Source organism: Nuphar pumila, chromosome 5, assembly GCF_984573655.1.
Source record: "Nuphar pumila chromosome 5, dmNupPumi1.hap1.1, whole genome shotgun sequence".
NCBI classification, from domain to species: Eukaryota; Viridiplantae; Streptophyta; class Magnoliopsida; order Nymphaeales; family Nymphaeaceae; genus Nuphar; species Nuphar pumila.
This window is the reverse complement of record NC_143253.1, coordinates 67,627,999-67,772,177: the sequence shown is the minus strand read 5'-3', so window position 1 is coordinate 67,772,177 and position 144,179 is coordinate 67,627,999. Positions and strand designations below refer to the sequence as shown.

At 37.2% G+C, this 144,179-nt stretch overlaps 1 protein-coding gene, 1 non-coding gene and 2 pseudogenes across 2 annotated transcripts; 3 read left to right on the top strand and 1 right to left on the bottom strand.

Annotated features, from left to right (window-relative positions):
- The first annotated feature begins 59,793 nt into the window (after positions 1-59,793).
- On the top strand, positions 59,794-61,563 carry LOC149837742 (putative pentatricopeptide repeat-containing protein At1g26500 pseudogene; annotated as a pseudogene).
- Positions 61,564-65,368: 3,805 nt separating this feature from the next.
- LOC149837741 (triose phosphate/phosphate translocator, chloroplastic-like) lies at positions 65,369-85,191 on the top strand (annotated as a pseudogene).
- A 3,408-nt stretch (positions 85,192-88,599) lies between these two features.
- LOC149837740 (pentatricopeptide repeat-containing protein At1g26460, mitochondrial-like) lies at positions 88,600-129,261 on the bottom strand. Its single transcript, XM_090007482.1, has 7 exons — positions 128,581-129,261; positions 119,063-119,285; positions 118,184-118,663; positions 90,662-90,868; positions 90,416-90,553; positions 89,231-89,419; positions 88,600-88,912 (listed from the first exon to the last, which is right to left on the bottom strand). Exons 1-6 carry the CDS (start codon positions 129,180-129,182, stop codon positions 89,234-89,236), a joined length of 1,836 nt encoding a protein of 611 aa, XP_089863608.1. The 5' UTR covers positions 129,183-129,261; the 3' UTR covers positions 88,600-88,912; positions 89,231-89,233.
- Positions 129,262-140,990: 11,729 nt separating this feature from the next.
- LOC149837739 (U6 spliceosomal RNA) lies at positions 140,991-141,091 on the top strand. Its single transcript, XR_016432305.1, has one exon. It is a non-coding gene; the product is annotated as a U6 spliceosomal RNA (small nuclear RNA).
- Positions 141,092-144,179: the final 3,088 nt, after the last annotated feature.

Below are 144,179 nucleotides of genomic sequence, written 5' to 3'. Positions count from 1 at the left end.
TAACTTAGTGTAATTCATATTTGTAGGTTAGTTTAACTTAGCTTAACCTAGCATTCTACTCTAGTATTAATGTATATTTCTCACAGGTAATGTAGGTAGTTAATTTAGACTTTATTTTCTTAAGTGTAATTAGTTGTATTTTCTGTTAGTTAGTTAGTAGTAGGCTGTGAATGACTATAATTGTGTATGTTTTGAGCAATAGTGCTTTCTTGAGATTAGCACAAATGAATAGTGGATTGAATTCAAATCCAGAATATTACATGGACTTACACTCATTGTTTTAAATGCTAATTTTTTGAGCTTTTCTAATATTATTGTTCTAGTTTATTCATTAGAGTGTTTACTATTTGCAAACCAAAATTCAGCTCGTTTCGAGTTGATTTGGTTTGCCTTTTAAGCGTTTTGCAAAATTAGGTTTTTTGCGCTTTTAGATTTCGGGTCAAACGATTCTAGAACTTTTCTACGAACTTGAAACACTTGCATCTAGAGTATCCAGATGAGTTTTTCAATTTCGTAAAGTCTGACAGACTCCTAAATCTGTCAGAAAGAGAATAAAAGACAAATCTTTTAAATCGAATTTTGTTTGCCCCTTCAAACTCCCTGTTTGCGAAAACCTATTAGAATCTATTTTGCACTACAACAAGGGTAAAACAGTCATTTACTTACTTAGTTGATTTTTGATAGTTTTTCATGTTTTCTAGCATGTAGTTAATGTACTAACAGTAGTTAGTCTAGTTGATTTTTCATTTTTTTATTTCTAGTTAATTATAATTTAGTTTAGTAATTAGTTCAGAATTAGGGTTAGTCTAATTTTTCGAATTACTTCTGGAAGTGTTACTAACTTTTGATTTTCTTTTGTTTAGATTGATAAGTTAGAAACATATCAACAGGTGTATTTGGAATGCGAGTGCAGATGCACTTGTGGCAAAATAACAAAATTACCCCTGGCGATCTGGAGAAGACTTAGCAATCTATTTTCGTTCATTTTCATTTTTAGTTTGTAAATTAATTAGGCTTGCATTGTTAACTTAGTTGTAAACATTTGTGATATTAATAAATTAAAGTTTTAGATTTAATTGTGAATGTATCCTGTTTCTTGTGGATTTGACTCGTACTCGCCACATCCGTGGAAAGTCGATTTTTATTATTACTTGATTGGTGATTTTCCAAAACGCTTTCAACGATAAAATAATGTTTTAAAAATAACGATTACAAAAATAACCATCAACAAGAAAACCCTTGTGCTGCATCGCCGGACAGATGCCGGCCATTAAGTCTGAGTCATTCTGCGGCTGCCACCGGCAACGGCAGATGCTCCTGCAGCCCAACGACCATAGGTAAAAACCCGAAACCTTTTTTTTTCTGTTGCCCTACGACGACAGTCTCCGGTGCCGACGACCAGCTGCAACGTCGCCCCACGATGACTTGCACATCCAGACGACCAGGACACACCCCGCACAATAGATGCGGGGTATGGGCCAATAACCCATTGTTGGGGTCATCCGGGATCGCCTCCCTTATGACAGGGCAAATCCAGAGAAACTGTTATGTAAAACAGTAAAACACAGGGGGAGCACTGCGTACATGAGGCAGCCATGGGTACTGTGCTTGCCGAAAATCGGTGGTTGCTGGAGCAGAGGAAAAACGCTGAGCAGAGGGTGGTGATCGATTAGGCAAAAGGAGGATTTTCTGTTCAGCCGGGCTGTAGCCACCACGAGCGCAGACTCCCTTAGGCAGTCAGTGAGTAGACCTCTTCCCTCTTTTAAGTTGCACACACACACTTTTTCTTGATTGAGGGTAGCTCATGATACCCTCTGATTTATAGGGCACAAGGTGGGAACTGTTTGCGTAACCGTTCTTCCTGATCCTGTGCTGATTTATCAGAAGGATCACCTCATATGTGGGGATATATCCACATTGTGGATAACCACCACATGAATCGTGGTGGTTAATCCAACATATAGAACCTACAAATTGTCAATAAGAAACACTAAGAGAGGCTCCCTACCTTTATTTGAAAAGAACGAGAGCAAAAGTATACAACAAAAATGCCTACTTACACGATTGAGATGGTATCCCATGTGGTAAGCTGGGTCCTATGCCAATCTGAAGGCTCAGGTTCGAATCCCTCTGCCACACTCGTCCTCGATGTCCCACTTGGACCACAAATCCTAATTTCCCCTCAGTCAATCTGCTCAATAAAATCAGCCTTGAGACAGAGCCAATGGAGGGGTCCAAATCCCTAATGATAGTCTTGTCCAAAAATTGTTTAAGGATAATGTATAATACTAAGATTTAACGAATTATCAATAGCAAATAATAGATAATAAATAACAAATGCCTAAGTATAATATATATATATATATATATATATATATATATATATATATATAGAGAGAGAGAGAGAGAGAGAGAGAGAGAGAGAGAGAGACTTCAGTTTTAGAAGGGCTCTTCTTTTTGCCTTCCTCTACGAGGAAATGAGAAAAGAAAAATGAAAGCTAAAAGAGGTTTATTTCGTATGAGTATGAGTTTGTGAAATGAGAATAATCCCATGTCGATCAATATGGAGAATGGCCAGATCTCTATCCCTATAAAAAAAAACCATTGCCCTTAATACCATTACACTAAAATGCCCTTGGCTGATAAAGGCCCGGAAGATACTTCAGGTTTTTAAAAGCTTTAGATTAGATTTCTTAAGGAATTTTGAAAGCATTCTAATGAAAGAATTCTCTAAAAAATTGCAAGAATTTAAGTTTGGCATTTTTTTAATATCATATTTTAAATGTAAAAATTACAGGAAATATATATTGCATGTTTTTTTTGCAAAAAATTGAAAATCATGTTGAGATTTGTAACTATGTATGCAACCAATTAATCCCTACAATTGAAATTATATACTCTATAATATGGGCCTCATGCGAACACAACAGAAAACATATGAAGGCTTTGGAATAGTATTTCAGAGCACTATAAGGAATCAATATATATACAAGGGCGGATCCAGGGGGTGAGGTGGGGCCCAAGCCCATGCTAAAATTTTGAACGAGTATAGAAAATTTTTGAAAATTTTCAACCGAGTAAGTGATGCCCCCTTTGAAAAGTTTTGAAAATTTTAAATATTAGAAACCAAAAATTGTTTGCCCCCCAAAGGCAACAATTTTAGAAAATTTATGAAAATTTTCAACCGAGTAAGTGATGCTCTTTTTGAAAATTTTAAATATTAGAAACCAATAATTTTTTGCCCCACCTTTAAGCAAAAATTTTAGAAAATTTTCAACCTAGTAAGTGATGCCCCCTTTGAAAAGTTTTGACAATTTTAAATATTAGAAACCAAGTTTTTTTTGCCCCTGTTTAAGCAAAAAAATTTGAAAATTTTAAATATTAAAAACCCAATTTTTTTTTGCCCCACTTTAAGCAAAATCCTGAATCTGCCACTATATATATATGAGAACTGAACATTATATATAGTTTGAATATGACAAGTAGAAATGTGTGAATTGGGTATTTTCAACACATTTTTTGTAAATCGAACATTTTAGATGTATTAGGCATGGTGAATTTTCTGGGAAACAACAATCAGATCATGTATTTTTATGGAAAATACAACTTTTGGATGCTTGAATAATTATGAAGATTGTGAGCGATTGATATAAAGCCTTAAAAAATCTTATGTATGCTTCATAATCGGATTATTCAAGAGCTGGACATTATAAAACTGAGAATGTACATCACATCCGTATGATTATAGTTAAGAAAAAATCTTTGGGTGCGTTTGGATATGTCCTGATGGGTTAGATACCCAACCATTTCCCCTCGCTTGTCATGTCTTAGAGTGCAGGAATGGGTAGGGAATCAATCTGTATTCGATCCCTCATAAATGACTAAACAGATCAGATACTGAAGGATGCTGGCGGATCCTAAATAAGACAAAACACATTAAATAATATGAGACCTACTTAGATTCAAATGATGTTGAAAATGTAAGGTTTATCTGGATGTCCAATGTCTATGGTATTATTGGATCTGTATCCCGAAATTCACATCTTATTGTCCAAACCAAACCTGTTGTATTTGCACCCTAACCTAGCGTCTCAGGATTTAAGCGGATCAGGTTAGATTTTGATTGTTCTGGTTACATTATTCCCAAATTTGAGAAGAGGCTAATTTGAATCCATGCCCAACGCAATGTAATTCAGGTCTAGATGCAGGTCCAGTCATAATTCATACCAATGTTTAGCAACGACCTAAATTCGACGCTAATCCGTCGCTAATCCGTCGCTAAACAGTTTAACATCAGATTAGAGACGGATAACTTCCATTGCGGTTTTTTTGACGCTAATTAGCGACGGAATATATCTGTCGCCCATTCCATCGGTAAGTAAAGACAGAATGTATATGTCGCCAGTTTCGTCGCTAAGTTGAGACGAAATAACGAATGCCAACATCCGTCGCAAGGCCATCGTTACTATATATGGCGATTTTGGTGTTGTGACGGATTTATAGTCGTCGCTACATTCAATGCTAATAGTAATTAGCGACAGATATATCCGTCACTAATCTGTCGCAAACAAGAAAAAAAAATTAAAAAATATTTGAAAATTAAATATCGAAAAAAATTTTCTCGTGATACAATTTATATTTCCTGTGAATAAAAAACAAAGTACACATCAAAATACATATAAAAGGAAACTAAAATAATTAATCGATCCACTGTAAAATTCGCAAGTTCTAATTATTTATAATTCAACATTTACATTTTTGAAACAAAAAAAAGGTAGAACAAATTAACACATGAATCTAATCATCGCCAAGATTTTGTGCGTCCTCTTGTTCATTGTCTTGATCTGTCCCTTCAGCTCCACTACACTGATTATCGCCAACAACCTACACGAGAAAAGAAAGGTCAGTATTGATAAACAAAATATACTGAAATAAATTATACTCTATATGTGATTCTATCATGCTCATATGTGTTCTAAGGCAGTAAAAAAACTGTATATGTGATTCTATCATGCTCATATGTGTTCTAAGGCAGTAAAAAAATGGTATATGTGATTCTATCATGCTCATATGTGTTCTAAGGCAGTAAAAAAAACTGTATATGTGATTCTATCATGCTCATATGTGTTCTTAAGGCAATAAAAAAAACTTATATGTGATTCAATCATGCTCATATGTGCTCTAAGGCAGTCAAAAAAATGTATATGTAATTCTACCATGCTCATATGTGTTCTAAGGTAGTAAAAAAACTTTATATGTGATTCAATCATGCTCATATGTGTTCTAAAGATAGTAAAAAAATTGTTTTTGTGATTCTATCATGCGCATATATATGTGCTCTAAGGCAATAAAAAAACTGTATATGTGATTCTATCATGCTCATATGTGTTCTAAGGCAGGAAAAAAACTGTATATGTGATTATACCATGCTCATATGTGTTCTAAGGCAGTTAAAAAACTTTATATGTGATTCAATCATGCTCATATGTGTGCTAAACGTAGTAAAAAAACTTTATATGTGATTCTACCATGCTCATATGTGCTCTAAGGCAGTAAAAAAATTATATATGTGATTCTACCATGCTCATATATGTTCTAAGGCAGTAAAAAAACTTCATATGTGATTCTATCATGCTCATATGTGTTCTAAGGCAAGCAAAAAACCGTATATGTGATTATATCATGCTCATATATGTTCTAAGACAGTAAAAAAAATTGTATATGTGATTCTATCATGCTCATATGTGCTCTAAGGCAGTCAAAAAACTTTAGATGTGATTCTATCATGCTCATATGTGTTCTAAGGCAGGAAAAAAACAGTATATGTGATTATATCATGCTCATATATGTTCTAAGGCAGTCAAAAAAACTTTATATGTGATTCTATCATGCTTATATGTGCTCTAAGGCAGTCAAAAAACTGTATATGTGATTCTATCATGCTCATATGTGTTCTAAGGCAGGCAAAAAATTGTATATGTGATTATATCATGCTCATATATGTTCTAAGGCAGTAAAAAAAACTTTATATGTGATTCTATCATGCTCATATGTGCTCTAAGGCAATCAAAAAACTTTATATGTGAATTCTATCATGCTTATATATGTTCTAAGGCAGGCCAAAAACTGTATATGTGATTATATATGCTCATATGTGTTTTAAGGCAGTCAAAAAAACTGTATATGTGATTCTATCATGCCCATATGTGTTATGAGGCAGTCAAAAAACTGTATATGTGATTCTATTGCTCATATGTGTTCTAAGGCAGACAAAAAACAATATATGTGATTATATCATGCTCATATGTGCTCTAAGGCAGTCAAAAAACTGTATATGTGATTCTACCATGCTCATATGTGTCTAAGGCAGTAAAAAAATTATATATGTGATTTTATCGTGCTCATATGTGTTCAAAGGCAGTAAAAAAATTGTATATGTGATTCTATCATGCTCATATGTGTTCTAAGGCAGTAAAAATATTATACTGAAATATTATATAAAAGGTCAGTATTGATAAACAAAATATACTGAAATAAATTATATGCAATGTACCTAAGTTAAGTCAATCAAAGTTATATGAAATCCAACAACATGCAATACATCACATGAAACTTTCATACCTGAGAGGCACCTGCAAACGAAGGTCCCCTATTATGCAAAAAACTGTTAAACTTATCCCGGAGAACGTTGACAATTGTTTCAAGGAAGTAGTCACACATTGTGTCCTTAACGATCTGGCGTACATCATCCCAAGAATCAGTCGAATGCTTGGAACTGATGTTGACGGGCGAAGTCTCTGAGCCGTGACTGGAGGAAGCAACGACTGGTGAGGTGTTCATATTACTCCCACACCCAAACACACGGCCTTTTTTGGGTCCACCTGCTGCAGTCAGCCATGCCGCATGATCAAATGATGGATGCTGAGTAGAGTCATCGCCATATCGCTCTACCATCTGTTGTTCATATGACTCATACAAAATAATGTTTACAGTATGAACTAATAATTAAGAATTACAATGTTTATGATAACTTGTATATTACAATGATTAAATACATACGGTTGTCATTCTCGCCTTCTCCGATACAAACTTTCTCGTGGTCTTACATTTATGTGTTTGAACAAACACATCCTTATATGGCACAATGTCTCATTTTTCTGCTTCCTGCGAAGTGAAATGATAAAAGATTTAATTAACATATTTACAACAATACTTCTAAAATTGATTTGTTTATATATTGATGAGTTACCATTTTCTTCAAGTGGCTCCCAAAAGTCCTAGATCCACCTGTGTGTAGATGGGCTTCGGGCATTTTCGCTCGATTTTATGCAACCTTGCTGAGAGGTTTCGAAATGCATCCCCAACCCACTTGTCACACATTGCATCCCCAACCCACTTGTCACACATTGCATCCCAAACATCTGACCTAATAGTAGGAGGTCCATGGCCCTTCCACTGTAGTGGATCATCTATCACGCGAGATGCTTTTCTTGTTGCATTCTTCATATTGTGCAGCATGTCTGCAAATCGATTGGCAGCCACCTTCTGCCACACCTTCCTTGCATCATGTTCTTCCATCGTAGTCGCGAAGCGATTCGAAGCCTACAAATATTTTCAAAAAGTTAGTAGATATGACTATAACAAATAATTAAATATGAAATACATTAACTATGACAAACAATTATATACCGTGAATGAGGACTACAATCTGTCTATCACCTCTTTTGGATACTCTTTCCATTGAGCGATTGATCCTGGTAGATATTGAAGTAGTGAATTCTTAATATCGCGTACTACGTATTGTGTCTTGAACCTTGTGCTGCACATGAATTGGTACACAGTAAATATCAATATACAATATTTATAAGATATGCAATAAGTGAAAATGAAATACGTACAGTCGATTATCGATATACACTATTCGAATGGGTCTTCTTGTGCCAGACTGAGAAGTCCATGCATCCTGTGTTGGCTCCTGACTTGTATGATCAACTGGTATAGGTGGGTCATGTACAGGCGAAGCATCATCTGTAAAAAAATATGTTAGAAATTCTCAGAATGCACATTTTAACTAATCAAGCATCCAATTAGTTAAATGATATACCTATCAAAGGAGCCCGTGAAGATGAAGGCTGAGACTGGCTACTACTGGATGAACGACCACTATAAGCTCCATGAACCATATTCTAACAAATAAAAAATGTCATGCAATACATTTAAATTGTTTTAAATCATTCGCATCAAGTATTTCAATACATTCAAATAATTCAAATCAAGTATTGCAATACATTAAAATCATTCAAATCATTGGAATACCTGCAAATCATTCAAATCATTGCAATACATTTCAATATATTTAAATAATTCAAATCAAGTATTACAATACATTCAATTCATTGGAATATCTGTAAATCATTCAAATCATTGCAATACATTTCATAATTCAAATCAAGTATTGCAATACATTCAAATCATTCAAATCATTGGAATACCTGCAAATCATTCAAATCATTGCAATACATTCAAATCATCCACATCAAGTATTGCAATAAATTCAAATCAAGTATTGCAATATATTCAAATAATTCAAATCATTCACATCAAGTATTGCAATACATTCAAAACATTGGAATACATTCAAATAGAGGTTTGTATTACAAGATTTTGCTCACTAGCTTGAGACTTCTTCCTCATCACTTGTTTGACTTTTATATTCTTCTTCTTCTTCTTCTTCATTGTTTGCCCATCCACTTGGTATATCATTTGGATCACATTCTTCTATGAATGTTTCATCGACCAATGGAGATATGACATGCATATCATGCGCAATATCGTGACCATAAAAGAAGTTATAGATATCATCTGATTGATAGTAATCACTATCTTAAGTTAACTTGTCTTTCTATAACTGATCATACTCAGGGTATAGTTTAGACTTTACCTTGCAAACTGCCCACCATTCATTTCTCTCTGACTTTTTTGTACTCAGATATGAAGTATAATAAACTTGTTGAGCTTGCAAGGCTAATATGAATGATTCATATGTTCCAAACCTTGATTTATGATTCACCTTCACAATGCCTGAGGCTTTGTCGACTCTTGTTGCAGTTGGAGCAAACTATTCATAACACGATACATTCATTTGAAGTATGCTTTCATTATACAATTTCACATGTAAGTCATAATCAAATTGAAAGTAATTACATGCAAGCATGAATACAATCACATCAAACATTGCAATACATCAAAAACATTCATATCAAAAAAATGTCAAACATGTACCTGCAATAAACACACTCCAATATCCCGCTAACTACTACCATGCCTAGCATGAAATCCGTACTCCAAAAATAAGAATACTTCTATTCTCATACATTAAAATCATGCTCAGCATGATCTCCAAACTCCAACAAAGCAGTTCTAGATATTAACTAAGTGAGTGTGTGAACAGTAAAGTGTTGCATCCAATAAATTAAATAACATGTGATGCACTTGCATCACTTACTCACCACTGGTATTTACCCGATTTGCATTGTTTTTGTCACTTACTTACCATGGGTGGTGGGGCACAAGCGGGATCCGTTGAGAAATCTGCAAGAGACACTGTGTTAAAATGACGTCTCTCTGTCGAAAGAAAAAAATTTAGAATAAATATCGAAGTCGGACAGGATTTCGGCGAGGCAGAACGCCTCCTAGGCGTCGACCACCTCTCAGTTCAGCCCAACAGATTTTTGAGTTCAGTCGGTCAATCAGTAGGCCAACGATGTACGACAACGACACAAGGTCTTCGGAGGCAGTGATTGTCCCCCGGAGCGGCAGGCATGGGGTGATGCCATGGTTCGGAAACCCGGCGATCGTCGGGCGCCCCCCGCCCCCTCGCCCCTCGCCCCTCGCCCCCCCCTGCCGAAAAAAAATGAGGCAGGAGGGGCGACCCCTTGCCAAAAAAAAAATGAGACAAGGGGTCGCCCCCCTGTCCGAAAAAAAGGGGCAGGGGGGCGACCCCCTGCCAAAAAAGCAGGGGGGCGACCCCCTACCCGAATAAAAAAATGAGGCAAGGGAGGCGACACCCTGCTGAAAAAAAAAGAGGCAGGGGGGCGACCCCCTGCCCGAAAAAAAAAAATGAGGCAGGGGGGGCGACCCCCTACCAAAAAAAAATGAGGCAGAGGGTCGCTCCCCCCCCTGCCGAAAAAGAAAACGAGGCAGGGCGGCGACCCCCTGCCCGAATAAAAAAATGAGGCAGAGGGGGCGACCCCCTGCCAAAAAAAAAAAGAGGCAGGGGGTCGCCCCCCCTGCCGAAAAAAAAAGAGATAGGGGGGCAACCACTTGCCAGAAAAGCAGGGGGCGACCCCCCTGCCAGAAATAAAAAATGAGGCAGAGGCAGGGGACGACCCCCTGCCGAAAAAAAATGAGACAGGTGCCCCCCCCTGCCAGAAAAAAAGAACGAGGCAAGGGGGGCGACCCCCTGCCGAAAAAAAAAATGACCCACTTACCTGGGAGACGTCGAGCGGTGGAACAGGGGGCTATGGGTCGGGGGAGGGACAGGCAGTAGACCGGGGAGCGACGGTTGGCGGGCCGGGGAGTGCATCGGGCGGGAGAGACAAAACAAGAAAGAGAAAAAGGGGTTTTGATTAGGGATTTACGGGAAACATAGCGACGGATTTGGCGATGACCTACTTCCGTCGCAAATTTAGATGACTTGTTAGCGACAAAATATTTATGTCGCTAATGTCGTCGCTACGTAGCGACAAAAAAAACCTTCGTCGCCAAATCTATCGCTAAATGTCACGAGTAATGTGACAAAAACTTGCCATCGTTAAGTCATTGCTAATTAGCGATGGATTTGGCGATGGAAGTTTTTTCGTCGCTATTTTCGTAAATATTACAGATTTTAGTGACAGATTTGTTTCTTTCGTTAATCCGCCGAAAAGTTGCGACGAAAAAAATCTGTCGCAAACTTCTGTCGCTAATGGCCATTTTTCTTGTAGTGGTTGGGCTACGAGTTTAGTTAGTTTAGGGTCAAATATGAAGTTAGGTCCTAAGTGTGGGACAACTTGTGGGTTTGGAGGCGTAAAGTCGGTTTGTGTGAGAAATATGGGTGTGGCCCGATGGGCCAAGCCGACCCGGCCCGCTATGGGACGGGTTTGGGCCAAGGTTTTAGGCTTGGGCCCGTTACGTACTGGGCTGAAACCCGACCTGTTATATACGTGGGTCTGACTTGAGCCGACCCATGGGTTATCAGAACTTCTGGATGGGCCTGAGTTATTTATTAACTTTTTAATAATATAAATTATTTTAAATTTAACTATTGCATAGTTACTTAGTAATTATTACTATTTACATAATTAATTATATTAAATTTATAAAAACTAAAAAGATAATTAATTGGGTACATATAAAGTTAAAAGCTTGTTAATTATTATAATTTACAAATATAATTGTGCCGAGTCAGGTCAGACTTGGCCCACTTCACATTGGCTTGTTGGGTCGGACCATGGACTGCTCTTCTAACCCGAGCCTGTTTAAAACCGGTTCAAAACCCAACCCATTAGTAAATGGGTCGGGCCATCTCGGAGTCGGACCACACTTAAAGGCCGACGGGCAGAACTCTAAACGAGCCCCAGCCAAGCCGGGTTGGCCCGATGCCCACCCCTAGTGATAAAAGTGGTTTTTTAGTGCTTGACAGAAAGATGCTAGATTCATTTATCAGTATGGATCGTGAAAATCGCGATAAAATAAAGGAATAATCGCGACTACAATATTGATGAGAGAGAGACTAAAGATGGCAGGTTTTAGCCGTAATAATGAATATTAAAAAAAGGCATTAAATGCAGTGAAGAGAGAGAAAAAGAGAGAGATAAATAAAGAAAAATATTATTATGGTAACGAATTTACACATTTCATCAAGAAAAATCAACAAATATAGAGTTTTTAAAATTCATATATATAATGAGATTTGGTAACATATTAAAAATAAATTTAAATAAATGTTCTTAAAATAATCAAAATATATCAAGATTATTTTTTAATCAATTTTGTCTTTTTGTTCATAGGAAATTTGCATAATGGGTTTATTAAAGATAGATATTAATTTTGTTCCCAATAAAAAATCTAATTACAAAATTTTGATATAAAATATAATTATTTGACTAAACACAATTTATTATATAGTTTTTTAATCATAATTAGTCTAAAAAATTGATCCATTAAGGATTGACCGATTAATCATGATTTTTTATCTTGTCGATTAATTGCTATTTGTCGAAGAATTCAAACGACAAGGTTGATGGGTTCTTTTCTTTGTTGACGAGAGCACTTCTGCAGAGGACAAGTTCGGCTACTATGTTTGTTTATCAGTCCTAATTTAAGAGGCAACTATAATAAGATTTAGAGTAGGACATGAAGTCTTTGTTTGAGGGGAAGGTATAAAAGAAGTCCTTGTGCTCTCTCCCTTGGCCATTAGTTTGCCAAAAGAAAAGCAAGGAGAAACAAAAGCTGGGTGCAGCGAGCCATCGTCGTCGTCACCATCGCCATCATGCTACTGCTGCTTCCCTGCGTTATTGTCGCCTTCAACATAGGGGAGGAGAAGTTCAGCACTATACGACTACCTATTGACTGATATCGCTTGCTATTAGAGATGCAAGATGTCATGCCTAGCAGAGCATGCAGGAGGCTTGTGTATGCTTTGCTTGTTAGAAAATCATGTGGGCCTACATACGTTGAACCTACATATCATAAAATTATCTTAGGTACAAGCTCAATTTATGTGATCTAATTGAGTTGGGCCCTATGATGTCTCATATGGTATGATACACTATGTGGAGAGACATGTCTTGTCTACAATTCTGTAATGGGCTAAATTGAAGACAGACTCCTAAGCACATTAGGTTATAGTCCCCAAACCTTATATAATGGTGCTCTCTTTATACCCCCATAAGTCAGAAAGAGAATTCAGTCTCTCTCTCATTAGGTTTAGAGAAAGAAAAATGGTCACATATACAGGTTCTAGAAGATCATACTGTTAACGATCTACCGGAGCACCAATGGATTCAGGTACGCTTTCACATCAAGTTTTGTTTTTATTTTTGTTTCAATGATTTAGCGAGAACATGTAAAACAATCATCATTATTTTTCGATGAATTTCTAAATCCAACAATTAGTATCAAAGCACATGTTTTTGTTAAATCATTGAAAAATATGCATTTATTAAATATACTTTGCATTATTTTGTTTACCGCAGCGATCCAACTTTATCGGTGTTAGGGCACGGCGAAGGAGGGCAGATCGATCCTTATAGCATTATTTGGTTTTGCCCAGATGCAAGGAGGGCTGATCGACCCTCCATCTTATGGATACCGAATCACCGCCGTGTGGCAAAGGTTTACCCATTCAGTTTGTCGGACCGAAAAATCGTTGGGCTTACTCCTTTTTTTCTGTCAATCAAACGACAAAGGGCCGATGCCCATTCAGACATGCCAAACAGGCGTCTACCTGCTTCGATCACAGAACCAGTGTTGTTTTTCTGGCCAGTGCCAATGAGTTTCTCAGGCGGCGTCTTTACTGTCTGGATCGATCATCCACCCACCGGACAACAGGACCCAGATTGATCGCTAGTTGAGACAGGTTCATCATCGGGATCGACCTTCTGGCTTCGATCGAGTCTGCGATTTTCAACGGCATTGTCTGGCTTCATCGACGGGTTCATCTGGGACGATGCCCATTCAGACATGCCAAACAGGCGTCTACCTGCTTCGATCACAGAACCAGTGTTGTTTTTTGGCCAGTGCCAATGAGATTCTCAGGCGGCGTCTTTACTGTCTGGATCGATCATCCACCCACCGGACAACAGGACCCAGATTGATCGCTAGTCGAGACAGGTTCATCATCGGGATCGACCTTCTGGCTTCGATCGAGTCTGCGATTTTCAACGGCATTGTCTGGCTTCATCGACGGGTTCATCTGGGCCGATGATAGCCGACCTTTATTTCGACTGTTACTCTTACCCACTTTCGATCTTCATCGGCATAAGGGGTCAACCTTGACCATCAACGGTAAGATTTGGATCGCTGGGGACTGAAGCCGTTTCTGGGACATCATCGTCCTCCTTGTGGGATCAGCAGTGACAACCTTTTGGTCTGGGCCTCCGTCGGTGGCTGACGACGTCCAGTTTGGCCATCGATAGGCGAGAATTGACCAGATTTTTTTATAGCCTCTACAGTGTTTTATAGGGTCAATATTTGTTTCTTTCAACCTGTAAACCTGGATCGTCTCCTCGAAAACCTTTTTCACTGTTTCACTGGGCCGATTCAGTCTTCATTTGACCCAGCGACACAGGTGATTCATGTTTTCTACCGACTTGGTTTTTGGGGTTTGACATTAGGTAGGCTCGATAGGGGACCAAATCAGCAATTGGGTTTTGCTTTCGGTTCAACCCTTATTGACCGAATTGGAGGCTGATTCGGCTGCCATGCAATCAGGCTAGAGACCGGTTCAGGGTCTATTACCTTTTGTGCAGAGCCAGTTCAGTCATGTGTTTGCTATTTTTTTTGTCTCTAGTGACCCAATTCGGTTCGGTGCCAGTCATGGACCAGACTGGTTGAGGTCACATTAGGGGGGTGATAGATAGGCTTTTTGACCTAGTTCAGCCCCATTCGGTTGAGGGGCTGACTGAGTCAAATGGGTTTCCTTTAAAAGGGCCAGACATGGTAAGGCCCAATCCGCTGCATGGATCCACGCCCGGATGTTATGGGCTGGGACTGACCCGATTCGGGTCAAACCTATTCTAGGACCCACAGGTAGGTTCGGCCAGGCCCGATTGGCTGGATCCAGCACCTTATAAAAAAAGTAATAATAATTATGCATTATAAGGCTATTTGGCATGCACTATGGGTCATTTTAGCGAGCTTATTTTTTGTTACTTTTTGGTCCACACACTTTATTATGCTTAATTATATTCATATGCATGTGTTGACATATTTGAATGTTGGTATTATTTTTTATTCTAGGTCAAATACTTTAAATTGAATTAATTGAATCAATATATTGCCAAAGTAACCTCTGTTGTGTAGGTTAGTTCATTTTGAAATATTGTGATAATGTTTATATGTTTGCGGTTCATGCTAATAGTGATCGACCCAAAGAAAGATTAATATTTGGCTGAACTCAAATGTATGCCTTCAGTAATAAATATGGGATAATTATTTGGTTTTCCATGTAAATAACGAGTCGGTCCAAAGAAAGACTCGTTGTTTGATATGACTGGTTGTCCATGTTTTTATTAGTGTATTGAGAGTACCATTTACAAGTTGACACTTTTGTCCAAAGACTAAGTGTCAATGTTGTGTTGGGTATCTTATGATGGGTTCACCATTGTTTAAATATGTTATTTTATGTTATTGCATGTGAAAATGAATGATAATCATGAGTTTGTTTGTTCTTTATTCAGTTAATACCTCTGCTTCTACGATATTTGCAAACATTAATTTCATCCCTATTTTAAGCGGTTCCAATTTTAAGAACTGAAAAGAGAACGTTATGATTGTTTTTGGATGCATGGATTTGGATCTTGCACTACGAGAAGATCAACCTCCTGCTCTTACGGATAGGAGTTCTACTGAGAATTAAAAAAACTTTGAGCAATGGGATCAATTTAATCGCACAAGTCTCATGATAATGAAATGTGCAATTTCTGAATCCTTCAGAGGTACCATGTTCGAGGTGGTAAATGCCAAACGTTTCCTCAAAGAAATTGAAAGATATTTTACGAAAAATAAAAAAGCTGGGACAAATACTCTTCTTTCAAGTCTTGTCTCAATAAGGTATAAGGGAAAATAAAACATTCGGGAGTACATCATGGAGATGTCCCATCTTGCTTCAAAACTCAAGACACTAAAGTTAGAGTTGTCGGATGACTTACTCATGCACTTGGTTTTGATATCCCTTCCTGCATAATACAATCAGTTTAAGGTCAGTTACAACTGCCAGAAGAAAAAATGAACTCTTAATGAGCTCATTTCACACTGTATGCAAGAAGAGGATATGATAAAGCAAGAGAAGACCGAGAGTGCTCATTTGACAGTAACCTCTAAGAACAGGTTTAAGAAAAAAAAAGACTAAGAAAGCTGCAGTTGACTCTCAATCGTAGAAAAAAATTTAAAGACATTAGGATCCAAAGTCTAGTTGTTTCTTTTGCAAAGGGGAGGGTCACATGAAGAATGATTGTACCAAGTATTATGTCTGGCGTGAGAAGAAATGTACACTCCTTACTTTGGTTTGTTCTGAAGTTAATTTGACTTCTATACCCTAACATACTTGGTGGATGAATTCTGGTGCTACCACTCACATAAGTATGTTTATGCAGGATTGCCTAAGTTGTCGACCGCCAATTGATACTGAAAGATTTATCTATGTGGGTAATAGCAAAATAATTAAAGTTGAGGCAATATGGACATTTATGTTGCTATTAAAGACTGAAAATTATTTCGATTTTAAAGAAACATTTATTGTGTTGTCTTTTAGGTGAAATTTAGTTTTTATTTTTATTTTGGACAAATACGGTTATTCTTGTTTATTTGAAAATAATGAATTTAAATTGTTTCTTGATTCAAATCTTATTGTGACCAGTTCTTTATCTACGATTGATAACCTTTATTTGCTTGATATTATTGCCTCATTTAATGAAACCTTGCAATTAAGTTCTTGTGGTATAAAACAAAAATTAACAAATGAGAATTTTGCTTTATTATGATATAAGCGCTTATGTCATATTTCTAAACCAAGAATTGAAAGGCTTGTGTCGAGTGAGATTCTTGATTCCTTTGATTTCACTGGCTTTCAGGTTTGTATCGAGTGTATAAAAGGAAAACTAACAAACATAAGGAAATTAGGTGCCGAAAGAAAAACAGACGTCTTAAAACTAATCTATACAGATATTTGTGGACCCATCCCTATGACTTCTTAGAATGGTAAAAAATATTTTATTACATTCATAGACAACTATTTTCATTGGGTACCTATATTTAATTCATAAAAAGTCTCAGTCCATGGATGTATTCAAATCATTTAAGGTCAAAGTTGAAAACCAACTTGGCAAAAGAATTAAGGCTGTCTGATCTGACCATGGTGGTGAGTACTATGGTAGATATGATGGATCAGGTGAATAACGTTCAAGGCCTTTTGCTAAATTCCCAATGGAATGTGGGATCATTTCTTAGTATACCATGTCAAACACTCTTAGCATGAATGATGTTGCTAAAAGATGAAACAAGACTCTTAAGGATATGGTAAGGAATATGATTTCTCATTCTACCGTACTAGAGTCTCTCTAAGGAGAAGCATTAAAGACTACAACTTTTGTTTTAAACAGGGTACCCTCTAAAGCAGTAACCAAGACCACATATGAACTGTGAACGGACCAAAAGCCTAGTATGAAACATTTTCATATTTGGGGATATCCAACTGAGGCTAGGCCCTACAAGCCATATGAAAAGAAACTGGATTCCAGAATGGTTAGCTGCTATTTTGTTGGGTATTCTGAAAGATCAATGGGCTATAAGTTTTATGACCCTGTGAATATATCCTTTTTTGAAACGGGAAACACTTGTTTCGTTGAGGGTGCTGAGTTTGGGAGGAGTGATAAAGTAAAAGACATTGCTTTTGAAGAAGAGACTCTTTCTCTTCCTACAGTTGTGGATCACAATGATCAGATTTTCATTCTTGACATTGTTCCCACAAATTCGGATCAAGATAATGCTTCAGATCTCCCTATCCAAAATCAAGTTTTTACTCCTAGAGTTCAAACTCAACAACCTAAATAAACACCTCAAGAACCAGTGCCACTAAGAAAATCTACTAGAGAGAAAGGAAATGCAATTTCAGATGATTATATTATCTTTCTACAAGAACATGAGGGTGATATTAGGCTAATGGAAGATGATCCAATCAACTTCCATCAAGCCACATAAAGTTCTAACTCTCAAAAGTGGATTGAAGCAATGCATGAGGAGATTAAATTCTTGCGGGACAATAACGTGTGAGATCTTGTCATATTACCTGAAGGTGTGAAACCCATTGGTTGCAAATGGATATTTAAAACCAAAAGTGCTTCAAAGGGTAATATGGAAAGATATAATGCCCGTCTTGTTGCAAAAGGGGTTACTCAAAGAGAAGACATTGACTACACAAAGACTTTCTCTTTGGTTTCTACAAAAGACTCTTTTAGAATTATGATAGCACTTGTGGCTCATTATGACTTAGAGCTATATTAGATGGATGTTAAGATTGCATTCCTTAATGGGGACATCAATGAGACAATATACACGGCCCAACTAGAATATTTTGCCGCAGGCGCTGCCAAGAAAATGGTTTGCAAACTAAAGAAATTCATATATGGACTTAAGCAAGCTTACCGTAAGTGGTATCATAAATTTCATCAAGTTGTTCTTTTGTTTGGTTTTAAGATGAATGTGGTTGATGAATGAATATACCATAAGTTCAGTGAGAGCAAATATATTTTCTTAGTTTTGTACGTGGATAACATATTGCTGGCCAGTAATGATATAGGCATACTGCACGAAACCAAGAGATTTCTGACAAAGAAATTTGAAATGAAAGATCTTGGGGATGCCTCTTTTGTATTAGAGATCTAAATACATCGAGACGATTCTTGGAGTATTCTTAGATTATCACAAAAGAGCTATATCGAAAGGATTCTAGAAAGGTATGGCATGAAGGATTGCAAACCAGGAGATACTCTTGTTGCTAAAGGAGACAAGTTTAGTCTCGCTCAGTTTCCCAAACACTGGCCTGAAATTAATGCTATGAAACATATTTCCTATACATCTACTGTGGGGAGTCTTATGTATGCTCAAGTATGTACGCGTCCAGATTTAACATACATTATTGAGATGTTAGGCATATATCTTAGTAACCCAGGTATGGATCATTGGAAAGCAGCCAAACGGGTTATGCGGTATTTGTAGAGAACAAAAGGTTGCATGCTCGCATATAGGAAGTCAAATCAGTTGGAGATCATTGGGTATTCTGATTCTGACTTTGCGGGATGCCAAGACAGTCGCAGATCCACGTCAGGCTATGATTTTCTGTTGGCTGGGGGATCTATTTTCTAGAGGAGTGCCAAGCAGACACTCATTGCTTCTTTCACCATGGCAGCAGAATTTATAGCTGTTATGAGGCATTCAACCATGGGATATGACTACATAATTTTGTCATAAGATTGCGGATTTTGGATAATGTTGAGAGACAGCTAAAGTTATTTTGTGACAATAATTCAGTAGTGCTATATTTCAATAACAACAAGAGCTCATCAAAGTCAAAGCATGTTGACATTAAGTTCCTTGTCGTTAAAGAAAGAGTGTAGAATGATCAAATATCGATAGAACATATTAGCACAAACTCCATCATTGCGGATCCGCTTACTAAAGGTTTGCCTCCCTAGGTCTTTCATGAGAATACTGCTTGCATGGGTGTTTTATCATTTTATGATATGCTGGTTTAGTGAGAGTTTGTATTTGGACATTATATGATATAATAAAGTTTATTTTGTCACTTTGGTATAAGGTTAAAGTTTTTGTTTCATTTTGTACTTATTATGTTATGATCTCACTAAAGTTTTCAGGAATGACCAGTTGGAAATAGGCATGTTTGATGTCATTGCATGTAATTTTCATGCTTCACATCCATACTTGATTCATGTTTTTTTGGTTATGTCGATATACGTGATCATTGATGGGTCCAATTATGTTATTTGTAATGAAGAGCACTTTGATTCTATGTTGACATAATCAATGGACTAGATTGGTAGATATATCAATTGATAAGACATTATTTTTGAGCTCATAAGGTTACAATGTATGATTATAAGGCTACATATGTGTCCCAAGTGAGAGATTATTAAAAATCGTGTGAGCCTACATACGTTGAACCACACATCGTAAAACTGTCTTAGGTACAAGCCCGACTTATATGATCTAATTCAATTGGGCCCTGTGATGTCTCATATGGTATGGTATACTATGTGGAGAGACCTGCCCTGTCTACAATTCTATAATGGGTTGAATTGAAGACAGACTCCTAAACACATTAGATTATGGTCCCAAAACCTTATATAATGACCCTCTCTTCAAACACCCCATAAGTTAAAAAGAGAATTCAGTCCCTCACCCATTAGGTTCAGAGAAAGGAAAAGGGCGACGTATACATATTCTGAAAATTATACCGTTAACAATCTACCAGAGCACCAATGGATTTATGTACGCTTCCGCATCAAGTTTGGTTTCTGTTTTTGTTTGGTTTCTATTTTTGTTTCAATGATTTAGCGAGAACATGTAAAACAATTCTCTTCGGTTTTTGAAAGATTTCTAAATCCAATATTGCTTCCATTACTTTTTTCAATATATGAACTTCTTCATGTTGGGGAATTATACACAACAGGTGTGGGAGCATCATCATAGAGTCTGTTGCGAACTCTTTTATTGGAGAGCAATCAAGTGTTTCTTGAGGAACAAATATTTGGGCAGCATTGATGATGGAGAGATTCTGATGATGCTAGTTTTTCTTTCGAGAGCACGCCGTGGGCTAAAGGCGAGGAAGAGCGAGATAGTCATAGTGTCTTATCATCCACGACTCAAAGAATGTAAGATGTTGAAAACAATGGTTGTGGAAGATGAGTGCTTGTATGACTTTAGAGTTGTTGAGTATGTTGAGAGTCTCGTATGCTGCAAGAAGGTAGAAGGTAAGATCGATATACTAAAATTCTTATCTTCCACTTTTGTTTCATATTTATACTTTAATACCTTCCCATGGAAGGGGAAGGGAAGGGCCTTTCCTGTGAAAGGGCACAAGATTTGTAAAAACTCATGTTGTCTCAGCCTTTCCATTGAAAGTTCCTTTCATACAGATGGAGGTATGAAGGAATTAACACATAAAAAGAAAGGTAAAGGGATACCGGTTGGGCAGTTTCCTATGAAAACTTCATGAAACAAACAACCCTAGCTATTTCTATATTGTTTTTTTTTTTTGGATAGGCAAGCTAGGGTTAGGCAGACCCCTACCAGTTATATAATTGTACGATTGAGTTTTGAACCTGCAACATCCCAACACAAGGTGACTTGCACTAGTTGCTCCTACCAGACAAGTGGAGCCCAGTTGGTGTTGTTTCTATACTTTTACTACTAGACAATGACCTGTAGAAAAAAGAAAAGAAGCATTTGTACCTCAAGTTGTCGTTCCTAAATATTATTTTTTTCTTAATCTCTCTGTCAAAGGGGGGGACAGATCCCAAAATGGAGGGTGATCTGGTGCTTAATGGAGAAATATTTGTGAAATCATATTGTACCTGATCTTTCTTGGGACTCACACTATAACGCCCCAATTTTTTATAGTAAAAATTTTGGAGTAAAATTTTTTTTGAAATAGCAAAAAGTGTGAAAACAAGAGTTTGATGCATTACAGAGTAAAACAGAGAAGTACTAAAAACATACCATTCATTAAATAAAGCATTAATGTCATTAATTATATCTCATAACAGAAATGTAAATCTACTTATCAGAGTTTAAACATGAAACACTGAAAAACTAAGATCTCTTGACTACTTCCAAATACGACGCCACGATGCTCCAATTATGCATTACCTGAAAAATTTTAATGCAGAAGGGTCAGACTCCCCTGTCTGCGTAAGAAGTATTATATTTATGTGTTGTGCTCAGTGTCTTGTGTACAAATATGTGCAACATTTGCAGATATCATAATTGTAAAGTTCCAGGCAATATAACTCGCTAAGAAGGAAAATTTTACTGAAATAGGCATGCTTTCTACTTTGCTATGAAACAAGAAAATGCCAGGTGTGTGTTCATTCTTACACGCACTATGTGTTTTTATCATTTACAAGAGCCACTACAAGGATTAAAACATTTACTCACAAACATTTATGAGAAAAATATAAACTTTTTATGTTTATCTTTCCATTACCCTATGGGTATGCACAAGCATTAGACATCGTATCCGACCCTCTCTAAGGTAGACCCTGGGTCCGATAACATACATCATTCTCTCAGGTGTACCCAGAGTCTGAAGAATCCAGTAACATACACCTTCTTCCAGGTGTACCCAGAATCTTGAAGGTTTTTTTATTTATGCATACATTTAACATTTCTTTAAAACCAGGTGCGAGTCATCACACAATGAGGGGTCCGGTAACATACACCGTCTTTCAGGTGTACCCAAAGCCTCAAAACTTTATGATGTTGCATACATTTTCATTTTTGTTTATTTTCCCGTGTGAGCCATCACACCACAAGGATTTCCCAAAATCCTGAACTTGTGTCTGGTTCAAGCACATAGTATGCATCTTACCATTTGGGTTGTCTCAAAAGCACTGCTCAGTTATGTATATTTCTTGAAACTCGGCTCGACTCGAAGCCCACATTGGAAACATTTATTTTCTGAGCTATGGTGGATGCGTTCGTACCCACGAACTAAGCCATCCACGTGGCTTGTCTAGGAATACTACAAAAAAAAATTTGTTTGAACAGGCTGCATGTAGACCTATCACAACACTGACAGAAAGGCTGACATGGTGCAAATAGAAAGAATTAAGAAGAAGATGGATGAAGACAAGTTGTAGCTTTTGATAAGAAGAATAGAAAAGCACTCATAAAGTTGACCTTACAAGGCTTTATGATAATGATAATGTTGTAAACTAGTTTTCAATTATGATCAGCAAATCCACCACCATTGGATTGTTTTGATGTCTTAAAAGGCAAACAGAAATTTTGAAATTAATAGAATTATACAAGAATGAGAAAAATATTGGCTCACATGGAAACAGGGTATTCAACATGGACTGCATGATTTCCTCTTGTATAAATAAATCATGGTTAAATTTCTAAGTAATTTGTGATGAAAAGGCAATTTCTAAAAGGAAGAAGGCACCATCACAAAAGAATCAAATTATTTCCCCAAGAAACATGTATCTAGTCAATATATACTAACCAATGTCCCAATTGAACACCACCCAAAAGTTAATCATCTTATTGGCTACTTCTTTTTTTTTTTGCATAGCCTACAAGCATGTCAAATGAGACGTGTCACTTCAACCTCGACATTGAATTTATGTTGCATTCCACCTAAAGAAATATTCATGTTTTTCATGGATCACCAGAAGCCTTGTCACCTTCTTAAGTTGAAATTGGCAGCAGGGTTTTATTAGAAGGGGCTGATCAATGCCAAAGTCATCCAATAATTCTGCCCTTGATTTGAATAAATTGAACAGACAAGCAAAATTATTCCCACAGTGGACGCTCAACCTGAAACGACTAGATTCTTATAGCAATATGATGCTGACTTTTGATTAGAAAAGGTATGGTCACTCTTCAGCTGTGTCCTCTAACAATATGACCTCCAAAAGGTGTATGTAGACATTGTAATCTCCATAGCAGCCAGAGGCTTCTTAACAGAAAGGGCTCCCAAAATCTCACATCTTGGGTGTCTTCTCTATGTTTCCTCTAGCACATTTTTTTTTCCAGATGGTTCCCTTTTGGTAAAGATAAATATTTCCACCAAATTTATGATTTGTGATATTTCAAGAGACGTTCTTTTACTTTTTCTGTCTACATTGCTCCACAAGATTTTGCAAGCACAACAACTATGACAGACTAAGAATAACGACAACCTGCTAATGTTGCTAGGTTCAAAGAAAAAAAACACAAAGTTGATTCATTCTCGGAATACCGTGTAGGGTATTTGATTACACAACCATAATGCCACCAGGTCGTGTAGTCTGTAACACTGTATACTGTTTAGTTTGCTAAGGATATGTTTTTCAATCTTAACAAGAATGTCAATCTAGCCTCAACGACATATTGTGTAGTTTATATGGCAGGGACTATAACACAAGGACAACAACTAAATATTTCTTTTTTCTAATACAAGGAAATAAATAAAAACATGCATTATGCACACTTAACAAAAGGCCCATGTTGCCTGGGAAACTCTGAGTTATTTTGAAGTTAGAATATCAACATTAGACAGGCAAACAAGAAATTGGACGGTGAAATTTTTTTTTGCCATAATCTAGTGTTAATAGGCAAGCATAGACAAGTGAATACATCTGACTTATTTTGAAGCAAAATACCCCTCTTAGCTCCACCAAGAACATTGTAGTGGTGGTTCCTTGCTGAGCACTGGACTGCATGCTTGTTTGTAAAAAAACAAAACCACCACAGTGCCCTAGCATCGACTATGGTTGAGAGCCAATGGTTGAACCACTACATATTGCCCTAATGGCGATTGGGTGTTCCAGCCCATGCAACCACGACCTCTAGGTCCTAAACGCGCGCACTTATAGATGGTGCATAAACTCTCTAATGTTGCAGCATAGGTGTGCAATGAGACGTCAAACACTTACATACAAATAGCAATGCTCCTTACCTCTTCAGGCTTGTTGTCGGCGATGATGATGGTCCCTTTTCTCCGTGTTAGAGCTCGTTTCGTCACAGGGGAGAAGCCTTCCCATTCAACAATGGAGGTCGAGAGAGAGAGAGAGAGAGAGAGAGAGAGAGAGAGAGAGAGAGAGAGAGAGAGAGAGAGAGAGAGAGAGAACGTTGAGATGCTCTCCACATTTTTCTCAGAACTCCTCTTTTAACACCACCCACTTAGGTGGGTTTAAAAAATTGAAAATATGGGACGTCTCCCCCTAACCCCCATGATTTTTGGTGGGCTGGGGTTATTTCCCGTTATGCCACCCACCTTTTTTGAATGGAAATCTCTCTAACTATTTTTTTTGTTGCTTTATGGGTACCCCTCTTCCATGTTACATGGGATTCTCCTCTTTTTTTGGTAAAGTGAGAGGAGTTGCTCATGTTTTTGGTGGAGAGAGGCCAAAACAGTAGGGTTTAATTTGAGCCCACGTTTTTACCTTTTCCAATAAGGTAAAAACCATGGTGTTTTATGCAAAAAGAACTTCGCGCACAAGGGGTTTTGAACTGTGGTCTTCCACCAAAGGGGTAACGAGCCCCACCAGTTGTGCTACATTGCTTTTCGTTGCAAAGTGTGTGGATTTTATTGTATTTACCCATTTTTGTTCAATTCCGGATTTCATGAAAAAAAGCAACATTTTTTCTTCCTACGTAGGCGCACCGTGAGTTTTGAACTTGGGTTGTGGCTCCAAACAACCGTGTGTCATACCACTACACCACACCACTGCTTGTTGTTTACTTTTGCAAAGAAATTTCTTTTATGTCTTATTGAGACGTTTACCACCGTTGGTGGATCTCTCCCGTTACTATGTGGTTTTTTCTCCCGTTTGTTTCAACCTTGCACCCTCTCACCTTAAATGTGCTTCGGATCTCATGATATTATCCCGAAACTATCGGATTTCCCCACTTGGCCTCATGAACCAGGTCAGATCATCAGATCTCGCTAAAGTCCGGATCCAAGTACCCTTTCTAGTATTCATTACCGAGTTCGCTCCACTGGCCTGCAAGCCTCAAAATCGCATTTAATATTTCATAAACCATATTATTTCACATAAATACACACTTTTATTTCATTGAAAATTCCTTAAAATTCACGGGTTTTACACACACAAAACTACTTTTTGTCTAAACCCACATAAAGGACCTGACTTCATATCTGACCCTAATCCCTAAATTAACCAAAATTGTTTTCCCACATTGATATGGAATTAAAAGCATGACTAGAACTAAATCAGGACCTGATCTACATCGCTTTGGGCATTGATTCAAATTAGCCCTGCTCAAATACCATAGACATTTCATTTCCAGATAAACCTTAATTCTTCCAATATCATCTTAATCTAGAGTATGATTCAAATTATTTTCATGTATTTTGGCTTTTATTTATGATCTGCCATCATCTTCTTGTATTTGTATCTGATCTGATTGCACTGAGACTCGTAGTCACCAGAGCGGTGAACGGGTTGGGTCCCCAACCCATCAAGGCATATTCAAATGCACCTAGATGACAAATTTAGATTCTTATTTGGGTTTTCATCAGGTCAAGAAAATGAAATTATAAACCAAAAATTGCTATAATTTAAAGAACTCTTTTTTTTTATATATATTTACATGGAGAAACTACCAACATGATCATAAACCTAAATGCGCTGGCAGCATAAAACTCATGGTTTCAAAGATCCCTAAACTATGTGAATCTCCTTTAACTAAATACTCACATTTACAAAAAAGTGATAGCTGATTAATTCATAACTACCTAAATGGAATGCATGCAAAAGCGCATTAAAACACAAAAAAACACACTTTAGTGTGCTTTTTAAACATCACTAAAGGTCCCAGTTCCGTTGGAACTTTTAGTGGCGGTTTAAAACACTGCTAAAATCCCTTGCGAGGATTCATTTATAATTTTTTCAATTGGTTTTAGCAGCATTTTGAAGCACCATTAAAGGTCCCAACAGAATTGTGACCTTTAGCTGTGTTTTAAAAGCATCGCTAAAGGATGAATGCCTTGACATTCGCATGTGAATAAACTCACACATTTATGAATGTCCTCTCTTAAAAAAAAGCACAGGTAGAAAGACATTCACAAATAAAGTACGACATTCACATGGTTGTGAATGTCCTCCTGCCCTTTTTTAAACATAGGTTCACACATTTTGGGAACATTTGCAGGTAAAAATTGTGAAGGTCATGCTGTATTTGTAGAGGGGTAAAAATATCCTAAAAAAACCGAGAATCAAAATTTGGGATATGTGAGAGATTTTGTCAAATTGCTAGGTATTTCGAAAAACATGCCATTTGCTAAGACAATACAATTATTTTTCATAATGTAACAATAACCTAAACCATTGATAGCACAACCAACTTCGTGTTCAAAAACTTGAAATTTCATGCATAGCAAAACATAAACCCGGTTGTGTTGTCATTGGGCTAGGACATTATTGGATTGATTGGCTTGCGAGAATTTAAACATGGTTATATAAAGTTTTTTTAAAAAAATTTCTAATAACTAACCGTTTGGTGCAGTGGTTAGTGTCTCCTTTCATGTTAAGGAGGTCAAGAGGTCAAGCATCATGGTAAATAAGGTCAAACTTTGTTCAAACATCTAGAATAGAGGTAAAGTAATAAATTCTAGCTCATAAGTTGTAGGGGGTAAAATGATAACTTTGAAACATGAGTTAGTGTTAACCAAAGTACAAGACAACATTGCCTGATGATTAAGGGCAATTTGATTAAACCAAGTATAAACTTTGGTGTGAATTTGCAAACTCTGTACACATGAATTAAACCAAAAAGTTTGGTGGGTATTTAAAAATTTTTCTTTTCCTTTTTAGGTAAATACCCTAGATAAAAAATTGATTTGTTATGTGATAAAACTTTCTTAGGAAAATTACTTGAGAATTTAGAAACCCATGTTGAAAACTTGCATGTCACGTAGTATTTAGAAAAATTTCAACTTTCAATAAGTTAGGTTTACATTTTGTTTGAGATCTTGTTTGCTTTAATGTTATCAATATCAGTGTGTATCGGCTTGTATCGACTGATACACATCGTATTGACAAAAAAATGATACACTTCACCCTGAATAAACTATTTTTTAAATAAATACAAAATTATTAAAATTTATTTTTTTATTATTTTAATGGTTTTAACTTATCACATTAGATTTACACATAATACTTTTTTTATTATTTTATGGCTAATACAGAACGATTCATTTGAGTATTGGTATCAACCGATACAATTGAATCAGTGGTCCAACGATTCAGGGTTGATATTGATACTAACAACATTTTGCTTCATCTGTGTTCCTTAGGATTTTGATTATAGAGTCTCTTATTTTTTGTTTATAACTTTTCATTCCGATGTTGAAAAGCTTGAAATCTCTAGTTTTGAATGAAAATATTTGAAAGATATAATTTTGATAATCAAATATGATGAAATTGAGTTTTGAACAAAAACATTTGAAATAACCCTGAATTATTTATGGTTTTTTATAAAAAAGGTCTCTCTCTTGATTATAAATAAATTTTGGTAGAATGTGCCCAAAATGATCTTTGTCATCCTTACGCAAGAAGGTCATTTATGAAGTATCTCACTCCTTGCAGGCGAGAACACTTCAAGTTCACATCCAAGGTCTTTGGCTTGTGAACAAATCATCCCTTTTTTCAATGAGTCATCGTGGTGACTCTAATGCATGGGGTCAACATGCATGTTGGTTGGGAACCCAAAAAATTTGGGTGTCAACTTGGTGTCCTGTCTTCGATCATATTGACTTGAAGCTCTCTACATTTAAGCCTTGCTCAAATACCTTCTTTTTGCATGTCAATCTTTTTATTGCCAAGAAAAATTGAAATAATATTGTCAAAATGCTAAGTAACTTCTTTTGTAAAGCTAATGATGAAAAAAACAAGCCAACACATTGTGGGAAGTGGTAACTCTATCTTGTGATCGTGGTGGGCTTGAAATTCATTCACTTCATGAGCAAAAAATTGCCCTCCTTGGGAAATGGTGGCCCTCCATTGTTTTGGGGGCTGATCATGTTCATTCTTTCCTCAAGCAAAAATGTGGTTTGTTGGAAGACATTGCTCCTATCAATCATGATCAACAAAGTGGAAGCAATGGCTTAACATATGGCTTGACTTTTTCATCAGACTAGACTTTATTAGCGATAATGAAATGCAATGGAGGTGTGCTGATGGAAAAATCTCTATTTCCACTTTCTACTTGTCCTTGAAACAACTTTGAATGGTCATTCTACCTTGGAAAATATTTTGGGCAATAGGCCTATTAAAGATGATAGTATGATAAAAGTGAAGAGATGATTATGAGAGGAAAAATCTCGTTTTGTATTTTCTTTATTACTTTCCACTAAGGCAGGGTACATGTATATATACATCTGCTTGATTTGAATTTTATTAAATCAAGCAGATTTGTTACAAATAGAAAGTCTATATTTCTAATTGAGAGGATCAACTTTCTTGATATACATGAAAAACATCTTGATATACATGTAAACTTACATGATGTTACAAAAGGTAAAACACTAAAAATAAGAACGCTAATACGCCCCCTCAAGTTGGAGCGTGCCCAACTTGGATTTTAAGATGAAAAGTTGATCACTACTAAGTGCCTTGGTAAATATATTTGCAACTTGAGAACCAGTGGGAATAAAGTGGGTCTGGATTAGGCCACTTTGGATCGTTTATTGGATAAGATGGCAATCTAACTCGATGTGTTTCATACGTTCATGATAGACTGGGTTGGCAGCGATGTGAAGAGTTGCTTTATTATTACAATATGGATCATATGTTAAGGATGGTGGATTGTGAGATCTGTCAGTAATTTCACCCAAGTAAGTTCGTAGCTTGCCAGAGCCATGGATCGATACTCGGCCTCTGTGAAAGAATGAGAGATCATAGATTGTTTCTTTGATTTTCAAGAAACTGGATTAGACCCAATCATAATACAATAGCCGAATGTGGATCTACAAGTCATTGGACACGAGGCTCAATCCGAATCATAGTACCCAATAATGTCTAAGGAGTTGGTTGTATTCATGAGTAGACCATGTCCAGGAGTAGCTTTAACATATCGTAAGATCTGATAAGCTATGTCCAAGTGGAGAGTGCACGACTGGCTAAGTAATTGACTCAAAATATGAATTGCAAATAAGATATCCGGCCACGTGATGGTAAGATAAACAAGATGTTCGATTAGGCGGCAATATATGCTTGAATCATCGAGGGAATCACCACCCTAATTATCAAGTTTGAGGTGTTGCTCAATGGGAGAATTGCATGGTCTAGCTCCCAAATATCCTGTATCCTTTAATATGTCTAAAGTATATTTTTGTTGAGATAAAAATATGCCTTTCTTGGATCGGGCCACTTCAATGCCAAGGAAGTACTTAAGGAGACCAAGATTTTTTAGACAAAATCGATTGTTGAAGTCTCATTTGAGTTCTTCAAATTTAGTGAGATCATTGCCGGCTATGATGATATCAATGTATACTAACAAGAATAACTAGTTTTGCTTTTTGGTTTGAGAAAACAATGAGTAGTCCACTTTGGATTGGATAAACCTGATTTGTTTCAAGTATAACGATAGTTTGGCAAACCAATTTCTCGAATACTGTTTAAGACCATAAATGGATTTCTTAAGGCTACAAACACGATGTGCCCCCTTACTGAAAAACTCAGGTGGCATTTTCATGTATACCTCTTCATTCAAATTACCGTGGAGAAACACATTGTTGACATCAACTTGATATAAATGCCAATTGTGAATGACAACAATAGAGAGGAGGCATCTGACTGTAACAAGTTTAGGTACTGAGGCATATGTCTCATTGTAATCTAGTCCCTTGATCTGTGTGTATTATTTTGCGACCAACCATGCCTTATACCGTTCGACATAGCCATGAGATTTATATTTGATTTTATAGATCCATTTGCATTCCACTTGTTGTTTCTCTTTAGGTAAATCAGTCATCGCCCAAGTATTATTCTCTTCAACTACTTTGATTTCGGTGGCCATAGCATCGTGCCAATGTTTGTGTTGAGGTTTTAGGTTCTAAACTTTGAGTGCTGGCTCCTAAGAAAACTCGATGACTGTGAGAAAATATATTTTAAGAAAGAAAATGGTTGAGTGGATAACTAGTGCTTGGAGCCGCATTGCTCAAATCGTCTGATTGAAGCGGGAGTTGCTGAGTAACGTCTAAAATCTTTGAGATATGATGGTGGGTGATAAAATTTGTCAAATTTTCAGATAGGAGTGTAAGACCCAGAAAATTTCAAGAATTTTAATGAGAATTTTTTTGTTTCCCTATTTAATTGACCTGTGTGAATGATTGGTGTTAAATTTATAAGTTTTGGGTTTAACTTAGGTACTGTTGACAATTAATAACTAATTGATAATTAAATTAAGAAATTTAATTAATTAATAATTTAATATAGTTATTAATTTATTATAAATAAATTAAGTTGGTGGCTAATTATCCTATTAAATTATAATTAACTATGCAAGTTAATTAAGCCATGCTTTGTAGAAAATTAATGCCAAGTAATGAATAAATAAAATTAATTAAACTTGGATCAGACACAATTAGACTTGGATCAGATCCAATTAGATTTGGATATGATCTAATTAGACTTGGATCATATCCAATTGGATGTGGATTAGACCCAAGTGGATTGGATCCAATTGGGGTTCCAAGGTGTAGTTGACTTTGTATGAGAGTTTAAAAAAAATATTAAAAATTCTACTTAAGGTTTTGTTGGATTTGAACCAACTAGCTCATAAAGGGGTTGGGGTGATTTTCTATGAGAATGCCCCTTGGAAAATGTATGAGAGGGATGGAACCCAAGGGTCCTTCTCTTATTAAGATCCTAAGGTAGTTCTAGAAGGATCTCTCTCTTTCTTCGAGGATAAACACAAAACAAAAATAATTTCTAAGACTGTTTGTAATGTTTCTATTTTGGTGAAATTTGAAAAAGGTGATTTTTTATTTTGGAGAAAGGAAGGCATCTTTGAAAAAAACAAATTTTGAGAGGAGAGTTTGACCTCATCTCAACCTTCCATCTCTCTCAATCACTCTCAATCACTCATCTCACTCTAACCTTAATTTGCTCTATAAATAGTCCCCAAAAAAGTGAAAAGAGGTCATAATCTCTCTCATTTTCAAAATCCAATCTCTCTCCCCTCTAATTATTTTCACTTTGGAGATTTGTTGAAGCTTGATTTAGTTCTCCACCTCTTACTTCTAGTGTGTAGTGTGAGGTACCTATAAGGACTTCACTCTACATGATTTTGAGGAAGAGGTTTCTCATTTGTTCTTGTGTTTTTGTGGTATTAAATCTCCAAAAATGTAAGTAAATTCATAAACATTCTTTTGTAGAGGCTATTGCTTTCATCTACCATACATGTATTTATTTGGTAATACATGTCGGTATGACTATGAATATGCAAAAAAATTCATGTACTCATTTCTAAAAGCTTTCATTAACTAGATACATTTTTAATAGTTGATCTTTGTTTTTAATAGAAGTCTCACGGTTAGTTTACATGTAGGTGCATTTTTAATAGACGATCTTCATTTTTAATTCTAGTCTTATGGTTAGTTTACTATATTGATTCTATTTTATTAAACTATTAATGATTATGGAACTATAATCATTCTGTTTTATTAAGATGTAAATGCATGCAATAATTAATGATGTAAATGCATGCAATAAAATGATGTATAATGTGACTGTATAATGCAATTATGTATGAGGTAAATGCATAAGTATGCAATGAAATGATGAATGATGTAAATTCATGACTATATGCAATGAAATAATGTATGATGTAAATGTAAAACTAAGTATGCAATGCAATGATGTATAAGGTAAATGCATAACTAATTATATAATGAAATGATGAATGATGTAAATGCATGACTGAGTATGCAATGAAATATTGTATGACCTAAATGCATAAATTAATTAGGTAATGAAATGATACACATGAAGCATGATATGCATGATGTTCTATGTATGTTTAATCTATGCTTGCATTGTTATTGCCTATATTGAGCATATGGTTTAAGGAACCTTCATAGTGTCAATGGATACACTTGTGTGGATTTTTATATTATTGCATTGAACATTGTTATGCATGTAAGCCATGTCATTTATTTAAGAACCCATGAGGTGCGCAAGGGCATACCATATTACATGCATATATCCTCACTTTGACTTGTTGCATTCGCCTTTATCGGTGAATTGCTTATAAGGGCTAAAAACATCAGAGCAACGTGAATGAGTTGAGTACGAAACAATATCTTGTTTTAGCTATTACCCTAAGAGGGTACCTGAGCTATTGAGATTTGTTTACCTCATGGATCGAGGTATATGGAATTGTTAAAACACATTAATTAAGAAAAACCTAATAACCCATTCACACTGACGGTCTACCTTGGAGAAGGTAGATGATATATCATCAAGTGACATTAGTATATGTAGATTCACCTACATGTTTTACTGAATGTTTATGGAAGCAATGGTGTCCCTTTGGTCTCCAGTCACTCAAAGTTAGGGAGACTGGGGTTGTCTATGTGTCATAGGTGACATACCCCTATTATGGTAGATAGTCTTGGATTTCAATCCTTGCTAAATGTCTAGCCTTTGCAGGAGGTCTCTCGACCATGAATCGCCCGCTTTGGATATCCGGTCCATTAGGCACTTTGAAAAAAAAATCATATAGCATAATAAATACCCATTGTGACCTTATTAGATGCGATGATTATACGTGAGTACCCGGGGATGTTAATTAAGAGAATCATGAAATGCATTACTCAAGAATTGTTATTGATGCTTTAGTGTTGAGATATATATTTGTTATATGAATTGATGTTATGATACATATTGCTATTTACATTAATTCTGAGATACATGTTTACTCCTTATTTCAGATATAACATGATATGTTGAATTGCTGAATTGTGATATCATAACTATGATGAATGTTCTACCATGTGCAACATTCTTGTTATTGGTATAAACTTACTAGCTTGAAAGAGTCTGACCCTATTTCATGGAAATACAAGTGATGAATGAATGGTGGTGGCGAGTCCAGGGACCATATTTTTATCTTTTTTTGGATCCTAGGTTTTTTGGATCTCAATTAGATTGAGATATTTTTGTGACTCATATGTATGGACATGGTCCAATGATTTTTAATACATTTTAATCTATGTTGGTATGTTATTGCATTTTATTTTCGTTCTTATGGTATCAGATTCTTAATGAATCTTTTAGTGTGCAGACCTAAATCCAAGTAAAAATTGGGGTTGAATCCAGTCCAGTTAGAGTTATTAATTTATGTAAACCGCCCAGAGTTGTCCAATTCAAAAACCAAAAACTATTTCCATTGTATACCGATCATCTCATTCGAGTTGGATTGTATTTCAAAAAAAAATAGTTACTAATTTTCACTTATTTCAAATTGAAAATTCAGAGGTATTACAAGGAGTCAATTCATGTGCATGACATGAGAAAATGGGTAATCAGTGGTGTCTTGTGTATGGAAACTCATGGAGGGTGAAGATGTTGGGATGTGTGAACAATTAGATATGGTTATAATTGACTCATGCCTTTGGGTTTGGAGAGGAAGCTCTTATGACTCAAAAATGGGAATGGGAAATTCACTAATGTCATCATTGTGAGGAATTCTATGATCTTAGAATGAGAAAACATTTTCATAAAATTAACATCCCTACTAAAAAAAATTATGCAACTCAAGAACATACACTTTATACACAACTTGATTGTACGGATTTCCCACAAACACACACTCTCTAGCACGATTATCAAACTTGTGGGTATGATGGATGCTATAGGCATACTAGAGGCATCCAAAAATCTTTAAATGATCATAAGGAGGTGTTTTATTGTGCAATACCTCCTATGGAATTTTACTCATCAATGGTTTTGATGAGAGATGATTTATGAGGTATGTTGCAGGGAGAATGCATTCACCCCAAAAAATTGATTGGTAAATCAACTTAGAAATAAAGGGCACAAGCCATATTTAACAAAACTCTATTTTTGTTCAATGACCCTATTTTGTGGCGGAGTCGCTATACAACTATGTTGATAGCTGATGCTCTTTCCTCTAAGATATGTAATCATATCGTTAGAGAAAAATTGAGTACCATTATGAGAATAGATACTTAAAATATTAATACAAAATTGAGTTTCAACCATCTAAATAAAATTTTTAATGACATCAAAAGTTTCTGATTCATGCCTCATGAGGTATACCCATGTGCAGCGACTATAATCATCCACTATAGTCAAGAAATATCGGGCACCTGACATGAATAAAGTTGGGTATGCCCCCATATGTCATAATGAATTAATTCCAATGATTTAGATGTAGAGATAAAACTATGTGAAAAAGATAATTTAGCTTGTTTAGCTTTATGACAAATAGCATAAGGATCATTTGATATATGCTCATGCACTTTATTAGAATTAATAAGAACTTGTAATCGAGAGTTTGAAAAATGTCCAAGTCTATGATGCCAAAGAGAAGAAGAAGTTGATGAAACATTTAAAACATGAGTACCATCGATTTCAAGAATGTAGAGGGGCTCTCTGAAGAGCCTGAAGGGCCTTTTAAGAGGACCTTTTTGGTACCTCAGAGGGCTCTTCAGGGGTACTTTTGAGGTCTCACCGCACGTCTGAACGCTCTCCTGTAAAAATAAAAACATGAAACACAAAAACAAGAGAGAAAACTACATAAAAATTGAATGTTAGTATGAACATAAATCACAAAAACATGAAATAAACAAACTTGAAATGACAAACTTCACTCAAAGACAAAATAGTAAAACTAACTCTTTAACTAACAAGAACTAAGTTATGAAACTACTAAAAGACAAATTAACAAAACTAACTAACTAATAAACAAGAAACAATTGATGAAACAAACTATGACAAAATAAAAGGAAACAACTAACCAATTAACCACCAAGAAGAAAACATGAATAGTGTTTAGAACTAACTAAACTAATGTATTATGCTAATCAACTAATTAACAATTAGTAAATCTAATGCTAACCGAATTATAAAACTAAAACAACACTAACGATTACTAACATGCTATGTTAAACTAATAAACAAAACTGCACTTCACAAGATGATGCAACACACAATGACGTGATGGGCATTGATCATGCATAATTTTATGCATGGTTGTTATATGTTTACATGCATGATTACGTGTGATAAATGTTCAAAAATGCTTGTTTGCTAAGGGTTTTATTGAGTTTTATCAAATAGTAATTTGAGTAAATTTGTGTTCTCTTTTAGCCTTTTTGTAGAATTGAATAGGTTTTCAGAAAATATTTTTTTTTAGAAAATGAAGTCCTTTGAAATATTTGCAAAATCTTTGGACTTTTTCTGAAAATTTTCTAACAAAACCTAATTAACCCTAACTTCTAATTATAAATATGATTCTTTAGAAGAGAGGGGCATTTTTCCCTCTCGAGTTCATGCACCCCTTCCTCTGTCTCTCTCTTTTCTCTCTTTCCTCTCTTCCTATCGCTTCCTTCCATGTTCTTCCTTTCTTCTTCTTTCTCTTTTCTTCTTCTAAACCCTTTCATCACCGATATTTTTGTTCTTTATTCGTCGGGGAGGTGTCTACAACATGTGAAACAACCGCTTCTTCTTCTCAACCCCTCCATCAGAAGCGGATCCTGCAGTTTGCTTCTTCTCCCTCATCTCCATAGTTTTTAGGATCATTGCATACATTATAGTTAATTTTTTGTATTTTCATGGCATATTGCATCATCTGATTTTCATTCAAGTGGTTTTTGCATATTAGAATAATATACATGCATCATATAAGCTAGATTTAATTTGTTTATTGATATTCAATATTTTTACTTGCTTGTTTATATAACCTAGAGTATTATTTTTGTCAGCATCATAAATGAAAAACATAAAATATAGTGATAGTTGTTCTCTGTCTTCTGTATAGAATAGGGTGCGTGTAGTTTTCTTTTCTTCAATATAGGTTGTTGCAACCCCTCGAACGTAGGAATAGAAAAGACACTCGATCAGATTGATCGACGTGCAGGTTGGACAATTTCGGTCCAACGTGTGCTTGGGATCAAAGTACGTGCGCTCTGCTGAATGTCATCTTCTTGACCAGCTAATTGCAGATCACGTATTTTTGACGTGATCCGTAATATCAATTTGAAAATGAGGAACATTTAGATATCGATTTTTGTTTATTTTTTTAGTATTGACACCACAACATAAGCCTGTTGATTCAGCCAGTTTCTCTTTAGACTTTGGCTGAATCAGGCCTGCAGACAATCTTAGCTCTGGACCCAAGTGTATTGAATCACAGGATCAACACTGCAATTCTTTGTGAGTTGCAGATCTGGGATTGTGAACTATTAAAATCGTCAATCACACATTGCGCGTGATTGACGGTGTGTGAGATTAAGCTTGCAAAACCATTGTGTGTGTTTGACACTAGTTCACTTTCTTTAATCATGCTTCTTGATATTATTTTTAGGAGTGATTGCAATAACATAGGTTATAGTTTTAGTGTAGTTTTTGTTTTTGTTCTTGTTCTTGATTAATTTATCCTTTAGCTAGGTATAATAATTCTTGCAATCAGATTTTTTTTTTGATGTTTAGTGTTAGTTAGATAATTTGATTCTAGTTCGGTAGCTAATTCAAGTGTTCTGAATAGGTTAGTTGGTAGTACCGATTAATTCCTTTAATTTACATAGTTAATAATAAGATTAACTAGTAGAGCTATATAGAGTTTTGGTTTTTATTCATTAACTGATTAGTTAACTTAGACCAACATTAGTTTATTGCTTCAAGTTGTCTTCTTGAGTTTCAATTAGATTAGATTAGAATTTCATTTCATGCAATGTTTGGCTAATTCTGATTCACATGTTTAGTACGATGCATGCTTTACATTTGATTATTATAAGTTCACATCGTTAATGATCAATTAGTTTCCTTCTAGTTATAATTTAGCCAACATAGTTCACATTTTTCTTGTTGGAACCAACTTGATTTATTACACAATTTGTTAGTTAGTTTCACTATTTTGTCTTGTAGTTAGTTTGTTTTTAGTTAGATTTTCTTTGTTGAATTTTTAGTTAACTAACTCTCAATCTTCGTCTAGTTTGTTTTGTTTCATTTTGTGTTTTTGTTTTGTAGGGAAGTGGTTGATTGTGCGGTGAGCCCTCAACCTCGAAGATCTCTCTGAGGTCCCCAAAAAATCTCCTCAAAAGGCCCTTCAAGCTCCTCAGAGAGCCCCTCAAAAGGCCCTTCAAGCCCTTCAAAGAAACCAAGCAAGTCTCCAAAGAAAGAAAATGGCACAACCAAATGCAAGGAAGGGACTAAAAGCTCGAGCACTGAAGACCTTTTCTTTTATTTTTGGATTATGATTTATTTTATTTTATTTGATTCAATTCATTGGGTTTGTAATAAGGCCACTTTATTTTTATTTGTTTAAGCCCTCCACAGAGGGCCACACTCTAATTTATTTAATTAATTAATTTTTTATTTTCAAGGCAATAAAGAGTAGTTTAGCTTTTGTGAAATACAAAGTGTTTCTCTCATTCCCTGAGTTCGACCCAAACTTCACCACTAGTGTAAACCAGTTTTTATGATTTGATGCATGGTTCACACAAACATTTTTACTGAAAATATATCTCAAAAATGCTCTATTAAAAAAGATGCATCAGGCATGCAAAGCATGAATCAAACTCGGCTCAAAAGATCACACTGGCTACTGCTGGGGAATCATCCAATTGTTGGCAGTAACAGATCAGGTACACGATCGGTGTTGACCTGCTGCAAACCCAATAGACATTTCACGCATTTAGGGTGCTAATTGGGTCTGCATCTTTGGGCTCTAAAAAAAAATAGCAGCCAGTTTTGGTTGGACTGTATGCAGATCATGTCTGATCTGCATGATCAAAAGATCATGCAGGTCAGATCAGAGGTGTTAGATCTGACCCAGCCGATCGGATCTAACGTGATCTCCTTGATCGCGTGCTACTCTAAATCGATGAAAAACAATTTATATATATATATATATATATATATATATACGTGAACTGATCCCCACTTAGTTTGTTTGATCAATATATGTTGACAATCTCTGAGTGAGACAAGTAAAAAGAAATATGTGAAAAGAAAGTGAATGCTAAGCAACTACACTACGGTATGATTACTATTTTCTTTTCTTTTTTTTAGAAAATGGTAAGCAATAAACTATATAAGATGCAATATGCTAAAACTAAGACAAGATCAAATCATGGAATATGCAATGAAGATGATAAAACTAACTATAATGCATGCCATGATCCTAAATACTACGAAGAAGGGGGATAAGAAGTTTACCTCTGATGGAAGGGTTGAGAAAAAGAATATGGCTTTTCCTTGAGCTGCATGTGCCTCCGTCGACCAAGGCAAGAAGAACCGGCGATAGAAGAACGTTAGAAGAAAGATGAATCAAAGGGAGAAAGGAAGAGATCGAGGGAGAACTGGTTGGGAATGAAGAAGATGAGGATGATAAGAGAAGAGAAGAGAAGAGAAGAGGGAGAAGAGGCCTACATTTTCTCAAAAGGGAAAAATGTGGGTTGCAGCTCTAAAAATATTATTTATACTAATTCCTAGGTCAAAATACTTTTTTTATAGAAGTCCAAATAAAATTCAAAAATTCTAAAAGAGGTCTCCTCTAAAAAATGTATTTTTCTAAAAAGAATACTTTTAACTAATTAAAATTAATTCACTAACTCCTAATCTAATTAAACTACAAATTAGAAAATTCTAAATGAAGTAAAACACTGAAAAATGCAAGGCAAGCTCTGAAATGTGCGATTCTCTGATATTCTCAATTTCAATGTGGTTTCTCAAAAACAAAGATATGCTTGAGTTTTTAATGTGATTTTTTTGACGGATCATGTATAAAAATGTATGAATAAAATACAAAATATATGCATTATCAGTCATTTCTGGAGATAACATAACACTCATTATATGCGTTACAGGGATGAAAGAACCACTTGGGAGGCAACTACGGGAGACATAATGTTAGACAACAAATTGGTAATGTGGTTAGTTGCACCCAAATCGATAATCCAATATTGAGATATAGATAAACAAACTAAAAAATTAGGAATGGTACCTGCGAGGTTGGCTATGGGTGATGGAGTTTGGTTACCAAAATTGATAATAGCCATGATTTTGTCATATTGCTCCTCAGTGAATTGAGAAACATTAAAACTTGGGTTCAGTTTTTTGGGTTCAGGCATTGCAACACATGCATTCTTACTAGCTTGGCCGCTAGAACAAGCATTGGGAGGGTGCCTTGGCCGATTAGGAAAACCATGAAGGTGATAGCAATGAGCTTTGAGATGACCCAATCTCCCATAATGATAGTACTTGGGTCAATTTCCCTACGGCGCCTTTGAGAAGTCAGTTTTTACAAATTGTCCACCTCTATCAATGACAACAACAACGAGTTGTGGGTGAATATAACTTGAAGATATTATTGTCTCTCTTCTTGTACTATCAAAGCGTACGCCTTAGAAATATTTGGCAGTGGGCTCATGATGAGTAACTGGCTTAAGATGACATTATGACTATCATTGAGTCCCGTCAATAATTGCATGAGCCTCTCTCATTGTTGAAGCTCCTGAATGATCTTGATGGCTCTACACATGCATAGTGGGATGGTAACGTATGTAGACATCTCATATCACATGCCTTTCATCTTAGTGAAATATGTTGCCACTTAGGATTGAACTTGTCTTAAGTGGATAATATCTTGTTGGATCTGGGTAGATCGTAGGAGCATTTGTTTGAGAAAAGCATTCTCAAAGTTCTGCCCAAACTTCAGTAGTAGACGACACTCGATGCAAGATCTTTGTGCATCGAGTTAAGTATCCATGACAGCACCATGTTGTTGCAACGTTCCCATGTAACAACATTGTTTGAAGATAAATTGGGCTTAGTGACGGTCCCATTGACGAAGCCCAACTTGTTCTTGTCCCTCAATGCCATAACCATTGCCCTATTCCACATGGAGTAGTTATCACCGGTAAGTTATTGAGAGTAACAAATTTTTTGGGTTGTCGGAGTGGTGAATAAAGAATGGGTTTGACGTTGACTCAGCATTGAATGTTGACCCATTCTCGAAGTGACGAGGAGGCACACAACCACGTAGGTTCGATGAGAAGCAGCTGATCAAAAAACAAGAACTAGCAGGCTCTGCGATAACTTAGGGACAAAGGTTGGGCTACGGGTTGCAGATTAGAAAACCTGGTTCTGCAGAAACGCAATGATCTGAAAAAGATCTTGCTACAATGCCAAGGTTTTTGCTCTGAACTCTGACCAGAGAACTCATCATTTTGCACAAGTCTGATGACAACAGCGAGACCGAGGAGGTTCTGCAGAAACCAGAAAATGATGGATGCAGATGGTAGCTAGCAGGACGAGGCTGATTTAAAAAAGGATCTTGCTGCAACCCACGATTTAGGAAATAGATCAATCTGAATGGAAGGGCAGATCAGAGTAGAGGCTTTGATACCATGTTAAAGATGATAGCCAGATAGAAATGCAGAGATGATGATGAGATGAAAAATCTCTCTTTGTATTTTTGGTATTACTTTTAGCTAAGGCAGGGTACAAGTATATATAAATCTGCTTGATTTGAATATCCTTAAATCAAGCAGATTGGTTACAAATGAAAAGTCCAGTTGAGAGGATGACTTTCCTGATATACATGGAAAACATCCTGATATGCATGTAAACTTACATGACGTTACAAAAGGTAAAACAGTAAAAATTATAACGTTAATAAGGCCCTTCTCTACTCTCTAAGGTTTTTGCATGGCTGGTGTTATTGAACAAACCCCTTACGTAAAATAATTTTGAAAAAAGGAGTTTCTCCTTGGCTAGCCATTGTTCGCTGTGTGAATCAGAGGAGGAGTCCTCATTCCATTTATTTTGGGAATGCTCATATGTACAAAGCATCTTCTGTTCTTGCTGGAATGATCTTTATTTTATGGTTCAAGAGGCTTCGTTTATAGGGATCTTATCATGGGACATTCTAAAATTCGAACATGCAAAAGATGGAGATTTGTATGGCGTTGCTGGTTGTTCACAACATGGTGGTTTATTCGAAAGGAAAAAAAATATTGAATATTTTGTGGCAAAGCGTCTTCTTCTGATTTGAGAAGAATGGTGCTCCTTGAATTGGCTTTTATTGCGACCGCTAAATGGCCCAGGCCTGGCTTCGTCCTCTCTTTGCTCCTGATGTAACATTATGCGAGCTATTGAGGGTTGAACCCTCTTTAACCTAACAATTGCCCATTACTGGTTGAAATCATTAATAAATTTTTTCTTACCTCTCAAAAAAACAGTATAACATGTGCCTTATATGCCCATGTCTACCAAACCGATATGAACAAACTTGTTTATATTTATATGTATGTCTAGAATATGAAAACTACCGTGTGAATTGGGCATTTCTAACACTTTTGTGCAAATCCGACCATGTAGATGTGTTCAACATGGTGAATTTGCTAGGAATCAAGTGTTGGATCATGTATTTTCGATAAAAAAAATTTAATTTTTAGATGCTTTAAGATTTATCAAGATCGTGAGGTGTTGATTTTAAAGACTTAAAAGATCTTGCTTATGCATCATAATTAGATGATTTAAGAGCTGGTCCTTATAAGACTCGAGGGGGTAGCATAGTTGGAGTGGGTCTCAGCTGTTAGACAGGCAGTCGGGGTTTGATTCTCGTGGGTGTTATTCCCCTTGCATAAGCCAAAGCCGATGGCTCCCTGGGGTCAAGGGGTGTGCCCGTGGTTACACCCCTCTAAGGTGGTTTTCTCGTTCCTATATGGAAAAAAAAAGAAGTGGTCCTTATAAAATCAAACTGGTAGATCACATTTGTACAATCAGATTTAAGAAAAAAGAACAAAAATATCCAAGAAAATCATGTTTCACACAGTAGTTCGCATATTCTGGTGACTATATATATATATATATATAACTGTAAAAATCTTTGAAGTGACTATTTCCTGCAAATATGGGGCATTGAGGACAACCAAATTGTTGGAGTCATCATTTATATCTAAAAAATACCAACATGTTTGGGATAAACTAAGAAAGGACTTCTTGCATAAAGTTCGCTAGAGATTTCTTGTAAAAGAATTAGTCCATTCCAGTACATAAAGAGATTTTTTTTCAAAATTTTTATTTGGTTCTTTCCGTTATTACTACGCATAGAAAGGAAGAGCTGGGACCATACAAGATGGAAATCTCATGCATGGAATGAATGACCGTAAAGAATGCCTTTGCAGTTCGAAGAAAATTATGTGAAAGCTTTACTGACGGTCACATATATCATTCTCAGGAATTCCCCGAGCAGAGTGTAATGAAAACAAGAAATCTTGGGATGATTTAAAATTTATAAAAATTATGAAAAATATATTATTTTACATTTCTAAAGTCAAAACACTAAAAATTGTTTAAAAACAATATATAGGACTAAGATTTAACAAATTATCAATAGCAATTAATAGATAATAAATAACAAATAGCTTAGTATAATATATATATATATATATATATATATATAGAGAGAGAGAGAGAGGGACTTTCAGTTCTCCAACGGCACTTATTTTTCCCTTGCTCTTTGAGAAACTAAGAAAAGAAAAATCCCATTGCAAATTATCATGTCATTTCTTATGTGTTTCCATATGTGCATCATATTGCTTTCTATGTGTTTCCTTTTTATTTTTCATGTGTTTGCATAATAGCATTGCCGCCACTTCTCACCTTCCACTTCATATTACTTTTGACACTCGCTTCCCTGCTTCCACTTCACGCATTGCTTCTTGTATCCATCTTGTTTCCTAGTAACTATGGTTTAAACATATAAGTCCAAATCTGACCCATAAATACATTTGGGTTTCATATTAATATACAAAAATAATGTGTATAATTCTGATAAAAGGTATGACCGAATCAGGTCACCAATATTTGCAAGTAGCATTGTTGTGCTGGGAAGATTGACAATCCCACATAGTTAACCGGTCATGTTCAGTTCGGGTAAGATCCAAATCCAACTTAGACTAAAGAATTGGGTAGCTCTTACATGGATTGAGAAAAATATATATTCAAATGTTAGAGACTGAAATTGAGCCTAGTTAAGCTCAGATAGCAGGATAGTGTTAGGTACAATTGGAAATGTCGTGACTTTTATCACAACACTACAAGAAAAAATGTGGATTAGCGATGGACATTTGCGACGGATTTTTTCCGTCGCAAATGTGCAACGGATTAGTGAGAGAAAACTATCCATCACTAACATTCAAAATATTTACAAAATTAGCGACGGAAATATCTTCCTCGTAATTCCGTCAATAATCTTAGGCATATATATAATCTTGAAAATATAGCACAATATTAGTAGAATAACTATGTTGAAAATATCACAATATTAACTAAATATTTGGTTTATACAAACAAAATTTTAATATTTTGTATATTTTAGATATTTTCCATCACATTATTTGTACAGTTTTTATATTTTTATTATTTTACTATAAAACAGTCTGTCAGACGCGCGCGAGAGAGAGAGAGGGTCTATATTTCAATAAGAAAATATTGAAGTTACACAAAATATGAAGTTGTCTTGTAAAATTTGCTGAACATAGAAGACATTAAAACATTAGATTAAGAACAGCTGAGGGCTTCTTTTGGTGTAAACTCTTCACTATGGCTGCACTTTATAGAGTTTGATCCTCGCAAGCATTGACATAAGCATAGCAGGTCTGAAAATCAAGTGAGCAAAACACAGATAAGTAAATAGTGAAGCCGAGAAACAATTGAGCTTTTATACCCTGTCAGCATATAGAAAATCCAGTACCTTGCACAAAGATCTAGAAACAACGAGCTATGGCAGGAATAGCACAAAGCAATCTACCAGATGCTGGATATAGAGAAAAAATAATGAATAAGCACTCGAGAACATATAATGATTTGTAACAAGATATATATAGACCAATGCTTTAGTCTATCAAAAACAATGGTTATTGTAGGACGGAAATCCTATTTTGAAAACAAAGGTTTTATTTTAAAAGATTTTAGAAAAAATACTCTTTAAAAGATTGACATCTTTTCAAAGAGATGTAGGGTAGCCATTGGCACGAAGTCAGGCCATTCATCCCCAAGTAGCAAGGGATAACCCAACCAAGGTTGAAATTTTCCGAAGTGATCTTTTGAAGCTTCTTCGAGCACATGTGAAGTAAGCTTACAGTGGTGGACCCGCCCAAGGCTAAAACAGAAGAAAAATGTGCAAGTCAGTGAAAGTGATTTGGGAAAAGAAATTCACTGAAAAATGAATAATTATATGACTTCAAATCACATTTGATTCCAAATCACATGAGATGCAACCAAACATACCCTAAATGTGATTTTCGTTTCTCATTTTCATTGTATGTTGTTTGGTTAATTATGAAAAGTGAGACTCATATCCTCTCATTTGCATGAGATTCTGAATCTCATAAAGATACATTGCCTACAACATGCGTGGATCTTGATATGGTTAAGGCTCGGATAGATCGACCCATTCATGTGATTTGCTACATCACCATGCAGAAATGCTCTAAACGTCTTCACCGTTCAGCAGCAATATGTGCATCTTTTTGGTGGACTATTTGTGTTCTGGCACTTACTTTTTTTTTTAGAAGAATGAAAAAGATTTTATTAGAATTCAAACAACATAGACTAAGAGGTCTCGTTATACAGATACAGATACAGATACATATAAATTTTGCAGATGTTATAATTACAGCTGAGAAAAAATTAGAGAAACATCATGAATAAAAGATCCCAAAAGACGACCCCCAATCCACGCAAGGTCGTGGTTCGGCCATGTTGCGCAGACCAAGTGAAACATATCCGATTGAATGGCAAGGATTACACAGCCGACATCGTGATTCTTTCCTTTGAACAACCTGCCATTTCTTTCCTTCCAAGTCTGACACCATGCCGATAGAAGCCAGCATTTCTGAACCCATGGTCATTTCTCAGAATACTTAAACAAAGTGAGGGCCCGAAGTCAGATCTCTGAGGCTTGAATGAGGATTTACAGGCATGTTTAAATTCTTCCATGCGGACTTAAATATCGATTGAAAGAAGGGACATGACCAAAACAAGTGTTTCTGCAGTCTCCAAATCTTGCTCACACATACAACATCAATTTTGAAACTGCACCCCCCATTTCTGGATAGGGTCTAGTGCATTAACATGACCAGCTAACAAAGTTCAAGCCAAAAATTGTGTTCGAAGTGAGGGATCTATTGGACATTTTGGATTGGGTTCAACTGTAAGTGTGTCTTGATTTGACACTAATGAAGGCTTTAGTGGGCATTAGTGGGAAATTAGTAGGAAAGGGGTTACATGAATGTGAAAGGTTCACATTCAATATGCCATGTGAAGGGTTCACGAACATGGTTGCTTGATGAGTGCAACCAAGGTGTCCTCTTTTTTCATTGGGTTCAGGTCCTGTCACCATGAACTTGATGGCCTGGGCTCATCGTGGGCATCGATACGCTGAGGAGAATGTTGTGCACCTGTGTCAACACTCGTCTCATCCATGGCATCTACCGGTATGTATGTTTTCTTTTTACATTCTGGTTATGGCTTTACGTGAACGACAACATTAGGTTATGGGCATACATTGTGCATCCATTGCGCATGTAAGTGCGCCAGCCTTCATGCGATGCTCGCTGAATCTCTTGTCAGCATTGTTCGCCCTTGCCGAATTCTCCACGGCCTCCACCCACCCGCTGCCCAACTGGGCAGCCACATGCAAGACTATGTCTGCACCGTCATGGCCAACCACTCGACGTGCATTCAACAGCTCCTTTGGAAGCTAGCTGCCTGCTTCCTAGAGGCACTGCTCGCGTGGATGATGGGGTCGGGCCAGCGGACGCACCGTGCCCTATGCTCGGCCATAGATGAGATTGTCGGCCAGGGTGGGGGTCACCTTCACAGGCAGCATTTCGGTCAGCCACTAGTGTCGATGATCGCAGATTGACGATATTGCGACAGAGAATGGCGAGATGTGGGTGTGCTCGATCAGATCGAGATCGGCCTCAACGAGACCATCGCTGTGAACTATATCGGGAACCTCCGCAGAATCGAGCTAGGACCACCGGAGACCCGGTCATACATGGGTGTAGATCCAGACTGGAGGGATCTGATCCAAGATCCATTAGAACTGAATCTAGATTGAATTGAATCAGGTCTGAAATAAGGTCAATGTACTATTTAAACCTATTTAAAACTAAACCGGTTCTGTGACCGATATGGGGCATTTCGGGGACGGTTCAGAGCCATTTTTTTACCGGTTCCTGAATGTAAAAACCTTGTTTTCTTGAATCTATAAAAGAACATGAATTTTTTCATTCGATTTTAGGGGTTTATGAGCTTTTGCACATGTTTCAGACCGGTTTGACTGCTCGAAAATTGGTTCAGAGCCGTTTTAAACTGGTTTAAAGCATTTTTAGTCTTGTTCCAGCTTGAGGACTCTGGGTTTTACCCATAAGAGCATATTTTTATCATTTTTCATACTTTATACATGTTTGATGTTAAGAAAGCATGACATAAGGGTCTCATTTTTTACCTTTTCAACATGAATCTCATTTGAGTAATTATAAGGTCTTTTCTTTTTGTTCCTTATGGCATCAAGTTTTTTCATCATTGACGATTCTAATAACATCTCCATGTTAGACGGATTCAATTTCTCATATTGAAAAAAAATAATATTATTCACTCTTGGTTACATAGACCTAGATTTGGCCTTTAAGATTGACGAACCTCTCATTCTTAAAGAGCATAGTACAACTGAATAAAAGGCTACCTTAGAGAAGTTAGAAAGTGATCATGCATATATTTAGGGTTTATTTCATATTAAAATATACATGATTTCATGAAAAAATGTATTAAAAACCCAATTTATGCTAGTTTTGAGTAAATGTGCTAAAATGATTAAAATATATAAAATACTTGAAAATTAGTTTTGTTTTGCAATTTAGTGTATATTTTAGTGATTGTCATTAATATAGTAGTTTTAGTTTTTGAAATAATAAAAAAATTAGAGTTAAAATAGAGTTAGTTTAGATTTTTGAAAAACATAGTCAAAATGAGGTGTTTTGTAAATAACTTTTTGTAGGAAAGGTTTCAAAATGGAATTTTTAAAAAAAGAGGACTTATGGAAAATGTTCAAAATTTATAAATATGCTACGTAAGGTTTGAGTTGAGGGTCTTCTCTCTTGCAAAGCCCCTCTCTTCTTCTCCTTCCTCTCCACCTCTTCCTCCTCTTCTTCTCCTTCTCCCTCTTTTTCTCCTCTTTCCTCTTCCCTCTTTCCGGTGGAGTGTAACCCGGCGGCGGCATAAACGGTGGAGGCCAAACCTCTTTTCTCAACCAAATCAAGGGTAAGAAATCCTTTTCTTTCCCTTTTTCTTCTTCTCCTTCTTTTTCTTCTTCTTCTTCTCTATTTCTATCTTTTCTTCCTTTCTCAATTCTTGCGTGTGTTTTTTGTGTTGTTTTCATGTAGCTTACATTACAGAGCATTCATAGTGTTATTTTCATTTTTCAATTCCTTTAGCTTAATCAATTTTCATTACAGTAGATTATATTAGCTTAGGATCCATCATCGTCAATAGTTTACAGCAGCTTCAAATTGATCACTACAAAGTAAAAGCATCAGCATTAGCAGAGGATAATATTTTGAAATCTGATCGTTTGTGTGTTTTCCATCGAGTGAAACTCAGTTTGCATCTAAGTGTTTATCATTGTAGCAGATCAATTATAATCTGGAACATCTGATTGAAAGCCGGTTTGGGAAAAGGATAATTGATCATTTGATCGATTATTAATTGATTTTTGGTGATTGAATATCCAAATCTGATCGATCGACTATCTGAGTTTGATCGATAAGATGTCTGGATCAATTCTAGCCGATCACAAATAGAGGGGGAAATGTTTCACGAGACTTGAGAGAGGATGAAGAATCTTCTCTGCAAGTGTCCCCACCACCAGGTGCCTCGCTTGCAACTGATGTAATATTTTTATGATGGTCTTACTAAGAAGAACCGTCAAATGGTTGATTTGTCGTGTGGGGGCACTATCATGCTCAAGAGTGAGGACGAGGCTTGGTCTTTATTTGAGACCTTGAGTGAGAACGAGATGCATCATACCTTGTCTTCGCGTCTCGATAGGACCACGTCTGTCTAGTGGTCCTAGGAAAGTTGGGATTTCCGGAGTAGGGTTTGAGCGAGATTTGTATACCAAAGTTGACCAGTTGACTAGGAAATTAGATCAATTTTTAGCCAATTATTTGCAAAGTTCAGTAGGAAGAGTGTGTGAGCTATGCACTAGCCCTGCACATTGTGTTTCTGAGTGTCCGACAACACCGCTATATCCTGAATTCGTTTAGGAGTAGGTGAATGTTGCCCAAGGTTTCGCTTGGCCTGTGCATGATTCATTTGCACCCACTTATAACCCGGGATGGCAAAACCACCCCATCAATTCACCCCATCAGCCCTCCTAAACACAGCATAGACAAAGTAACTTTTCACAAAGTTACTCGCATCCCATCGTTTTACAGGTCCACCCCCAGTATAGTCTGCCTTCTCCTCAGGAACCCACACCGCGCATATCATTTCAGAAGAAGATGTTAGAAGCCTTTTCTGACATCAAGGGCACTCTTTGTTTCCACATGCAGTCAATAACCAAGCTACAGACTCAAATGTGACAGTTGGTTGAGACCTTCAATAGGCAAAGTGAGGGAAGCCTATCTAGTCATTCTGTTGTCATCCCGAAGGGAGCGAATTCTTTGACATTTGACCTGCACCCCACGGATTCACACCCTGTGCATGTCAAATCTGTTACATCCTTTCAGAATGGGAAGGCGTGTCACCCCATTCAGGAATCGACTCAAGAGCTCAATGTCATAACCATTAAAGAGTTGATATCCTCCATTAGGCCTTAAGAGAAGGGGCAAGGTCTGCATCATGCATTATCAACATATATCCCCCGAGCCCATGTTTTCCAAGCCTTACGACAACTGATTGCTTTTAGCAAGCAAGAGGTGCAGATGCAAAAGATGCTTGACCTAGTCAAGCAGGATCATAGTCACCCCTTGTTTGATGTTTCATATATCGATAGTCAATCGGTCTTAGACTCTCCTTTTGAGAGGAGACTAACATTCGTTCTTCTTGTAGCGAGAGTCATGATACTACTTTTAGGGGTCGAGTGGGCGGGAACACAGTACGCAGTGTCACAAATGATACTCTTTTTCATAGAGGGACCAATTGAGCCTGACTTCATATCCATTGATCTCATGGACGATGAAGGTTTTTTCAAGGATTCATCTGGCTGGGTACGTGAAACTTAGCTAGCGCTTTATGAGAGGCAACCCATATCTTGTATATTATTAGATTTTTTTTCTTTCGCATTTGTAGATTTTATTTTATTTTTTATTTTCATTCATGGTTTTCATGTCATGTCATGTATACATTGCATTCATTATATTCATAGAATGTGCATTTATATTTCATGTTAGGTCATTCTATTCTTTTCCCTCATTTATTTCATCTCATGTGCATTCACTTAGTTTCATATAAGCATGGGGAAGTGTCACTGGGACAGTGTCATTCAAGCAGAGGGGAGGGTGTAGTTTGCACACCCTAATATTTTTGTCTACGTTCTTGCACATGTTTACATATCTTTCATGAAAAGTAGGTTTTTAAAAGAACGAGTTTGAACTTATATGAATGCAATTTCAAATCTAATGTTTCTTGAGGATTTTTAAGCCCCACAAAAATTTTTCTGACATGAATCTAGAAATTATGGTTATTTATGTGGATTTCAAAGAAATGATGATAGATACATGTTAGAGTTTATTTTGAATCACAAATATGAATATGCACAGTTTTATTTTTTAAAAAACTAAGCAAATGAACAAAAACACAAAAATGAGCTTAAAATAAAAAAAAAGCATGCGTTAGGTTGTTTGGATAATTTCACAATCCTTAGTAGATGGGACTTAGATGTAAGTTGAAGTGTTTAGATTCTATTTTGAAAAGGAGAGTAAAAAACTTCGTGATCCCTAGTAGCTGGGAACATACACAAGCTGAAGTGTTTGAATCTCATGTTGAAAAGGTAAATGGAGGAAGTCACTTTTATATCTTAGTCGATATCTTTTGGTATACATTGAAAAAGTATAAAAGATATTGACATTGCACAGAGCATAAAAGCAGACCATACGCAACCCATAAAATAAAAATAAGTGCGCAAAAAGAAAAAGTGTGAAAAATTGAAAATCAAGAAAAGAAAAGAGCTTAAAAAAAGAAAAAAAATATTCAGTGCTTAGAAGTGTGATTGAGAAAACTTGTGCAGAAAACATATGAGTGAGGATAAATAAATAATAACGTGTTTTTATTGATTTTTCTAAGAATAAAACATAAATAATTGTGATATTTAGAAAAGTGAAAGAAATTCTTTTTCTGTGGTGGTATATAAAAGACTCTAATTATGTTTTGATTTTTTTTAACAAATATTTGTGAAAATAAATTCTTTAATTACCCACTACTTGTGAAGATATGTGATATTATGCATACATGATAGACATGTTTGTGGATAGCATCACTGCAAACCCTCACGAGACTGTACTCGTCCACTGGGGTAACCCAGGGGTTGAAAGAGCTTGTTGCATGTGCTAAATGCAACCGTGATTCCTACGAAAGTGCGTTAGTGATAGTTTGATTTCTTGCAATTTTCTAGTTTGCTCGAGGACTAACAAAACATAAGCATGGAGGTATTTGATCATGCATATATTTAGGGCTTATTTCATATTAAAATATGCATGATTTCATGAGAAAACATATTAAAAATCCAATTTTATGCTAGTTTCGAGTAAATATGTTAAAATGATTAAAAAATAGAAAATGCTTGAAAAATAGTTTTATTTTGCAATTTAGTGTATATTTTAGTGATTGTCATTAATATAGTAGTTTTAGTTTTTGAAATAATAAAAAAATTAGAGTTAAAATAGAGTTAGTTTAGATTTTTGAAAAATATAGTCAAAATGAGGTGTTTTGTAAATAACTTTTTGTAGGAGAGGTTTCAAAATGGATTTTTTAAAAAAAGAGGACTTATGGAAAATGTTCAAAATTTATAAATATGTTACTTAGGGTTTGAGTTGAGGGTCTTCTCCCTTGCAAAGCCCCTCTCTTCTTCTCCTTTCTCTCCACCTCTTCCTCCTCCTCTTCTTCTTCTTCTCCTTCTCCCTCTTTTTCTCTTCTTTCCTCTTTCCTCTTTTCGGTGGAGTGTAATCCGGTGGCAGCACAAACGGTGGAGGCCAAACCTCTTTTCTCAACCAAATCAAGGGTAAGAAATCATTTTCTTTCCCTTTTTCTTCTTCTCCTTCTTCTTTTTCTTCTCCTTCTTCTCTATTTCTATCTTTTCTTCCTTTCTCAATTCCTGCATGTGTTTTTTGTGTTGTTTTCCTCTAGCTTACATTACAGAGCATTCATAGTTTTGTTTTCATTTCTCAATTCCTGTAGCTTAATCAATTTTCATTACAGTAGCTTATATTAGTTTAGGATCCATCATTGTCAATAGTTTATAGTAGCTTCAAATTGATCACTGCAAAGTAAAAGCATCAGCATTACCAGAGGATAATATTTTGAAATCTGATTCTTTGTGTTTTTTCCATCGAGTGAAACTCGGTTTGCATCTGAGTGTTTATCATTGTAGCAGATCAATTATAATATGGATCATCTGATTGAAAACTGATTTGGGAAAAGGATAATTGATCATCTGATCGATTATTAATTGATTTCTGGCGATTGAATATCTAAATCTGATCGATCGACTATCTGAGTTTGATCGATCAGATGTCTGGATCAATTCTAAATGATCGAAATCTCGTTGATCTTTGTCGCTGGCTAGAATCCCCTGTTGTAGCCGGATTCACTTCACATTTATCGTGAAGATGTGAAATAGGCATTTTCATTCTTGAGCCACTGTGAATTTCACTTCACGACCGTTTTTTTTTTTTAATCGATACTGTTGCTATTTCCGGTGAATGTTATTGTTGTTTGGAATTTCGGTGAGTATTTTTGAAAGGTTTGATCAGATGTCTGGATCTGAGAGTTACTAATTTCTGAGTCAATCTGATCAATGATTTACTAGTTTCTAATAAAGTGTTGCATATAGAATTCAAAGTATTACTGAGTTTTCGGCTTAATAAAAGTATTGTCCACTGAACTATGGATCAATCATCGGTTTGATTTTTGAATCAATGAATGTTTGATGCATGATTATTACTTATTTACTACCGATCAAATGTTGTTTAATTACATAATTTGATTAGTTGTTAGTAAAATGATGTGTAATTGTTAGTAGATTTGTGATTTCATTTACTTAGTTAAGTAAATACATTTACTTAATGCTTTATCATTAGAGTTACTTAGTTGCAAATTGTTGTTAGTTGTTTTGATATTACATTTAGTGCTTAAGTACTTAGTGATTTGTCATTAGGTAAAATAGTTAAGAGTGTCTTAGGTGTTTAATATCATTATATTGTGATCATACACGTTAGTAGTTAGTTTGCATACATTAGCATTATAGGTTTAGTATAGTTTTATTTGTCATTTCATTTCTTTTACATTATCTCTCATTTGTTTTAGCATTTAATTAATATATTTTGCATAGTGTAGTTTCTATTATTCTCTTGTGTTGCTCGTGTTCTTTTGAATTATACAAGATAGCAAGAAGTGGAGCAGAAGCGAGTAAGTGACAATGAGGCACAAGCTTAGAAGACTTTTGCTTTTCTTTTGGAATTTAATTCAATTTTTGGGTTTGTAATAAAACCATTTTAAGCTCTCTGCGTAGGGTATTCATTTGATGTAATAGTAATTAGCTTTACTTTTCTTGTACTTTTCCATTTTTGCAATAAAGAGTAGTTTAGTTGCTTGTTTGAATACAAAGTATTCTCGTTTCCTGAGTTCGACCCAGTCTCTACCACTAGTAAGAACTGTTTTTTATTATTTGATGTCTGGTTTTCACATTACTTTCACTTAAAAATCTTTTTAAAAATATTTCATAAACAAGAAAGACATCAAAGCGCTCAAATAGACTTAGCATGTTGCTTTTGCAATCTCGAGTGGTTAAGAACATTAATGTGTCATCTCTCACTGCAGGATAGTGAAGAAATTTCTTGGAGCCATTAAGGCTCTATTCGTCAATTCTAATAAGGCTAGGGCAAGTACACTGATGTCTAAACTGGTGTCTATAAAATATTTTAGTGAGAGTTACATCTGACAACATATCTCAAAGATGAGAAATATTACAGCTTAGTTGAATGATATGAGGTTCGCCATTTCAAACTCCTTCTTGGTCCATTTGATTTTGACCTCATTGCCTAGTAAATATGAACCCTTCAAGATCTCCTACAACACACATAACAATGAATGGTCTTGTAATGACCTCTTGACCAAGTGTGTTGAAGATGAAGAGAGATTGAAGGGTGAGATATTGTCGAGTACACATATGGCCTTTCATCAAGAAAAACATAAGTCGGGGGTAAAGAAAAGTTCATTTAAGAGAAGAACAAGAAGAAAACCTCTGGAGAGAGATCAAACTCTCAGGCAAAAGCCAAATCCCAAGCAGAAGGTTTTTCTATAAAGTGATTCTTCTACAAGAAGAAAAGACATAAGAAAGTGGATTGTCTGAAGCATAAAAAATGACTCAAGAATAAAGGTAATAAGTCATTCATTTCTCATGAGTGCAATTTGATTCATATTCCATTACATAGTTGGTGGATTGATTTTGTTGCCACGATGCACATTGCCAACTCTTTGTAATCAAATCTGAATAAAAGATAACCAACAGAGTATGAAAGAAGCATCTTCTCAAGAAATGATATGTGTTTGCATGTCAAGAACGTTGGGACCTACAAAGTTGTGTTGGAGTCAGGATTTATTTTGGATTTAGTCGATACATTTTATGTTTCATCATATAGTCGAAACCTTATTTTGATTTCAAAACCTGATAAGTTTGGTTTTGTTTTTAAATTTGAAAACTCCAAGCTTATTATTATTAAAAATTATATTCTTATAGGTTTTGCATAAGTATGTGATGGTTTGTATAATTTGAAAACCAAATTTCAAATTCGAGAAGTTCACTCTGTCGAGAATACAATGATTGGCAATAAATGTGGCCTAAAAGAGGATCAATCATATTTGCTTTGGCATTGAAGGTTAGGACACATCTCGAAAGAGAGAGTCCAAAGACTTGTGAAAGAAGAAATTGTAGAATCCCTTGATTTTACAAATACAGAACCATATGTTGACTGCATAAAGGCTAAGTTGTCCAACATATATAAAAAAGATGTCAAACGCAATAATAAAAAATTAGAAATCATGTATACAAATGTTTGTGGGCCTTTTTTCTCGTGTTATACGGGTAAAAAATATTTGTCACATTTATAGATGGGTAAAAAATCATGTATCTCTACTTATTATTTAAAAAAATAGAAGTCTTTTAGGTTTTTAAGCACTTCAAGAAAGAAGTAGAGAAACAAACTGATGAAGTTATTAAAGTGGTTAGGTCTAATAGAGGTGGTGAATATTATGATCGATTCACTGAGATTGAACAAAAGAAGTGGTCATTAGTGTAGTTTCTAAAAGATGAAGGTATTGTACATCAATATATCATGTTTGGTAGTGCTTGCCAGAATGGTGCAACTGAAAGAAGAAACCGTATGCTTAAAGAATTGGTTTGAGTGATGTTGAATCACTCAAACCTTCCCTTGACCTTATGGGGAGAAGCTCTTAGGACAATAATGCATACTTTAATAAGGTTTCTACGATGGTTGTCCAAAAGACTCCTTACGAGTTATGGACTAGTAGGAAACCTTCATTATCATATATGTGCATATGGGGATGTTCAGCTGAAGCTAAATTGTACAACTCACATATAAAAGCCTTTGATCCTAGAATGAGTAATGGATTTTTCATTGGTTATCTAGAAAAATTAAAGAGCTTTAGGTTTTATTGTCCATCTCATACATCATAAATAGTCAAAACAGATAAAGTAAGATTTATTAAAAATAGTTCTATTGGGATAGATACATCTCAAAGTATTGAATTTGAGAAAATGCAGGATTCAGTTTCTATACCTGCGAAGGATAAAGACCTAGTTTTTTCTATCATTGTCTATTTGGATAATGTCAGGGAAAATTCAGTCATTGAACATCAATCCCAAATAGAATAAGTTGTTGATGAGGATATACAACAACAACAGGATGCAGAGGTTCATGTTGAACCACCTGTAGCACATGTATGGAGGTCTATGAGGACCAGAAAATCTGCTATCTATCCAGATTATGTGATATATTTGCAAGAGACCAATGATTTTATAAACATTGATGATGATATCCCTTCACCTTTGTAGAAGTCACTGAAAGTGAAAGATCAACACATTGGACATGCTATGAAAGAAGGGCTTGACTCTATGGGAAAGAACTAAGTGTGGGATATTGTACCTCGACTTGATGAAGTAAGATTTATTGGTTGTAAGTGAGTCTTTAAGACCAAGACAGACTTCAAAGGTCAAGTGGAGAGGTACAAGGCTAGGCTTGTTGCAAAGGGTTTCACACAGATGGAGGACATTGATTATAATGAGACTTTTTCTTCTGTCTCAACTAAGGAATCATTGAGAATAATCATGACCCTCGTAGATCATTTTAATTTAGAGTTAGATCCTGCTTTCTTAAATGAGGATCTGAAAGAGGAGGTATATATGCAATAACCTTCGTGTTTCAATGTAGATGACTCTAACCATTTAGTTTGCAAATTGAAGAAGTCAATTTATAGACTTAAACAAGCCTCCCGGCAGTAGTATAAAAAGCTCAATCAGGTGATTATGAACTTTGGATTTACTAAAAACATTATTAATCAATGCATATACTTTAAGACTAGTGGGAGTACATTCATAATTTTGGTTTTGTATATTGATAATATTCTTTTTGCAACTAATGATTTGAGTATACCACATGAGACAAAAGATTTTTTTTCTCTCATTTTGACATGAAGGACATGAGTGAAGCTGGATATATCGTTGGAATTGAGATTCAACATGATAGAACTAAGGGTGCCCATGACCTCTCTCAGAAATCATATATCCTTAAAGTTCTTAAAAGATATGAGATGAATAATTGTTCTTCTTGATCGACACCCATAATGAAAGGGGATAAATTGAGCCTAAAGTACTGCCCTTATGATAAGAATGAAAATGATCAAATGGTAACTGTCTCATATGCTTCGACGGTTGGTAGTTTGCAGTATGCGCACACCTGCATACGACTAGATATCATATTTGTTGTGGGAATGCTTGGTAGATATCAATCAAATCCAGGCATTGCGCACTGGAAGACAGTGAAGAAGGTTATGCGTTATTTGCAAGAAACAAAAGACTATATGTTGACCTACAGAAAGGTTGACCACCTATAGGTTATTTGGATACTCTGATGCAGACTTGAGAGGATGTCTCGACAGTAAAAAGTCTACTACTTGATATATCTTCGTACTAGCCAGTGGTATCGTATCATGGAGAAGTGAAAAGTAGTCTACAATTACAGCTTATACCATGGAGACTGAATTCATTATTCTATACAAAACTTCATTTCAAGCCATTTGAATAAGAAACTTCATTATGAGTTTTGAAATTGTAGATTCTATTGAGAGACCACTAAAGATCTTTTGTGATAATGAAGCTATTATGTCCTTCTCGAATAACAACAAAAGCTCAACTTCGTGTTGACACATGAAGTTAAAGTACTTTGTTGTTAAAGAAATGACTGAGAATCATCTAGTGTATATTGATACAATCAGTATGAAGAAAATGACTGTAGATCTTCTTACTAAAGGGCTAGCACTGGGGTTATATTCCCAGCATGTAAAGGAGATGAGTTTGTTTGATTCTTTCTAATGTATGACAATACATTATGGTTATATGTGATCACATTTGTGAAACTAAATTGATTCTCTATGACTTTGTATATTATTGATTCTGCATAAAGAATCTCTCATTTGGTTAGAGAGAATAGCAGAATAACAATATTAATGGACTAATAGAATGAGTTAGAGACCAACATATTCATAAAGGTAATCTTAACATGCTAAAGCACTAAAAATGAATTATATTACAGTGCATGAAAATATGACATTTCATAAAGAGGTGTTCATCTCCATGATTCATATGGTTCATTCTTGTGATATCGAATAACTTGTAAACCCACATGAAAATTAAGTCAAGATAATAGTATGAACCTTGATTTTGTGCCTTTTCATGTCAATGGGTCAAGTGAAAAAATATTGAACATTTCAGATCAGGTCCAACCCTAAATGTGACTCGGTTTAACACTAATGAAGGCTTTACTGGGGAAGAGGTTACGTGAATGTGAAAGGTTCACATTCAATATAGCATGTGAAGAGTTCACATACATGAATGCCATGTATGTAACCCTCCACTTTTCTCCCACTATAAATTGATGCATGGTTGCTTGATGAGTGCAACCAAGGTATCATCTTTTTTCATTGGGTTCAGAGTCTTGCTCACAATTGACTTGACGACTTGTGCTCATCGTAGGCATCGATTGGCTAAGAAGAATGTCGTGCACCTGCGACAACGCTCGTCTCATCCATGACGTCTACCGGTATGTATGTTTTGCTTTTACATTCCGGTTATGGTTTTACATGAACACCATCCAGATCAACCCCCAATATCGTTCCTTTTGTCAACCAATTCACGTCTATTTCTAAACCTGTTGCATAACAAGAAGTGATCAAGAACTCACCATTTTGAGTGAGGGACCATTTGAGGCCAGAACCGTCGTCAGATCATGAGATCAAGAAAGAGGAGAATATCTGAAATTATTTGGTTATCGCCTTCCAAGCTGGGGAGCTCATCTTTCAAGAATAGTGTGTGTGCCAATTTAGGGATAATCACCCAATTTATATTTATGCTTCAAGAAATTTGTTAATGACGTTTTTCCATTATCTAAACGCCACCATTGCTGACATAAAAGAGCTATGTTGAAGTTTGATAGCCTCTTAATGCCTAATCCACCTCGTTGTATTGAGGAAGTGACTCTTTTCCAATTAACGAAACTTTAGAAGGACCTGATCCACCCCAAAAGAAGTTTGAGAAAATCTTATTCAGCCTTTATTCATATTTTTTAGGCAGGTGAAAAATAGCAATGTGGTGAAGCGTTGGACCATTTAGAACATGACAAATAAGGTTGGTAAAAAAGTCAAGGCCTTATTGAAATTGACATTTAAAGCCTCCCCACAACATTAAAAAAGAGAGGTGATAGAGGGCAGCCTTGGCCAAAAGGCCACATTTCATGTCAAAATAGGAACCCTATTCACTATTAACGGAGACTAGGGGTGGGCATAGTGGTTGGTCCGGCCTGGCCCGTTTAGAGCTCAGCTCAACGAACTTTAAGTGTGGCCCATCCTGGAGATGGCCCAACCCATTTACTAACGGGTCAAGCTTTGGCCTGGTTCTTAACGGGCCGGTTTGAAGAGCAGCCCATAACCCGGCTCTTTGGGCCAATGTGAAACAAGCCGGAACCAATCCCAACTAACTAGTGTAACTAATTAAGTAAATAATAAACAATTAACAAAGTTCCCATGTAACCAACTAATTATCTTTCTAGTTTTCATAAAATTAATTATCAAGTTACTATGCAATTAATTATTTTTTAAAATTTTATATTATTAAAAATTAATAAATAACTCAGGTCCATCAAACTGGCTCAATAGCTCGTGGACCAACCCAAACCCGACCCACATATATAACAGACCGGGTTTTGACCTCGTAGCTAACGGGCTTGAGGCTAAAACCTTGACTCAAACCCTGCCCACGACGGGCCGAGCCCATAGAGTCGCCCGGCCCGTTGCCCACCCCTGAGACCGCAATTTTCGACTTTCAACAAAATCACGTACGCGTGTTTTGGTCCTATATCATATAATTGTCCATATCATATCTTTTGCGATATATGTTGGCCAGAGGCAGTTCCTTCATTTGAAAACAAAGTTCGTTGCGGCATTTCGTCAAACACTTTGATCTGCACGTGAGTAACCACCGCTTCGGAGAACTGTAACCATAGAAATGCTGCACAGCCTCGTAAAGGTAGCTCGTCATCATAGTCTTCATCACCGACACCATCGATACCAATTTCACATACCAGGAGGGAGCCTCTGCGACCAAGCGGAGGTCGTTCATGGAGTCAACCTCACGCAACTCCTACGAGTCTGCACGGTGCTGTACCAGCAGCGGGACGCCCCGGACTCCAAGCTCCAATCCCACCTCCAAAAGTGCACCTTCGACCTCACCCACGAGTTCTTCCTCCAGGTCTGCAACAAGTTCCTCTACTCATGGAAGCCCCCCTTCAGCTTCTTCAGATACACCCAATCCCACCACCCATCCTTCACCCACACCACCACCACCTACAACAAGATCATAGACATCTTGGGCAAGTCTAAAAACCTGCACCTCCTCTGGGAAACCGTTGCAGAAATGGCGCAGAAGGGTCTGGTTACCGATAGAACCTTTCAGATCGCGGTGCAATCTCTAGCTTCATCAAGGGAGATGAAGAAATCAGTGGAGATGTTCCATTTGATGGTCACCCACAATTTCCCTTACAGTCTGAAAACATTAAACAGGGTTGTAGAGTCACTCTGTGGAGCTAGACTTGTAGAGGAGGCACTCACCATAGTTAAGAAGCTTAGGCCTTGCATTAGGCCTTCTGAGGTCACCTACAAGTTTTTGATTGTTGGGTTCTGCAGAATTGGAGATTTGGTTCAGGCTTCTAAGATTTGGAATCTGATGGTGGATGAGGAGTTTGTTCCAGAGATAGAGGCTTGTGATGAAATGATAGAGACCCTCTTCAAGAACAACAAAGGTGTTGAGGCATTGAAACTGTTTATGTCAGTTAGGGACAAGAATCCTGATTTGGGTCTCTCAACTTATAGAATATTGATTAGTTGGTTCTGTAAGCAGGACAAGATTGAACAAGCGTTCCATTTGTTTGATGAAATGACCAAGAGAGGAATTCATGCTGACAATTCTGTTTATGCTGCTTTGATTTTTGGGCTTGGGAACAAGGGGAGGGTCAGTGAGGCCTACAAGATGTTGGAGGGGATTGAGAACCCTGATGTGGGTGCTTATCATGGGCTGATCAAGGCTTTAGTGAATCTGAAAAGACCTGGAGAGGCAACTGAGGTTTTTAGGAGGATGATATTGAGGGGCTGTGAGCCCACAATGCACACATACATCATGCTTCTGCAAGGGCATCTGGGGAAGAAGGGGAGGAAAGGGCCCCATCCTTCTGTGAATTTTGATACAATTTTTGTTGGAGGGCTAGTGAAGAAGGGCAAGTCTTTAGAGGCCTGCAAGTATCTTGAGAGAATGATAAACAGAGGAGCGGAAGTCCCCAGGTTTGACTTCAACAAGTTTTTGTATTTGTTTTCTAATGAAGAAGGGATTGAAATGTTTGAAGAGATTGGAAAGAGATTAAGGGAGGTTGGTTTGAATGATCTTGCTGATATATTCGTGAGGTATGGGGAGAAAATGACAACTAGGGATAGGAGGAGGATCAGAGAAGTTGGTGATTGAGTTCTTTTGGTATCTCCTAATACTTGTTTTATTGATTGGGGGAATATACAATTTGAAGTCTGCATGACACATATTTGCTATCAGGTTGTGAAAGCAGCATATCAAGTTTGCTAGTGAGTCAACTGCAACCTGCTTTGTGAACATTTTTTGTAAAATGTACATATTTATTGACCTGATATTAAATTAATTTTCCCCTATGGACTTTATATTATACAACATTTAGTTCCATAGATAACAGATTAGAATGGCATGGTGCCCTGAGATTGACAAATACTGTATATGTTGTAATTTTGGATGTAAGATGAAGTCATCAAATACACGAATAAAGTTCTAAATGGCCGTCTTTTAAGCATAAACCTGCGATATACTTTGTATTTTCTAGTGAAAAACAAATTCCAGGAAGTATGGACAACTAGGAGTCCACTGGTACTCTTCTCTGCGTACCTAGATTTGTTCATAAGACCTTGGATCACCGTTCATTTGTTTAGCTGAATGAGAAACCAGAGCCCCGGAGTAAGAGACCTCGTTGCACTGGTCAGTGCTTGCCTACACACTCCTCGTCCCTAGGGAGTCGCCTTGCTTAGGGTATAATGCAAAGGGTTTACGCCTGTGGTTGGAACCTTGACCACCAGTTTAGCAGCCTAAGTCCCATCCCACTGCACCAAACCCCTTAGGGCGTTTAACTGATAGCTTCAGCACAAGGAAACTGTCTCAAAGAAGGGCGGATCAGGTACATGGAACCTTGGTCATAAAACTGTCCAAGGCAGTTTGAATGCCATCCATCAGCCAAAACCGTGTCCACCCAGATGGGCCGTACAATAATTTTTTATGCCGTCTATTTTCTAGTTCAACATCAATTGCAGAAAAATGGGCGGCTGACATTCTTCTAAAACTTGAAGCTTTTAATACATTTTTTGGGTATACAAGAGGGCTTGGACAGTTTTAACCAAATGAACGACCGTGGCGGTGCTCCGCTTGTCTGGCAGGAGCAGTTAGTGCATGCCATGTTGGGACGTTGCAAGTTCGAATCCCAATGGTATGGTTGTATAACTGGTAGGGGTCCGCCCAACCCCAGCTTTCTCTGTCCGAAAAAAAAAAAGAACGACCACCAACATGAAACCTTATTCATAGACTTTCGAGTGTAGCGGGATAAGTCCATAAAAATGGTCTAGACCAACTAGTGAGTCTGAGTGCCAGTTTGGAACCAGAGCCCTATCAGATTAGGATCCTCCTCTAATGGGTTTAGGGTATATGCGATTTGGAGCATATGAAGCTGAGTATGGTTTATGAAAAATTTATACCAGACCTGGGCCTGATCTGAGTTCTAATTAAGATCCAGAAATTTTTAATGTAGAAACTCTAACGATTATTATTTTATTGAATTTGGTCCTTGTTATTCTTATAAGACCAGGACATGGTTTTGCATATGGTAGGTCCAGGCTGACTTGAACTTAGGCCAGGAACCGGCACCTTAAAGTCAGATCCAAGTCCAGACCCACCCACCTAGAACCGGTGAAGGTCTGACCTGTTGACACCCCTAAAAATATGGCAGTGATTTATCTATAACTTACGAAACAAGGAAAGTAAGGAAAAAAAAAAAAAGAGGTATCGGGAACCAAACTAATTCAACATTGTCTCTTATTAGCATTATAATTTATGTTAAATTAGCGAGTTGTTTATGTTACCTGGCTCTAAATCAGGTTTCAAGAGCCTATGCCAAATCCATCTAATTCGATGTACTTGGATCTATTTTCAAGTTTATCAAACTTGAATAAATGGACACATATCAAGCAGATATCCAGCCCAACCAATGACATTTGCATACCTAGTTTAGCTTTATGTCATCTAATCTAACTTTAAAGTCTTCATATTAACTTTTTTTTTTAACGAGGCCAAAGTAAAACCCCAGTCAATCACCAACCATACAGGAAGGCCTTAATGCCAGTTGGTAAAACCCTTGGGATCTACCCTACCCACTAAAATGTACACCCAGCTTCAACCTTATGGCATGGGATGCCTTTTGTGGGTTTTGAACTGTGGATGTCCCTTGTCCCTAACTAGGAAGGCATAACCCTTATAGGCAATTTTATATTAGCATTTGTAGCATTCAACAATGTATGTTTTTTTATAAACAAGCCAGTTCTGAAAATTGCCGCGTACCAACATCTTAACTTTGTTCAGTTACAGTTCTGAAAATTGGATCTATGAATAATACTCTCTTTGTCACGTGCTTACTTTTTTCAATAAGTCATTGCAGTGCGACAGTTCTTCCTTAACGTTGCAAGCCTTTTTATCGCTTTGTCACATGCATAGAATGCTTCGCAAACCCACGACGCGCCAAGTTGGTCAGCCTAACGGCCAAAGGCCGCGTACCAACATCTTTTCATGTGTTGAATCATTTTCATTGGCCATGCGCATCACCCTGTGCGTTGCTGCCTAACGGAAGCTGATTAAGCACATTTCCAAATGCGCATTCTATGTAGTCCATGCCGCTTAGTGCATAGTCGTCTCATACCAGCTATCACTTCCGAAAGAAGCACAAACTTTGCCTTAGCCTTGCGTGTCATAAAGCGTATTGCAGCTCCATGTGCACAACATAGTAAAACCCCATCACTTAATGAACAAGACCTTGTGGCTCCCAGTCCGAAGACCAGTTGATGATTGAACATCATAATGAAGAGCACTACTCAGACTCATTTATTGGTGCCCAGGCATTCAATCGCCTAGCCTCGAATCACCATACTCGGTTGGAATCACCTAATGTGATCCCTGAGAGAATTATCCCTAACCCACATGCACCCTAGTGCGTCCAACCGCTATGCGTGGGACTATCTTGTAAGCCGAGAGGTCCTTAACCAAATCTCCAAAAGTAACATCATTTGATCCGCTGACACTGCTTAATTGAACAACGCTTCACGTCTATGCCACCACACAACGATGTACTAACGACAATATTGATGCTTATCGCATGTCGTGCTGCCACCGCACGTTACCGATTAAGCGAACACATACTGTATGTTCCTACGCTCGATGTATTTTCTACTCAGTAGAGCTTCGCACTGCACATGCTCCATTCCGAAAGATCGACCCTTGACATCCCCCCCCCCCCCCCTCCCAAAAAAAAATTTATCGTCCTTGATAATGCTGGTGCAGGTAAGAACACAGTCTTCACTAATATGTCAGTTTTCCTTTGTACTTATCTTTGGTTTACTCTTTTTCTTCAGCCTACTCAACTTGTTCTAGTTTACATCCACCATCGTCGCAACCTTTAACATGTCAAGTCTCATTCCTTAACACCTCTTTGATCACTTAGATAACGATCCTCTACTTTATCAATATCGAGCATTATCTGCTCGCGAGACCCCAGTGTAGTCTCAACCACAAACGGGCCATCCTCGCTTGCATGACAAACTTGTCGTCTTCATGCTCATGGCCGGTGTGCCTTCCAACCCTAGCAAAGGCAAGTCCAAGCTCTTCGTAGTCCTTACAGAGAAAGACGACTACCAATGTGTGCCGCAGGGATATCAACTTCCTTAAGCACCAACTTACAGTTTTTTAATGGTCCAAACTAGTCCTCAAATGGGGGACGTCTTCTTGCGTATCACCCCAAAGTGGTCATTCAAAACGTCTTTCTGGGTACTCGTCCTCACATGAGAACCTTTGACCCAACGCAGAAACTCCCCTTCCAAAGCCAGCATGTTGTAACTCTCTCTTAGAGTCAACAAAACATTCTCGCAGAAACCAACGAGCCACGAACAATAACTTTTTCTCCACACACAATCCATTGAGGATCTGTCAACTCAAGGGACCAAAACAATGAGCCTTCTGCTCAACGTGGGCACTTCGCTAACCCACAATCTTGGGAAAGAATTTAAAAGTTTAATTGAGTCTCCTATACCCAAATGTGCAAATCCATCCAGTCGAATCCAACGTGCATTCTCTGCATGCACAAGGCAAACATCACACTCTACCTATGAGCCTAACACACAACTAGTAAAAAACTTTGGCTTATCTATGTTCTCTTAGCCAACTGAACAACAACCTTACATTTTTACTTGTCATCAACAAGATGTCTCATACCATCCTGCCAACATCTGTACTAGGTCAACCACACTTCATCGAAGGGTCGGTGTCTTTCTCTCCTCTGCTTTTGATTCTTTTGGTTTGATTGTCGAGGATTTTTCTTGGTTGGTTTTTTTCGTTTTGTTGATTTCTTTTAAGGATTTTGGAACGTTCAGAAGGGTTTCTCGATCAGCTGGCGTTGGTCACCGGCAGATTTTTCTTCATGGGGTGAGTTTGGTGGTGTTGGAGAATTGTTCATTGAATCTTTGAGTTCTTTCATGAAAATTTTCTCAAGATTGCTTTAGGTACTGATTGGTGAGATTATTATGTTGTATATATTCTCTAATGGTTCCGTTCTGCTTAGCAAATATTTCGCCTACTTTGAAGATATCATGATATAACATGAGACATGCAATAAAGTTCAATTTTTTAAAATTTTAATCTTTTTTGTATATTTCTTTTATATGTTTTCTATAATTTTAATATTCTATATTGGTTTCTATAATTTTGAAAGCAGATTTTTTTAATTTTTCATGAGTTTTTCGCTAGCTGAGAAAATCCTGATAAGGTGATTTGCGAAATTGGTTTGTTAGTCTCTTTCGATTGTCAATTGTATTGTATAAGTTTCTTTGTTTACAGTGATCATATAGTTGAATCAGAATGGCTAGTACGGGAAAGAATTCTTGAATGATTTGCTAGACTTTAACTTTAATAAAGATGAATTATGATTGAAAAAAATAATTTTATGCTTATAAGTTGATGGATAGTTATTTATGTTTACTCCACATCTCAATTATACAGTGGCTGTGTGAGGACAGTGTAAAATCCAATTTATGATAGAATACAAAAGAACCTAAATAAATAAATATGTAGGTATGTATGTATGTATGATTGGCAATGTGTAGGTGCAGACATTCGTGCGGTGCGAATGATTCTAGTTTTCAATGTTACGGATGGTTTCAACTTAATCTCAATCCACAGATGTGTTTATCATTGTTTATTTACTATAAAACATGCTTTGGATTGAAACCATTTCATTGAGAAAGCCTCAAAATTTTTATTACAAAATTAGGTGCAATATGAACCGTTGATTTTTAAATTATTTTATAAATGTGTTCAAATATAAAATTCTCTAATCTAGCATATGATTTCCACTAAATGAACTATAGAGATTGCATCTATGGGATCTGATTTGTAAAACATGTGTCGGGATATATATATATATATATATATATATATATATATATATATATATATGAGTAGCATATAGGTTCTAAACATAGTGACAAATACCACAGATCTATTGAAATATCTGCTATATATAGCATTTTTTTGGTAAAATTATTTAAAAGGAAAAATATGACAATATTTTCAAAGATAATTTTATAACGATATTATTGCAATCATATCATGAAAATCAGTTACTTTTTCTTTTTTATTTCCTTTCTATATCTTAAATATGTTTTTTCTTCTTTCTTTTATATTTTTTACTTGTTTTTTTGTTATATGTATATTTTACTATTTAAACATGTTATTTTCTTACTTATTTCTGCTATTTTATATATATATTTTTATAAATTAAGTGCTAAGATGTTCCTGAGATTTTTTCAAGATTTATCAACTAAACCTATATTATCGTAAGAATCTACCATGCCAGAATATAGTTAAGACCGATATTTGTGTCTATGATTTTAAACAGTTTTATCTCCTAAACCGTCCTAAACAACTTAGAATGACATGCATAGATACCTGCTTAATTTGAATTTACAAATGTATTCTATATAATTTACTTAGTAGAAAACATGCTTTAGATGATGTAATTCTCATGTTTAAAAGTGTTTTTAGAGAGATCAAAATTTGATTTATGAAAACTTTAAGGCCTTGTAAATTCACTTCTATAGTCTCTTTGCATGTTTGTCCAATGGCTCGGCCAAATTTATGATTATGAGTTGCATGACACTTTGTGCTAAGTAAACCAGGTAGCTGGCTACTAGATACTGGTCTTTGGGATCCTTAGTGTGCCATGGGGAGTCATCTCAGCTGCAAAGAGATTTCACAAATTTGTATTGATTGTCTATTGTTGTGAGTTTGTTTTTCATAACATCACTTAACATGTGCTCTATTTCATGGAACACAATCATTGATATGCTTACATATGTGTGCGTGTGTCCTGTGCATGTGCATGACTGTATATGTTCTTCTTCCGGGGGAGGGGTGGGTGTCTTAGTTTTGATATTTCAGCATTTTGTGTGAATTATCTTCTGAAGTTGGATAGATCTAGTTGAGCTTTTTGATACATTTCAATTATTGATCGCCCGACAAGTTTTTTATCTTTCTTGCAGGTACCTTTTGAATGTCATTTTCAATATACTGAACAAGAAGGTTTGTAATTATTTCTCATGTCCATAGTGAGTTTTTCATGATCTGTTATGTTTGTGAACTTTTTAGGGCATTACACTCCTATTTTGGAAGTTATTGGATTGCCATAGTCATCAATTTGTTTTTTATGCCTGTGCATCAATTCAGATAAGGCATCCCATATGTTGTTCATATGTTTTCTTTAGCATTGAAATGGGAAACCATGTTTGGCCAAGTTTTTGAACTTGATATTTCTTTTGCAGCTTTGTCTCTGTTATACATCTTCTGGATGGAGTGGCTTACTGCTTTGTGTGTGAGTGTTGGACTGCAAAAACGTGTTGTGAGTTTCTTCTATTGTTCGCTTTCCATCTCTTCACTGAGTTGCAGTTTGGCTGAGCTGATTCTGATTTAGTTGTTATTATGTGTTCCAATCTTTTAATTCTAAGTGATTTTTGCACATGCTCATGCATTCAGCCAATTGATAAGGAACTATGGATGCTTCTCACTCCAGTTGCTTTCTGTCACGCACTTGGACATGTGATGACCAATGTCTCTTTTGTTGCAGTTGTTGTTTCTTTCACACATACTATCAAAGGTATGGCCTCTGAAGTAGTTTGTTGCAAATTGTTCTAGACTTCTTCTTCCTCATGAAATTGTTTTCATTCTTAATTTGTGTATTCGCAAAGAAACCTGCTTTAATGAAACTTTTTTTCAAGGTGACTTAAGGTGATTGCACTTGAAACTAATCAATTGCCTATTCAATCTATAGAAGAATATTAGCAAGTCTTCCAAATTTCTTGCTGTAAAAAACATTATTTTGCATTTCCACTGCCTTATAGGTTCCTAAAAATTCAATGGAGCTTCATACTATAATATATTGTTGAATGAAGTTCCATGATGGTGTGCATCTGCAGCTCTGGAACCTTTCTTTAACGTTGTCGCTTCTCAGTTTGTTTTGGGTCAGCTGATCCCATTTGCTCTTTGGTTATCCTTAGTCCCTGCGGTAAGTCTTGATCTTTAACCTTTAATTTCATATTATGTTGACTAACTAATTATTTGAATAATTGAGTCTTGAGTAATGATTCAAGTTTCTTATTTTTAGGTTTTGCAACCATGCCATCCAGGTGTATCAATGGCCTCACTGACAGAACTTTCTTTTAATTGGACTGGTTTCATCAGTGCAATGGTCTCAAATATTGTCTTTACATACAGAAGTATCTACTCAAAGAAAGCTATGGTATCATTCTCTCAATGTCATAGTCTTTGGATAGGGTTTGCTTGGAACTTGGATAAGGCTGGTTGGTCCAGTAGGGTCTCCCTTTAGTGCACCTTGGCACCATTTCTCTTCACTTGTGCCCAAGTAACTTTAGTCCATGGGAGACTAGCCCCAAGTTTTCCTACTCTATTGCTCTAGTTGAGCCCTTGCAACTCATGAATTGACATAAGCTGCACAGATTGTGTGAAATTGAAAATGAGGATCGTTGTCTTCATATGTTGGCTAGAACTCCCAGTGCATGAAAGTCGGCAGTTCTCCATTGGCACGCTGCAGCTTGGGTTCTAGTGAGCTTTTAAATAACTATTGGAGATATTTAAATATCAAATTGCCTTTAACCTTGCATGTTGTAGTGTATACTTGCAATACATAATTTTCTTTCATTGTTGGATTAATCACCATGATTTACGTGGTGGTTATCCACAATGTGGATTCATCCCCACATTTGGATTGATCGCTTCCATTAAACCCGCACAGAATCAAGGGGGGACGGTTGCACAAACTGTTTCCACTCTATGCCTATAAAAGGGTATCATGAGCGACCCCCTTATCACGGCAGATACAAAGTTAAAAATAGTTTTCACATACAGGGAAATACGAGAGAGGGTTTAGAGTCTTATCTCTCCATTCAAAGTATTTCCATTCGGTCGTGGGAATCGGTCGTGGGAATCGGTCCTGCTCACTGACTGCATCCGACAGCATGCGCTTGTGGAGGGCCGAAATCCGGCTGAGGAGAAACCGCATCCTCTGCTCCAGCCACCACCAGTCTAATTTTCCCCTGCTCCAGTCGACCTCCACCTACAATAGTTATACAATGGCGGCATCAGGTACTCCAGCCCCCTTGTTTTTCTGTTTTTACACAGATACAATTTCTATTGTGTATTTTTTTTTGTTTGTGCGCAGGCTGCCCATAAGGAACTCCCAACAATGGGTTATGGGCCCACACCCTGCATCTGTTGCACGGAGTGTGTTCTGGTTGTCCATCAATATAGGTCGCCGTGGGGCGATGCTGCAGCTGGTCGTCGGCACCGGCGACTGTCACCGTAGGAAGACAACAAAAAAAAGGGTTTTGGGTTTTTACCTGTGGTCATTGAGCTGCAGGAGCATCAGCCATCGCAGGTGGAAGCCGCGGACTGTCGACGATCCAATGGTCGGCATCTGTTCGGCAACGTACAAGGGTTTAAAAAAAAACTTTTTTCCCTGTTTCCTCTACCATCGGGCGAGGAGAGGTGCAGCGCCGGTTTGGGCTCCGTGAAGGTCGCCAGCAGGTGTGGTGACATTGGTCTCTGGCAAGCGACATGGGTCGTCGGCGGCGATTTGGGTTAACCCTAACCCCCTTTTGCAGAAAACAGAAAACCCTCAGGTTTTCTGTTTTACAGTTTCATTTTTAATCGGATGGACCCGGATTCCACCTGGATCAAGTTAAAACCGGGTCAGACCCAGATCCGGTTATATACCAGGTCTGACCCAGATCAAGCTAAAACTCGGTCAGACTCGGATCTGATTATATACCAGGTCTGACCCAGATCAAGTTAAAACTGGGTCAGGTCCGAATCTGATTATATACCGGGTCTGACCCGGATCAAGTTAAAATCGGGTCAGACCCAGATCTGATTATATACCGGGTCCAACCCAGATCAAGTTAAAACTGGGTTGAACCCAAATCTGATTATTTGTCGAGTCAGACCCGAATCTTGTTCAAGTCGGGTCTGACCCGGATCCAGTTAAAGTTGGGTCTGACCCAGATCCAGTTTGAACTGATTCTGACCTGGATCCAGTAGGGTCCATGCACTATTTGGCCTAAACTGGATCAGGGACTGATTCGGCCCCTCCCAGGACTGGTTCGGAGCCATTTTTTGACCGGTTCCAGTTTCTCACCAGTTCTGAGATGCTAAACCCCTATTTTCATAAATATAAGAAAATACAAGGATTTTGGCATACAGTTATAGGGTTTTTATGAACCTTTGTTCATACTTGACATTGGTTCATAAGGTTCAGAACCGGTTTGGACTCTTGGATAACTGGTTCGGGGTTGTTTCAGACCGATACAAAGTACTTTCAGACTAGTTCCTGCTTGAGGACCTAGAGTTTTACCCATTTAAGCCTATTTTTGTTAGTGTTCATGCATTTATTTGAAATTATGCATGCGTAAATGATTGTTTAATATTGGCATTAAGGATAGTTAGATGACTTAGTGTATTCATGTCACCAAAGTGACTGAATACACGTATGTCATCAAAGAATTTCAACAATATCATACAATTTAAGCTGATATTAACTAAAACTTTAATGAAAAAATCAAAAGAATAAATGCCCTTAATATTGACATTTAAGCCTATTTTTGTTATTGTTCATACATTTATTTGAAATTATGCATGCGTAAATGATTGTTTAATATTGGCATTAAGGATAGTTAGATGACTTAGTGTATTCATGTCACCAAAGTGACTAAATACACGTATGTCATCAAAGAATTTCAATACTATCATACAATTTAAGTTGATATTAACATTGTACTTAGATTCATGAAACGATAAACGACCCAAAAGTAGTTTTATCGTGTTTGGACTTTAAGTAGGGTAAAATAAGATAATTACATCACACATGTTTATCCAAAGGTACCATGTATCGATGGTCTAACTTTACAAGAACCTTAGTTTTACCGAATATGGTCGGTAGGCGAAGTGGTTTCGTGTGTCAGAGCTCTTACCAAAGTAGGACTCTGATGACCCACTTCACTCCCCTGGAAATAAGCATATTAAGGGCATTTATTCTTTTGATTTTTTCATTAAAGTTTTAGTCTCGTACGAATGCTTATTGATACATGTCTTTTATCGTGCAATTTCTAATCATGTGATTTTAGATGGCTCTAGTTGTATACATTTTCTAGATGGATCAAATTTTAGTGATTGGAAAAAGACTGTACTTTTTATATTAGGGTATATAGATCTGAATCTGGCCCTAAGGATAGAAGAACCTGCTGCTCTAACTAATCAAAGTACTATTGATCAAAAGACTACCTTTGAGAAGTGGGAGCGCTCAAATAGACTTAGCTTGTTGCTTTTGCAATCTAAGGTGGTTAAGAATATAAGTAGTGCCATACCACAATGCAGAACAGTTAGAGAGTTTTTAAATGTTATTGAAGCACAATTTGTGAGTTCAAACAAGGCCAAAGCCAGTACCCTGATGTCTAAACTCATATCTATGAAATATACTATAGAAGAAGACATTCGTCAGCACATTTTGAAAATGAGGAACATAGCATCTCAGCTAAATGACATGAAGGTCACCATCTCTGATTCTTTCCTAGTGTATTTAATTCTAGCGTCCTTACCCTTGGAGTATGATCCTTTCAAAATCTCTTACAACACACATAATGATGAATGGACATTTAATGAACTTATGTTCAAGTGTGTTGAAGAAGAAGAGAGGTTGAAAGGTGAGAAGGTGCAGAGTGCACATATGGCTTCTCATGTATCCAAAGTAGGACCAAGGAATAATGCATTTAAGAGAAATGCTAGGAAGAAGCCAACAGGGGATAAGACATTCCAAGGCAAACAATCTGACTCTGATCCCATAAAGTGCTTCTTTTGCAAAAAGAAGGGACATGAAAAGATAGATTGCATAAAGTACAAAAAGTGGTTGGAAAAGACAGGTAATTTGTCAATTATTTCTCATGAATGTAATTTATTATAAATTCCTGAAAATAGCTGGTGGATTGATTCTGGTGCTACTGTTTATATTTCTAACTGTCTACAGTTGTTCCTAAGTAGAAGGGAACCAACAATGCATGAGAAGATCATCTATTCGAGAAACAAGATGTGTTCACATGTGAAAGATGTTGGAACCTGCAGAATTACTCTAGATACAGGCGTAGTTTTCGATCTTCGTGATGTCTTTTATATTTCATCATATAGTAGAAACTTAATTTCAATTTCAAGATTGGATAAATTTGGATATTGTTTGTAGTTTGAAAAATCTAAATTATTCATTTATAGAAATTCAATTGAAATTGGTTTTGCATTAGTTTATGATGGTTTGTATAGATTGAACGTGAAGATCCAAACTCAGAAGTTCTTGACTTCTGAATACGCATTGGTTGGAAATAAACGTAGCTTGATAAATGATATATCTTACATGCTTTGGCATCGAAGGTTTGGTCATATCTCTGAAAAGAGAATAAAGATACTCATAAATGAAGGGATCTTGAAATCTCTAGATTTTACCGACAATGACCCATGTGTTGATTGCATAAAGGCTAAGCATACAAACATATATAAAGAGGGTGTCAAACGCAGTAGTGAGATATTATTGATAGTTCACACAGATGTATGTGGACATTTTTCTCCCTGTTACACAGGCAAAAAATATTTTTTCACCTTTATTGATGATTATTCTCGGTATATGTATATCTACTTGATCTTTGAAAAATCTGATATTTTTCAGATATTTAAGTAATTTAAGAAAGAAATAGATAAACAAACTGATAAAGTTATTAAAATAGTCAGGTCTGACAGAGGTGGTGAATAGTATGGTAGGTTTACTGAGATAGGGCAAAGGAAAGGTCCATTAGTGTGATTTCTCAAAGAGGAAGGCATTGTGCCTCAATATATCATGTCTGGTAGTGCCTATCAGAATGGTGTAGCTGAAAGGAGAAATCAAACGCTTAAAAAAATGGTCAGAGCTATGTTAAATTATTCAACACTTTCTATTAAGTTGTGGGGTGAAAACTTAAGGACAGCTGTGCATATTTTAATTAAGATACCTACAAAATTTGTGCCTAAAACTCCTTATGAGTTGTGGACAGGTAGGAAACCATCTTTATCTTATATGCACATATGGGGATGTCCTGCAGAGGCTAAGTTGTATAACCCTCACATTAAAGCCTTTGATCAAAAAACAACCAGTAGATATTTCATTGGTTATCCAGAAAGATCAAAATGGTACATGTTTTATTGCTCATCTCATTCACCACAGATTGTTGAAACAGATAAGACAAAATTCCTTGAAGATGGTTCAGTAGCATTAAGTGCACTTCAAAACCTTGGTTTTGAGGAAGTACAGGATCTAGTTTTGTAACCTGTTAGGAAAAATACTAAAAGATACCACATTATTATTCATAATGATAATGTGGTTGACCATTCGGTTGTTGATGCACAAATCCAAAGTGAACCTATTGTGGACAATGCGAAACAGCACAAACAGGATGATCAGATTCAATCTGAGCCTGAAGAATGACCTATTTGGAGATCCACAAGAATTATGAGATCTGTCATACACTACAAAAAAATAGTTGATTAGCGACGGAATTTAGCGACGGTGTTATATCGTCGCTACTTAGCGACGGATTAACGAGAGAAATGAATTCGTCACTATAATTGGAGAATTTTACGAAACTAGCGACAGATTATATTCCCTCACAAAATCCGTCGCTACTTAGCGACAGATTGTGTGAGTGAATATTTTGTCGCAATAAATACGGCAGTTCGCGACGAAATTGCGATGGCTAAAATTCTGTCGCAAAATAGCGACGACCTAGGCAACGAAATATTTTCTGTCCCCTTTTTCGTTTTTTGAATTACGATGGCTTAGCGACGGAATTAATCTGTCGCTAAGCCGTCGTGAAATGTCGCATTACCCCTAATCCCAGCCTTCTTCTTCCTTTCTTCTTTCGCTGCTCCCGCCCGCCGCCCTCTCCCTCCTGTCGCCCTCTTCCTTCGGCCACCCTATCCATCCTGTCAACCTCTCTGCCGGCCACCACCGTTCGTCGGAAGTCGATCTCTGTCAACCTTCCGCCGCCGCCGCCCGGAGCAATTGCAGGTATTTCTGGGCCCCACCGTTAAATGGATTGGGGGTCGACCCCTGCGTTTTTCGGCAGGGGGTCGACTCCGCCAGGCGGTCGACCCCGGTAGGGGGTCGACCCTTTGCCATGTCCGGACGGGGGTCAACCCCGGCAGGGGATCAACCCCTTGTCATGTCCGGCAGGGGGTCGACCCCGGGGGTCAACCCCTTGTCATGTCCGGCAGGGGGTCGACCCCTTGTCATGTCCGGCAGGGGGTCGACCCCTTGTCATGTCCGGCAGGGGGTCGACCCTAGTAGGGGGTCGACCCCCTACCGTGTCCGGCAGGGGGTCAACCCCTTGTCGTGTCCGGCCGGGGATCGACCCCCTGCCATGTCTGGTCGGGGGTCAACCCCGACAGGGGGTCAACCCCTTGTCATGTCCGGCAGGGGGTCGACCCCGGTAGAGGGTCGACCCCGGCAGGCGCTCGACCCTGTCAGGGGGTCGACCCCGGCAGGCGCTCGACCCCGTCAGGGGGTCGACCCCGGCAAGGAAAAACCCTTTCCCATTACACCCTCTCCTTCGTCGCGCTCGAGTTCAACCCTCACACCTCTCCATCCGCAGCCTCCTGAGCCTACAAATATGATATTCGTGGATCCATATTCGCCCAAAGATGAGTTGGCAGGATCCTATTGTCCTAAGTTTGAAAGGGTTTTTTTTCATGGTGACTTCATTTTAAAACATCATTTTTTTTGTGCATATTTCTCAACGGAATTCGCTTGTGCCCCACCACCCGTGATAAGTAAGTGACAAAAACAATGCAAATCGGGTAAATACCCGTGGTGAGTAAGTGATGCAAGCGCATCACATGTTATTTAATTTATTGAATGTAACACTTTATTGTTCACACACTCACTTAGTTGTTGATATCTAGGACTGCTTTGTTGGAGTTCGGAGATCATGCTGAGCATGATTTTAATGTATGAATATGGAAGTGTTCTTATTTTTGGAGTACGGAGTCCATGCTAGGCATGGTAGTAGTTAGTGGGATATTAAAGTGTGTTTGCTGCAGGTACATGTTTGACATTTGTTTGATATGAATTATTTCGATGTATTGCAATGTTTGATGTGATTGTATCCATGCTTACATGTAGTTACTTTCAATTTGATTATGTCTTCCATGTGAAATTGTATACTGAAAGCATGCTTCAAATGAATGTATCGTGTCATGAATAGTTTGCACATGAAAATATTAAGTTATCAATGCATGCATCATAATTCTTGTGATTGTATGACATCATATATTGCATGATAAATTTGATATTTTCTTCATCATAGCATTCTGATGGTTCTTTTTTAACTGGTTAGGATACTATTCGTAACATCATACGACAAAATGACTGCAAACCGTGAATGGATGTACCGTAGGATAGTGGACAATGAGTTATCGCATGAATATATGGATGGTGTTGACAGTTTTATTGAATTTGCAACGGCAAGTGTCAGTACAGTAGATCCCACAGGTCGGATTAGGTGTCCCTGCAAGATTTGTAAGAATAATCGATTTGTAGAACCTCATGGCGTTAGACATCACCTATACAGGAAGGGTTTTGTAAGTGATTATCAGAACTGGACGTTTCATGGAGAAGAATTTAGAAACGATTTTGATACACGTGTGAATGTGGTGCACGATAATCCATATACGAATTTGATATTTGATGCCGCAGGAATAGAACTGGGTTCTGCTATGAGTTCTAGTGATGTAAGAACTGTCATAGATGAAGAATCACCAAACGATGCAGCTAGTAGATTTTATGATTTACTTAGAGATGCCGATGAGCCACTTTGGAATGGTTGTGAGAGTCACACTATCTTGTCTGCAGTTCTTCAAAGTTGTGCAATGCTACAACGGGTATATCGTAAATGGTTATCGATTCCATACAAAAGACTATGGTATAAACAAATCAATGATAAATAGTGGCGTGTGTGTCAAGGGTAGCAGCTACGGTGAAAATGAACATGATTACTACGGTGTTATAGAGGAAATAATGGAGTTGACTTACTTAGGCATGAATAACAGGGTTACGATATTCAAGTGTCATTTGGTTTGATCCAACTGCAACAAGACTCGACAAAGCTTCAAGCATTGTGGAGGTGAATCATAAATCCAGGTTTGGAACATATGAACCATTCATATTAGCCTCGCAAGCTCAACAAGTTTATTATACTTCATATCCGAGTATAAAAAAGTCAGATAGAAATGAATGGTGGGCAGTTTGCAAGGTGAAATCCAAACTATACCCCGAGTATGATCAGTTACAGGAAGATGAGTTAGCTGAAGACAGCGATTACTATCAATCAGATGATGTCTATGACTTCGCTTATGGTCACGATGTTGTGCATGATATGCATGTCATATCTCCATTGGTCGATGAAACATTCATAAAGGAATGTGATCCAAGTGATGTACCAAGTGGATGGACAAACAATGAAGAAGAAGAAGAAGAAAGTCAAACTAGTGACGATGAAGAATTCTCAAGCTAGTGAGCAAAATCTTATACTACAAACCTCTATTTAAATGCATTGCAATACTTGATGTGAGTTGTATTGCAATACTTGGTGTGAATGATTAAAAATTTTATTTGAATGTATTGTAATACTTGATACGAATGATTCGAATGCATTGTAATACTTGATGTGAATGATTTCAATTATTTGAATGTATTATAATTTATGCAACGAATGATTTGAATTATTGCAATACTTGATGTGAATGATTTGAATTATTTGAATGCATTGTAATACTTGATGCAAATGATTTGAATGCATTGCAATGCTTGATGTGAATGACGTGAATGCATTGTAATACTTGATGTGAATTATTTGAATGTATTGTATGACATATGTTATTTGTTAGAATATGGTTCGTGGAGGTTATAGTGGTCGCTCATCCAGTAGTAGTCAGGCTCAGCCTTCATCTTCACGGGCTCCTGTGATAGGTATATCATATAACTAATTGGATGCTTGATTAGTTCAAATGCGCATTCTGAGAATTTCTAATGTATTTTTTTACAGATGATGTTGCGCCTGTACACGACCCACCTACATCAGTTGATCACACAAGTCAACAGCCAACACAGAAAACAGGGTCTTCTCAGGCTGGCACAAGAAGACTCATTCGAATAGTGTATATCGATAATCGACCGTAAGTATTTTGTTTTCAATTATTGCATATCTTTTAAATATTTTATATTGATATTTACTGTGTAACAATTCATGAGCAGCACGAGGTTTGAGCCACAAGAAGTATTACGGGAGATTAGGAATTCACTTCTTTAACATCTACCAGGACCAGTTGCTCAATGGAAAGAGTACCCAAAGGAGGTGTTAGACAGATTGCGGTCCTCATTCATGGTATACAGTTGTTCCTCATAGTTAATGTGTTTCATATTTAATTTATTTAAGCAATGTCTACTAACTTTCTGAAAATATTTGTAGGTTTCGAATCGCTTCGCAACTACGGTGAAAGAAAATGATGCAAGGAAAGTGTGGCAGAAGGTGGCTGCCAATCGATTTGCAGACATGCTGCACACTATGAAGACTGCAGCAAAAAAAGCATCTGGCGTAGTAGATGATCTATTACTGTGGAAGAGCCATAGTCCTATTACTATCAGGAGAGATTACTGGGATGAAATGTGCGATAAGTGGGTGGGAGATGCATTTAGAAATCGCTCTGCGAAGGCTGCACAAAATCGATCGAAGATGCCCGCAGCCCATCTACACAGAGGTGAATCTAGGACATTTGGGAGCCACCTGAAGAAAATGGTAACTCATTAATATATAATATTAATTTTATAAGTATTGTTGCAAACTTGTGTACTAAATCTTTTGTTATTTAACTTCGCAGGAAGCAGAAAAATGAGGCAGTGTATCATATAAGGATGTGTTTGTTGAAACACATAAACGGAAGACCACGGGAGTCTTCGTATCAGAGAAGGCGAGAACGACAACGGTATGTATTAATTCTATTAATAATCATTACAATATATATGCAAGTTATCATAATGTTATCATTAATTATTAATTAATACTTTAAACATTATTTTGTAGGAGGCATATGAGCAACAAATGGTAGAGCGATATGGCGATGACGCTACTCAGCATCCATCATTTGATCCTACATCATGGGTGACTGCAGCAGATGAACCCAAAAAAGGTTGTGTGTTCGGGTTTGGGAGTAATATGAACACTTCACCAGTTATTGGTTCTTCCAGTTACGGCTCACCGACTTCTTGCGCCGACATAAGCTCCAAGCAGCCGACCATTCTTTTCGGTGATGATGTACGCCAGATCATTAATGAATCACTGAATAACTACTTCCAATACACTGTCGCCCCCTTTCTCCGAAATGAGATCAAGGCCATTGTTCTGGAAAGGGGATCTTTGATTCCAGGTCCCTCTCAGGTATAATCACATATTCAGTTTTTTGTCTGCCTTAGAACACATATGAGCATAATCGAATCACATATATAACTTTTTGCCTGCCTAAGAACACATATGAGCATGTTATAATCACATATTCAGTTTTTTGACTGCCTTAGAGCACATATGAGCATGCTATAATAACATATAGAGTTTTTTTATTGCCTTAGAGCACATATGAGCATGCTATAATCACATATAAATTTTTTTTGCCTGCCTAAGAACACATATTAGCATGATAGAATCACATATAAAGTTTTTTTGACTGCATTAGAACACATATGAGTATGCTATAATCACATATTCAGTTTTTTGACTGCCTAAGAACACATATGAGCATATTATAATCACATATTCAGTTTTTTGACTGCCTTAGCACACATATGAGCATGCTATAATAACATATAGAGTCTTTTTATTGCCTTAGAGCACATATGAGCATGCTATAATCACATATAAAGTTTTTTTGCCTGCCTTAGAACACATATGAGCATAATCGAATCACATATATAACTTTTTGCCTGCCTTACAACACATATGAGCATGATAGAATCACATATAGAGTTTTTTGCCTGCCTTAGAGCACATATGAGCATGCTATAATAACATATAGAGTTTTTTTATTGCCTTAGCGCACATATGAGCATGCTATAATCACATATAAAGTTTTTTTGCCCGCCTTAGAATACATATGAGCATAATCGAATCACATATATAACTTTTTGCCTGCCTTAGAGCACATATGAGCATGATAGAATCACATATAGAGTTTTTTGCCTGCCTTAGAGCACATATGAGCATGCTATAATAACATATAGAGTTTTTTTATTGCCTTAGACCACATATGAGTATGCTATAATCACATATAATTTTTTTTGCCTGCCTTAGAGCACATATGAGCATGTTATAATCACATATTCAGTTTTTTGACTGCCTAAGAACACATATAAGCATGATAGAATCACATATAAAGTTTTTTTGACTGCATTAGAACACATATGAGCATGCTATAATCACATATTCCGTTTTTTGACTGCCTAAGAACACATATGAGCATGTTATAATCACATATTCAGTTTTTTTACTGCCTTAGCACACATTTGAGCATGATAGAATCACATATAGAGTTTTTTTATTGCCTTAGAGCACATATGAGCATGCTATAATAACATATATAGTTTTTTTATTGCCTTAGAGCACATATGAGCATGCTATAATAACATATAGAGTTTTTTTATTGCCTTAAAGCACATATGAGCATGCTATAATCACATATAAAGTTTTTTTGCCTGCCTTAGAGCACATATGAGCATGCTATAATCACATATTCAGTTTTTTGACTGCCTAAGAACACATATGAGCATGTTATAATCACATATTCAGTTTTTTGACTACCTTAAAACACATATGAGCATGTACAAATCACATATAGAGTTTTTTTACTGCCTTAGAACATATATCATTTATGATAGAATCACATATAAATTTTTTTGCTTTGCCTGCCTTAGAGCACATATGAGCATGCTATAATCACATATTCAATTTTTTGACTGCTTTAGCACACATACGAGCATGATCGAATCACATATATAGTTTTTTGCCTGCCTTAAAGCACATCTGAGCATGGTAGAATCACATATAGAGTTTTTCTAGATGCCTTAGAACACATATGAACATGCTATAATCACATATTCAATTTTTTGACTGCCTTAGCACACATATGAGCATGATAGAATCACATATATATATAACTTTTTGTCTGCCTTAGAGCACATATGAGCATGATAGAATCACATATAGAGTTTTTTTATTGCCTTAGATCACACATGAGCACATGATAGAATCACATATAGCGTGTAATTTATTTCATTATATTTTGTTTATCAATACTGATTGTTCTTTTCTTGTGTAGGTTGCTAGCGATAATCAGCGTAGTGGAGCTGAAGGGACAGATAAAGACAATGAACAAGAAGACGCACAAAATCTTGGCAATGATTAGAGAACTGTGTTGAAGAAGTTCTATTTTTTTATGTTTCCTAATTGTAATTGTTGAATTGTAAATAATTAAACTTGTTAATTTTAAGGTGGAACAATTAATTGTTGTAGATTCTTGTTATATGAAATTTTTTGTGTGGTTTGTTTTTTATTTACAGGAAATATAAATTGTACAGGAAATATAAATTGTACAGTTCTCGGTATTTAATTTTCAAATAATTTTTTTTAATTTTCTTTCGTGTTTGCGACGGATTAGCGACGGAACCATCCGTCGCTATTCATATTAATCTAGCGACGGCATAGCGACGAAAGTAAATCCGTCGCCAAGCCGTGGTCGTCGTTTAGTACCGGCGGATTGGCGACGGAATATAGCGCTCGTTAGTTCGTCGCAATTAGCGACGGACCTGGCGACAGAATAATTCTGTCGCCAGTTAGCGTCGAAATATTCGCGACGTAAGCATACCGTTGCCTCGTTGTCGCTAATCCGTCGCTAACATGGGTAGCGACGGATTAGCGACAGAATGTGGTCGTCGCTAATCTACTGCTTTGTTGTAGTGATACATCCTGATTATGTGGTGTACCTTCAGGAGCCTAATGATTTCATAGATGTGGATAATGACCCATTGACTTTTATGAAAGTTGTAAAAAGAAAACAATCTACACACTGAATAAAAGTCATGAAAGAAGAGTTAGACTCTATGACTAAAAATCAAGTGTGGGATCTTGTCAAGTTACCTAAGAGAGTAAATCCCATAGGATGTAAATGGGTCTTTAAGACTAAGAAGGACTCCAAAGGTAATATAGAGAGACATAAAGCAAGATTGGTTGCTAAAAAATTCACCCAGATGGAGGGCATTGACTACAATGAGACATTTTCTTTTGTTTCAACTAAAAAGTCGATGAGGATAATTTTGGCCCTTGTAGCTCATTATGACTTGGAGCTATACCAGATGGATGTGAAAACAACGTTTCTCAACGGGGATCTCAATAAAGAGGTATATATGGATCAACCTCTTGGTTTCTCTGAAAATGATTGTCTGGTTTGTAAGCTCAACAAATCAATATATAGACTTAAACAGGCCTCCCGACAGTGGTATATTAAATTTTCTCAAGTCATTATGACTTTCGAGTTTACAGAAAATATTTTTGATCAATGTATATACCTTAAGGAAAGTGGGAGTAAGTTCATTATATTAATGTTGTATGTGGATGACATTTTACTTGCAACCAACGATATAAAGTTGCTTTCAGAGACAAAACAATTTCTTGCATCAGATTTTGATATGAAAGATATGGGTGAGGTTGCTTATGTTCTTGGCATTGAAATCCGTCGAGACAGAGCAAAAGGTTTTCTAGGCCTCTCTCAGAGATTCTATATAGATAAGGTGTTAAAGCAATATGGGATGAGGAATTGTTCTCCTAGTTCAACACCCATATCAAAAGGTGACAAGCTAAGCCTAAAGGATTGTCCACAGGATGATATTGACAAAGCATGAGTGTTTATCTATATGCATCAATTGTTGGCAGCTTGCAGTACGCGCAGACATGTTCTCGACCAGATATTTCTTTTACAATAGGGGTGCTTGGCAGATTTCAATCTAACCCAGGTATGTCCCATTGAAAGGCTGCCAAGAAAGTCTTTCGGTACTTGCAAGGGACAAAAGACTATATGTTGATGTATCATAAAGTTGATTACCTCGAGGTCATTGGCTACTCAGATGCAAACTTAGGAGGATGCCTTGATAGTAGAAAGTCTACTACTGGGTACGTCTTCTTACTTGCTGGGGGCGCGATCTCTTGGAGGAGTGGGAAACAGACAACCACTGCTGCCCACACCATAGAGGCAGAATTCATAGCATTATACGAGACTACCTCGCAGGCTATATGGTTAAAGAACTTCATATTACAGTTAAAGGTGGTTGATTCTATTGGAAAGCCACTAAAGGTCTACTATGATAATGAAGTTGTGGTGTCATTTTCGAACAACAACAAAAGTACTATGTCATGTAAACATATGAAATTGAAGTATTTTGTTGTTATAGAAAGGACGAAGAATCATTTAGTGCATATTGTTAATATTGGTATCAAAGAGATGATCATTGATCCTCTTACTAAAGGGCTAGCACCGAGATTATATTCCGAACATGTAATGAGGATGGACTTGTTAAACTCTTTTTAACATATGCATATAAATAAAGTGATCACTTTCGGTTCATGATTCTCATTATTTTTGTTGTTAATCTCATAAGGATTAAAGATTCAACTAAGTACCTATATAATAGAATAAAAAGGTCATTCTATTCATCAAGTTATTCCCGTAAGGTTTTCTGGTTAAAGAGTTTATCGTCAAATCAAGTGGAAGAATGTTGGATCAATCACCACGATTTACATTGTGGTTATCCACGCTGTGGATTCCTCCCCACATCTGGATTGATCGCTTTCGTTAAACCCGCACAGAATCAAGAGGGAACGGTTGCACAAACTGTTCTCACTCTGTGCCTATAAAGGGGTATCATGAGCGACCCCTCTTATCACGGCAAATACAGAGTGAAAAATAGTTTTCACATACAGGAAAATACGAGAGAGGGTTTAGAGTTTTACCTCTTCATTCGGAGTATTTTCATCCGGTCGCGGGAATCGGTCCTGCTCACCCACTGCATCCAGCAGCCTGCGCTTGTGAAGGGCCTCAGTCCGGCTGAGGAGAAACCGCATCCTCTGCTCCAGCCACCACCAGTCTGGTTTTCCCCTGCTCCAGTCGACCTCCACCTACAGCAGTTATACAATGGCGGCATCAGGTACCCTTGTTTTTCTGTTTTTACACAGATACAGTTTCTGCCGTGTATTTTTTCTGTTTGTGTGCAGGCTGCCCATAAGGAACTCCCAACATCCATTTCTACTTGACATTACTAACGTGTATGCTTACATTTCAATAATTGTCCTCTTATTTTGCCTTCCACCTGCAATAAGTGTAAGTTGGACCATCTACTCTTGATTTCTAGCGTGTCCTTTTCTATATTGATTCAGACATGCATTTTATCTTTCATGTATAGATTGAGGGGCCCAAGTTGATGCAACATGGTTTCAATGATGCCATTGCAAAGGTTGGACTTTTTAAATTCCTCTCTGACCTATTCTGGATTGGAATGTTCTATCACCTTTACAATCAGGTGAGCAACTACTTTACAGAAGCTCTACTTTTCTGATTCCCTTTATTTTAAGACTGATTATGATATGTAGGTTTTGGATTTTCCCTAAGGGTCCATGTGAGTTGCACTAATCTAGTCATATTTTAGAAATCTCTTCATATGTAAATGAGAATAAATAAACAACAGATACAACATTTAAATTTTAACAATAAAGAGTGCAATAATGTATTTTTGTAAGCCTCAAGGTACAGATGCATGTTTATTTTCATTCATGATCTAACATGAGAGTCATGAACCACTGCAGCTAAGCACGAACACTTTGGAACGAGTCGCACCTCTTACCCATGCAGTCGGAAATGTGTTGAAGCGAGTCTTCGTTATAGGGTTTTCTATCACCGTGTTCGGTAAGCCCATGTCTGTTTTTTCAGATTGATGAACATATTGTTGAAAAGCTATTTCTATGAAAATTCCAGTCAAAATAGTTCATCATCTGGATGTCTTCATGTGGGAATTCTATCTTCCTTTTCTGTTTCATACTACTTTTAGTTATGGACGTGAGGGATTTTGTCATCGAACCATTCAGGCAATAAGATCTCAACCCAGACGAGGCATTGGTACAGTCATAGCCATAGCTGGTGTTACCATATACTACCTGATAAAGGCAAATATGGAAGAACAGAAAAGGGTACAGATTATATTATTTTGACACTTTATTGGTAAATACTTCCAGTTTCTTATGCTAGTTAACTTGCCAATAATAGAAGGCTGCCACTGCCGCTGTTGCTGCTGCATCATAAGTCATGTCACCAGCTCCCATTTTTTGTGTGCCTATCAACAACCAGTCTGGGCTCTCAAAAAATAGAGGTTTTATCTGTTGTTTAGATATTTTTGCATGGTTTTTACTGCAATTAGTGGCATCTTGTAGAAATAAGTGTGATCTTTAGTGAGTAGCACAGTTCCCTCTGGTTATTGTATAATTGAGATAAGCAGAGAGCTCATCTTTGAATGAACTTTTGCATCTTGTAATTTTTGCTTACATGCAAGGTGCACTGTTCCTGAAAATTATGAAATACCATTTTCAGTTTCCATTTTCTTTCCCCTCTTGATTTGTCGCCTATGATTTCATAATGCCTGAATCTCAAAGGATGTCGTTAGCAACCATTTTTTTCTCCAATTTGTAGCAGTAATCACCATAAGGGGATGTTTGGGTGCACCCACTTACCCAGATAATCGAGATAAGCTGGGAAATCACATTATCATCTATATTAGAAGATCCCCCTTCTCCTGTTCATCTGGATAAGCGGTTGCATCCAAACACCACCTAAGAGTATGAACTAAGGATTTCATCTCTTTGCGGCACAAGTTTTTGCTAATATTAGGATTTAAGTTTAGAATTCACTTTATTACAAAAATAATTAGTCATGCATCAAAGAGAGCATATGGATGCCAATAAAATACTGCGCCATTGGGCTCTTTTCTCTTGTTGCACATATTTTTCCAATTGTTGAATCGGTGGGTGCAACATGGAACTCTGTATTCTGAACATTTATCATCAGTTCCCAGAACTTGTTCGATTGGATGAGCAGTTTATGATCAAACATCCACTCATTATATATTCCGACATAGTTTCTATAGGACTTGATATGCAGAGAATTCCTTGTCATCTTGAGAACTGTTGGAGATGATTTTTGTGTTTCAGTGGTATGGTGTTTCACTTACGTGCACACGCTCTCGTAAGTTGTGGCATATATTCGAACTATCATTTTGTAGGTAATTTTTGGGCTGTCGATAGGCATGTAACTTAAAAGAGTGACCTTGTTACTCTTAATTTAAAAAAATAAGCGTTTTTTTTTGTCTTTTTAAAACATGGACCGGACCTGGTCTGGTTTGGGGGCTTGCCTTTTGCATATGTAGGTCTGTCAACAGGTCGGATCTTGCTCGACCTGAGCCAATACCAATCCAACATTGTTAAAGCCTGGGTAAATCCAATTGGCTAAGCAGCTTAGACCCATAAATTGTTCATGTTTGAAGCAAGACTGGATTAAGATTCAAGACTTTTGAATAGAAAATATTAGAAACTTAGAGATTGTAGTACTGGGTCTGGTTCCTGCTATCTGAACTTGGACTCGGCTTTTTGGACCTGCTTATGCCAGGTCAAGTCATAGCCTGAACTGACCAACGGAGGATCTGCTTGTCTGGTAGGAGAAGCTAGTGCACGCCACCTTGTGTTGGGACGTTGCAGGTTCAAAACCCAATGATATAGTTGTATAACTGGTAGGGGTCTGCCTACCCAGCTTGCGTTTCAAAAAAAAAAAGTCATGGCCTGAACTGGACCTGGTATGCACCTTTGATTGTGCAGTTTGCTTTAATTACATATTATTTTAAGTAACATTTAAGCAAACCAAAATCCATTTGGAAAATCACTTCTATGCATTAAAACTGCATGTCATGATCTCCCTTCTGTTTAGAAATACGTGCATCTCTCAGGCAACAGGATTTGTGGCAGGGCCGAACGGGAGAGCCGGAAAGCAAGGTTACATTATTTTAGCCTCAAGGGGTTTGGTGCAGTGGTGGGGGTCTTGGCCACTTGGTGGGTGGTCAGGGTTCCATTCCCATGAGCATCATCCCCTTGCATTAATGAGGGCAAGGGATAAAGCCCTTGCTCAGACAAATCTTGGTGACTTCTTGGGACAAGGTGTGCGCCACGGGTTTACACTGTCAGGACACTGACCGTAACCAAGTATGGCAGGCTGAGCCAGCACAACAAGGTCTCTTATCCTGAAGGTAGTTTTCCCGTCCTTCATTGAAAAAAATGTTACATTAACTTAACTGAGGGGTCTCGGGTTTGAGACATCCCCAGCTTTCCAATCAATCAATAAATAAACAAAACAAGAATATGGAGCACGGCACCAGGTCAAATCCATGCAATCAAATTAAGGGTGTCTAACGGGCCAGGTTTACCCGGACCCCAGCAAGACCAAACCATATAGGATTAGGGTCCGGGTATGGTGATAAATAAGAAAACCCGAATAAGACCTGGGTCCGATTAATACTTGGACCAGGGTATAGCTTGTGAAATTTTATACCAGACCCAGGTATAACCCGAGTTCCTATTAAGACCTGCAATTTTTCAATGTAAAAATGATAAAAAAAAATTATTATTTTATCGGGTATGGCCTGGGTTTGGTTCATGTATTTATTATGGGGTCCAGTACGGATTCTCTTATAGTAGACCCTAATAGACCCAGGTCCAGACTCATTACCATACCCAAAAATCTGATCCAACCTGGGTCCGAACCAAACCCGACCCATTGACAGCCGTAGTTCAAATGCTACCAAGGTATTTGGTTCCACAATGGCCATTCAAGAAAGAGAACCACATCCATCGCTGTTTAACAAAACTGGATGTTAAGCAAAAATTATCCCATATGGGTCCATTATGACTTGTAGGCCGTGTCAGGTATCCTAATATCTTAAAAAACATCACAATATTCTTTGACCCGATTTAAATGTTCAAAATATCACAACATTTCCTTGAAATGAACATGCCGCAGGTTTACCGTGATATTTATGCATATAACACAAATCCCGTGAAAAGTGTTTAAATAATTTCGCATATTTTCTTTTTATTATTCATTAAAACCAAAATTCAATTGGAAATTAATTTCTTCCCCACGCATATTGCAAGAGAAGATTGAATATTGTTGTCCGCAAGGGCATTTATGTCACTATGAAATATCATTTTTATAAAACGACCTCACACCCAGAATTTTTATATACTAACGGAACGGACATATCCCCAATCTATTTTAAAAATGTAGGCTGCATCCGTTATATATTCATTTACTTACAAGTTTTGATCTTTTTACTTTGCCGAGATTGGGCCCACTAAAATTTAACTCGACTCAAACGGGATTAGCTAAGATGGATTCCAAGACTTTGATGGGTTCAGCATAACTCTTGAAGAATTAGTACATCACAAAACCGATCAATCCAAACCAACCAAAATCTAAGCAGTTGGACTGCCATATCATGCCTGAAGTGACCTGATGGGTCTCAAGTAGATTAACAAAATCTAAACGCGCGATGATTTGGGGAACCATATTTAAACTAGTGATGACTTTAATGGGATATATGTTGGATGGCAGGAACTTGGCAATTCAGGCATTAAATAACACACACACACACACACACACACACACAGATTGATTATTAATAGTTCCTTTGGAACAAAAGAACAGAGAAACAAAACCCAGTCAATGATCTAGGGGTTAAGATGTTTATGCAACATTATGTTCACAACCTTTTAGATCTCAAATATTGGGAAAAAAAAAGGAAGAGGAGGGAAAAATAGGGCAGGAAAGAGGGCTAACCTCGAATTGCTTCCTTTTGAAGATCTAAAAGTACGGTCAGATAATTTACAGAGTGGTGGTGAAATCTCTCAAGAAACCAAGCTTCAAATCTTCCGAAATTCCCCCACGACAGAAGAGTCCACCATCAAAGCGTTAAAGCAATGAACTGGAAACAAAACCAACGAAGTGATAAGAAGAATATAAAACACTCCCTTTCACAGTAGGCAAAACAAAAATTACTTATGAAGGCTTTTTGGATTTTTCCAAACTCACAATTCATGAAACGTATAGAAAACAAAATCATGCCAGTTTCATCCCATGAACGAAGAAAACATCAACAATTATTATGTGAATGGATTTTGGGGAGACTTATTTTCACCATTTTAATATGCAAAAAAGCCAAATTTGTCATTATCAAATTCAGGATTTTGAGCATGATAGAGAACTATAGTTGAACACAACACAAGCTAGGGTATGGAATTACCTCCTAGGGGTATTCAGTGCCATAATCCAGTGAGAAGAGAATTTCTCGGCGAGCTTCACCACCTAAGCGGTATTTGAACTTTTGACACAAGGATTGCACCTGTTGATCACTTTCATCATCTAATTCTCGGATGCTTCGTCTTCTGATCTTTTTCAGGGTCTCTTTGGAGGGTGTAAACCCAGCATTGATCTGCTTGGCAATCAAAAATGTCAAGAAAACTGCTATGCACAATGTGTGCATATATGGAAGGGGAAATCGTCCAACTAAAGGAAGATACAAATCAGTGTTGTAAGTATTGTACCGTATCGTATGATATGTATCGTTACTTTGGGGGAAAATGATACGATACACACCCGTATCTTGCTACGAGTGTTTATCATTCCTATATCAGGTGTATCGTACGATGCACCTTCTCTATCATACGATGCGGTATGATTCATAGTTTTTTTTTTAAATCGTATTTCATAAACTTGGTTATTTTGTTTAAGTTCATGTAATATGAATGTATGAGTCTTGTGACATTGTTTTTGTGAGATATGCATGCAATATTACCTATGATTCTATATTAGTTGATGTTTGATGATGTCTTGTATAGTTCATATAGACATAAATGTGATTTTATGATTGTATTTTGTGCAATTCATCATTGTTTCATGTGTTATGATTTTTTAAAAATTTTGCTAATTTTTCTTGATTTTTAAAACAAAAATTCATTAAAAATTTAGGATACGTTTACGATAAGATATGGTGTTACTTTGGGCCCAACCGATACGGGTAACGATACAATACTTATAACCTTGAATCAAACCACTTTCAAAAATCGATTTTAAAAACGTTTTTATGCAAATATGGCAGTACGGTTGTGATCTCCACAGTCAAAAACCTAACAGCTCTTATAGTAAATTTATTCCATGTGTGTAGGATTTTATAATGTGCTAAAAATCATCAGTTTTAAATTTTTTAACTTTCTAGATCATAAAATCCAATCTATGCATAAAAAAAGTTCGCAATAAGAGTTAGTTCTTAGGTTTTTTTATCATGAAGATCATATTTGTGTGGCCGGATTTGCCAAAAAATGCATTTAAATATGATTTTTATAATTGGTTTGATCGGTTTGTACCTTTGGACGGTCCCCCTTCCCTATATATAAACAACATACACATGCAGGAGAGAGAGAGAGAGTACCATCTCATCTATTACTGCTAAAGCAGCCTTTGGGTCACGATTGACAAGATGTGCATCCACAAGCAAGGAGTATGTAATCTCATTTGGTTTTACACCTAGACTTGTCAGATGGTCAAACACCCTTGAAGCTTCAAAGGTCTGAAACAACGCAACATGAATTTTCAGATTTAATATAAATTTGATCTCAAAGTGTGCATATAAGAACTAAATAAAAAGTTACAATTGAAATAATGCGTGTTTTTTAACCTTTTTCAGCTTCCCAAATGCACTCATTAAAGCATTATATGAATGGATATCCGCAGTCAACCCAAAAGTGTTGCTGATTGCTTCAAAAGTCTGATATGCTCGGTCTAAGTCCCATATTTTTGCACAACCAAGTATTATACAGTTAAGAGCAGCAACAGACTTGTATGGAGGATCTGCCCGATTCAAGTTCTCCAATTGAAAATACACCTGGATCAAGTCGCTCCAATAAGAACTCCCTCTTAACGAAATTAAGCACACATATGCAAGAACAAACATGAACTTAACCCACAAATGTGTGAGGACAATTTTCACAACAGGCATTTGAATTGCAGTTTCAGTGCATCATTCCTATATGCAAATTTCAGATGAGGTCATCTTGAAAGCAACACAATGTACAAACTTTGTTCACCTTAAAAAGGACTAATTAACCACAAGCCTGCATCAAGATGTAAAAAGGAATTGCACAAAAGTCGATTATTAAAAATTTCTTACTAAGATTCAGCCATCTAATCCAAGTACTCCTATTGAGTTGTGATTTCCATTTGAAAAATCACGTAGGCCTCACCACAGGACTCATGGTGCATTATGTGATTCTTCAATGTTCAACAAGCCAGATCATATTTATTTACCACAACTGATCTAAAAACCACACTTGCACTAGGTCATTTCTCTTGCTAGTTGTTATCCGGCTAAAGATATATTATATATAATATGGCATGGACTTTCACTGATGCTTCCATCATATTACTCCTACTTTCAAACTCTTAGAAAGATAAAAAGAAAAAAATGAAAAACAATAAACTAAAAACAGAACATAGTTAAGATCTTGATTTTCACATGGTTCATAAGAGCCCACAAGCTAAAATTATCAGACATTGAACAGATTGAATACTTTCTAATCAAAAGGTAAAGGGGACTCCTAAAACACATCAGCAGCTGTAACATGATTCAAAAATAGAAAAAAAGAGACCTGAGTGTCTTGCTTGTAGTGGAAAGCAAAAGCCAGATGATGGAATGGGGTTTATGAAACTTGTGACTTGTCATCTTGTTTTGATTGCGTCATATTCATTCAAAGTTTTTTCACTCCCTTTATTGGTTATGATTTGAAACTTTGTTTTTCAAATCGACTCTTATATATATATATATATATATATATATATATATATATATATATATATATATATATATATATATATATATATATATATATATATATATATATATATATATAAACTCCCTTATTTGGAAATTGATTTTGTGGGTTTTCTTGCCTTCTTTTGGCATTAGTTTTGTCCATCACAAAATTTTCTTTGATGCATGATATGAGGTGAGTTGTGTGCACCCAGTGTTGTGAAACCAGAGATGTTTGTTGGGGGTGATATGTCCCGGTTTATAGCAATGGTAACATATGATTTTGCCACCTTTCTTGTATTCATGATCACTTCTTTTATCACTTTGACTTCTTCCATAGTCATTAAAATTTCTTTCATTCTCATTTTTTACAAAGTGAGGAAGTTTATAACTCCTAGTGTGATTTCCAGGATCCTTTGAGGCGAATGGTTTTTTCAACATATTTTCTTTCATAGTTAACTCTTCAAGAGTTTCAACTATGGTACGTACACCTCCTTTATGAAGAGCCGACTTGGTTCCTTCAAATTCGAGTTTAAGCCCATTAACAAATTGGTAAAAATGCTCAGTTCTAATTTATTATTCATGGAGTTCTACATCTTGGGGGCAATGTCATTTTGGCTTTAGAAGAGCCGATTCATCTCAAAGAAGAGAGAGTGCATTGTAATATTCCCTAATGCACATCTCTCCTTGGGTCATAGTACTCACTTTGTTTTGTGCATTGTATATGTGAGCAATATCCTTAAGATTATACATATTTTTATGATATTTTCATGCACCACCAACGAAGTCAAATTTCGCTAAGCTAGATCACTTGTTGATGTCAACACTATTGATGAGCCATCCAATTATCTTGGAACGACCCATCTTCCACTGGCCACATGGGCGACTCTTGCGATGATGGATTGAGGATGATGTTAGTAGTGATTATGCACATCGTCGAGTTACTAGGTGAGAAAAGAGGATCAAAATGGGGTCGAATAAATGATTAGGGCAAACTATCGTAACCAAGGGGTCTCATGTTCGAATCTCACAGGTGTTATTCCCAATTTATAACCTATAAAAAGGAAAAACAGAAAAAAGAAGAGAGAAGGATCTAAATCAGGCTTAAAGAACTTTTTTTACCATCTAATGTGAAGAAGATCTATAAGCGACTGATGGTCGCCTGAATCAAGTCCTCTCAAAATCATCTAACCTAGTCCATAGAATCACAAATAAGTTGGATTTGGATTTTATTTAACCATTTAAAGGGAAAGTATGTAATTAGGTTCATTCCTTCGTTAATGAACCTAATTACATACTTTCATATTAACAACAAATGGCTAAGACCCCAAGGAGTCACCTACTTGTTCTCAGGGTCGTCGATAGGGAGGTCTCTCCTTAACACTCTTTCCATTTTTTTTCATATTCGGCGACGGCTTTAAACATCTCTTTTCCTTGAAGAGCTACTTCCTTTCCATTCTCAATTTTGGTAAGAATGAGTTTAGGATCTCTTTCGGTACCATCAACCAAACCTCATAGACCCTTTTTCCATATTTTGTGTTTCACTACGGATGACCACATCACATAATTCGTATCATTGAGTCGCACGGGAATGAAGACGATCACCTCTCTTTCATTCTCCATGTTTTTACAATAATGAGAGGAGAGAGAGAGAAAGAAAGTGAAAGGAAGATAATACAAGATTTATTGAGGAGCTCTTCGATAGTGCGCTTCCTGATGCTCCACCAAGCTCACGATCCTCCTCCCGGTCTTTCCGAATGAATAACACCTCAAAAGCACCAAAGCTCTGATACCATGTAATGAAATAGAACAATTAAATATAAATGTTACTTATGGACTTGCAAGAACACAATCAATCAAGAAGAACACATGATTGATCAAGCCACACCACCCACACAAGGGTCAAAAGTATTTTTGTATTGCACGAAATGCTCTCAAGAAGCATTGAGAGCACATGGGCTTTAAAGCCCTATTTATAATACAAGGGAGCTAGCTAGTCGGGTTGCTCCCAACGGTCACACATTGTTGTGACTATTGGGAGCAGCTCCAACAGCTAGTTGGAGCTGCCCAATCACATCTAATCACAAAATAAAAAGGTAAAAAGTAAACTAAATACAAAATACACAGTCAGCCCCTAATGGGCTGATGCCTATTACAAGTGAAATGACCAAAATACTCATAGGGGTATTTCAGTTTATATATATCTTAACACCCTCCCTCAAACTCATGGTGTAACAACCGAGAGTTTACTAAGTAAGAAGTGAAATCTTGGTGACGATAGCGCTTTAGTGAAGAAATCTACTAGTTGATACTTAGATGGAACGTAAGGTAACATGATGGTCTTCTTTAAAAATTATTCACGAACGTAGCGGCAATCCATTTCAATGTATTTGATCCTCTCATAGAATGTATGATTGCTTGCAATGTATAAAGCGCTCTTGTTGTCACAACATAATCTTGAGGGTTATTCAATGTAAACTCTCAAATCCTCTAATAATTGTGTCAACCATACTAACTCAGACGTAGTTGCTGCCATGGCCTGGTACTTAGCTTCAGTGGAAGAGAAGGACACCTTCTACTGCTTCTTGCATCACCATAAAATTAGAGAATCACCTACAAAAATACAGGAACCAGTGATTGAGCATCTATCATTCACATCCCCCCAGTTAAAGTCAGAATATGCAATAACTTTTAACGAAGAACAAGATAAAAGAAATAATCCATAATTAATAGAATTTTTAATATATCTAACAATTCTCAGCACTCATATGTACTATAGTGGGAGCATGCTAAAATTGACTAGCAGAATGAATAGCACGAGAAATATCAGAACAAGTAATGGAGAGATAAGACAAAACTCTAATCATTTGTCTACATGGAGTTGGATCCTTCAGAGGTTCTCCATCATCTTTCTTCATTTTCGCATTTATAACTTCTGGAGTATCAACTCGTTTTTCATCTGAGAGTCCTGACCGTTCTATGATCTCTACTGCATACTAACTCTGCGACAAAAAATAACCACGAGGTGAGTAAGTCACTTCTATTCCAAGAAAGTATCGTAGAAAACTAAGATTTATCATATTAAAGTTGTCTTTGAGCACATCTTTGATATCATTAACTCTCTGTTTGTCACCTTCTGTGATAATCATATCATCAACGTAAAGAAGTAATATTATCATTCTTGCATTAAAAGACTTAACAAACAATACAGTGTCAGTATAACAAGATTTAAAATGAAATTGTGTCATCGTACTATTGAACCTATCATACTAAGCTTTGGGGGTTTGTTTTAAACCATACAAAGCTTTTGTAACTGAAGGATTTTTCTATGTACTAAACTTAAACCTTGTGAAGGATTCATGTAAACTTTCTCATTGAGATTACCATTCAAAAAGGCATTTTTTATATCCATTTTAAACATTGGCCATTTTTTGATTGATACTATAGAAATAAGGGTTCTAACAGTGGTCATTCAAGCGACTTGAGCAAATGTTTCGTCATAGTCTATCCCATATTCTTGACTTTATCCTTTGGCTACTAAGCTATCTTTATATCTTTCTAATGTCCCATTCCATTTAGTTTTTATCATGTAGACCCATCATCAAAATCCTATAGTTTTTCTTCATTTAGGTAATGTTTGAATTTCTCAAGTTTTTGCCTTTTCTAAAGCTTTTAATTCATCATTCATCGCCTTAATCCATTCTTGATGATTTTTAGCATCATAGTAGGACGTTGGTTCTATATATGAGTGTATAGCCATTAGACACGATCTATACCTAGGTTCAAAAGAATCATATGATACAAATCTACTAGAAGCCTTTGAAATTCTTATGGATTTTCTAATACTAGAAGACTCTACATCTTGATTTTGAGAATATTTTTCTAAAGCACATGGTGGATGGTCTCTTTGGTACGTCGTGTAAAAGTTTGAATTTCATTATAAAATAGGTCTATACCATCAAGGCCCTCATTCTCATTCCTATGTGCATCATGAGTGTCCTCGTTGTCACTCTCATGAACATCATGAATGTTTTCACATTTTTCATGTTCAATGATGTAAACACCCCAAATTTTTACTCACCTCCCCGACAGTTCCACCAAGCATCATCATCCAGCCTCTGAAATCGCTGGAGGGCAAAATGGTCATTTTCTGAGCCGGACCTTGCAAAAGTCCAAATTTCATCTGCAACTCTCAAAATTTCTCTAATTTTAACTCAGATGTTCAAAATTTTATTCCTGACAGGAGACAGACATCTCCAAGTCTTGATTCAAGATTGCATTTCATAAGACATGACATTGCATATCATTGCATGAGCATTTCAAATCACTGCACTGCACAGCATGTCATTTCGAGGTCCGGAACTCTTGATTTCAAAATCTTCAATCCAGATTAGAATTTTAACTCTTTTCAAAATTGATTTCAAAACCCTGGGTCTTTAAAATTATCAATTTTTCCCATTTTACCCCCAGGACTCTGAATTTCAAAATATTTCCTCAGAAAAACCATCTGGATAGTTTTCAATATGGATTTCAGTCACTTCACCTCAGATTTTGCCCTTTTTGACAATTTTAAATATCTTTCTTTTACAAAATCGCCCTACAAGGGTCAACTCTTTCCAAAATTCCTGTTTTGCCCATTAGTCCAGATTTTATGAAAATTCCAAAAAGAAGTTGTGGTTTTATCCTTATTTCAATAAAGAAGCAATGTGGGACCCACACTGAGGTGGTGTCACACAAGCTTTCCTTTTGAAAATTTGAATTTTGAAAAACCCAAAAATATAGGAGCCTTGTCCCCTGGATTGGTGCCACTTGTCTTTTCTCTCTCCTCCCATTTACATGCCATGTGTCAGCATAGGGTTCACCTAGAGTCGGTGCCACATGTCACCCTCCCTCTTCTGCCAAGTGTCAGTGTGGGGCTACCTTAAGAAGCCGCCACATGTCTGCCATGTGTCAGTATCCATCCTGCGCCATGTGTCATTTCAAAGACTACCAGAAGATGCCAAGTGTCATAGGTTGTCCTGTCTAGAAAAAGTGGAGTTTGTCTCCTCTGAGGTGGCGCCACTTGAAGTGTGTCTCCTGCAGGGGACACGTGTCAACCCCTCCTTCCTTCTAGAAAAGTAGCCTGACACATGTCCTCTCCCTATTTTTTTCAGAAAAGTAGGAAACATGTGTCACTCCTAAATTCCTACAAAAAAGGTAGGCTTGTCTCCTCTGAGGTGGCGCCATTTGGGGTGTGTCTCCTGCAGGGGACACATGTCAAGCTCTCATTTCCTCAAAAAAAAGCAAGTGCCATGTGTCATCTCCTGCCCTCTTCAGAAAAACTAGAATTCAAATATTCAAATCTCCTCATAGGTGGCGCAGATCCTGAACTTCTACCTTTTCCATGTTGTCTGAGATGGCGCCACATGGCTTGGCCCTCCTTCTCTCCCCTCTGCCACGTGTCATTCTCTGCTTCTTTTAGAAAAAGCAGGTGACACATGTCCCCTTCTACCTCCTTCAGAAAAAGTAGAGGACACATGTCTTCTCCCTACTTCTTTCAGAAAAGTATATGACACATGTCATCTCCAGCTTCCTTTAGAAAAAGTAGAAGACACATGTCACTCCCTGCTTTTCTCAGAAAAAGCAAGTGACACATGTCACCCTCTGCTCTTCTCAGAAAAAGCAAGGGACACGTGTCATTCTCTGCTTTCTTCAGAAAAAGCAAGTGACACATGTCACTTTCTGCCTCCTTTAGAGAAAGCTAGAATTCAAATATTCAAACTCCAGACTGAGGTGGCGCAAATCCTGAACTTCACCTTTTCTATTTTGTCTGAGATGGTGCCACGTGTCCCTTTCCCTTCTTTTCCTCCCTCTTGCCACATGGCATCGTAGGAGTCACTCTGAGGAAATGCCACATGTCAGCCTCTTCTTTCCTGCAGAAAAGTAGAATTTGAATTCTTCTGAGGTGGCACAATCTGCTTCCTCCACTCCTATCCCTCTGACACATGTTAAGCACCTCCAGAGATGGCGCCACATGGCATGCTCCTACTGCTTTCAACTTTACACCTCAGAACACCTTTTGAGGTGGCACCAATCCAGAGTCCCACTTTGCTTCAAAATTTTATTTTTATTTTATTTTTAATAAAAAACACCCACCATGAGGTGGCGCCACCTGAGGACTCCCTACAAAAAGTGAATTTAAATTTCAAACTCCAAGAGAGCACCCTCTGAGGTGGCGCCTTCTGGGAGTTCCCTGCAGAGAGAATCAAGCAAACTTTTGAAAATTTCCAAATTCCCCCTGCTGAGGTGTCTGACCCACAAAATTTCCATTTTTTATTTTTCTCAAAAAATCAAAATAGCCTTTTGAGGTGGCGCCACCTGAGGGCTCCCTGCAGAAGACAAATTCGAATTTCAAACCCCTCAGGTGGCACCCCCTGAGATGGCGCCACATGGAGGGCTCAGATTCAGCCTGTTTGAAATTCAAATTTTTTTCAGAAAATCTATAAAAACAAGGCTCCATGTCCAGCATAGGGGATCATTTTTTTTGGCTCTGGTGAACTTGGAAAATCCGACCTAGCCTTCCTAGAATCAGATTTTGAACCTTGGAAATCGTGCCCCCTTTGGTGCATTGAAGAGGGTGGAGTAGAGCTCGTGCTGTGGCCAATCCGATTCCAACAGAGCTCGATTTTGGTGGACCATCCGAAGCTCGGAACGAAGGACGAAGCAAGCTCGTGATAGCTGCCCCTTTCAAGAGCTCCTACGCTGCGTAACGAAGCAAGGTGCACTTCTTTTCCCATTGATTGGATTCCATAATTCGAATCGGGGGTCGTTTGAAGAAAGAGCTCATCCGAGGGATGGATTGAGCTATTCTCATAAAACGACATACATAAAAATGTTTCATTATGCTTCCTTGATGATTTTTAACATTCATATAGTTAGCTAGGTTTAATTTGCATTTTATTTCATTCATTTAGTACATTTCATGAATTAATTAGGATTAATTTAGCCTTTATTTCAATTCTGCTTATTTTCAGTAGGTCTCTAATTTTGTCAGTCAGTCCACACGTAATTTCATGCATTTGTTTTTTATTAAAAATCCCCAAAAAATCACGGAATGCGCCCTTAGGTGTCCCTAAAATTTTGCCAAAAATTCGAAGCCATTTGAATTTGTTTACTGTGGTAAATATTCAAAATGGCAAGTCGGGTTTTGTTACCCGGGATACGTTTTGAAAATCATTTGCCGACTTGTAAAATCGAGATATCCCTCATGGAAGATCCGATTTTCAATCTGAAAGCTGTTATGAACTCGGGAGCATGTCTAGTTTTTAATATGATTTTATCAGATTTTTCTGATTTTTTTTAATGTCTGACAAAAATCCGAGATGTCGGTACACGTGTCAGAGCCTAATTTGGGCCTCTGAGATCTTGGATCGACTTAGGGCTATGGTTTCTCTTTGTGTGTTGCTCCAAATCCGAAACTGTAAAAAGTGAAAGTGGTGTCCGAGATGTCCTCTGTTTGAATCTGAAAGCCTATAATTTTTGAAACAGTGTTGACCCCTGCTTCGGATTTTTCTTGTCAGCCCCCTGTTTTGCTATATTTGTCTGTTCTGTTAGTTTAGGCAGGAATAGTTATATTTTTATCGGTGTTTATGTTGATCAAATGCCAAAGTCATAAACATGAAAGTTGTTCATGTAGGTGTCGTGCATAGCTCTGATTAATTTCATAAATTTCCATGGCCGTTTTGTATTTTTTTAGCATTTTACATCAGATTAGTGTGATTTTTACCTCTGTCTGAACTAAATCCCTGTTATTGAACTCACCATGGCTCAAATCCTGAGGCTATAAAAACCAAAAATGTTCCATTTCGGGTCTTTTAGCAGTCTGCAAAATATCAGAAGTTTCCATGGTGTAAATCTTGCATTATCATATTAGGCATTGCATTTGGTTCGGATCCATAGGCAAAATCCACCATTTTAGGACTTTCTTTGAATTTTGGCATTGAAATCATATCATTTCGTGATTTTTAGCATTCTAGGTTGTTTATCAGAGTGTTTAGATGCTTAATACCGAATTTGGTGCAATTTGGAATACATTTGAGGTTCGGATCATCCATAATACCAAAACAGGGTCCCGCAGGACCCCGATCCAAGCGAAAAACAAGCGAAATTCGTTATTTTTGATAAATTGCAAAATACCAAATTCTGATTTTACTGTCTTAATGTGTCTAGCAGCATGTCATCATATCTCTTAGTGCATTTCATCATCATTTGATTCAATTTGAATTTCAAAATCTCAATTTTACCAAGTTTTCCTTCAAAAACCCCTGATTTTAAAGATGTAACTTTAATTTTAGGGGTATTTTGGTCATTTTAACCTCAATTCCGAATTTCAAATTGTTTTTCACTGAATTTCTAGCATTTTCATCATTTCAAAATATCAAGGAAGCACGAGAATAGGGTTTATATCCAATTAAATCCAATAATTTCATAATATTATTGGAAAATCTTGGAAAAACCCACATATTTGAGCTAACCCAATTTCAAGTTTGGCAGGAACAATCAAAAGAAGGAGCTGAAGTCTGCAAATTTCTTTTATTTCCTTTATTTAGTGATGTAATAAATTTTGGAATAAGAGATTTAATTTCCTGCTTAGACTAGGATGCATATCATATAGTTTGAATTTATGCAATATCATGTCTCTATGATTCATGCATCTCATTTCAAAAGCACTATGGATGTTCACGAATGGCACGTGCACCAACTCTTAGGGAGTTGATGGACTCGGTGGGATCCATATTTACGGCCCTAGTCGGAATATGGACGAGACCCAGATCCATCATCTTTCTACTAGTCACATTGAGCCTACACTCTTAGGCTATCTTAAAATGCACATCATATTTCCAAAGTTTTCAAAATCATGTGTATCAAATCAACTAAATTCTGAACATATTCATGGCCACAGTCAGGATATGTGAAGGATTTATCTTGACTTAATGCATATTTTTCCAACAAATCTCTTAGAAAATCTTTTCAAAGTGCATTCATTCACTCATGTCATTTGCATCATGAAATCATTGATTTTCTCAAGATTTTCTCAAGAAAACTTCATTCTCAAGAAATCGATTTCTCAAGAAACTCTAAGGATTTTTTAAAATCGGTTTTCCAAAGACAAGTTTTTTCACAGTTTTCCCTGGAAAATGATATTTTCTTAAGAGATTCAAAAGAGTTTTCCAATCTTTCTCCAAGATCCAAAATCGATTTCCAAGTATTTCAAAAGGTAAAATTCCCAGGATTTCGATTCCCCAAGTTTTGAATTTCCTTCTCCAATGAGCTTTCCTATAAATCTTCCATCATTTTCCTAAGAAAACTCTCAAAGTCCAAGTTTTCCTAAGAAGTGTTTCCCTTTTCAAAAGGTTCATCTTTTCTCAAGAATCACTTCCATTTTCCCAGGATTTTCAACCATTCATAATTTTCCCAAGTCTTTATGAACTTTCCTGAGATTTCAAATCTTTTTCATCTGAGTTTCCTGAGAAATTGACTTTCAGCTTTTTCCTGAGAGAATCTTTTCAACTCCAAATATTTTCTAAGCATACATCATGTTTTCCAACTGGCATTTTCCAAAATCTCATAGCACATGCCTGAATTCTCTATGCATTTAGGATAAAACATAACTTTGATAATTTCGCTAAGTCAAGCATAGTTTTGGTCCTTGGTTCGATTACCCCTGTTAAAGGCGGCAGGAACGGTCGAACCTCGTACCGACAGGTCGAGCCCCATCCCATGGATTTTCCCGCAATTTTCAAAAACGGAGGCGAGTATTTCAAAACAATTTCCAAAATCCGGTCAAGTTTGAAGCGCGAAAGCGTTTTCCCTCTTTTTCTTCCGCAAGGAAGGGGAAGACGGGAGAAAATTTTCGCGACGATAACAGGTTTGACGACCGTGATGGGACTGTTTGTTGAAATCCCAATACCGACCAGATTGTTATTAATGCAATTGAATGCAAATGAATATGAGTTGATGCATATGAATGCACAAGTGCATGAGATGAGGAATTTGTTTATCCTGCCTGCATATAGAATGCTTGAAAACAAATTTTCAAAAAGATGCCCCAGTGTAATGGGGGAGAGAGAATAATAACAAAGCAGAACAACCAAAAGAAGAATGTCATAATTAAATGAGAAAAGTTGATGATTTTATTGATGCCTAAAAAGGATGATGACTTGAAAAAGGAAAACCACTAGGACTATATCGTCCTGACAAAATGAGAAGGCATTGGCATTGTCATTCTTCAGAGTGATCTGGGAGAGGCTTGGTCAGGACTGCAACTCGTCCCTCCCTTTCTTCCGACACCAAAAGCTCTTTATCGATGTAGTCCCGTACAATATTTTTTAGAACGAAGCAACGTTCAGTATCGTGCCCCATTGCCCGATGGAACTCGCAGAAACAATCTTTCCATTTCCCCATGGTGACGGGAGGATCCACAATCCTTGGAAGTTTGATCATATCCTTCGCGAGCAGATATCCAAGAATTTCTTCGATTGGCTCACCTAAAGGAGTAAACTCGCGATCATAACTCCAACCATCACGCTTTATCTTCTTCGGATTGTTGGATTTCTGTTGAATGCTGACTTCTTTCTTGGTTAGGGCTACTGGATGTTCTTCTTCTCTGCTTTCAACAAACAGGTTCTTATCAATATAGTCTTGCACAATGTTTTTGAAGACAAAACATCGATCAGTGTCATGCCCTACTGCCCGATGGAATTTGCAAAACTGATTCTTGAACCTTCCCATGATGGTGGGAGGAGTTGTGGCCTTTGGGAGCTTCACTAATCCCTTAATCAACATGTATTCAAGGACTTCGTCGAGTGGCTTGTCTATAGGAGTGAAATCTCGATCGCCGCTCCAGTTTCCGTGCTTTGGTTTTCCTTGATTTTTTTCCTTTTGCTGAGGGCTGGATTGAAAAGGTCTATTCTGGATTCTAGAATACTTTCCTTTCAAATCTTTAGACTCTTCTAACTTGCTGCTTTGACTGCCTCTGTTTTTGTTGTTGCTGGGTTTAGAACTGGTTGCCCTGTTGTGGTCTCCAATGATGCTCATAGGGATGGTGATCGATGCCCCTTCTTTAACAGGAACTTTTCCGAAATTGGCTGCAGCTTGCTCGGATAATATCTCAATCATCATTCTTTTGAACAACCGATATATGGCGGGATCAATCTCCTCCTTGATGGTCTGAGCTCCCTCTTTGACAGACTTTATGGAATCCATTTCTCACTCACTGTCTGTAACTAATGTGCTGAAGTAGCACGCACGGTCTTTGATCTTGTCAGGATCACACAACTATGCCAATGCCCTCTGCAGAACCACATGAGATGTTTAGCATGATGGAAAAAAAGAATTTTGAAACCAACACTCTTGAGGGAAAAACAAATGATGGAATTGAAAAGACATGTCAAAAATTTGGATAAAATTTGGAAGATATACTGGGAGATATGGAAAAGTTTTTGAAGCAAAATTTGAAATTTCAAAAATTTGCAGGCAGGATTGGAATAAGGCTGGAAATCTGAGATCCAGTAGAACGAGAGAATGGAAAATCACCTGGAGTTTTGAAAGAAATGGGATATTTGAGAAAATCATCCAAGGTTTGAGAAAAAGACCTTGTAGAAAATAAGGATATTTGGAAAAAGACCTAATGAGTTGAAAAACATTGGGAAACATAAAGAATTGAGAAAATCATACATACAATCACATCCTGCACAAACATTTATGCACATTCAGCACTCCCTAAAAGGCTGACTCTAGATGCATCAATTTGAAAACAGCTGTAGGACCTTAATCGTAACTCTAGGTTCAGATCATCTTTGTCCAATCCAGTTATGCTGATATACCCGAATCGAAATCCAAGGTACGTGGCATAGAGTTTCAACTCCGGTTCTAAGGTAAGGTTTTCCAACATCCTTGAGCGCCTACCGATATACTTCGGACTGTGGCCCGCGGTACGTAGTAGGGGGGTGTTAACCCAAATAGTTGGCCCAGTTGTGAGGCTCTGTCCCGAACTATGGTTCTGGAAGAGAGCCCAGCAACGTGAAGACCGGGTAATGATAGGTAATTGAGGTTTTGAAAAAATGATCACATGCAAGAAATAGAGGGCTCTAAGTCCTAGAGAGATAGATTTTGAAAACTTTGAAGAAGCATACATTGTTTGCATTCAGATCCTAAATTGAGGAGAGTTGTATTTAGACCTAAGTCTATGTGAGCATGAAAGCTTCTCCTCAATATGGTCCTACCAAACCATGCCTAAACTATATGTAATCAATGTCAGCTAGGTCAGAATCTAGGCTCCTAGGTTCACATGATATTGAAAGTAAAAGAGCTGACATTTTATGAACATAATTTTGATAATTGAACTAAGTCAAGCATAATTTAGGTCAGACAAGGACAAGTCCCATCACGATCGCCAAACCTGTTATCGTCGCGAAAATTTTCTCCCGTCTTCCCCTTCCTTGCGGAAGAAAAAGAGGGAAAACGCTTTCGCGCTTCAAACTTGACCGGATTTTGGAAATTGTTTTGAAATACTCGCCTCCGTTTTTGAAAATTGCGGGAAAATCCATGGGATGGGGCTCGACCTGTCGGTACGAGGTTCGACCGTTCCTTCCGCCTTTAACAGGGGTAATCGAACCAAGGACCAAAACTATGCTTGACTTAGCGAAATTATCAAAGTTATGTTCTATCCTAAATGCATAGAGAATTCAGGCATGTGCTATGAGATTTTGGAAAATGCCAGTTGGAAAACATGATGTATGCTTAGAAAATATTTGGAGTTGAAAAGATTCTCTCAGGAAAAAGCTGAAAGTCAATTTCTCAGGAAACTCAGATGAAAAAGATTTGAAATCTCAGGAAAGTTCATAAAGACTTGGGAAAATTATGAATGGTTGAAAATCCTGGGAAAATGGAAGTGATTCTTGAGAAAAGATGAACCTTTTGAAAAGGGAAACACTTCTTAGGAAAACTTGGACTTTGAGAGTTTTCTTAGGAAAATGATGGAAGATTTATAGGAAAGCTCATTGGAGAAGGAAATTCAAAACTTGGGGAATCGAAATCCTGGGAATTTTACCTTTTGAAATACTTGGAAATCGATTTTGGATCTTGGAGAAAGATTGGAAAACTCTTTTGAATCTCTTAAGAAAATATCATTTTCCAGGGAAAACTGTGAAAAAACTTGTCTTTGGAAAACCGATTTTAAAAAATCCTTAGAGTTTCTTGAGAAATCGATTTCTTGAGAATGAAGTTTTCTTGAGAAAATCTTGAGAAAATCAATGATTTCATGATGCAAATGACATGAGTGAATGAATGCACTTTGAAAAGATTTTCTAAGAGATTTATTGGAAAAATATGCATTAAGTCAAGATAAATCCTTCACATATCCTGACTGTGGCCATGAATATGTTCAGAATTTAGTTGATTTGATACACATGATTTTGAAAACTTTGGAAATATGATGTGCATTTTAAGATAGCCTAAGAGTGTAGGCTCAATGTGACTAGTAGAAAGATGATGGATCTGGGTCTCGTCCATATTCCGACTAGGGCCGTAAATATGGATCCCACCGAGTCCATCAACTCCCTAAGAGTTGGTGCACGTGCCATTCGTGAACATCCATAGTGCTTTTGAAATGAGATGTATGAATCATAGAGACATGATATTGCATAAATTCAAACTATATGATATGCATCCTAGTCTAAGCAGGAAATTAAATCTCTTATTCCAAAATTTGCATTATTACATCACTAAATAAAGGAAATAAAAGAAATTTGCAGACTTCAGCTCCTTCTTTGGAATGTCCCTGCCAAGCTTGAAATTGGGTTAGCTCAAATATGTGGGTTTTTCCAAGATTTTCCAATAATATTATGAAATTATTGGATTTAATTGGATATAAACCCTATTCTCGTGCTTCCTTGATATTTGAAATGATGTAAATGCCGGAAATTCAGTAGAAAATAGTTTGAAATTCGGAATTGGGGTCAAAATGACCAAAATACCCCTAATTATAAAGTTATACCTTTAAAATCAGGGTTTTTTGAAGGAAAACTTAGTAAAATTGGGATTTCGAAATTCAAATTAAATTCAATGATGATGAAATGCAGTATGACATGCTTCTAAACACATTAGGACTGTAAAATCAGAATTTGACATTTTGAAATTTAGCCAAAATAACGAATTTCGCTTGTTTTTCACTTGGATCCGGGTCCTGCGGGGCCTTGTTTTGGTATTGTGGATAATCCGAACCTCAAATGGATTCCAAATTGCACCAAATTCGGTATGAAGCATCTACTTACTCTGATAAACAGTCTAGAATGCTAAAAATCATGAAATGATATGATTTAAATGTCAAAATTCAAAGAAATTCCTAAAATGGTGGATTTTGCCTATGGATCCGAACCAAATGCAATGCCTAATATGATAATGCAAGATTTACACCATGGAAACTTCTGATATTTTTCAGACTGCTAAAAGACCCGAAATGGAACATTTTTGGTTTTTATAGCCTCGGGATTTGAGCCATGGTGAGTTCAATAACAGGGATTTAGTTCAGACAGAGGTAAAAATCATACTAATCTGATGAAAAATGCTAAAAAAAATACAAAACGGCCATGGAAATTTATGAAATTAATCAGAGCTATGCACGACACCTACATGAACAACTTTCATGTTTATGACTTCGGCATTTGATCAACATAAACACCGATAAAAATATAACTACTCCTGCCTAAACTAATAGAACAGACAAATGTAGCAAAACAGGGGGCTGACAAAAAAAATCCGAAGTAGGGGTCAACACTGTTCTAAAAATTATAGGCTTTCAGATTCAAACAGAGGACATCTCGGACACCACTTTCACTTTTTACAGTTTTGGATTTGGAGCAACACACAAAGAGAAACCATAGCCCTAAGTCGATCCAAGATCTCAGAGGCCCAAATTAGGCTCTGACACGTGTACCGACATCTCGGATTTTTGTCAGACATTAAAAAAAATCAGAAAAATCTAAAAAAAATCATATTAAAAACTAGACATTCTCCCGAATTCAAAACATCTTTCGGATCGAAAATCGGATCTCCCATGAGGGATATCTCGATTTTACAAGTCGGAAAATGATTTTCAAAACGTATCCGGGGTAACAAAACCCGACTTGCCATTTTGAATGTTTACCGCAGTAAACAAATTCAAATACCTCCGAATTTTTGGCAAAATTTCAGGGACACCTAAGGGCGCATTCCGTGATTTTTTGGGGATTTTTAATAAAAAACAAATGCATGAAATGACGTGTGGACTGACTGACAAAAACAGAGACCTACTGAAAATAAGCAGAATTGAAATAAAGGCTAAATTAATCCTAATTAATTCATGAAATGTACTAAATGAATGAAATAAAATGCAAATTAAACCTAGCTAACTATATGAATGTTAAAAATCATCAAGGAAGCATAATGAAACATTTTTATGTATGTCGTTTTATGAGAATAGCTCAATCCATCCCTCGGATGAGCTCTTTCTTCAAACGACTCCCGATTCGAATTATGGAATCCAATCAATGGGAAAAGAAGTGCACCTTGTTTCGTTACGCAGCGTAGGAGCTCTTGAAATGGGCAGCTATCACGAGTTTCCTTCGTTCTTCGCTCCGGGCTTCAGATGGTTCACAAAAATCGACCTCTGTTGGAATTGAATTGGCCACAGCACGAGCTCTACTCCACCTTCTTCAATGCGCCAAAGGGGGCACGATTTCCAAGGTTCAAAATCTGATTCTAGGAAGGCTAGGTCGGATTTTCCAAGTTCACCAGAGCCAAAAAAAATTATCTCCCTATGCTGGACATGGAGCCTTGTTTTTATAGATTTTCTGAAAAAAAATTGAATTTCAAACAGGCTGGATCTGAGCCCTCCATGTGGCGCCATCTCAGGGGGTGTCATCTGAGGGGTTTGAAATTCGAATTTGTCTTCTGCAGGGAGCCCTCAGGTGGCGCCACCTCAAAAGGTGTTTTAATTTTTGAGAAAAATCAAAAAAATGGAAATTTTGTGGGTGAGACACCTCAGCAAGGGGAATTTGGAATTTTTCAAAAGTTAGCTTGATTCTCTCTGCAGGGAGCTCCCAGAAGGCGCCACCTCAGAGGGTGCTCTCTTGGAATTTGAAATTCAAACTCACCTTTTGTAGGGAGTCCTCAGGTGGCGCCACCTCATGGTGGGCTACCTTTATTAAAAATAAAATAAAAAATAAAAATGGAGCCAAGTGGAGTCCTGGAATGGTGCCACCTCAAAAGGTGTTTGACACATGTCAGAAGAACAGAGCAGTGGGCTCAGAAGGCGCCACCTTAGAGGAATTTGAATTTTGCTTTTTCTGGTGAAAGGAGATCTGGACATGTGGCGGACAAGTGTCAGCTGTCTGGAGAGGCTTTCTCAAATGGCGCCACCTCAGGGGGAAGTTTGAAATTCAAATGGAGGTTGGCCCTGGAGGAATGGAGGATGGACATGTGGCGCCACCTCAGGGTGGCTCCTACAATGCCATGTGGCAAGAGGGAGGAAAAAGAGGGCAGTGACATGTGTCTCCTACTTTTCTGAAAAAAGTAGGGAGAGGACATGTGTCCTCTACTTTTTCTGAAGGAATGAGAAGGAGACATGTGTCACCTTCTTTTCCTGAAAGAAGTAGAAGATGACACGTGGCAGAGGGATGAGAAGGAGGGAAGGGACATGTGGCGCTCTCATAGGCCATCTGGGAAATCAGAGCTCCGGATTTTCGCCACCTAGTGCCTTGTTTGAATTTTAAATGGTTTGCTTTTTCTGAAGAAGGCCAGGAGTGACATGTGTCTCCTACTTTTCTGAAAGAAGTAGGGAGAAGACATGTGTCCTCTACTTTTTCTGAAAGAAGCAGAGAATGACACGTGGCAGAGGGGAGAGAAGGAGGGCCAAGCCATGTGGCGCCATCTCAGACAACATGGAAAAGGTAGAAGTTCAGGATCTGCGCCACCTATGAGGAGATTTGAATATTTGAATTCTAGTTTTTCTGAAGAGGGCAGGAGATGACACATGGCACTTGCTTTTTTTTGAGGAAATGAGAGCTTGACATGTGTCCCCTGCAGGAGACACACCCCAAATGGCGCCACCTCAGAGGAGACAAGCCTACCTTTTTTGTAGGAATTTAGGAGTGACACATGTTTCCTACTTTTCTGAAAAAAATAGGGAGAGGACATGTGTCAGGCTACTTTTCTAGAAGGAAGGAGGGGTTGACACGTGTCCCCTGCAGGAGACATACTTCAAGTGGCGTCACCTCAGAGGAGACAAACTCCACTTTTTCTAGACAAGACAACCTATGACACTTGGCATCTTCTGGTAGTCTTTGAAATGACACATGGCGCAGGATGGATACTGACACATGGCAGACATGTGGCGGCTTCTTAAGGTAGCCCCACACTGACACTTGGCAGAAGAGGGAGGGTGACATGTGGCACCGACTCTAGGTGAACCCTATGCTGACACATGGCATGTAAATGGGAGGAGAGAGAAAAGACAAGTGGCACCAATCCAGGGGACAAGGCTCCTATATTTTTGGGTTTTTCAAAATTCAAATTTTCAAAAGGAAAGCTTGTGTGACACCACCTCAGTGTGGGTCCCACATTGCTTCTTTATTGAAATAAGGATAAAACCACAACTTCTTTTTGAAATTTTCATAAAATCTGGACTAATGGGCAAAACAGGAATTTTGGAAAGAGTTGGCCCTTGTAGGGCGATTTTGTAAAAGAAAGATATTTAAAATTGTCAAAAAGGGCAAAATCTGAGGTGAAGTGACTCAAATCCATATTGAAAACTATCCAGATGGTTTTCCTGAGGAAATATTTTGAAATTCAGAGTCCTGAGGGTAAAATGGGAAAAATTGATAATTTTGAAGACCCAGGGTTTTGAAATCAATTTTAAAAAGAGTTAAAATTCTAATCTGGATTGAAGATTTTGAAATCAAGAGTTCTGGACCTCGAAATGACATGTTGTGCAGTGCAGTGATTTGAAATGCTCATGCAATGATATGCAATGACATGTCTTATGCAATATAATCTTGAACCAAGACTTGGAGATGTCTGTCTCCTGTCAGGAGTAAAATCTTGAACATCTGAGATAAAAATAGAGAAAATTTGAGAGTTTCAGATGAAATTTGGACTTTTGTAAGGTCCGGGCTCAGAAAATGACCATTTTGCCCTCCAGCGATTTCAGAGGCTGGATGTTGATGCTTGGTGGAAATGTTGGGGAGGTGAGTGAAAATTTGGGGTGTTTACAAATGACAAGGTTAAAAAGAAATGAATAATCGCAATTCTCATGGATTTTCTCTTTACCAAACTCATTTTTGTTTTCAAGAAAAGTAATATTTCTTGAAACATATAATTTGTTCATTTTAGTGTCATAACATCTATATCCCTTTTGATTTTCGGCATAGGCTAAAAAAATACAAGGAATTGCTTTTGGGGAAAGTTTGTCATTTTTATTGGTAAGGACAAAACATTTACAACCAAAAGACTCTCAACCTTTTATAATCAAGAGATACTTTAAATAATTTTTCAATAGGAAAGATGTTTTCAATGTTTTTTAAAGGCATTCTCCTTATCAAATAAACCGCCGTAAGGGCGGCTTCGGCCCAAAACATTTTTGGAACATTTCTTGATATAAGTGTTCTAGTGGTCTCAACAATTTATCTATGCTTCCTTTCGGCTAGTCCATTTTGTTGAGGAGTACAAGGACAAGATTTTTTTATGAACAGTTTCATGTAGGTCAAGATAATTTTTGAATTCTTTTGACACAAATTCTCCCCCAGAATCGGTTCTAAAGATTTAAATATTGGTTTTAAATTAAGTCTTTGTATAGCAATGAAATTTTTTAAAACAATCAAATACTTTAGATTTTTGTTTGAGAAAAAATATCCAAGAGTGGCTAATATAATCATCCATAAACACAACATAATAGATACTCATCCTTTGGATACAACCGGAGTCTGTCCCCATACATCCAAATGTACTAACTCAAATGGATTTTTAGATATAAAATGTCTTGGCTCAAAGGGTAAAGATTTCATTTTACAAAGGATTTAATCTTCACAAACAAAATTTTTTTCTTTATAACTTGTAAGAAATGAAACCAAGTGAAATTTGGACATATTAGGATGTCCTAGTCTTATGTGTCAATTTTCTATATCTTTCTTTTCCACAAAATTAAAAAATGTATGTTTTGATAACCCAAGATTGTCCATAACATAGAGATCTCCTCTTCTATGGCCTCGCTCAGTCGGCTTCCCGGACTGGATATCATGTATTAAACAATCATTAGATGAAAACAAAACTTTACATCTATGAACCACAATTTGAAAAACGGATAAAAGGTTTAAATTAAATTTTGGTACTACTCTAATATTGAGTATGAAGAAGATTGTTTTTAAAAAAACCCTAAAACTTTTAATTTTTAAGAAAGTTCCATCAACGGTTGAAACATAAGAGTTATTTGGGTTAGTATGACATTCGGATAATATGGACTCATTTGGAGTCATGTGGAAAGAGGCACCGGAGCAAGGATCCAAGAAGTCTTAGCAGGGTCACCACTTGTGGATACGGCCCCCGAAAAGGAAGAAACTTGATTTTTGAACATTGGTTGTAATGTCATCATCAGTTGCGCCAAAGATAATGAGTTGATGCATTTGGACTCGTCTACAATTTTTTCAAAGAATGATCCCACCGAAACAACCCTTTTATCATCTCTTTAATCTTCTTTCCATTTTTTAGGGCAAAATGACTTGATGTGTCCCAGTTCGTAACGGTAACATATGATTTTGCCACCCTTCTTGTATTCATGATTACTTCTTTTATCACTTTGACTTCTTCCATAGTCATTGGAATTTCTTTCATTCTCATTTTTTACAAAGGGAGGAGGTTTATAACTCCTAGTGTGATTTCCGGGCTTTGACATAGTAAGTACGGATTCTTCATCCTTTGAGGCGGATGGTTTTTTCAACCTATTTTCTTCAAGAGTTTCAACTATGGTAGGTATACCTCCTCTATAAAGGAGAGCCGACTTAGTTCCTTCAAATTCGGGTCTAAGCCCATTAGCAAATTTGTAGAAATACTCCGTTTTAATTTTTTTTTCACAGAGTTCTACATTTTGGCTCTAAAAGAGACAATTCATCCCAAAGAAGAGAGAGTGCATTGTATTATTCCCTAATACTCATCTCTCCTTGGGTCATAGTTTTCACTTTGTTTTGCACATTGCATATGTGAGCAATATCCTTATCAGTATACATATCTTTAAGATATTTTCAGGCATCACCAGTGAAGTCAAATTTCGCTAAGCTAGAGCACTTGTTGATGTCAACACTATTGATGAGTCATTCAATTATCTTGGAACGGCCCATCTTCCACTCTTTCTATTTTTTTTCATATTCGGCGACGGCTTTGGACATTTTTTTCCTTAAAAAGCTACTTCCTTTCCATTTTCAATTTTGGTAAGAATGAGTTTAGGATATCTTTTGGTACCATCAACCAAACCTCATAGACCCTTTTCCCATATTTTGTGTTTCACTATGGATGCCTATATCATATAGTTTGTATCATTGAGTCGCACGGGAATAGAGACGATCACTTCTCTTTCATTCTCCATGTTTTACAATAATGAGAGGAGAGAGAGAGAGTGAAAGAAGCTCTTCAATAGTGTGCTTCCCGATACACGAACCGATGCTCCACCAAGCTCACAATCCGTCTTTTGGCCTTTCCAAAGGAAATAACACCTCAAGAACACCAAAGCTCTGATACCATGTAATGAAATAAAATAATTATAAATAAACGTCACTTGTGGACTTGCAAGAACACAATCAATCAAGAAGAACACATGATCGATCAAGCCACACCACCCACACAAGGGTCAAAGTATTCTTGTATTGCATGAAATGCTCTCAAGAAGCATTGAGAGCACATGGGCTTTAAAGCCCTATTTATAATACAAGGGAGCTAGCTAGTTGGGCTGCTCCCAACGATCAGCAGCTCCAACTGTTGGAGCTGCCCAATCGCATCTAATCACAAAATAAAAAGGTAAAAAATAAACTAAATACAAAATACTAAGTCAGCCCCTAATGGGCTGATGCCTATTACAAGTGAAATGATCGGAATAGGGTATTCCAGTTTATATATATATATATATATATATATATATATATATATATATATATATATTAACAGTTTGATCTCTGGTTGAGTGTGTTGTATCATTCATTTGTTTTCATTGTTATTATGTTGGATGCTTGTAATTGTGTTAGTTATCTTGTTTTTGAAACCATGGTGGCTCAAAAGTTTGTAAAATTTGTTGTTCTTGTCTTGATTTGTATGTCATTTTCAAATCAGCTTTCTTTATCTTCTTGATGGCATAAGTTTGTTTTCATTACAAGTACTTTTTACCTCTCATGTTTCTGAGAAATAATAAATAGAACATGCTAAACATGATCCCATGGTTAGATTTTGCTTTTGGGGCTTAGATCTATGTAAATCAAGTGTGTGCCACCACATAAGTGCCCTATTTCAAACAAAATGATAGATGGTCTTCCTTATTTACATGGAGAGAGAGAGAGAGAGAGTTTGGGTAGGGCTGGTAAATGACTTGGCATAACCGTGTTAGAGGTGTTCATACTTGACTCCTTTTGGTAGTGAGCGGCTAGAGCCAAACAAGCTTAGTGTAAAATAGACCCTTCTTATTTGAGTAATTTTTCCTTTGGATAAGAGATTTTGTTTTATCAGTGTGATGAGTTGTGTACTCGTTGAAACTAATGTTGTTTACAGTTTTACAATCATTTGTGAAGTGAAGGATGTGCACTTCTTGTGGTTGTAGCTGGTTGTTATTGTCAGTTTATATAACCGGTATTGCTAGTGCATGGTCACTGGTTTGGTTATTGCCAACATTTGTATTTGATCTCTTATCCTATGCACTGATACACTTGAATTTTGAAGATATTGAGTTGGAGGTCAAAGAGGTGATTGCTTGCAGCGAGCATACTGTTGTTGAAATTGGAAAATCTCATTTTGTTTGATATGATTTGTTATATGTGGGATTTTTAAATATCTCCATGTACTTTCTAATCTTTTCCGCTGCCTGTTTTTCCTTGTATGGAAAAGTGTATATTGAAAAATTTTCATGGCATCCTATCTGCAATGCATTATATATATATATATATATATATATATATATATATATATATATATATATATATATATAAAGTTTGTTGTTTGGTTCTTTGTGCTTAAACCCATTTTAAGTTGTGTGGGTGAATCCTAATGGATTGTGATTTATGAAAGTGCTCTCACTCATTATTACGTGCATTAAATATGCTTTAATTGCATGTTGGATATATATGTTGAGCATATTTAGATTAGTTTCTTATTGGTAATTTTAAACGCATTGTTGTATGTATTTTTTGTATGAATTTAATTAATTCTTCTTTTGTTATGAGCTCTTTTTGAATTTTTACATTTTATATGCATGTTATCGTGTTTTACTTATTATAATTGATCATTTGCACCTTCATTTTAAGTATTTTTCTAAACCTTTGAAATATTATCTATGCAAAGATTGTTTATCTCTTCTTGATATTTTATATGTGCTTGTCCTTTGAACCTTAAGTGGTCAAATTCTCTTATGACCAATATTTATGATTTCTTGAAAAAAATATGCTGATTTAGGGGAAGAATCTCACAAATAATCAAGTTTATAAAAACTTGCCAATAACATTCACTCATCAAATGCACTAAGGTGTAAATACCACAAAGTGCACTAAGGCACAAAACACATGAGAAATACCTAATATTAGTGAGAAAAAAAACTCGCTTAAAAGATACTTTATAAAGGGAAAATAGTCCCTTATTTATAGACATGAGAGAAGGCTATAGCCGTTGGGCTACTTCCCAACAGCTCTAATTAGAGCCATTGGGAACAGCCCAACGACTGGTCAAATAATCAAATGTTGACTAGTGACTTTGACTAAAATCAAAAAAGACAAAAAATAAAATAAGAAATATAAAAATACATATTACAAAATTATATTTCATACGTATATATGTGACTTTCTACCGGTCCCCCTCAAACTTATGGTGCAATCACTAAAATTTTGTCAAGTAGAAAATTGAATCTTGGTGAGCACAATGCCTTGGTGAAGAAATCAGCAAGTTGATATTTCGATGTCACGTAGGGAAGATCAATAGTTTTCTTTAAGCATTCTTCACGAACGAAGTGGCAGTCCATTTCTATATGCTTAGTCGTTTCATAAAACGTACGATTTCGAGTAATGTATATAGAGTTCTCGTTGTCATAACATACTCTTGTAAGATTCTGAAGATGAACTCTCATATCTGAAATTAATTGTTTGAGCCACACAATTTCCATGGTAGTAATCGTCATTGCTCTATACTCAACTTTCGTAGATAATAGTGACACTTTTTGTTGTTTCTTGCACTTCCATAAAATCAAGGATTCACCTAAAAACACAAAAAACAGTTATTGAACGGTGGTTATTTGGATCACCTCCCCAATCAGCATCTAAGTATGCAATAAGATCTAATGAGGAAGAAGATGATAAGAAGACTCCCTTATTTACTCTGCTTCTGATGTATTTGATAATTCTCACGACTGCACTCATATGAGCTGATATTGGAGCATGCTGAAATTGACTAGCTATATGTACAGATCTTGTAATACTTAGATACATAAGAGATCCCACAAGCTGTCTGAAGGGAGTTGGGTTGTCCAAAAGAACTCCATCATCAGCCCGCATCTTTATTTCGACAATCTCTGAAGTGTCAACAACTTTGTCATCTGATAATCTTGACCTGTCAATGATATCTAAAGCAAATTTTGTTTGTGACAAAATATATCCTCTGTGAGAATATGATACTTTTAGTCCAAGAAAGTATATTAAAAACCCAAAACAGTCATTTCAAAAGAGTTTTTCAAAAATTGTTTTATTTTTTTAATTCCTTCTTTGTCACTTCTTGTAATGAACATGTCATCAACATATAAAAGTAAAATTATAATACCTGCAAAAGAGTTCTTAATAAATAAAGTTGTGTCGGTATAACATAGTTTGAAACCATATTTTGTAATAATATTGTTGAATGTGTCAAGCCAAGCTTTAGGTGCTTGTTTGAGTCCATACAGTACCTTTTTTAATTTAAGCATTTTACCTGTAAGAACTATCAATCCAAATGGAACATTCATGTATACTTCCTCATTGAGCTTGTCATTTAAAAAGGCATTTTTAACATCCATTTGAAATATATTTCAATTTTTAATAGTTGCAATAGCTACAAAAATTCGAACAGTTGTCATCCTGGCAACAGAAGCAAAGGTTTCTTCGTAATCTACTCCATACCTCTCCCGTATCCCCACAAACCTTGACCTTTTATGAATGTCTCCAAGTATCCAGCCCAAACGATGTACTTGCTTTCACCAAGCATGACTGGTGGAATAAAATTGGAGTTGCTTGAATTGTGCGGGAAGAATTCACCCATGATGAAAAGGAGAAGAGAACCATGACCAAGGAAGAATTACGAACATGCTTCACGAGGTAGCCCACCAATGCACGCTTTACGAGGCAACCTTTACGAGTGAGTATAAACCAAACTTTGATACCATGTGAAGAATCTCACAAATAATAAAGTTTATAAAAACTTGACAAGAACATTCACTCATCAAATGCACTAAGGTCTAAATATTACAAAGTGCACTAAGGCACAAATATCAAAGTGCACTAAGGCACAAAGCACATGAGAAATACCGAATATTATTGAGAGAGAAACCTCACTTAAAAGATACTTTACAAAGGGAAAATAGTCCCTTATTTATAGACAAGGCTATAGCCGTTGGAATACTTCCCAACGACTCTAATTAGAGCCGTTGGGAACAGCCCAACGGCTGGTCAAATAGTCAAATGTTGACTATTGACCTTGACTAAAAAACAAAAAAGATGAAAAATAAAATAAGAAATATAAAAATACATATTACAAAATTGTATGTCATACATATATACTTTAAATACATATTTATATACACACACATATATATATATATACATATATATATATATATATATATTCAAGTATATACATATATATGTGACTTTCTAACAATCTTATCCTTCTTAAATGGCTATGGTATCTTGCTTAAATTGTTAAATTTTTAAAGTTGTTTTTTTTCTTTCTTGATACTCTCTTTTAAAATTATTTAGTTTATTTTCTATGTTTTGTATTTTTTGATTTTTAATGTGTTTGACCATCCTCTCTCCGTAATATATAGCAGTATATTTGAAACAAATAATATTTTAAAATCTTATTTGGTCTTTGTGATATATGTTCTTCTGTATAGTTGGGATATTTGGCTAGCTCTATTTACAGGTTCTCAAATAAATTAGGGTATTGAAGATCCTTTAGAACAAATGATTGACGAAAATATTGAAGATTTTGTACACCCTTCAACGAAAGCAACTAATCAAGGAACTTGATGAAAACTATGAAGACATTTAAAGACATGGGTTCCTGACTTTGTATTTGCAAACTTACTATGAGTCATCATAAATTTGAGGGGGGGTGTCAAGATAAGTGTATCTTTTGTACATATTCTTTGTATATATATAATATATACTTTTATATATATAATATCTTTATAATATTTGTTTTTGTTTTTGTTTTTTTATTTTGTTAGTCAACTAAAGTTGACTTTGACTAGCCGTTGGAACCAGTCCAACGGCCCTCTCTCTTCTCTCTTTACTCTTTTTCTTTCCGTCTTCCTCTTATAAATATTGGTGGGTGTATGCTTTGTAAAGTGAGAGAGTGATGGGTAGTTTAGGTGTGTGTATGAGCGTATTTTGTAGTGAGGTTGAATGTATTTTATATTTCTTACTAATGAAATTATTCATTCTCAAACTCTTGTATTTTACTTTTGTTGTCTTGTTCATATCCAAATGCATTGTGATATGGCATTTGGATTTCATTTGCCTAATAAAGATTTAGTTTAATCTTTTTGGAGTATCTTGCGTTTCGTGCCATGTCGTGACAACCCCATGTTCAACTCCTATTCCAACCAAACCACTGTGGTTGAATGAATATTCAATGACAATAGAGATCAGAAATTCAGAAATATTCATTCAACACCTACAGATCACAACTTCAGAGCTGTTTCAGTGCAGGATGCACCAAGTCCAAACAAACATAGTGCAAAAGACAGACTAAGTAGAAGAGGCAATATTAGACCAACCACAAAGAGATTTGGTCAAAAGTATCATGCCGTTTAAGGTGAAATACAGATGAGGTTGAATCAATGAACCATCAGAAAATTATCCAATAAAGTCTAAACGGAAAACTTACCGAGTCCAGTGTTGCAAACCCATTCTTAGAACATGCTAGAACAAGTGGATATAAGGAGGTAAATGGAGAAACCATGTCCTCTTCCACCTCGGTGGGATTTCCATATTCATTCTCAAATTCATTTAGAGTACTAAAAGCCCGCTGCAAGTTTCCCAAAGAAGCATATGCATGTATCTTTCCAAGGTATGCCTCAGGGCTTGGTGCCTTTTTCTGGCGCAAAGAACGGCGCATGATTGCCCATGAAGCATCCAAAAGAGTAGCATTATAAGTTCGTCCAGCAGTTCCCAGTGCTGCCACTGTCGAGCCTTCATCAACAGAAAGGAGGACTGGAGGTCTTGCATTTTCACCACGAACAATCCACTTCGCCAAGAATTCCAAAGCATAGAAAGCTAACTTGCTATTATCTGCTTGAAGCGCTACATCTGCAATAAATGTGCAAAGGTTCCAACTGGGACATAGGGCCTTGTTTTGATCCATTGCCTGAATGTAAATACAAAAGGTTTCCTTAATATCCAAAATGTACGACAACTTAAAACATAAAATAAAGAATTTCATACAAAGAATCAAAATAAAGAGAATGGCTGAAGGCTGGGGATATAAATAGAGACAGAGGATTCATGAACTAAGGCCTTGCTAATGACAGCAGCCATTTTTGTTGAGCCTATCAGCAATTCAAAAATTAACATAGTCAATGACTTGCCTGGCTAGGCTTGCAAGCATGAGCATGCAGCCAATTTAGTTGAATGACAAGGGGTTCCATAAGAACTCTTGGCCAAGATTCTATGTAGATTGATTCAAAATTTGGTTCAAGGTCAGGTCACCAGCCTTCAAACTGCTCTTGGAATATTTACAAGTAGGAAAAGATAAAATGAGTAATACCTTGCACCTCTCAATGATAGATGTCAAAGTATCCAGCCTTCCAGCATTGACACAACTGCTTACGCAATTTGTAAAGACCCTCATTGATACCATATAACCAGATTTTAGCGTCAAATCCAAATATTTCAGGGCGGAATCAATCTGATTCAGAAGAAATAGCAAGCCAATAACCAAATCATAAGATTCGTCATCTGGCAAAGAATCTTTTCCTGTCTGGAGCATCCTGATGTCAATCAACTGAAGATCATTATGGCATTACATGAATGTCTTAGACCAAGCTATGGGAGGAATTAGCCCCTCACAAACATACTGCAAAGTTATGCAAACCATTTTATTTTTTTAACCAATAAAAAGGGCATCAACCTAATTATGGTATTGAAATGGACAAAGCAAGATATGCAAAACCTGAAAGTGAGCATAGAGCAAATTCAACAAATTATACTAAAATAACAAATATAGTCAAAAGAAGTTAGTGCTTTTAAGTACGGTATTGTTGATAAGCCCACGAGAGCTCTGCTCATCTGGCAGAACTACTCGTGAACATCACCAAGTTGACAGGATGTCACGAGTTTGAAACCCATGGTTGTGTATCTTTTACTGTGAGGCCAAAGCTAGGCGTACTCCCAGGTTGGCAAGGGGGACACTTGCTGAGTGAGGTGGTTTTCCCCTGAATGTGGAAAAAAAAAAACTTTTGTTGATAGACAAATGTAAAAGGATGTCTTAGTATTACACATTTGCATATTGTAGGAACCAGTCATTGAACTAACAATGTGTTTCCATGACCACAGACGCAGTGAGCAAAACCCAAAATTGAACAAAAAGTATGTTATTGTTAATGTTATATATATGTGTGTGTGTGTGTGTCTTTTTCTTCCATGTAAAAGGTAATACCCTATAGGGGTATTTTGGCAATTATGTACATGTAATAGGCTCTGCCCATTAGGGGCAGAACTGACCTTTTTATTTATTTATTTTATTTATTTATTCTGTCCTTTATACCTTTATAAAGGGCAGTTTTGTCTTTTTGACAATATAGCTGTTGGGAATCCCCAACAGCTATATTTGTAGCCATCGGAGTCTTTCACAACAGCTATATGGGTCCACTTGGCCCTCTAGTTTGTGTATAAATAGGGACCGCTTGTCCCATTATTTGTTATGCATTTTACTATTGCATATTTGGTGAATAAAGCCTATATTTTTAAGTGTGTGCTATTGTGTTGGCCTTGTGAGTGGCCCTTTGTGGGTTGTTGTTGTGCTCTTGCCCATAGTAGGCATTCTATATTTGAATCCTTGAGGATTCATTATATGGTATCAGAGTCATTGGCTCCTGGGACTTTGCTATTGTGTTCATGGAGATCGTAGGTGCCACCCTTGCTTGTGTATCACTTTTTTCTTCAAGTGTTTGTGGTGCTCGTGGTGCCACCCTTGCTCGTGATCATCCTTCTTCTACCTTTATTTTTTTCTCATCTCTATGGCCGACAAAGAGGTTGTTACTATCGTCCCCAGGTGGGCCACGACAATGAAGAGGTTTCTTGTTGGAAAGAAACTATGGAAACTTGTGGATGGTTAAACTCCGAAACTCCAACTTGTACTTACAAAAAATGTAAATGGAGTAGAGGAAGCATTAAAAGATAGTGAAAAAGAAAAGGCTATGTCCGACTATCGAAAAGCCTTGAGAGATTGGGAAGTGGGACATGCTAAGGTCCTTTCATGGTTCATGAATAGCATGGACCAAGATCTATCTGACAACATCTTGAACTATGAAAGGGCCAACGAGGCATGGACATTTCTACAAGAAATGTACTCTCAAAAGGATGCCGCCTACTTGTGGGAAATTAGGGATAAGATCCATTCGTGCAAGCAAGGTGACCAATATGTGAGAGTATTATGGCAACTTGAAAAGACTATGGGATGAGATGGCTAGGCATGATCCAATATAGGATACACCCAATGATGCCAATCAATGGAAGAAGCGTGATCAAGAATAACAATTCTTCTAATTCATGAAAGGGTTGAGAGCCGAATATGAACAAGTTCGCCTTGCTATAATATATAGAAGACAGGACCAATCTATACATAAAATTTCGACGAAAGTTTGTATGGAGGAAACTAGGCTCCAATATTTTATAAGCCTAAAGAATCCAAAGAAACCGTGTCAGTCGTGTCTAGGCCCGGTTCATATGTTAGAACCTACAAACCTCCTCATTTCAACAAATATCAACAAGACGGTGAAGGAAAGAAGAAAATCATTTGTTATTATTGTAAAGAACTCGGGCATATCAAACCTTATTGAGGAGAAGAGGGTGGCTTCGGTTCAACGATGGGTCCAAAACCATTGACTCTCTCTCCTTGTCCAAATTAATGGAGGCCCTTCAACCGCTTCTCAAAGTTCCTTCCACCACTACCGGTATCACGGTCTCCACCTCTTCCCCTCCTAGTATGGATTCTTGGCTCTTAGATTTGAGGGCATCTTTTCATATTACCCCAAATCTTAACATTTTTTCTTATTGTTGAACCAATTTAAATTATTTTTTTGTGTTTCCTTCTCATCAAATGGTTGTTGGTTGCAAGATCGTTGGTCAGGGAAGTTGATTGAGCAAGGTCATAAAGAAGAAAGCTTGTACTTCATGTCAAAAAAAAAGTAATATTGCCAAAAATATTGACTATGAACTTTGTCATAAACGTTTAGGACATCCTTGTGCATCTAAAATTCCATATTTTCCATGTTTAGAAAATATTTGCATTAATAAAAAATTTAACTGTATCAATTGCATACTTTGAAAAAATGAAGTCTCTTCCCTTTGCCAAATGTAATTTTATTTCTTCTTGATCGTTTGAATTGATGCACTCGAACATTTGAGGTCCGGCCCCCATTGCCTCTAAAGCCCGTTTTTCTTATTATATTGTGTTTGTTGATGATTTCTCTAGGTATACTTGGATTTATTTTTTTAGGCATAAGTCAGCAACTTTTCATGACTTTAAAATCTTTTATGCTATGATTAAAAACCAATTTAATTCTAACTTATCCATTCTTCGAACTGATTCAAGGAGAGATGTTTGAAATGATTTTAAAAATTATTTTGGTTTAAATGACATTCGCCATCAAAGGTCTTGTCCTAATACTCCTCAACAAAATGGCTTAGCAGAAAGAAAACATAGACACATTATAGAAACTGCTAGCACCCTCTTGATTGTGTTTTGGGTTGTAAATGTTTTGTTTTAAATGAAATATGTGACAAACTCTCCCCAAAAGCCATTTCTTGTGTTTTCATTGGTTCTGCGTCTGATCAAAGAATGTAAGTTTCAAATGAATCAGCAAATCTTATATTGAAATTGTTGCCCTTGTAGTAAGAATAATGACAGTTAGGACTCTCATGGCCCTAGCTTACATTAGGAGTTCGCCTATATATCAAATGGACGTTAAAAATGTTTTTTTGAATAAAGAGTTAAAAGAAAAAGTATATATGGATCCACCCTTCAGTCGTGAGGTTCCACCTAGACACGTTCTCTACTTGAAGAAAGCTTTATATGGCTTAAAACAAGCTCTCAAAGCCTGCTATTATAGGTTCAATAATATTATGATTGAATTTGGATATAAATTGTGTTATACTAACACTACTTTATTTGCTAAGACATCTAACGTAGGTATAGTCATTCTAATGACATGATCATCATTGAAAGAGATAAACAGGGAGTTAGTCCGAAATGCGCCTCAATGTGAGGTGTTCACGCCTCATTTTTTTGGTCAAATGAGGGTCAAAGCCCTCATTTGACCAAAAATGAAATTTTAAAAAATCATGCCCCCCCTCCCGACCCTAATTACGGTCGTAGGCCCTAATTTTTCAGTCTCTCGTCTCTCATCTCTCTTGTCTCTCGCAATCCCTCACACTGCACTCGTCTCTCTCCATCTCTCTCTCGTCTCTCGCAGTCCCTCACGCTGCACCTCTCTCTCTCTCTCTCTCTCTCTCTCTCTCTCTCTCTCTCTCTCTCTCTCTCTCGTCTCTCGCAGTCCCTCACGCTGCACCTCTCTCTCTCTCTCTCTCTCTCTCTCTCTCTCTCTCTCTCTCTCTCTCTCTCTCTCTCTCTCTCTCTCTCTCTCTCTCTCTCTCTCTCTCTCTCTCTCGTCTCTCGCAGTCCCTCACGTTGCACTCGTCTCTCACTCACAGTCCCTCACTCATCTCTCTCTCAGAGTCCCTCACTCATGTCTCTCTCGTCTCTCACGCGTCTCCCACCTCTCGTGATCGAACAAATTTGTTTGAAGAATCACAGAAGGTAGGCTCTTCTTTCTCATAAATTTATCAGAATACATCAACCTTACATGGCTGTACATTTATATTTATTTTTCATTCTTTTTGGTTGTCATCTAATGAAATTTCGATTGCTTGAAAAGATATTTTCATTTTTCTGAAGTGCATTAGACCGATACCACTACATAGATTGTGGAGGTGCTTAGGAGCTTAGATAGATAGAGAAAACATTACATTACTCAATTAATTGGTGCAGCCTTGTCCCTCTCAACATACAATGTGTAAGTATATGAGTTCATTCCTCATTTGTTTTTTTCTATGACAACCTTATCAGCATCATTTACAGATATGTCCAACAAAATTTAAGATGACAATCTAGAGATTCTAGGGGAAAATTGCAGGACAGGGAAATTAGGATTGTTTACCAACAGAGATATCGGTTAGCAATAAATCATACTAGGATGCTCCTTGAGTTTAGTTTTCCAAAGCAACAAAGATTAAACATGGAGAATATAGAAAGACCATGAACTGTTTGTTAAGAAAAACGCGAGCAAGAAATAGTCAAAGGAAACAATGAACCCAAAAAAGAATTGGTCTGGGGGGCTCTGCCCCCAGAGACCCCCGCCAGGGGCGGTCCCCCTGGACCCCCGCCCGCTGAATGTGCAGTGGGACCCGCGCCGGGGGGGAACCCCCGAACCCCCTTCTGTAAGGGCAAAAACTCTGAATCAGGATCCACATCTCATCACTGTTATCATTCACATTGAATCTTTTCCCCCCTTTTAGATAATTTTTATAGTTTTTTAAGTTAAAATTTTTTTTTTGAGGCTTACGCCTCGCCTCGGATTTTGGTGGAGTGCCTCGCTACGCCTCAACGCATTTCACAACACTGGGTCTAATATTACTGATGAGAAAAGAGTAGACACTCCAGAAGTAATCAATGAAAAAATGAATATTGATGATAGAATGCCCTCAGATGATCCTACATTCTTCGATCAGACCAAGACCAGATTTGAATTAGGCTTGGACCTGACCCAGGTCTGAATCAGGCCTGGGTCTAATCTGATCCAGGTAAGGAATCAGACCTGGGTCTGATCTAGGTCCGAGTCAAACTTGGGTCAAAGTCAAGATTGACATATAATATATATAGAGATATAGATCATTTTTGGGTCAGACCCAAACCTGTGTCTGATCCAGATCTGAGTCTGACCCAGGTCTCAATCAGGCTGAGGTCTGGACTCTGGTCTAGGTCCAGGTGTTATAACTGAATTATTCTTGGATCAGACCTAGACCAGATTTGAATTAGTATCAGATCAGACCTATGTCACAGGGATTCAGCTAGCAGGGTGCCGCACCTGCGTCGACGCGACTCGACGCGGATGCGGGTGCGGGTGTGGCACCGGGTGCGGTCAACCCGACCCTGGGTGCGTTGACCACACCCAGGGTCATTTTTGTCCTTTTTTGGATTTTTTTTTTTTTAAAATTGCCCTATGAAATGGGCTGCGGAATTTTTAAAAAATTCTTTGGGGGGGGCGCTGCCCCCCTATAACCCCCCTGCCAGGAGCGTCACCCCCTGGACCCCCGCCCGTTGACCGCGCAGCGGGACCCGCGGCGGGGGGAGCCCCCGGACCCCCCTTCTTGCAAGGGCAAAAACAATGAATCAGGCTCCACAACTCATCACTTTGATCTTTGGGGACAACCATATAAGATAAAAAAAATGGTAAAAAGTAAGTTGGGCACAAATGTCATGGACCTTAACAGCTACCATACATTCATACATATATACTATACATGATATATATTACATTTTTGCCCCTGCCGCACCCCCGCACCCGGGTTTTTTGGAAGTGCCGAATCCCCGCACCCGCACCCATGTGGCATAGGATCAGACCCAAGCCTGAAGGTGTTATAAGCATAACTGAATCAGTCTTTGATCATACCCAGACCAGATTTGAATTAGGCTTGGATCTGACCCAGGTCTGAATTAGGCCTGGGTCTGATTTGATCCAGGTCTGATTCAGACCTGAGTCTAACCTATATAGGAATTAAACCTGGGTCTGATCTAGGTCCGAGTCAAACTTGGGTCAAAGTCAAGACTGACATATATATATATAGAGAGAGAGAGAGAGTAATGGGTCTGTGCTAAACCCATTTGGTGCTAAAATGTGTGCTAAATGGGTTTTTCAGCTTCTTCGGTGCTTTTTACGCGGTTCCGGCCCCATAAATGTGTTGGGCATGGTCAATTTGCTAAGAATCCACACCTGGATCATGCGTTTTCGATGAAAAAAAATGATGTTTGGAGCCTCAAAAATTTACAAAGATTTTGGACCGATGATTTTTCAAACTTTATAAAAACCCACCCATGTGTTGGAATCAAATGCTTCAAGAGCTGATCCCTATAAAATAAAGTACATAGATCACATTTGTACTGTCAAAATTTAAAAATAAAATGAAAAAAGCCCAAAAAACCCATTTAGCACGCCGTTTAGCACCGACCCATTACTATATATATCATTCTTGGGTCAGACCCAGACTTGTGTATAATCTAGATCTGAATCAGACCTGGGTCTTACCCAGGTCTCAATCAAGCAAGGGTCTAGACTCTGGTCTAGGTCCGAGTCAAACTTGGGTAAAAAAAATTATTTTACCCCTTGTAAAAAATAAAAGACTCCTTTTGGACATTTTAAAATGAAACAAACATCCCCCCCACACACACACACATATATATATAGTCGTGTAACCCCATACCCACATTTTTCGAACTTATCGTGTTGTACCCTTCGTACTCGCACCCATACCCATGTGACATAGAACGCGATAATATCGTGATATTATCGTGAGAAATATAATTTTGTTGATATATTGAAAAATATCGTGATATATTCCAGATATTATCAGCTACCTTGAAATAGCCAATAATATCACGATATTTTCAATATATCGGCGATATTGATAACATTGATATATATATATATATGTGTGTGTGTGTGTGTATGTGCATCTTTTTCTTCCTTGTAATAGGTAATACACCCTCTAGGGGTATTTTGGTAATTCTGTACATGTAATAGGCTCTGCCCATTAGGGGCAGAACTGACCTTTTTTACTTTTCTTTATTTTATTTTTATTTCATCCTTTATATTTTTATAAAGGGCAGTTCTGTCTTTTTGACAATATAGCTGTTGGGGCCTTTCCCAACAGCTATAAGGGTCCTCTTGGCCCTCTAGTTCATGTATAAATAGGGACCTCTTGTCCCATTATTTGTTATGCATTTTACTAATGCATATTTGGTGAATAAAGCTTATAATTTTTAAGTGTGTGCTCTTGTGTTGGCCTTGCGAGTGCCCCTTTGTGGGTTGTTCTTGTGCTCTTGCCCATAGTAAGCATTCTATATTTGAATCCTTGAGGATTCATTACAGCTATGATATGCTGGTTTCGAGTTGCAGATAACAGCTCAAATTAGAGAATCCACTCACTCCAATGTCATCAAGGTTTGAGAATATTTGTCATTTGGTTGAACACTTGAACTTGGCACACCCAAGAAAGGATGCCAAATTGACTCCTCTCAACTTCCCCTCAAAAAGTAGACTCCTCAACTAGAATGCTTGAAATTCATGAAGTTAAAACGTTTCTTAACTATAGGTACGCAATATTTTTGGTTTCCTAAACAGATGCTTTGAGTCTATATGATCAGAAAAGAAAAAATATATGAGAGAAATGTAACTAAACCTATTAATTAGAAGCATAAATAACTATGAGCCTATCAGCAAGTTACCAGTCGTGCAAAATCCAATATTTTGGACATCTGAAGCTATGTTCCAAACATAAGATCCAAATCCCTTCTTCGTGAAACACTATCGAATTTGGCATCAGTGAATTTCTTCTTCTTGCATGAACAAAAAGAAAGAGAACAGCAGCAAATTCTGAATTCATATATATTTTTAACCATAACAAACAGGGGAACACATTACAATGAAATTTATCTGCCTAATCAATAGTTTATATTACCATTTCAAACTTTATTTCCACCAACATTAGCTGCTAAAACTTGTGATCTTGATGATTTCCATAGGCTCACCTCCTTCCTAAAGGAACCTCCTTTGCCACATCTTGCATTTGGTCTGGGATGTTTCTTTTACCTCCTAATACAGCAATGATATTCCATTTCTGAAAAAACTAATCAGAACCAGCCTTATCCCGTACTAAGCCTAAAAAAACAAGCAGCCACTGGTTGACTGATCAATTATATACCATTCACAAAAAATCTGATAGCCTCTAAATAGGGTTGGGAAATGAACCAAGATGCTTGGCTCAGTTTGTTGTCATAAAAGTGACTCAATGAGCAGTGTCATGATCTGCTCGCATAAATTACCATGCTGATCATGGGAGGGTGCTCAGCTTGGCTCTGAAAAATGAGCTAGCTTGAGCTAAAGTTGAGGCTCATTTGGTAAACAAAGCCCTAAATACAAAAAAAATGGTTGCTGTTGTATGAATCAGCATTCCAAGCATAGATAGAATGTTACTCTAACACAACCAATGCCCACAGAAAGCCACAATGTAAATGAACCTTCAACTAGAACTACAAGTCACCTCACCCACTTTCAATCATGAAAGAAATGTAACTTGTGACTCCAAACCGTTCCTGCACCGTTTCATGTGCTTTGTACAAGCATATCCATGTGTTTGTCCAACCATGCCTATTGGTACTTAAAGACACATTTTCCTTTATATCTATGAGACTAATCTATTTTAACAGCACAAAAACTACTTTAAATAGTCATTGTCTCTACAGCTATCAATCAAGTCATACAAAATCAGTAAACGAAAATGAACAGTGGAAAGAAGAACCATTTGGGACAACCAAAGTGCAAAAATGTATCATCAAGAAGCAATGTTCAGTTTACAATCACTTCTAAAGATCTAGAAATTTGTGGTCACTACAAAAACAAGAGAGCTTAACTTCCGTAGCTCTAAACAAAAACAAAATAAACAAAATAACCAACTAAATCAAACATCAACAACAACCACATCAAAATGAAAAATTTTGAAAAGAAAAAAAAAAGCAAAAAACAGCGTCGAACAACCCAAATTGAGTTAACCTAAAGATGGGAGAGATCGGCATCGAGAAAAACGCTACATAGTTACATTCAGCATCTAACAAAACAACTACAATGCTTATACAAAATGGATAACTCAACTTGATCAAACATCAATTCAATTGGCCGAAAAGTAAAAAAACCGGACCAAACCGAATAAGAAGAAGGCAACCGCGCTCACCGATCGAGCAGCTTCTCGGCGGCCTCTCCCTCCCTGGACTGGTACATCGCCTTGAGCACGAGGTTGTAGGAGGCGGTGTTGGGGGCGATGCCGTAGTCATCCATCTGCGCGACGAGGTCGAGGAGCTCACCGGCCGAGCCGCCGATCATGAGGTTGGCGCGGAGGAAGTGATTGTAGAGGTCGACATTGGGGCGGTTGGGCTTGCCGTTCTTGTCGAGGGATCGGATCCAGAACTCGAACAGCTGCTTGAGGTCGGACCACCGCTGCGAGGTCATCCAGTCGGCGAAGACGTTGAGGAGGTTGGCGAGGTCGAGCGTCTGCGAGAACGCCTGGATCCGCCGCGACGGCGTCTGGTCGATGAGTCCCAGAGGGACCAACGATTGGGACAGGAGGGTGTCCGGGTGGAGGCTGCGCCAGTTCTCCTGGTACAGAGGGCTGCCCGTTGATGGGTTCGGTGGGAGAGGCGTTGTTGTTGGTGGTGGTGGTTCTTGGAGTTGCGGCTCTTGAAGGAAGAATGGGGTGGTGGTGATCCTTCTGCAGGTGGTGGTGATGGTGGTGGTGGGGCTGAGGGTCTTCAGGAGGAGGTGGGTTTTGGTAGCCATTCTTTTGTATGGTTTTGGTTGTTGGTGGTGTGAGGGGGGTTTTGGTTCAAGGGAGTTGCACAATTGGGAAAACGGGGGAAGGGTCTGTTTGGATGGTGGGGATTAGGGTTTTGAGGTATGCTTGGGGGGATGGGTAGTAGGCGTTTTGAGGGGCTTTTGCTGTTTTGGGTTTTTTGGCGGTTGGGGACTCGAGGGAGTACCAAGCTTGCTAATAAGGTGAACTTTAGACCCATTGAAGGAACTCAGAGTTGGCTCAATTGCCAAAGAAATTGCATTATGTGAGGACTAGCAATAGGATTTAAACTTGTGGGGACGTAAAATATATTTAAGATACAATTTTTATCATTTAAGTAGTCTGTATGAGTAGAGTTGAGTCCAACACCTTCTATTTGTGTTAGGCTCACCAAACCCATTTTACTATTCCAAACGAGTTCTTTAAGAACTAGACATAAGCCCATACACCTGCCACCGGATGTGTTAATGGAAGTAGCTTTTTTCAGCTTTCATTTGGTGGCGCTTGATCTTTACCACGAATTGTTGGATAAATGAGTATATGTGTGTGTGCATGTTGGAATTAAGGATGTCAACAGGTTAATCGGCTTTGATGTAAATTTGAGAAATTTTCAATTCTAATGGATTTCGATTCATATACTTTTTTTTTGTTTTGAAGACCCCACCAATTACACAACATTCCATTAGGTTTTGAACTTGCAACGTACCAACACATGGTGACGTGCACTAACAGCTCCTACCAAACAAGCCGAGCCATCGTTGGTTTTAAGGGGCATTTGTTTCGATCACACGAGAATCACTCTCATTCTCGTTCACGTCAAATCTCATGTTCGATTGGACATGAGAGTTAAACATTAAACTGATTTTGGTTTTCATGATAACACTCATGAGATTTCGAATCTCACAACTTGGACACGATTCTAAATCATGTTGGATTTTAAATCCAGCGAAAGACTTTATTTGATCGTTAAACTTGTTCGTGTTAAATCATTGAAAAGATCATAAACTAAACTTGATGTGGAAGCGTACCTAAATCCATTGGTGCTCAGGTAGCTCTTTTAGGGGTATGATCTTCTAAAACCTTTATACGTGACCTTTCTTTCTTCTCTAAACCTAATGAGAGAGAGACTGTTTTCTTTCTTGATGGGGAGGTAAAAGAGTATGGTTTTGAGGATCATAACCTAATTGTAATCGCCTTAGAGTATATTTCTAATTTATCCCATCATAAAATAGAAAATTGACAATGAGGGCGCATGAGGTCTTTACACATAATATAACCATACCATATGAGATATCATATGGCTCAACCATACATGATCACTTTATATGGGCATTAACCTTAGACAACATATAACGTCTGATTAAACATATGTAGGCCCACGTGATTTATTTAACAATCTCTCACTTGGGTCACATATGTCACCTTACAATCACGCATTATTACCTTATGAGATCAAAAGTAGTGTCTTATTAGATGACATCTCTAACAATCTAATCATTTATCATGTTAACATAGAACCAAAGCGGTATTCATTATAATCATCATACCCATCAATGATCACGTATATTGACATAACCAAATGACATAGATCAAGTATGGATGTGAAGCATAGAAATTACATGTAATGTGATTCAAACATGCCTATTTGCAATTGGTCCTGCCTTATTCTTTAGTGATATCACAACAAATGAGTACAAAATGAAACCGAAATCTGAACTTTATATTGAAGCAGTAAAATGAAACTTTATTATATCATAGAATGTCCAAATACAAACTCTCACTAAACCAGCATATCATTAAACGATATAACACACATTCGAGCATTTTGCATGTCAAAGACCTTTAGTGGCAAAGTTTTGGTAAGTGGATCCGCAATCATGGAGTTTGTGCCAATATATTCTATAGATATATGACTATTCTGCACTCTTTCTTTGACAACAAGGAACTTGATGTCAATATGCTTTGACTTCGATGAGCTCCTGTTGTTGTTGGAATATAGTATTGTCGAATTATTGTCACCAAATAACTTTAGCGATCTTTCAACATTATCTAAAATCTGCAGCCTAGTGACAAAATTATGTAACCATATTTCATGATTGGATGTCTCACAAAAGGCTACGAACTCTACTGCCATAGTAGAAGATGCAATTAGTGTCTACTTGGCACTCTTTCATGAGATAGCTCCCCCGTCCAACAGATAAACATAACTTGATGTGGATCTGCAACTGTCTTGGCATCCGGCAAAGTCAAAATCAGAATACCCAATAATTTCAAATTAATCTGACTTCTTGTATATGAGTATGTAACCTTTTTGTTCTTTGCAAGTACTACATAACCTGTTTGGCTGCTTTCCAATGATCTATCAGTGGGTTACTTAGATATCTGCCTAACATCCCAACAATATATGTTATATTCGGGCGTGTATACACTTAAGCATACATAAGACTCCCTACATCAGATGCATAGAGAATCTTCTCCATATCCTTAACTTCAAACTGGTGTTTAGGACACTGAGTGAGACTAAACTTGTCTCCCTTTGTAACAAGGGTGTCACCTGGTTTACAATCATTTATACCAAATCTATCTAGAATCCTTTCGATATAGCTCATTTGTGATAATCCAAGAATACTCTTAGAACAATCTCGATATATCTAGATCCCTAATACAAAAGAGGCATCACCAAGATCTTTCATTTCAAGTTTCTTTGTAAGAAATTTCTTGGTTTCGTGCAATATGCCTATATCATTACTCACAAGTAATATGTCATCGACATATAAAACCAGGAAAACATATTTACCCCCACTGAACTTATGGTACATGCATTTAACAATCACATTCATCTCAAAACCAAATAAGGGGACAACTTGATGAAATTTATGATATCATTGACGGGAAGCCTGCTTAAGTCCATAGATAGATCTTTAATTTGTAAACAATTTCCTTTGCATTACCTGAGACAAAGTATTCTGGTTGCACCATACATATTGTTTAATCAATGTCACCATTAAGGAATGCAGTCTTTATATTCATCTCATGCAGTTCTAAATCATAATGAACCATAAGTGTCATCATAGTTCTGAAAGAGTCTTTTATAGAAACTGGAGATAAAGTCTTTGTATAGTCAATGTCTACCCTTTGAGTAAACCCTTTTGCAACAAGACACACCATATATCTTTTCATATTACCCATCGAATCCCTTTTGGTTTTAAATATCCATTTGCAACCAATGAGTTTCACACCTTCAGGTAATGGGATAAGATCTCACACGTCATTGTCTTTCATGGATTTAATCTCTTGATGCATGGCATCTATCCACTTTTGAGAGTTAAAACTCTGTATAACTTGATGAAAGTTGATTGGATCATCTTCCCTTAAGCTAGTATCACCTTCATGTTCTTGGAGAAAAACAATATAATCATCTAAAATTGCCCTTCTCCTCTCTCTAGTGGATTTCTTTAATGTCACTTGTTCTTGAGTTACTTGAGGTGTTTCTTGAGGTTGTTGAGTTTGTACTCTAGGAGTAAAAGCTTGATTTTGGATAGGGATATCTAAAGCATTGCCTTATTCTGGATTTGTTGGAACAATGTCAGAAATAGTAATCTGATTATTGTCAATAACAACTGTAGGAAGAGAAATATACTCTTATTCAAAAGCAATATCTTTTACCTTATTACTCCTCCCAAACTCAGCATGCTCAAAGAAACAAGCATTTTTTGTTTCAAAAAATGACTTATTCACAGGGTCATAAAATTTATAATCCCTAAATCTTTCAAAGTACCCAACAAAATAACAGCTAACCGTTCTTAAATCCAGTTTCTTTTCATGTGACCTAGCTTCAACTGGACATTCTCAAATATGAAAATGCTTCATACTAGGCTTTTTGCCTGTCCACATTTCATATGGAGTCTTGGTTACTGCTTTAGTTGGTACCCTGCTCAATACATAAGCTACAATCTTTAATGCCTCTCCCTAAAAGGACTCTGGTAAAGTAGAATGAGAAATCATACTCCTTACCATATCCTTCAAGGTTCTATTTCATCTCTCAACAACACCATTCATGCTAGAAGTGCCTGCTATGTTGTACTGAGTGATGATACCATATTTCTCTATGAATTTAGCAAAGGGCCCTAGACGTTATTCACCTGATCTATCATATCTACCATAGTATTCACCACTACGGTCCGATCTGGTGACCTTAATCCTTTTGCTAAGTTGGGTTTCAACTTCAGCTTTAAATAATTTGAACACATCCAAGAAGTGTGACTTTACATGAATTAAATATAGTTACCCATAACGAGAAAAGTCATCTATAAACATAATAAAATATTGTTGACCATTTCAAAAAGCCATTGAAAATGACCCACAAATATCTGTATGAATTAGTTCTAAGATGTTTATTCTTCTCTCGACACATATTTTTCTTATGTTTGTTCGTTTCCCTTTTATGCACTCATAACAAACTTGATAGTCGATGAAATCAAGGAAATCAAGAATTTCACTTGTAACATGCTTTCCAATTATTTGTTTAGAAATATGACCTAAGCACTTATGCCATAATAAATCGAAATTCTCATTTGTTAATTTTTGTTTTATACCACGAGAACTTGAATTCAAAGTTTCATTATATGAGGCAATAATATTAAATAAATATAGGTTATCAACTACAGATAAAGAATCAATTTTAATAAGATTTGAATTAAGTAACAATTTAAATTGACTATTTAATAAGAATAACCAAATTTGTCTAATGCGATAATAGAAACCAAATTCTGTTTAAATGACAATACAATATATGTTTCTTTCAAATTTAAATAACTACTAGTCTTTAATAATAACCTAGATATCTTTATTGTCTCAACTTTGACTGATTTATAATTACCTACATGGATGAATCTTTTGGCATCAATTGGCGTTCAACAACTTAAGCAATCCTACATAAACACACTTATGTAAGTGGTAGTACCAGAATCCATCTACCAAGTGTGTTTGAGTAAAAAAGTTAAATTAACCTCAGAACAAACCAAAGCAATGAGTGTACATTTCTTTTTACGCCAAACATGATATTTGGTACAATCCTTCTTCATATGACCATTCCCTTTGCAAAAGAAATAACTGGACTTTGGATCCTGATGTCTCATCTGTTTCTTTTGTGATTGAGGGTCCACTAAAGCTTCCTTATTCCTTTTTTTTTCTTAAATTTGTCCTTAGAGGCTACTGCCAAGTGAACACTTTCTGTCTTTTCTTGCTTCATTCTTTCATCTTCTTGCACATAGTGTAAAATGAGATCATTAAGAGTCCATTTGTCCTTCAGGCAGTTATACCTGACCTTAAGTTGATTGTATTGTACAAGAAGAGATATCAAAACTAAGTGCACGAGTAAATCCTTAGACAACTCTAACTTTAGTGCCTTTAGTTTTGAAGAAAGATGAGACATTTTCATAATGTACTCCTTAATGTTCCCTTTACCTTTATACCTCATTGAAACAAGACTCGAAAGGAGAGTGGTTGTCGCAGCTCTTTCATTTTTAGCAAAACGCTTTTCAATTTCTACAAGGAACCTCTTGACATTAATCTCTTCAGACATAGTGCTCTTGAAGGTTTCCGAAATTGCATGTTTTATGATCATAAGACTCATGCGATTAGATTGATCCCACTACTCATGATTCCTTTTATTCTCAGCAGAATTACTATCTATAAAAACAGGTGGTTGATCATCTCGAAGTGTAAGGTCTAGATCCATGCATCCGAGAACAATCATAACATTCTCTTTCTAGTTTTTAAAGTTAGAGTAATTCAAAATAGGGATCAAATTTATAATTATAGATATCGTAGAAGCAGAAGTATTAACTGAATCAAGAACAAAACAAGCTCACAATTAACATATATATTCACATGCGTTAACATACACTGACATATTTAAATTGTGGTGAACCCCATCACAAGATACCCAACACAACATTAACATTTAGTCTCTGAACAAAAATGTCAACTTGTAAGTGGTACTCTCATCATAGTAATCAAATATGGACAATTAATCCTGTCAAACAACAAGCTTTTCTTTCGACCGACTCGTTATTCACATGAAAAAGCATACAATCATTCCATATTTATTACCGAAAAATATATATATTTGGGCTCGGCCAAATAGTAATGTTGCTTTGAGCCGATTACTATTCACATAAAACCCAAATATATAAACATCTCAATATTCCAAACAAGTCAAACTACACAAGTGAGGTTACTTTGGTAATATGTTGTTTCAATAAACTCATTTTAGAATATCAAACTCTTATCCTTAAAAGAATACCATGGTTCAAATATGTCAATACATGCACATAAAAAAAAACATAACCATAATCCATATAAGGTCAAAAAGTAATTGAAGACAACCCTCTAAAGAGACCCAAAATGCATACTTAACAGCCCTGAATCCAATAATAAAATCCTTAAATTTTTTTATTATGAGTTTCAAGGCACATGCAAGGGTCCGTCTCACAGGGATTGGGTCAGACCCAACTGGTGCGTCAAAATAGGCCTGACCCGGGTCAGACCCCAATACACCACAGCGATGGCCGAACCCGGCCCTGAGTGTCGTCAATCTGAAAAGGCAAAAAGAGGGAGGGCCGATCGGCCCTCCCTTTTGTCCGACAGTCTCTTTTCCGGTGAACCAAAAAAGGGGAGGACCAAACGACCCTCCATTCTCCTCCGCCCACGCCCAGCCGCCGATTAAGAAAAGAAGAAGGGGGAAGGGAGATTCGGTCCCTCATCGAAATCGGTGAGTGATGACTGGACGATCGTCCGATTCTTCCCCTTCCTGCGAAAATCGTGTAGGCACTCGACGATGCCTGCACTGAAAAATCGCCAATGGCATACAGTTACCAAAGGGGCGTGCCACCCTCAAAATGGATCGTCGATCCCAACAAAATCCTAAACGACATCGTCAGCTATCGAAAGGAAAAAACAAGTTTGATGGAATCCCGATGACCCATAAAACAAAAATATATATATTTTTGATACCCCGGGTAGCTAACTGAGTCTGCTCCTAAGGGGGCGGTCGGTGACCGAGAGAGAATTTTCTAAAGGCATACATGGCAACGGATGCATCCAACTTTTGCAGAAATCCATAGGATCTACCACCTATGATAATCTCTAGTAGTCCCGTTCCCTAACTCTAGTGACTGGGTTCACCAAGTCATTTTTCTCAGGGGTGGTTGTTAATAACCTATCCATCAGAGTTTTTGTACCAATCTATCATCTTTCTTAACGAAAATAAGAGGTGAATGGGTGCATCAGGTTTTATTTAACTGACGACCCATTCTACATGCTCTGGTCTTTCAAACCAGCTCGAGTATCTTGCTGGTGAAGGCGATCATCACTATTATGTGATTTCAATACTGTGCCATTCACACGCTTCGAGGTTACCATAAACTTCTTATTCAATTATCATAGTACTAGTGCCTGTCTAAAGGTATGACTACGATGAGAGGGGTATTGGTTTCTCAAAAGAAAATCCCAACCTAATTTTTTCGTGAAAGAAATGATGTAACCAATTTAGTTTAATTTGACATGCTCTGGTCTTTCAAACCAACTCGAGCATCTTGTTTGTGAAGGCGATCATCACCTTTATGTGATTTCAATAATGTGCCATTCGCACGCTTCAAGGTTACCACAAACCTCTCATCCAATCATCGTAGTACTAACATACTGTGTCTATTTAAAAGTATGTCTACGATGAGAGGAGTATTGGTTTCTCAATAGAAACCCCAACTCAATGTTTCGTAAAAGAAATGATGCAACAATTTAATTTAGTTTGACATGATCTGGTCCTTTAAACCACATGTACAACCTTGTGCAATTTATATAATACAAGATCGCCATGGATCTCTCACCCATTTATCGCAGTATCAGCATGCTACACTTGTCTTGTGATACTACTTATGATAAAAGAGATACAAATTTCTAAGCAGAAACCTCGCCCAAAACATTTCTATACTCCCAAATGAGGATATCCTAGTTATATCAGATATCAAACCGAGCTTGTAAAACATTTATCCTTAATGGGTCAGTTCGGGAAAACTTAGTTGCAATTTGGAAACCTTTCATTTGTACAAAATTTGCTTTGCAAAACTATGCAATTGAAAAGAGCTAACCCATGTCTTTTGAAATAGCATCCATGCGCAAGCCCATGTCTTTTGAAAAGAGTGAGTGAGAAACAGGTAGGATAGGATACACTCTTGCGTGTCCTCTGAGGTTGCATTTATGTAAGAGTAATACATATATTACAATGCAAGCCTGTGCAGATTACAACGCGATGGCAAAGTATAAAGCAAGACTCAATGTGCAAAACACATTAAGCTAAATAAGTGCGTAAGCAATGCACGAGGTACGGAACCATTTAGAGAGTATCGGGGGTGGGGGGGGGGGGTGGAGTGGGGGTTCTTTCCTTTTTCATAAAAGGGAGACCCCCCTCTTGTGTTTAAATAGAAACACGGGAGGGGGGTGCTAGGTCTGGAGTCGGGTTGGATCCGGATCCAACTCAGGTCTGATATATATTTTTTTAAACGGGTTTTACAACATTGAAGGGTTGGCTTGGCCAGCCGAGACTAGCATATGTAGGAGCATCGGGTAATGCATCCAAGTAAGCTGCGCTTTTATTGCGTATGACATTTCCTTGACAATCCTCCTCACATTGAGGTCTTGCACCCCAAACCTTTCTTGGATTAATAGTCCCTTGACCTTCCTTAGGTCGGCCTCTTTCCTTTCCTCTTTCTTTGAAAATTTCTCACCTGAAGTAACCTTTTCTCATTTGTTGAATCTCTCTTGTATCATAAGCCTAATTCTAAGCCTCAAGTGCTCCAACCCTCGCGGCCCAGAGAGACTTTCAAAAAGTCCTTAGTGCTGAATATGGAGAAGCATTCAAAATAGAAGTCACATCTTAATTCGATGATCCAAAACAGACGGTGGCTTTTGGGCGGGCTCACTTAGTGCGGCTTGGCTCGATAAAGGAAGATAAGAAAGCATAATAAAAGGACTGATTTGAACCTATAGACAAGTAAAGGTGAAAGGTTTGGGAAGCATAACAAAAATTGCCTAAATCTTTCTCAGAAAAGAGAAAAAACCACACAATTAGGCTAGGCCTTCAGGGAGACTCACTGAGCATGGTGAGTGAATTACACCGTAGTGACAGAGTCGTCTAAAGCTTTTTAAACTCATAAAAAAAGATGGTTTTTTTTTTTGATGGGAAGCCAATCCTCATAAAAGATGTCGACCAGCCTAGCTCATTCTTGGATGAAGAGCCCCTTTTAATCTAACTGACATCATTTTTGAATGAAGAAAAGTGCATATCCAATCTGAAAGTAAAAAGTGAGATCTTGCAACCACACTTGGAGGTGCATGCAAACCAAGTCTTGACCTTTGAAGTTGTTGTAGCAAGAAATCACTGAATAAGAATTGATCCTCTTACGGAAATTGAATGTCTTCCACCTTACCTTCCTTTAATAACTTTAAATGAATGTCACACCCTAGCCAATCTCAGAGGAAGGGAAAGAAAAATTTTAAAAACCACAGAAAGGGATACAAGAGCATGCATTTGACTAGCTTCCTGCAACCAATTATAGTTAACCAGGAGGCTTTCGCTTTCTGCCTGCATGCTGCAATTGTAGATACCAATTTACAAAAGAATGAGCGAAGCCATGCAAACCAAGCAACACCAACGCATTCATGCAGTGGTTCTCCTTAAATAGATGACAAACTGATCGGGTTAAGCAAGCAGTTACTCCTATTCGAAACTAGACTGAGTATGATTCAGTTTCAATCAAGCCCTCCTTTTTTAAAGAGCAAGCAAAACAGCTCAACCCAAGTTTGATGTGAGAATTTAATTTGGTTCTATCAAGCATCACCACTCTTGCACCTTGAAGTGAGCGAGCCCCTGGCGATTTTTGCTCTGTGAATAAAATCCTCATTAGTTTCACTGACGGTAATTGAACCATTTGTGTCAACAAGAGTGTGTGAGAGTACTCAGTTGAAAGACGATCAATTGCAACTACTGATCCAACATAATAGCACCTCAGCTCATTGAGCCAGTATCAATGCAAACTGGTTCCTGCGAGAACCAGTTCCTTCCACCCGCTATGGCTTGGTTGGGATCCCACTCGAGTAACCTCGATGGCCACCCGCGAATGGGACACCCTGACGGTCATCAATCCAGCCGCCCAAGGAAACTCTCATCAGCTGATCTCTGCCAACGGAGGGTTATCGGACCTAGCTCGACCACCAGTGGTTGTGCTACTAGCTGTGGAGAACACCAAAGGGGTAAACCCAAGGGGAAGAGGGGCACGACAGTGGTGGGGAGAATGTTGTTGGCTTCCTTAGCCAGTAGGGTTCTTTCCTGGTGAGCAGCCACCGGTGGGAAACCATCATATTATATAACCCCCATTGACACAGTGGAACCTTGCAGCTGGGGAAAACTCACAACTGATGTAGTGTTAGGGCCTGGTTGCTCCTTTGGGACCGAATTGGTCTGGTTCGACTCAGTTGTGTGCTCTCTCATCATTTTATTCATCTATTTCACTTGCATCACCACTTCGTGAGCATCCACAAGCAACAGATTATCTGCATTAGAATCGTGCAAGGGTTGTGACGACGTACCAATATTTGGGAGTTGAGATCCATTAATTTGACCTTATTTCGGGGCTTTAAGAACAATTAATCACTTGTTCAAAGGCTCAATCATGCATTGCTCGATCCCCACCATTGATGCCATGTCTAGCTGCATCTCACCGATTTATTGTTTTACATTGCATAAATCTATCTCCACATGATCCATGCACATCTTCATGTTTTTTTTCCCACTCTTTCCTTGAATTATGTGACATCGTGAACATGACCGAAATGTGGCTCTAATACCACTTTGATGTACTCTCAATCCTGAGGTTGCAGGAAAATCGCTAAACTACAACTGCTACTATTCAATAAATCTAAAAAAGCGAGGAACAATGAAAAGTAATATTAAATTACAAAAAATACCAAAAAGTAATCATTCATCAATTGTTTCATAACAATCACCACCATAATGAGTATTTATAGGGTAAAAGAGAAAACCCTAATTTTATTATATCTGATATATATCCATTATATAAAAAAATCCAAATCTAAACAAGAAAACCTAAACTAAATTTCGATATAAATGGATATCTAGAACCCTAATTTCATGCGAGCATGCTCCTGCATCACTATATCTAGAGACCAGTTGATTTAGTGCATCGTTCATACTTGGTTAGGGTCTCAAGACTTGAACCAAAAGCATTATGTGACTTTGTTTTACTGAGTTTAGAGAGGGCCGCAACCAAGTCTTGCCTATCTGAATCTTCGCCGGTTAATAATTGAGGATTGTGTTTGACTAGATCACAAGGCACAACTTGACTTGGCCAGGTCAAAGTAAAATGCTTGAGTCAAATGAACCATGATCTAAGCTGTTCAAGCCCAATTGAGCCATGATTTAGGTTGTCAAGGGCTTGGGTTTGGTCCGATTTGGGAATGCTCCGTGCAACTACATTTTGAGGAAGGTGGTATTTGAAAATCCCTTTTTAGGTTTAATTTTCCTACCTATAAATTAAACCTTGATTTCCAAATTATTCTCCAAACAATTGTCACAAATATTTGGTGACATTTTTGAATGCATCGTGATTTTATGCCTATATTTTCATAATCGAGTATAATTTCAAGTAAATCACTTTATTTGCAAAATATTATTTGAATTATGTTATTAACATGGTGGGATTCTAAAGGACAACAATGTCTTTTCGGAGACATCCGATAAAATTGGAATGATACAAAGAAGATTAGCATGGCCCCTGCGCAAGGATGACACACAAATCGAGAAATAGTCCAATTTTTTTTGCCCCTAAAAATTATTTCTTTTTATTTGCATTGGGCTTTAAATGGTTTCTAGCTAGATTTTTCTATTTTCCTACAAGGATCTCCATTTTCTCTCTACCTTCCTTTGTTCTCTTCAAAAGAACTGATTTTGTTTATGATCTCTAGGAATTGATATGCTAATTTTCAATTGATGGCATTTCATTTCCCACATATATATATATATATATATCATCAGTCTTGCCCTTCGCTTCTTTTTTTAGTTTTACGTGTTTGGGAAAGGACACAATTGCCTCATTTTTTCTACGCGCAATTAGCATTGCACCTTTTCTGGTGTGATCATGATGAGAAAATGTTTTCAAAATTAAACATTTAAGGAGTGAATTTGTTGTCTCTTTTAGGTGAACTTAAGTATCATTGTTGATATTGTCACATTACTTCTAAAAAAAATGTATCATTGTTGACATTGTCATTATTATTGCTATTTAGAGGATTTTTTTTCTTGTAATTATGAACATAACATCAAATTGTACCTTGATTTTTTTTATGATGAAGAACCCTCACCGAAGAGAGAAAAACTGCAGGTGGGGCCCCATGACCACCCTGCCTTACGTGGCCCACCTTCGAAAACTATGAACACACTCATGCACGTCTACAAGCAATGATATTTGTGACAATCGTTTGGAGAATAATTTGGAAATCAAGGTTTAATATATAGGAGGCAAGTTAAACCTAAAAATGATTTACAAATACCACATTTTCCCCAAATGTAGCTGCATGAAGCATTCCCAAATTAGACCAAACACAAGCCCTTGACAACCAAGATCAAGGCTCAATTGGGCTCAAACAACCGAGATCATTGTTCATTTGACTCAAGCATTCTACTTTGACTTGGCCATGTCAAGTTGCACCTCTTGATCTAGTAAGGAAAATCCTTAATTATTAGCAAGCGAAGATTCTGATGGGCAAGACTTGGTTGGTCCTCTCTAGACTCAATAAAAGAAGGGCATGATGTTTTTGGTTAAAGTCTTGAGCCCCTGACTAAGTTTGCATGAGGCACTCAATCATTTGGTCTCTAGATATACTAATGCAGGAACGTGCTTGCATGAAATTCGGGTTCTAGAGATCCATTTGGATCCAAATTTATTTTAAGTTTTCTTGTTTAGATTTAGAGTTTTTTTTATATAATAGATCTATCTCAATTCCAATAGAATTAGTGTTTTCTCTTTAACCCTATAAATACTCATTATGGAACAATTGTTATGGAACAATTGATGGATGATTAATTTTTCGTATTTTTATTGAATTTTCTGTAATTTAATGTTATTTTTCATTGTTCTCTGCTTTCTTTGCTTCATTAGTAGATGTAGTTTAGCAGTTTTTCTGCATCCTCAGGATCAAGGGTACAACTGTAACGCCTCAACTTTTTATAGTAAAACTTTTGGGGTAATTTTTTTTTTTTTGAAATAGCGGAAGTGCGAAAAACACAAGTCGGGTGCATTACAGGGTAAAACAGAGAAGTAACAAAAGCATTGCATTCATTAATTAAAGCATTAATGTCAATAATTACATCCCATGACAAAAATGTAAATCTACTAATCAGAGTTCAAATAGAAAACACTGAATAACTGAGATCTCTTGACTACTTCCATACGCGACGCCCACGATACTCCGATTTAGTTGCTTTCTAAAAAATATTTAAAGCAAAAGGGTCAGACTCCCCTGTTTGCGTAAGAAGCATTATATTCATATGTGGTGCTCAGTGTCCTGTGTACAAATATGTGCAATAACTGTAGATATAACTAACATGGAAATTTATATCATTCTAAGAAAATGAATATGCATTTCTAATTCATGATACAGTGCAACAGATAACTGAACTAAAAATACATTTATTCACATTAGCATAAACTGTAGATTCTACAAGTTTTGCGAAAGTCATAACGACAGTTCATGATTCTTCAAGAATGAGTATTTTATTTAACTTAAATTATTTAATGTTTATATTACTCTTACCCTGTGGGTACACACAGGCATAGATCTCGTAGCGGACCGAGACCATACGGATATCTATTAATTTAAAACCTGTATGACTAGCCGTATGGATATCCAAAGGGGACAGTCAGTGACCGAGAGAGAATTCCCAAATGGCTAGAACAAGTATTAGGATGCACCCTATACTTCTGCAGAAGACTTGGATCTACCACCTAGGACGCACTGGTAGTCCTGGTTCCTTAACTTCGTGGACTGGGGACCTGGTGAGATGCCTAGCTCTCATGAAAACAAGAATGTCCACGAAGCTTGTACCACCTACCCTCTCTAAGGTAGACCATGGGTCCAGTAACATAGACCATCTTTCAGGTGTACCCAGAGCCTGGAGAATCCGGTAACATATATCGTCTTTCAGGTATACCCAGAGTCTCAAAGGTTTTATATTTTATATTTCATTTTACATTTTCTTTATAACCAAGTGCGAGTTTTCGCACTACGAGGGGTCCGGTAACATATACCTTCTTTCAGGTATACCCAGAGCCTCAAAAATCTCACATTTTGATTTCTCAATTATGTTCCTGTGTGAGTCATTGCACCACAGAGGATTCTCAAAATCCCGAACCCGTCATAGGGTTTACACATTTTATCCATATTTTATAATCAAGGTGACATATGCATCACCGAGGAGTGAACCTTCCGAACTCGGCTCGACTTAGAGCCCACATTTTTTATTTTGTCATGAACAAGAATGTACGCACCCGCACACACCCTATGCCATCCACGCGGCACCAGTATATACTTCGATGCGCTCATAGATGAGATCACATGGGCTTCACCCAACACCTCGGTTTGCCACAAGTCTTCCTTCGTAGTGGTCTTATATGGTTTCCACCCCAAGTTATGCCACCACAAGAGAATGCTAACACCCGCCAGCGCTCTATATAGAGCCCGCCGTCACCACTACGTGCATAAGCCTGGTTAGCACCAGAATGGGGACCGACCCTGTCTCAATGACAATGGTACAATACCACAACCAACTCAACAGGTTGTGGCAACGCCCTCGAGCCCTACTGGTGTAGGACTGAAGGGGGTTGCCCGAATGGGCCGATCGGCCCACT

Bases quoted from the DNA above. Each gene is read 5' to 3' on its own strand.
- LOC149837740 (XM_090007482.1), bottom strand. From the start codon at position 129,182: ATGGCTACCAAAACCCACCTCCTCCTGAAGACCCTCAGCCCCACCACC. The intron at 90,869-118,183 runs GTAAGTTTTCCG...GACTTGATCCAG, and splicing joins GGTTTGCAACACTGGACTCG to GTGTATTTTCAATTGGAGAA. The intron at 90,554-90,661 runs GTTAAAAAACAC...GCGTTGTTTCAG, and splicing joins CATTTGGGAAGCTGAAAAAG to ACCTTTGAAGCTTCAAGGGT.